Below are 141075 nucleotides of genomic sequence, written 5' to 3'. Positions count from 1 at the left end.
GCCCTCATACCAAACAACTAACAAGTTTTTTTTTTCTTTTTGGTGATCTGTTGGTTCCTCCTCTTTGCTTGCGTGCCAACTGTAGCAATAGTCTCATGAGTTTCATGAATATAGCCTTTTTGTTGCCAGGGATTCCTGGTAGTACACTACCTTTTGCAAAACAGCACTGCAAACCGACCAGTCATCTGGCCAGTCTTTGCCTGAATCTACCTGGTATTTATATCTTGCGCTATCAGCTGCTTCTTATGTTTAATCCACTCCATGCATTCAAGGCAGCCAGTGCATTGCTTGTTTGTGCATGTTTGTTCATTGGTTTCAGTATCCATGGCTACTGTTTCATTCTGTGGGCTCATGGCCGTTCCCACTGCTTCGTTGCTGGCTGTTACTACATCTGCAGTTCTAGGCCTGGGTGTTCATGTCTGTATTCATGTCAACTGTTCCTGTGGTCTGCCTGTAATCTACTTCATCTGTGTCTCCAGTCTCATCTGTCCCCTGTTCATCACATCCTTCTTGGCTTTGAATGGTTTGTTCAAAACCAAATGATTTAGCATGGATTTCAATCTCAGAACATTTCTAACATTCTTCTTCTCCCAGTTTTGCAGACACAGCATCCTACACATTGCCAGCATTGTCAAAGTTACAATTTGTTGTTACAAAAAATAGTTTGTTAAGTTAAAAAGTCATTTTGTAATGGACTTGTTATTTGGGTGTTCCATTAACTTTGTGTGTTGGTCCGTGGGGGGGCCTCCCTAATAACAAGTTTTACAGACCTCACCCTGGCTGACTCAAGTGATGTTTACCGCAGAGGCATCATAATGAACCGATCATTTTTGGGGAGGTATCCAAGGGTTGCGAAGAAAAAAGTCTTCAGACTTCATAGGATGTTCCATCTTTGGCTTTAAAGTTGTACAAGTACTCCCACAACTGAGTGACCCCCCTCTGACTTGTGTCCCTGGGATATTTTCACATTGACACATGTTGTTGTGGTCCCATCTTGATAATGTTAATATTTCCCCCCTAACACGGCGTATATTTCGGTTTCATGTGTTCCATTCTAACTAAAATGAATAAGAAGTTTTTTTCTGATTTTGTTTCTTCTGAATCCGTTTTGTTGTGCTCAGCAAAGAGGCCACATAGCAGACATGAGGAATTAGAGTGATAGAACAAAATGAGGCAGAGATGTAATCTAGCTGCATTCAATACAGAAAAATCCTATCTTGTAATGTTCAGACAAGTGCCTTTGTTTGTTTCTGCTGTACATCATGAAATAATCAGATTTTAAATAAATTAAATAATTATTATACAAAAAAATAGTTTTATTTCTCTGTTTCACTCAAGTGATTTGTTGTAACAGCCCTCCCTCTTTACATTCACTCTGTAGTTGTCTCTCTCTCCAGACATGCAGGAGGAAGATGGGCTACAAAAAGTGTTTTCTGTTCTGAATCTCAACAACATAGCTGCTCTCATGACTGACTGATTTTGGAGAGTGAATGGGTGGATTATAATGGATGAAAATTGAGCAGATCATGATAGCAAAATAAAAATAAGTGTTCCCAAGATCCAAGGATCCCTTCATTCTTCCTAATGAGCTCCATCCATCCATTAATTTATGCAGCTTATCCGAGGTTGGGTAACGGTGACAGCAAGTAAGTCAACCCAGACTTCCTTCTCCCAAACGATGTTTTCCAGGTCCTCCTGGGGGATTCCAAGGCGTTCCCAGGCCAAACAGGATATATAATCCCTCCAGCGAACTCTGAGTCTAGCCTGGGGTCACCTCCCAGTTGACCGTGCCTAGAAAACCTCCAAAGGGCGGCGTCCAGGAGGTATCCTAATCAGATGCCGAACGACTTCAACTAACTCCTTTCCATGCAAAGTAGTGGCTCAACTCTGCGCTCCTCCCTATTGTCTGAGCTTCTCCCTCTATCTCTAAGGCTGAGGTCCAGCCACCCTCCAGAGGAAAGTCATTTTAGCTGCTTGTATACACTAGCTTATTCTTTCGGTCAATACCCATAGCTCATGACCATAGGTGTTCCTAAAGAGCTGTTCAATAGAATCACGTCGGTCAGTCATGTCATAACACTAATGTGAGGTGTTTGATCCACCACCAGTTACTTTTGCAGTCTCATACTGCATACAAATGATTGCTTCGCTTTTAAGGTTGTGTATTAATTAAATTCTACCATTTTATTTTTATTTTTGGAATAATTTGACTAACAACTTGAGGATGAGTCATTAAGTCAGACATCACTTGCCCTCAGCTGTCAAAGTCAACTCAACAAGAGGTTTGAAGATGATACAAAAGATAAATTCAACATTTTTAAAGAATAAACTGCATTTGACTTTTAATATCCCGCTACAAATGATGGCTTGTATATTGTAACTTGCAAGTTTTTTGTTGTCATTTAATTAGTGTGAGGCAGGTTTGTTCATAAGTAGGGAGCATTGAGTTCATCTGCACCGAAGAAAATACTGACAGCTCATTTGTATTAGCTGCTACTCTGCGATGTCAGTTGGGGTCAGCAATTGGTGGAGAGAAAACATATGGATAAACTCCTCTGGCTTTTATAGTTTTTTTTTCCAAAAGAGGACAGATCATCAATCTGCATATCCAATCTGAACCCCTGTTGATGACAGTTTGCTCGTAAATATGAAACATTTAACATCGACTTCTCTTCCTGAGGACTGCCTGACGAGCAAATCCTGTGTGCTATATCGAATTAAAAATGCAATTACACGTGATTAATTGCAATTTAAATATTTATTCGTTTGACAGTCCTTATAATAATACATTTTATGTATAAAGCACTGTTCATTGAAACACAAACAAGGTGAAGAAAATTAAAATAAGTGCTACAGAATTAAGTCATAATAGAAAGTGAGAGCTGAAGTTAAGAACCATGAACCATTTCCTCAGGTGTTAAGTTCTCTTGACTGAAGTTTTTTTGACAGAGTGTACTCCCGCATGTCATATGTTAGCAGCAGCAGGTGGTCTTGCTCTTCGTCTCAGCAGATCACAGGTGTTGGAACTCTGCTCTTCTCTCATTATCCAACCAAATTCAATTATGTAATAAGAGGCCTCAACTCCTATGAAGTTGAATGGAATTGATCTTGATAAGGAGCAGAGACCCGTGAAATCTGCAGGGCCTGTGACCCACAGACCAAATAATAAGAAATACTGAGAAGATAGATGAGGCTGCCATGATGAGCAGAAGCCTGCTGTGTGTACGTGTGTGTGTGTGTGTGTGTGTGTGAGTATATGTGTAAAATCCCTCTCAGTTCAAGCCGTGGTATCATATTTAAAAAGTCAAGATATGGGTTCATAGATTGCAATGTGTGGGTATTTCATGACTTAAATAAGTGAGAGGTACTTTTTTTTTAAATGGAGTGAGAGTTGGTTTACAGACAGGTGTACACCCAAAGGAATCTTAGTCATTCAGACAAACACAAATACCCACACACACATGGAAACACAAATACCTTCCTCTGTGTCTATGTGTGTTCTTTTCTGTTTACAAAGTCTCCCGGGCCGGCCAAAGCTGCACACTTGTCCAAAGCACTATGCTTTCATGTCAATTTGCCATTTCACAAGGGGCAGACAACTCACTGCCTCATAAACAATCTATCCTTGGCCATGGATGAAAGTTTCTGTGGCATAAAGTTCTCTAAAAGGCACCATTGCTGTCATCTCTATTTTATAACCCGTGGTTTTGAAATGTGGACTTAAATCTTTGAAAATAGCATTTCTATCGTGTAGAATATGCAAATAAGGGGAAGTTGGGGATGATTAACATTTTCACTTGTATTGTCCTATGCTAAAAATAGCTTTGAGGCATAATGTGAATGTGCACTGACTTACTTACTGGACCATTGAGTGGGACCTGTTGATGCTAGACCTGGAACGGACAGTATATCTCTATTGAGTAAAAAAGGACAATAGTAAAAAAAAGATCACTGTAAATATATTGGCATCAGTATGATATAATAGAACTTAATTTGTCAATGATGACAACAAGACAACATTTAAGAACAGCAAGATATTAGAAGAGCGCTTGGAGTCCATGACAACACAGAGCATTAATGCTGTAAATAAAAAAAACAGTAGCCTATTTAAAGGCCCTGACACACCAAGGAGATCGTCGGCCATCGGTCCTAGTTGGACAGTCAGTGAGTGGTCGGCGCCCTAGTTTTGTCCAGCTCTATCGTTACTCGTCTACCTTTTCATTGGCCGAGGCTGTTCGGAGGTTCCATTTATCTCCAGCTATCGTCACAGGTTTGGGAAAGCCTCTTGAGCATATGCCACTGTTGTATCCATGCTTTCACTCATTAGTGCAGTTTCTCTTTCTTTGTCGCCTCCTCTTCTTTTCTTTTTTCCATTGAAAGACCAAGGGCTGACAACGCCAGTGCCTTTTTCAACTTTTTATCAGACAGTATTCACGATTAGTAGGCTACCTATAATACGGGTGGTGTGCGACAGTGGTGTGAAAATGGTCTTGTATCATAACAACGGACTTAGTGGTTGGCTGTCGGCTATAGTTTTGCAGTGTGTTCTAGTGCATCTTTTTGGCCAAGACAAGAGGCAATGTGAGGCGCGCAACAGGCGGCCTTTGTCGTCACTAGTTCTTTGCCGTCTGCTTGGAGTGTCAGGTCATTAAGGAATAGGGATGCTTTTGAGAGCTTTGTTTCACAGTCAATGGTTATATTTAACATAGACAATCCATTTAAGGGTTAATATGGTAAAACTGTGACAGGAAATGTGTCATTTGTTCAAGTGCTGTTGCATTGAACAAGTTTATATGGTTGAGTTTGTGTGGCAGTCAGTGAGAGTAAATAACCACAGAGGAAAGCTGCCATTTGTTCAGGTTTTACTTGGATTGTCTATGTTCCCTTGGCAACTGGTGAAGGGGATTAGTAAGTACTCTATGTCTGGTCTTAGAGGTCAAGGGTAGCTCTCTTTCATTTCTCTCTTCCGTCTTGCTGACACACACAAACAAACGCATAAAGACAGAAAGCATTTCTTTCTGTCACTTGCCCCTACGCTCTTGGTTTAAAATGTAAAGCAGCAGGAGATTAAAAGCCATAATCCCGTCTGTCGCTCTCGTCACCACAGTTTGAAATCAAATTTTTGTGCAGTCTGTCTGAAGTCAATAAGGTTGCTGGGAAGATAAGGCAATAGGCAGACGGTGAAAGAGGATTGGTAAAAGTAAGATGGCGTGGAGAGGCAAAGAATAGGACAAAATCAGTAAAAGAGAGCTGGTAGAGAGCTCAGTGCACTACAAATTTAACAAAAAAATAGAACTCTAAATGTTTTGTCCTGCTTTCTCCCTCAAGCTTACCTAAAATCATCCTTCATTCACTGAGGAGGTACAATGAATTGAATTGCTGAGTTGGTTTGACAATAAGTAGTGTTGAATTTGAGCCCTTTCAAAATTTTGAAGGGCTGGACTTATTGAACATGCATACTTGAAGCGCATTAAACATTACAACGGTAAAATGTGAGCTAACAATTTAATAAACCTGTAGACTGGAAAAATAAGCAGCCAGATTAAAAGTACAAATATGTTGGTGTGGTTGGCCTTAGTTTACCAGATGTTCAGTAGGCAAGGACAGTCACACTTTAACAAATATGGTAAATGGACTTGAGCCTTTATAGCACTTTCTATTCTTCTGACTACTCAAAGTGCTTTTACACTGCAGGTAACACCTACCCATTCACACACTGATGGCAGAGGTTACGGAAGTGATCATTAGTGGTAACTAATCCCATTCATACACCACCAAAAAAGCAGGGGGAGCAACTTGGGGTAAAGTGTCTTGCCCAAGGAAACATGGGACATATTGCTGCAGGAGCTGGGGATTGAACCTCCAACCTTCCAGTTAAGAGGCAACCGACTCCACCAACTGAGCCATAGCCTCCCCTATCAGATGTAAAGATGCTCATTCAACAACAGGTTGCTTAATGTTTTGTACTTTTCAATAGCATGTATCCAACATGTGGATTAAAATATGAATATACAAATTAAACAGAAATCAACTTTGTAATTCAAACAAGGAAAATGACAAAATTACTATACTATAAACCTGTGTTAATGTTAGATGCTCATTTGAGGGTTTTGTTGTGTGAAGAAAGAAAAAAAAACATTACCTACATCTGAAACACTATGGCGCTACGTTGTCAGTAAGAGAAAAGGATACCTTGTGAGTCTAAATTTCGATGCAAAGGGATGTGACAAAGTGTTGGTATTTGACCACCTGGGATGAGAATATATTGACGTAACTCTTTAGGCTTGTGTTGGGTCGACTTGCAGTATACAGTTTCACTCAAATGTTGTTTTGTGTGCATATATGGACCAGTTGGCTAAAGGGATTGTTTTTCAGTGTCTAAATATATAATGATTCTGTCAAAAGGGAAGAAAGAAAACTGGATTTTTGTGGTAAGTCATTAGTGCAAGACCATGTGGTGGCAAATGAAAGCCTATTATAGTGCAATACATTGCTCAGTGGAGTCTATTAAATCCCAGCGCTGATGAAAAGAGGGAAAAGTGATAAAAGAAGAGCTATGAAGCATGTATTCTTGTACAACTTATCTTCTAAAATAGTAATCATGGAACTTGTTGATTGCAGTATGATTGTGTACCAACCTTAAATGGCAGTAACTATCGGTCCGTGTGCACCATGGCAACAATGAGCTTTATGGCTCATTAAATGTGGGTGGCTTAGTGATAATGCAACCACATTCCTTTAGAGTAGTTGACAGATCCAATAGTTCACACGGAACACCATGTCAGTGTGAGATGTCCAATAATATACCACATGCAGACAAATCACCGCCTACTCTTGGCTACTAAGCCCAGAAGACAGGACACTGATCACCTATCATGCTTACACTCGTGGACTACACCCACTCAATCAGGGAGCCAATGGGTCTTAAATGGACCTAATACCAAGAAGTCCTCAACTGCGACACAACTTACTGCTGTTGGAAAGATTTTCTTTAATGGTGGCCACAAAACATTCTGTTTAAAATCCAAGGAAAGTGATAAAGGTCTAGGGCTGTGGTTTTCAACTGGTAGGCCAACACAAAAATATTTCAACTAGCTGTATTCAGTGTGTCATGCATGTGTGGCTGGATAATTCAATTTGAATTTCCAAAAAATTATTAGAATTAGAATTGTTTCCCAAATTTATGTGTCAGGTACTTATATGTTTGTTTGTTGACTACCTAAATAGCCCTTTAGATAAAACAAAAAACACGTACTTCCAGTGATGCAGGTCGCATACACTTGTAAGGTGGTTTATTTACACTGCAACACAGTAGTAGACAGTAATGTACTTAACGCTGGTTGCCCCCAGTGTATTTATTTGTTGTTTATAGTCCAGGACTGAATACAAACATAGGTTGTCTTTCATTAAGAACCAAATGGGAGAAAAAACCTCTGTATGGTGTAGGCAGCTAAGAGTTGGTATGTGAAAGCCTTCAAAACTACGACAGCATTTTGAACCAAAACACTTAGCTTTTAAAGAAAAAGCTGACTGCTTTCAAAGACCACTGCTGTATTGTTGTTGTTTGTGATGGTTTGTTCCATCATGAGTCCAAACCACACAATTTACATTAAATGCATGTCAGTGGTTGAACATTTTCAGAAATGTGGCTCAATAGTTTTATCATTAAGGAGGTTTTGATGGGTCCTGAGCATAGACCAGTTTACAACCACCATGTAAGGGACCAACATTCACAAAATAAGGGTGAGAGCATTAGAGGTGCCATACTGATCAAACCCGGAAAATCCCATCAAAATATACAAAAAATAACCAATCTTGGTAAAAGGAGCCACATAGAGGCCTTTTGATACATGATGTGTATGAATCAGTATGAACGTGACATCACATGGGATCAAACAAGAGCGAATAAAAAATATCTTGAAAGAATAGAAGAATAAATATTGCCCCGGGACTTGCCAATAAAGAAGCTGTTTACCTGTCAAAAAAACAAAGATTAGTATCTTTCAAAGTTTAGGCCTTTACAGTATGCAGTGCTTTATTATTTCATGTGTTAAATCTCACTTCCCTGGTTGTTATTTCAAATTCAAATACATGCAAATAATTATTTCAACTTTTTTCCCCTTTAGTTTTGACTTTGTGAAGGGATTAACGCTAAATACACTAGCAAACTGCAATAATGAAAAGCCTCATGCTGGCCCTGTTTGTCCTGCTTTTGTCTTTGGCCCATCCAGACCCCATACTGATATAAGTCCTATGCTTTACCAAGACAGCCTGTCGTTTTTTATGATGAAACCAGATGAGATTTAGAGAGGGATCTGAGAAAAGGCGGCAAGAGGGATGGATTTTTTTCTCCCCTGACACCCCAGCAGAGGAACTACAACGTCCGATTTTCATTTCAGAGGAAAAACTCAGGGGAGTGTAAGTTATGGACATGACAACAAACGCTGTTTTACTGCCCATGATGCGTATTGTTTGTCCATCTTGCTCTATCCCTATGATGATGCTCTCCTTGCCTGTCAGTTCTGGCGGGTTTATTTGTCTTCTTGTGGACTGTGGTGTCTGTCTTTTTATCTGCCCATTTCATGCTGAGTCAGTTTGTCTTTCAATTGTCCCTGTGTTATTGTGTACCTCAGTCTTTATGCCTGTCAGAAGCTTAAAAATGACGTTACAATTCTCTTACCTTTGCCATCAATTACTCGCCCTAATAATAATGCAGGCAGTATGAAGTGTACTGGCCGATGTGACTCATTCACATGATCTATCCATCTGCTGTTTCCAACTACCACCGCCTTCCTTCTTATTCCCTTGGAGTAGGTAGTATTGAATGTACTACTTTGTGCCTCTGAATTGCCTTTACATTCGTGGTATCATTATATGCCTTCGTTGGTAGATCGTTTGGTGGTTCATTATATGGGCTAGTTTTATGAGCTGTCTCCTGGCTTGGGCAAGAGTCATGCTTGTGATACATGCAGATAATTATCCAGCAGCAATCATCTCTCAGATGGTCAATAATAATATGACATAAGGCTGATGGAGTGGTGGTACAGACTGTGTTACTGCATCCCTATAGGGATTGCACCATATACTGGACCTGCTGCTATGTTTCATGAGGAGACAGCAGACAGGCAGGGATATTGTGTAGTATAATTTCTGTGATTTGAGGAGGAAGGAAGAGGTCTTTGTTGTGGCCATTGGGAGGAACATAAAAGCACATATCCATGTAGTTCATTGATGTGGGAAACGAGGAGATGTGGAGAATAAAAAGAATGAATGCAGGAAATGGAAATATAATGCATTTCTTGAGCCCTCGAGACACACACACAATACAAATAAGTATGCTATGTTTTTTTCCTATGTTGTATACCATCAGAGCACAAGCAGTAGCAATACTGCTCACCCAAGGGACATAAAAGCCAGAACCTGTAATGTCTATTAAAGTACACAGGGTACTGTGTGTGGTGTTTCATTTTTTAGATGCAGGAGTTGGAGAGGAGAAAAATCCAGCCACATCTGCAGGTATCTGTTCTATAGAGATTAATACAAACTCTTTGGGCATGCTTTACTAAAGGTTTGCCTGTGTAAGCATGTACTGTATAAACTTGATATCACCTGCTAACAAATGTGCAAACTGATCTACTAACTGCGTGCACTGAGGATTGCGTCTTTCAGATGGGTAAGACATTTAGTTTGCCTTTATGGGTATGCGATATGGGGCGTTTCTGCCCTAGTGTGCAAAATACTGGGAGGAGAAAATGCAAAGTTAATTTAGTACTGACATTGCCATCCATCAACCCTGGGGGAAAAAATGCGGTAATTGTGACTGTTTCTGAATTTAATACCTTTGAAAGGAAGGTGCTAATCCAGGTGCCCAGTGTTATGCACAGATTTCTGCTGTTATTGTAGTAAGAAGGAAACATAGGCACAATGACAGAAGGCATAAAGAATGCATTTTTCCACACATATTAACATGTTTGGAATGAAAAATAAATGACATACATTTATTGGTATTCCCATTCAATATTTTTTTACAAACATGTTGTTTACTGTTTGTTGCCAAACAAAACTGAACATTCAAAGCCACTGTAGCCTAAACAAATAACACTGACATTTATCTCTTCCTATATCCTTCATTTAACCATCACTACATTTTCAACTGGGGTTTTCCTGGGCTGCGCATCTCTCTTCCAGTGACCTCCTCTCCTCCCTTTACAGTCCCCGGCTGCCTACTGTGGGACCGCTTGGATTGGGAGACCTCACCACTGCTTGTACCCCCATTTTTGCCAGGGCGATTATGGCAATTGTCAGACGCCTGAGCGCCCGTCCCACAGAGGACACAGCTTTCACCTCCTGCGCAATGTATGACAATCCATCTTCAAGAGATGGAGGGAAGAGAAGAGAGGCACTGTTTTCCCCCCCGAGGTTTTGTTGATCACCCAGAAAGTGCAAAGCAACAAAACTTGTAATACGGTATTACGTAATTATTGCTCCATTATTGCTAAGAGGTTTAATATATCAATTCAATCAATTCAATCAATTTGTATAGCGTCAACTCATAACAAGTGTTATCTCGAGACACTATACAAAAAGCAGGTAAAATACCTTACTCTTTGTCTTTTAACATTACAAAAGAGCGGGTAAAAAGACCATAATCATTGATATGTCACAAAAAGCAGGTAAAAGACCTTACTCTTTGTCTGTTAACATTACAAAAGAGCAGGTAAAAGACCTTATTTGTTGCTATATTACAAAGACCCGGCCTATCCATCATGAGGACTTTAGCAAAGCAGCAAAAGTTACAGTGGTAAGAAAAAACTGTCTTATTAAAAGGCAGAAATCTTCGGCCGGATCCCCGGCTCATGACGAAACAGCCTTTACAGGCCTAGACTGCGCTGGGCAAAGAACACAGCCTATATGGCTACACCTTTCTTGGACTATATAATTGGCACTAGGATGGATGCATCTCTTGCCATTTTCAGTAAGAGGTCTGGTGATTATAGGTCTGTTGTTGTTGCCCATCACCTTGTTCTTAAAGCAGTGCAGTTTAAATTGGATATTTGCTAAAATAGATTAAAATTGTATTTGGTAATGTTTAATTTCACTTTTGTTCCAGCAAATCAGAGTTGATGACCAGAAATATAGCCTACATTTTGTTGTATATAAAGGCCACTGCAAAAAAGTGAAAATAGGGATAATAAAAATATGTAGAGATTTAAGGTGTTTACTGCATCCGAAGAAGATATGGATGGGCAAGACACAGGAGGAATAAAGAAACTGAGAGGAAAAATAAACAAGGGGAGGCGATAATATGGTCACCCAAGGGCAAGCATGTGATGACACATGCAGTCTTTCATCATTATTGATTTTGCTGTTGGACATTGTAATGTTTTTTTAAATTGAGGTCAAAGGACAAATAAGTGCTGGAAAATTGCTCTGTGATTGTGAACTATGTTAAAGAAAAAGACACATACGAATAGGAAAGGACACTGACTGATGTTCACTGATTGGGAATTGCACACACATTGGACACAAATGGCTCTTGCTAATGTAATGCACATTTGTCACAACCATCCGCTGGGGGCACAGTCATTAGGAAGAGAGGGTCTACCTACAAAGGTGTTGAAGAATCTGTAATTGAGCAACAAAAGTGTCTTCATGAAGATGAATGTAATTGTATGTGTGTATGAGAGAGATACAAAGAGAGGGTTTATTTCATGGCCATCCTTTTCGGTGTCTTTGTTCTTAAACAGATTGATCAGCTTCAAATCCCCGTATATACAAATATTATTTGACGTATGACTGCTTTGTCTTCTTCCTGTTGTATAGTCCTCTCTTTGCTCCACTAGTTTGTATTATCATTGTTTCCTACTTTTAGTCAGCCAGTTCACTAAATCAGTAGTCCAGGAAGGGACAGTTCCTTTAGGAGAAAATGTGCTGAAATGTTTGGTGAGTTTTTTTAAGTCTTCTGCTAAATGTGCTCAAGACAGTACTATGGTTCTCTGACTTTCAAGGTTGTTTCTAGGTTTCAGTGAGAATAGATCTTCCATTATGTAAAGTTATTTTCCTAGTTGTTTTATTGTCGGGCTGAGGTAAAAGTGATTTAATAAGTTGCCTGCATATTTCTTTTTCAGGGTCACACCGACAGGAGTTTCTTTTTTTTCGGTTTCAAAAATAATTGCAGCTGGCAAATACTAAACAGTTTGAATATATCATGGATACTTTCTCTCTGAAAGCCACACTGTTAGGTGAGTCTTCAAAACAGCAATCATGTATCGACAGAGTTCACTTTGCACTGTATGCTGAAGAGAAAAATGCCTTTCACTCACCAAGTGACATTTTTTAACCTTTTAATTAATTTAAGCTCTTGAGTAAAGAAGTCTGACTAAGCGGCTGAGCCTTTGCCTTCAGCTTTTTCCAACTTCTTGTCTGAATTATGTGAGCATTCATCTGAGTGTCCCTAAACTGTGTTACATGATTAGAGCAGGTCTGACGCCTCATATTTCTCCACACTAATAAAGACAGGATGTGACACAACGCCTAATGTCAGCTTGAGTAAATCATCCTAACACTCTGAAGCACAGTGCAGACATCTCATCTGCTGTACGCTGACACACATATCCCGTCACAGTTGTCAGTACAACTGCTATTACATAATCATACTTAAATAATGTTTTTCACCTTCTGTTACTTGAATGTGGATGTATACCTTCTGTTACTTCAACGCTTGTGTCACACTCTCACTTTATTGTCATCTGTTGTAAACAGCTATATAATAAATATCAACCAGTCAAACATTCAAAGTATCATAATCAAGCAAAAGTTGAGAAAGCCACTTACAGTTCACATCATAGAATGTCTCACACACATACAAAGCAACACACACATCTACTTCAGTCAGTCAAAATGTGCACATTTTCGCAACGACAGTAGGAAAGCCCCCTAAGGGGGCCCCATTTAAAATAATTCACACTCGTTGCCTTGCAAAGCGTGGCATGCTTTATTGCTTTGAAACCAAACTTTGCCAATGAAAGTCAACCAAGAAAAATTAAGAGGAACTATCTGTCTATAGGAGAGAAAATGGAAACAGGAACAAAAGAGGAAGAGGAGTAAAATTTGGGACAATGGCAGACATTATGTTGATAAATGCGGGTTGTAGGGAGCCCAATTATTTTTCCGTGGGGCCTCTAGAATCGCCACTGACTTCAGCCAATCAATCCATTATCATGATACTCTACATAAAGAGCATGTCTAGATAATATTGTGTAATGATATTTGCAGAGACTCAACTTAATTCCTATTATCTAAGTCAACTGTTCTTTATGTGACAGTGGATAAAAATACACAAACACATTTACACAAACAAGACAAACACATTCACACACAAACATACACAGGCATTCAATTACATGGATTCATATAGACAGAAACAGCACATCTATCTCAGTGAGTCTTCATTATAGCTGGTATGTTTACCATGCTCTGCTTTATTAGTTTAATGGTGATAAATATGGCAGTGTCTTCATTGCTGTTGTAGGACATGGGGCATACATCAACTGGAAATATTAGCTAGTTTATAGTCTTTATTCTGTCTTCAGCTATCAAGTATGTGATAAATGTCCACATTTGAAGGCTCATTCTGACCTTGCCTGAGCTATATTGTAGCATTAAATCCTTGTTATACATTTTTTAAATTCTGTTTATAGATTTAAATTTTGCAGGGAGTTTATGGCAAGAGAAACTGCAGTCAGCTGGGGGGCTATAGAGGTAAGACACCAGGGCTGCACCATCAGTGTTTGATTTGGAACAAAAAATAAACTTGCAATATAGGAAAACATTTGTAGAGGAGCTCTGGTGGTATCATGCAACTGTTGCATTTTCCTGCCCTAAAAGAAGCACAAGGCGTGGAAGGGCCCCATATTAGTATTACTTTTTCTTTACTGATGGTTATGAGTCTCTGTTTTTTTGTCTTATTTCTCAAAGTTTCCAGCTATTTCCAGCTAGTTTTCTTAAAGTTTAAAGCAACAAAGTACTGCTTTAATATATCAATCTGAATATGAAATATGATTTGTCATGCAAACGTTTGAATTAGAATTAAGTTCAAATGTTCTATTTCTGTTCTTTAAGGTTGTAAGCGGATTGTTAACTGACTCATTTTCAGCATCTAATTGTGCATCAAGCTGGAACTTGCACTGGTGTAACCCTTTTAAATCATTTAAAGTATCAAAGAGAAAATAATAAAGGGTGTTATAAATCGGATTTATGCTCAGTGGCAACATTTATGGAGAGAAAACAGGCACAAAAGACTACCCTTCATTCACTCATAGATGTGGACAACCCACTAGAGACCCATCACTCTCATGGTTAAATGCACCTATTGAACCTTAGCACCCCGGGGTTAAAATAAGAGGCAAATATTCCACACAAGTGCACGCATAAACTGTAGAGGCATGTCATTTCAAGCTGCAGTAATAAAGTTGTAATGTATCTGGTGAATCATTTATGGCACAGCTGCATCTTGGGAATAATTTGAAATAGTCAAGAGGCACAATACACACACGGTTTAAATGAAGGGCCATTATTCAACTGTTTGTGTCATACATGCAGGACTATTTACTTTTGTGAGAGGCCTTCAGGTTTTTGTTACGAATGCTGCTATTTAGCAAAACAGACAGAGAGAGAGCAGCAGAGTTGAATGGGTTTGGAAAGTCTGTTTGTTCTCCTTAAATCTTACTCTTGAGACGACACTCCATCATTATGCCCCCTCTTCATATCAAGCTGGGATGTCTCTGTTCCTCCAAGTAGTGGTGGGGCTAACGGTTAAAAAAGGGGGTTCACGCCACAAAAACATGTAAGTAACATGTTTGAGCCTACAAGTGACAAGTTGAAGCTTTTGATCTGAGTCTAGATTAACTCTCCACCATGGATATACATAGTGTACATTTGAATTAGCTATATAGGCTAGTCCAAATGTTGCATATTGGGCCTTTAAGAAAAAGTGGTACATACTCAGGTTCATGTTCTCAGCTTGTCTTACTTGCTAACCTTGTCCGGGAGGTTTACTGTCATGATTTTGCCATTCCTCCATGATTTCAGGCTGTTGAATAGTTTATCTGTGCTCCCTTGTCAAAAGGCCATGTTTCGGATAATCTTCTTGTCACGTTACTTCTTTGTGCTTGCCAAGCCACTGCATCTTAATGAGAGCAATATGAGCATCATGGAACCTTGTGAATTTAACCACACTGGTTTGGTTAAGGTTTAAATCAGCACAAATCTGTCTGACAAGAATGAAAGCCCTGAGTGCAATTTATTGCAAACAGGATTTAATCTGCTCATGCGTTAAATTGACTCCTGATCCTGGGACACACAGCTTTCTTAATAAAGCAGTACCTGCTCTTAATTAAGGCAACATGAGACAAATAAAATAAAATTCTACAATTATATATTGCAATTGAACAACATTGTTTAAAGCAATCCTTTCCCCAGACGGAATAATTAAAACTACTTCAATTTGACAGTTCTGTGCCTTCTTCTCCTCTACCCCTCATTCCCTGCATGTGTCCCTATCTCCTCCAGCACACAGACTCACACAATTAGCCCAGTCCAGAAGGTAGTGGGTTTAGCAGCTGGAAAGATTGAGATACAGAGCTCTGTCTTTTTGTCCTTTTTTTGCAATTTGGTCTGCTTATAAAATAAGACATGACATAAACCCAGTTAAGCATCATGTTTTTAATTAGACCATAAGACAATTATATATTTTTTTTTGTTAAAGTACAAATACACTATAAAAATGTGGAACTTTCATAATGATTACATATTGCACACAAACAGGAAGCAGAGTTGGGATAATCTATATATTGATTATGACTACACAAATGTGCTTTGTGGTGAGTTTCCTTCACTCCTACGTGTTTCTTATGGTGTGATGCTCAGTGAGTCTGCTGGCGGGACTCCAGTCCAAACATCTTGTTTTGATGCATGTGCTTTGGATGCATATTTCCTCAGGTTTGTGGTCCTTTCCTGGCGTGTGGGCTGTTTTGCGTATACTGTTGGGTAACAGTTGGGTAGGAGGCCTAAACCAGCAAACAGATTGTGAACACTGATGAACAGCATGCCTGCCTTGAACCTGCAGAGACCAATGTCGCAAGGTGTGTGTTTTTTTTAGTGTTAGTGTGTATGTGTCACAGTTTCCCTCTCAAGATATACCAGATGGTTGTGGCACAGCAGAAGGGAAAACTGTCATTATCATAGGCTTTGACGCTGTACCAGTGTTTCTGCTAACCTGTGTGCGTCCCAAAGAGAGGAAAACACAGAAGTGTGGACGAGAGCAGATAGAATTAGCAATAGGCTGACCTTGATAAAAGCAAACTAAAATAAACAATGTTTACCCATGTTTGTCTGAACTGCAGAGTTTTGTCCCAGAAGGAACTGATGATGATGATGATAATGATCACTTGAATGAACTGGCAATAAAATCATAAAGTAGTCGTAAAAACTGCAAATGAAAATGGATATGCCATTCAATTACGGTGTCAATTCTTGTAATGGTTTGGAGTGTGGTGTATAATAAAACATGATGACTCACCTCTCCTGTGGGGATAATATCACATTATTATCATTAGAGAATGTAGCATTAGAGATAGTATAATGACCTCATAAAAACTTACAAATATTTGAATATACATATGTGGGTACACTGCTCAAACACAAACATGCACACACCATGGATGACTTAACATTGAGATGAGGTTCCAATGAAACAAACAGATAATTATACTCTTTAATGGATACTTGCACTTTACAGCATCATCTGGAGCTTGATTATACTACTATTTAAGAGAAAATATATACAGTTGTAGTTTTAAACAGATGGACATGGACTAAACCATCATCCCTTTGCATTTACAGAGAAAGCACACCAAAATGTAGGGCTATATGTTTCATTGTGACCAATAAGGAAAGGTTTGGGATTAAAAATGCCCTCAATGTGTCCTGCTTGTAATGAAAAAGGAAAGGACAGGTACAGCTTGTGGTTGGAGGGCAATTTTGCTGTGGGAGACACATTACAAAGAGCAGTAACCAAAGAGGGGTATTACAGTAAATAAGAGGCGGGGTGAAGTGCATTTTGGGAATGGATGGTGAGATAAAATAAGGTGTGGACAGAGGGAGAGAGGAATGGAAAGCTAAAGAAAGGATTAGCCATGCGGCGAACCGGAGAGGTTGAATAGGTAATGAAGGAGACAGGCCAGTAATGCATGAGAATAGGATAGGGGGGCTTAGCAGGAGTCGTGCAGTGCATTGATTACCTCTATCTGTCATTAGCCATAGTCCCTATATATATATATATATATATATATATATATATATATATATATATATCTTAAAGGTGTGTGTGTGTGTGTGTGTGTGTGTGTGTGTGTGTGTGTGTGTGTGTGCAAGTGCGTGTGTCCGTGCGTGCGTGTCCGGGAGGTTGGGTTGAATAGAGAAAGAGAAGGGCACAAAGAAGGGGAGCTGAGGTTTGAGGTGTCAGCGCAAAACACAATAAAAGTGGAGGACAATGAAAACACAAAAACCTCAAATATATGTGGACAACCTGAACATTTGACATTCCCTCCATGCTGGTAAATGTGCATGTGCATTTGGTGTTTTCGTGTTAAAGCCCTCATGCAACATGTCTCCCTGTCTTCTTGTTGGATTTTATAGGATGATGGGCCACTTTATTGCTTATAATTTTTATTGGGACGATAAAATTAAGTGTCATATAATAACACACTGTAGCTGTAAAGCGAGCAGATGTGCTTGCTGCTCTGCCACACCTGCTTTGTGAGCTGGAAAATGGACCAGTGAACCCCACTGTGTTACACAAGTGAATCATACCAGGAGAGTCAAGTTCCCGGAGGGAAGACCTGCGATTATGAAAAGACAAGTGTGCAAGGATGCATATTCGTTTGAGAGAAAATAAGTAGGTCTTTACTGCAGTAGATACTGAACAAATGATGCTGTAATAACAGTTATTCATTTAATTGTCACTTATTTCAACATTTTAAAGGGGACATAATACGTCAAAGTCCACTTGTACAGAGTTTTTGAACATATATTTGGGTAACCTGAGTGTCTACCGACCCACAAAATGTGAAATGAACCCATCCAGTCCTTTGTTTGTGGTCTGCATAAGTCTGACAACACAGAGAAAAATGCTCTGTTTCAAATTGCTCTCCTTGTGATGTGACAGTGAGATTCTGGTAAAAATAAAAATACCCACCCCTCCTGTCTTGTCTCCGGCAGTTTTTTGTTTTTCTTGTTTTTCCCAGGGGGCATGCTCATGAGTTGCCATGGAAGCTCAAACCTGAGCTCTTCAGCACACCCTGTGGAAGAGAGGGGCGGGGTTAGGGGGGGCTCATTGCATTTAAAGAGACACACACACACCAATATGGAGCGTTTTGAGAGAGCTGGTTTATACAGGGTCACAAACCTCCTCTGGTGCTTAATTCATGTTATATTTTGACCAAAGCACAGCACAGGTGTTTCATTTAGACCACAGGGGATTGTTTGGAAAAGGTGAGAAAGGGGTATATAATCTGTCCTCTTTAAATTAAGGTCACAATATTTACCATAAACTAGTTGGTTATTAGCATGATAATTAGTAGCATAGTGAATGCTTATTAGTTATTTTGAAGCGCTTATTAGTACCTTGACCATAGTCTATAGCTAATAGGTCATTAAGTAAGAGTTTGCCCTCAACACCCTCCTAATAACTGTAATGTATTGATAGTCAGTTAGGAAGTTGTTGAATCATGAATTATGATCGTTAAATGCCTCGCCTACTTCTACCTTATAAGGGTCGTACAAAGCAAAACATATTAAGATCATTATTCATGCTCTTTAACTGCCTTACTTACCATCAATACACAGTAATAAGCATGCTAATAAGTAACTATAGTTAATAGTGAATATTGTTGTTTTAATTTCAAGGGTTTATGCAAAGTAAAAATTGTTTAAACAGTCTGTCAGCTGTCAAATGCATTAGAAGAATAAATGATGTATTCATTGTCTCTGTTGGGAATCTTTCTTTGCAGAATGCCATTATATAGATATTTTTTAACAGAGGTGCACCTGGAACACTATTTTATTAGGGCCCGGTTCATGCGAGGACCCTCTTGAAACCCTAGCGATTATTATTATTAGGGCCCGAGCACGAAACCCTAGCGATTATTCTTCTTTTTATTGTTCCTCCTCTTTGCGGCCACTTTTGAAGGCCTGAACGTGCATGAAAACTCACCAAACTTTCCACGGTCATCAGGTCTCGCAAAAAATTTGATACTTTGGTGGTTTCGTGAAAGAAATTCGCAAAATGGCTCAGTGGCGCCCCCTTGAAATTTTCAAAATGGCCTCCCCATAAAGGCTTTTTTAACGTACACTCACGAAAATTGGTACGCATATTAAGCTTCTCGGGATGCGCTAAAAATCCTCCTGCGGCGTTTCAAAAAACCCGACAGGAAGTCTACAAATTAAAGTTGAATTTCACGATAATGGCCCAAAATCGCTCAAAATCACTGATTTCAGCCTTCACATTTCAACGCACTTGCCCGAGGGCGCTTATCCGATCGACGCAATCTCAGTGTCAGTGCGTGCCAGACAGGCTCTGCATATCTTGTTGTGCGCTGCACGTTATTTCGTCAAAGGGCGTGGCTGTGGCGTGCATTTTAAGTTTTTGGAGCGTTTTGGCAAGTTGCCAAAAAATGAAATGCTCATATCTCTGCCATCTAGTGTTCAATCATATTGAAATTTCTCATGCATGATACGGGACCCGCCCTGAACACATCCATGATTGACATTTTTTGATTAGTCACAGCGCCACCTGTTGACAACAGTAAGTTACTGCTTCTCAATTAGCATTAGCCATTGCTACACGGTAGCTCATTTTCCCCACAAAATTGGTGTGGACCATGCTAACATACAACACTTTCAAGCTCAAATGCCTACATCCAATGCTGTTGCCATACGGACACGTCGCTCGCCATCAAACAGGAAGTTGTTTTTTCACGGGCTTAACATAGTCGTACTGTCCCAAAACTTCATACATATGATCCTGGTAGTAAAGTCAAACATCTTATACTGTTTAAGTGAGTGGGCGTGGCTTAATGGCTCAATGGTGCCACCTACAATATTTCAAACATTCAGCCCCCGCAGCACGTTGAACCTACAATTCTGAATTTTACTATGCATTTCCAACATGACAAAACCTACAAAAAAGCCTCTTCAACCCACGCCCAAAACTCAACAGGAAGTCCACAAATCACATCACCATCAAAAAGGAAGTGGCTGTAACTCTAATATACTTTGTTTGATCTTCTTGAAATTACATAGGTATGATCAGAGTTGGCCTCTGAACACAGTGACACAAAACAATAATAAAGTTTAACCATAGCGCCCCCTAATGCAAGGACTAAGTACTACATCATACATACTTTCTCGGATCTGCTTAAAATTTCCCAGGTATGATCAGGGTTGGCCTCTGGACACAATGACAAAACAATAATAAAGTTTAACCATAGTGCCCCCTACTGCAAAGAATAAGTACTACCTCCCATATATGATGTCAGATTTTCACCTAATTTCAAATGAACAATGTCAGTACTGGCCTGATCACATCTAACCTAATACAATTATTCCATTAACATAATAGCGCCCCCCCCCCCCCACATACACACACACACACACACACACACACACATACACTGGAAAGAGGCGGTACTGCATTTCAGATACTTTGTCTGATCTCATTGAAATTTCACGGGTTCGCCTCTGGACACATTGACGTAACAATGGTCAACTTCAACCATAGTGCCCCCTACTGCAAGGACTAAGTACTACATCCTATATACTTTGTCTGATCTGATTGAAATTTCACTTGTATGATCAGGGTTGGCCTCTGAACACATTGACATAACATTAGTCAACTTCAACAATAGCGCCCCCTACTGCAAAAAATAAGTACTACATCCTCTATACAATGCTCAATTTCCTCCAAATGTCATAGCTATCATGACAGTGCCAGCCTGAACTGCTCTACATCAAAATTGTGTGATCTTCATTACGTTGCCTATTTCAACATGCCAGTACTACGACTTTTACACAAATCGAACTGCACGGCCTGCGGCTTAGCCACGTTCCGCTGCTGCTGCACTCCCACGGTCACAACACACCCCGACATGCAGAGGGGTGCGAGGGCCCTTCATCAAGGCTTGCAGTTTTGATTTATTTTTATTTTTTTTGCTTCTACTCTGAAGTCAAGATATATGCACTTGTTTCTGTGATGGAGTCTTTTTTTTGCTCCTAGTTTGTACATACAGTATATTCATTCAAGATGCTTTGTTTTCCTTTATTTAATTAAAACCATAATTTTGGAGTAAAATACAAACAATTTAATTGCTTAAAACACTGCAAGACTCTACAGCATGAACAAAAGTAGGCCTTACAAACAAAAACATTTTCTCAAAGTACACATACAAAGACATACTGAAACACTTTCTTTAATAAGATGTTTTACAAAAATACTAGAATGAAGTGTGATCGAGTTAACCACTTCTGTGAAAGTTTTTTTTTGAAACGTAAAAAAGTTGACATGCTCCCTCATAGCTTAGAATGTGGGCGGTGGCCATTTTCTGCTCCGACTCTTCTGGAGAGTCAGCTTAATCTCCCAGCATGCTCTAGTGGCCCAGCAGGGGCCCTCCACTTTGCTGAGAGAGGTGGCTAGCGAGCTGCTTGTTGCCCAGTGATTTCAAAACTGCATCAAGTGTCTGAGTATTTGTGCCTGCGTGATGGTGTATGTGTAATTGGGGAGTCAAGAGTGCCAGGGAAAAAAATGAAACCACAGACAGCTAATGAAAGATGAAGAATGAAGAATTCAGTAAGACCTTAGATGATGCAGGGTAATGAAACACACATAAGAACACACACGCATACACATGAAACACCCCCCCCCTCCCCACACACACACACACACACACAACATAGGACTGGCATGTGAGGCTTATTAAATCATTTCTAAGAGAGGGAGAACATTCTGCAAGAATGTTGTTTTGCTGCAGTAAATGATTTAGCAAAAACAGCACAGCCAGCGTGCATGCAGGCAGCCGCTAAGCTCCCATCTGCCTTGTTCTTACTAGAGGCCTGTATGAATGCATCCAGTGTTACCAAAGTATCAGTGTCATGTGCATGTGCGTGTGTGTGTGTGTGTGTGTGTGTGCGTGCGTGCGTGCGCGTGCGCGTGCGTGTGTATGTGTATGTGTGTGTGAGCAGGTAAATGACACAAGGGAGCAATGAAGAGAGCCCCTATTTCATATTTACCACAACTAGAGTCAACTACTTTGTTATTATCGATCCAAACTACCAAGTTAGCTGTTTTGCTAGCTAGCCGCTAATGTCTACAGATCAGGAAAGTATTTCTGTAAATCTGAGATTTCAGTGAGGCATTTCTTATTAATCAAGCCATTTAAAATTTTCACCTCATGAGTTTTTATGCTGCTGATTTGTCCGGTCTTCTCTGATAACAAAAGATAAAACTTGTTATAAAATGAATCATAACAAACCATTATACATGAATTACTTGTGTAGCGATGAATTGCACTCTTCATCTTGTGGGCCTCTTCCTATTGGTTGGATTTTTTTTAAAGCGTAGAGCATGACATTAAAAGCTTGTTGGAAACAAATTGACGCCCGGCATGAGAAGCAGAATTTTTCAAATATCAAACTGGACTAAGAGATTAATTTCCTAATTAGTGGCCACTTGTTGACATTATGCTCAAATATGGCATTCGTTTTCAGAGCCGTGTTGGTGATACACTCGTGTGCTTATTCAGCTGAGTGAACCCTTCAGTTATGAAAAATGTCAAGTGTGGCTATTTGATATTTGAAACGCCAACTTCTGGTTCACTCATGAAACTGTGATAGTCATTTGAGTCTCATAATCACATAGTTACACAAGGTTAAGATTGCTTCTTACCAACTCTCACACAGCCATATTTAAATAAACTGTCCTTCTATGCTCATCAGGAAATCCTGATCCATCCATTCATTTCTTCCGTACTTGAATATTGTGATTTTCTATTTTCCTTTTGACACAATGTAAACACAAAATTCACAGAACATCAAGTTCTCATGTTGTATTATCATATTGAGTGTGAATGCATGTAGCAGGTGCTTTGTAAGGCAACAAACATACATCTCTGTACATCTCTATACATCACTTTGTTCACTGGCTATTTGCTAACTTTAACTTATTGCTATTAGCGGCTAAAGAGACAGAGCACAGTCGATCTGTAGAGTGTGTCTAGCACAGGGGTGCCCAACCTTTTTTGAACCAAGATCTACTTTTAAAGTTGCCAGTCTGCCGAGATCTACCAGTCCACATAGTGAGCCATAGCCTTTACCAACAGCCTACAAACGCATTTAATACTCAAACAACAAACAGAAAATAATATCAGATATAATAAATGAGAGTTCTGTAAAAAATAATGCAATATCGACATACTTTTTTAAAAACTCTTATTTTAGGGTAGGCTACATTTTAATATTACGTTTGTATTTATATCACATATGTTTTTCCCTTAATTTTGTTTACAACAAACAACTTTAATCTGTGTGGAGATGTTCACAGACTACAGCAGGCTGCTGTGAGATGATGTTGCTTTTGTTAAATTAGCTGCAGACACGGTGAGAGTGAACGGAGTAAAGTCCAACCGACCGTTTGACCGGGTCAAGTGTGTTCCCGCCTCGGTCCGTAAAGATCACGGATCAACTGTGTGCTGTAGCACTAAAAGTAAAAAGTAAAAAGGTTCGCGTGGTGGCTGGCGCTCCAGTGCAAGTGTGTGTGTATGTGTGTGCGTTTGCGCTGTATGTTGGTGTGCCCCGCGATGCTCACAGTCATGACAGCAGAGAGGAGCAGAGAAAAGTAGCTGCAGCTACATCAAATGCGCTTAATACTCGTAGCATAGTTTCTATATATGACTTTTTGGTAAAACATTTACCCCCACGGGTTTACCTGCACGTCCTTGCGCATGCCTGCACTCTCTCTCTTGCGCGCGCTCTCTCTCTCTCGCTCTCTCACTCACTCTCTCATGCACGCAGCAATTTCATGAATAAATGAAAAATGAAATACAAACAGGTCGGAAGTATACTTGGCTCCCCACACTCGTGTGTGGGAAACAGTGCAATGAGATGAAATTGAAATCACTTTTCTATTTTACAATTGTATTTTATATTGACTAAACATCGCGATGGACTGAGAATCAGTCAGCGATTTACCTGTCGATCGCGATCGACTGTTTGGGCACCCCTGGTCTAGCAGATGCCTGTTGCAGCCAAAAATGGAACAATGAGAGTCCCAAGAAGTAACCAAAACACTAAACTTGAACCAAATCTTGAACCACTAAAGCTGAGAATTGAAATTTAGTATCCATATTATCCTATTTATATTTTTTGAAATACATCTCCAAACTTTAATGCAAACTTGTTAAGATACCATCCTGCAGAGCTCCAATCTAAATTAAGTTTTCTTAAATGCCTAGGGCATAGCTTGAAGTCCTTGGCAGAGTCATGGTGGGTTTTTTTTTCCCCAAGGTCTTAAGGCATATGATGTACCATCTCTCCTTTCTGGGTTTCTTTTGTATTCCCTGTTCTCCATCAACACATCCACCATACACACTGTCCTTCTGTCTCTCTCTCTTTCTCCCTCTCTCTCTCCTTCCTTTCTGTTTGTCTCCCTTGTTTTTCATTCATTCTCAAATTGTCAGGTTTGCTAAATGAGATTTAATACAGGAGCTGTCAGCCAGGCGACTGGTACTGATCAATCTCCAGAAAGCCAGGGAGGATGACAAGAAAGAGGCTGAGTGTTCCCACAGAGAGAGTCTTATCCACAGCTTTGCATATGCATCTAAATGGATACACAAAGCTACATACACATGATACACTTATACACATAAATACAGAAGAAAACTATTTCTATAGGTTTGCCCAAGAATGGATGGTTCATGAAATATCAGATAACGAAACAACCATTGGTAGACCTTTATAATGGAGAAGCTGTATTGCAATGGCCTTTCAAGGCATCACAAGATAAATCCAATAAAGACTCCATAGAGCAGGAATGCATGAAGACACACAATATCAATATCAGTGTCATAATAATCTCAGTGATGAATGGTATAATTTCTTACTGTGCTTATTATCTTGTAGTGATAAATAAACAAGGTCTGCATTACTGAATGAGATCACCAGACATACATCACTCGGCTTATTATGTGAATATAGTGTTTATATGTCATTATACTTCTCGCTAATGTGATTAATGTCATCACTTATTGCCAAATTCACCTCATGACATAAGCCCTGCAATCGTGTTGATTATGATAAACCATGGTGGAAAATGAAGAGAAGAAAATGAGACACATTTTGTTTCATTACCGATATGCCAGGATGTTGATGATGACACGTTCTATTTTCTAGGACAAGAATTATGGGATCTACATAAACAAATTATGACAGCATTCACGTGTTTAATATCATCTCAAAGTCGTATTAAAGTTCAGATTTTTTTTAAGTGAGTAATTAAGAAACATCTCAATGGTGAGGGAATATGTACAGAAGATAATAGTCGACCCAGTCCCAGTTTGAAGAAGTTGGCCACAGTACTTGCACAGAAGCTATGCATAGCTGTGGATGGGGTCACAGGCAACACATACTTTAGCCCACTAAAGCCCTTTCCTTGGCACTGTGTTTACCATATAATGACCCTGCATTTCTATGCATGCATACTGTGCAATGCAATATGGTGTCCATATGCTAGCTGTTTGGTCAGAGAGTGCCATGGCCAGCACATATTGAAATCCAACTTCACATCAAAATGTCACTTTACAACTTCAAAAGAAACTGCTTACCCTTGACGTCATAATTGACTCTTGTTCAGTTTTTTCCCCATGTTTTGTTGCTTATTTGTGTTTCCTGTTATAATTTGTCCTTTCCTTCTCTTGTGTTTCTCACTCATTGTGTGTATTGTTCTATAGGTCTTCAGTGTTTCCTGTTTTATTTTGTAGATCTTGTCCCTAGTGTTAGTCCCTTATTTTGTGTATTTCCCTCCCTTTTTTATTTCCCTCATTGTTCTCACCTGACCTGTTGTTGGTCTCACATGCGTTTGATTACCCACTGTCTCTGTGTTCCTTTCTTTCTGTGTCAGTTCATACCAAACGGCAAAATCCTGTAGTTCATCGAGTGTCCGCTGCAGAGGCACCTGAGTCACTTACACATCCCATTCAAAAAAGCCATTTTTTACAGCAAAAATGAACATGTTTACAACCTGGTTCAAAAAACAAAATAGGTCATTGATTAGCTCTTGCCTTGATTGGCACACTGTGCGGGTAGGGACATTTTTGATAACTGACCCGTTTTGATTTAATGAAGGACAAGACTTATTCACGAAAAAGAGATAACCTGATTGACAGTAGGGCACAGTGTAACGGTTTATCAAGAAGCTCAAAACCCGCCTCAGCTCCAGCTCTCAGCCTATTGTTAGGTTGGTTAAAGTTATTTTGATACATTATTTCCAGCATGATGACAGCCATCGATGGGCCTCCAACCCTCCCTGCAGTAACAGATGTTTGATGCCATAGGTTTGTCCCTTTAGGTTTACAGTCTATGGTTCATACGTCTACCTTTGTGTATTCCCATTGTGTTTTTTTTTGTCTTTCCTTTGGATTTCTTTTCAGTTTTAACTTTTGTTGAACATTTTACTTGGAGAATGAAAGAAAGCATGCTTTACTATTTTCCTTTTAACCCTTTGTTTTATTAAATCTTTTTAATTTGCTGCGCATGGGTCCTCTTCTTTGTTTTAACCAACTTACGCACCAATCACGATCAATCTTTTCCTTGAAAATTGTATCCTGTATGCTGTAAATTGCTTTGTCCTACACCATCATGATTCTTATTCTTGATAGCCTTGTATTCTTTTTTAGGTCATATAGAAACATCAATAATTGTGGATTATTATAAGTGTACCTTAAGGGCTTTTGTTCTTTTTTATTTTTTCCTCCAATTGATCAATTGCTTGCTTTTTATTCTCTTGTTTTCATTTTGTTTTCTTGATTGAATGCAGGTTATTTTTACATGGCAAAACCACCAATAGGGCTGTGCAATTATTGGTCTGTGTGCTATTGATCTTTAGACAGAGGGAAACAAATAAAAAAGGACAAAAATAGAGGAAGAGATGTGGCAGAAAATGTTGAACTGCTGGTCTATTGATTGAAATGAAATCTCACAGAAACTTAAAGAACAGAGAAAGGTGGGTTAGATAAAGGGGCATTGAGAAGGACGGACAAGAAGTGAAAAGTGGAGTATTTAACAATGAAAAGGAGTTACTCACTGTTGGGATGGAAAATTCAAAATGCTTGAAATAATAACACCCTATACTTATCTTCTTTCCATCAACCTCCAAGAAAATAGCTGGGGCTCTTTGGCTGTTTGATTTACTTCACCAATTGCCGTTCACTTTTCAACTGAGATGCTCCTCATGTCGTGATGAGTAGGGAGTGAAGTAGAGGTTTATCTGAGATTGTTAACTTGAGGAGATTTCAAATGCATTTTGAAACCTCTGTGAGAGCTGGTAAACCAAAACACGAATGGAATATAGTAGAGCTGTTATAGAACAAAACCCTTGATTTTTAGGAGTCCGTTATTTTAACAAGCCACACAAATTGGGATGAACTCTTGTATAGGACCAGCTTTGACTCAAATTCCACTTGGTCACATATTGTGGGTACAAGCAATCCTGAAAGAATACATGATTCTGAATAACAATACGCGTGGAACGTGTGCATACCGATTATTCAGCCCAGTGGGACTACAAATAGTCCTCCTTGCAAACCGGCTATCGATTTCCATTTAGTTAAGGGAACTGATGTTTATCTGAAGGTGCCAATCTAATCTTTAATGTTTACATCATGCATAGATTATCTGTTCATTAAAGTGACAGAAGGTCTGGCACAAACCCCCGAGGAGTAGCTCCTTCATTCTCCATTGCTCCTCTCTCTCAGTATGTTGGCTTGTAGACAGATTTTTTGGTCACCTTGCCATCCAATGACAGTTGCATGTAATCAGTGAGATTAATTAGTGGGACATTTTAATATCTCATTAATGGTAACACTTCAATCTTTTTGCCCTCACTCAACCAGTGTGTGTGCATGTGTGTGTGCGCGAGAGGGAGTGAGATAAAGAGAAGGACAAGGAGGAAGACATAAAGAGAGAAACAAAGAGAGAGGAGCCATTTGTTCTAATTAAAATTATTTCAGAGCTGAAATTAACCATAATGGCGACACTATCGCTATTCCCAACCAATCAAACAGGAGCAATTCCTGACCAATAAAAAATCTTTATTTGTGCTTACACAAGAGGGAGTAATAAAGTAGGCTCGGAAATAACTACTCAGGATTTTAGGTAAATATGGCCAGGATATAATCCAGACCTCAACATTCATTAAAGCCTCAATAATATTTTGATAGCACAAATTGAAGGTATAGTTTCACAGATACAGTTTCAGTTATATTCACAAGTTTTCTGTTCTGAGCTGACAAAATAAGACTTTTTTGACTGAAAATCTCATTTTTTTTAGGATGACTACTTATGGCTTTGATAATGTTATTATTATTTGGAAGGAAAACAAGAAATATTTACATTAAGTATGAGGTTAGTGCAACCTGTGTGTGTGTGTGTGTGTGTGTGTGTGTGTGTGTGTGTGTGTGTGTGTGTGTGCGCGCGCGCGCGCGCGCGCGCGTGTGGAATCATAGATGCAGATTTTGTGGCCAGAAGCTGCACAGCGTGGATGGAACTTGTGTCTGGGGGTGGCAATGCTGTTTCTACTGTTATGGCTATGTGGTAGGGTAGGAAAGATATAGAAGTTTTTTGTAAGGGTATAGTGGGAAGTGAGAGCTAGCATGGAGGGGGATGGCTCTTGGATGTCGGAGCTAACTTGAAGCACTTTGAATTGCCTTATTGCTGAATTGTGCTATATAAATAAACTTGACTAACTCTAACCTAGATTTCGTGGAACTGATTGTACGCAACACAGGTGAAGGGAGGTTCCCAAGGGAGGACTTGACAAACCCTATAATGTCCTGGCTCCTGCTGCCAATCAGTCTTCACGATTAAGTTGTTAGGGCCAATAGGGGGCCATGTGGTTTATTTTATTTATTTATTATTTATTTATTTTACAGGGACATTGCATATTGATAAACATAAATATGCCAGAGTTAGCCAAAAGGCTAATTTTCATCTGTTGTCCCTGGCCAGATTTTATAAAAGGCTCCCTAAAAAAACAAAACAAATTCAAACATCGCTAAAAGCTACAAAAACAAGTATTAGTAAAAGCACGTATCCAATAACCTATTAAAGTAAATGCAACGTGCACACAACAAGACAACATGTAACACTATATCCAATAAACACGTACAAATTACACAAGGCCACATATAAAACATTGAGTGAGCTATACCTGAAGCTCACCTCAACAGACAACTAACGCACGCAGGCCACATTCATTTAAAAAACAGGACACATTCACCAACAACCAGACACAAGGTGGCAGCAGTGAGTGAAACAGGTTTAGTGCTGGCAGATGTGGTTATCAATTAGCCAGTGTTTCAGATTTGAACTAAATGAACGATATGTGTTGCGCTCTCTGATAACTGTTGGGATGTTGTTCCATTCACGTGAGGCTGTAACAGAAAAGGCAGACTGACTAAAAACACACTTCCTTATAAGTAAGAATAATGCAGTCACCTCTTGAGACACCCCTCGTGAAGTGATATGTGTTTCGTATGCTTACAAACTCTCTGAGTGGGGGAGGGGCCAAACCATGTGTGATTTTATAAAGGAGGCATGCATTTTTTTGTTTAATCATGTTCTCCCAGCTCAGGAGGTTGTTTTTTTGAGGATTGAACAGTGGTGGAATTGCTTTGGTTTTTTTGTCTAAAACTTTTATTGTCTGTTTATATAAAGACTGTAGTGGTTTTAATGTGGTATGACTTGCCTGAGACTAGCTTGTCAAACAGTAGGTCATATATGAGAAAATCATTGAATGCATGTACATCTTGGCTGCTTCACTGGACATGGAGTTTTCTGATAAATTTGAAGTTGGCAAGGTTAAATTTAATACACAAGATTTCTGAGCATTTAGACCTCTAACCGCCGCCGGCGTCATATTGACGGCAGTTGAAAATGATACAGTTCCCTGGATTTATTTTTTATTAGTTATTGTTTCTATTTATAGACTTAATATATATGCGCGGGAATTTAACAAAGAGCGACAGATAGGTAGGATATACAAATAGATCGATAGAGACCATAGACAGATAGATACATGCTCATTCTTGAGCTGGCAAAGGAACAGAGAGAGGAACACCTGCGTGTCAAGGCCAGTCTGACGTCGGTGCCCACGGGGCCACAGCATCCACAAGAGCTGAGAAGGAGGCAGTGTCAGACAAACATGCACTGCAAGAAAAATATGACCATTGTCTCCTGCAAGGGGTGCAAGCGTCCTGTGAGTGGGAAGTGCACTGTAAAGGTTGAGCACTTTTGCCGCAGGTATGTGCCTTATGTGCCGCGGTGATGACCAAGGTGCCGATCGTTCATTTGTTCATCTGTTTGTTTGTTCGCCGCTGCATCTGTTATGGATTTCTGCAGTTATTTTTGTAGGCTATATAGTTTGTCATGCCCATAGATAGCCGTGTTTTTGTTGTTGTTGTTATTGGCGTGCGTGTGTTGTTCAATGATTTCCTCTATGTCGGGGAAAAAAACCCAGTTGCAGAGAGGAGAGGCAGCATCAGTGTTTATCACTTTATTTGCAGTGTTTTTATTAAAATGCATAGCGTAATATATCCAACAATACAACAGACTAAAAGTTATGTATGTTTCATTATTGTAGAATGTGCAAATGGGAGACGTGGAGCAGCAGTAGAAAACGGCGCACTAAAAAAGCTGACAGATATTGTAAATTGACATGCGACATTTAAAAGGTTACCAATCCTGCCTTATGCTGATAGTCTATTTGGTTTGTAGATAAAAGTAAGTTGTATTTAACTTCATCAAAAAAATGCATTATTTGTGTGCTTCTGAGCACAAACAATTACATTTGCATATGCCGTCTGAAAGATTGCTGCGGCGCTTGGAGGGGGGTCTAGAATGTTGGCGGTCCTAGTGTTAAACCATGCACATACAAAACTGTTTTGTCAGCATGCATTTGAATGTTAACCTCAGGACACACAGATGGCAGGTAATTTACATACAAGCAGAATAAAAGTGGGCCCAGTATAGATCCCTGCGGAATGCCAGTGGACAAGCAGAGGGCGTCAGATTGATAATTAAGTATTCGCACACTTTGAGAGTGGTTTGAGAGATATGATTCTACCCATTTAAGTGCATTAGCAGAGAAATTAAAGGTGAATAACTTAGATAGAAGAACCCTGTGATTTACACTGTCAAATGCTTTTCTGAGTTCCAGAAAGACAGCACCAACAATGCCATGGTTATCTAGCAGTGATTTGATTTTTTCAATGAAGAAGCAATTAGCTGTCTCTGTTGAGTGGTTGAATCTGAATCCAAACTGCATTGGATGCAGGTGATAAGAGCTGTTGTTCAGGTGATGTATAATTTGCTCAGCTGCCCATTTCTCTGCAACTTTAGACATAATAGGAAGAATACTGATGGGATTATAATTGCAGGGTGAATGGGGATCACCAGATTTGTAAATTGGTGAAATAACGGCAGATTTCCACACCCTTGGGAATTCACCCTGTTGAGAGATTAATGATTTTGGTGATGGGTTTGGCTAATGCTGAACCTTAACCATTGTTGTGTCCATCCCAAAATCATCTTTTGCTTTTGATGGCTTGAGGGATCTAATAATTTCTGTGATCTTTGATTCACTAACAATACTAAAATGGAAAGCTGGCTCTGTTTTGTTTGCCAAGCACAGATTAACCTGCTTAGCTCTGTGCAATAGTTGCTACAGAATCGACAAAGTATCGATTAAGAGCTCCAGCTACTTGAGCTGGGTCCTTAGTCAGTTGGGTTGCTAAAACTAGTATTGTCACTAGTTGCTGTGGCAACTAATTGCCATTTGGTAGCTTATCAGTTGGGCATAGGGAAGTAATGCGATGAGGGGTTTCTTCACTGAGCGTTTATCCTTACATAAGGGCACAAGCATCTTGTGTTTATTTAATAGAAATATAGGACAGTGGATAGAGAATGGAAACCAGGGAGAGAGCGTGGGGAATGACATGCTTGAAAGGGGCCAAGGGCTTGAATAGAACCCACGCTGACTGCTTTGAGGAATACACTGTCTCTACATGGAGCAGGCAAATTAACCCCTAGGCCAACCAGCACTCCTTAAAACCTCTGTTTTAACCTTCTAACAGAATTGTTATCCACACTGCAGTAATCACATATACTCTGGGTTTTTGTGTAGTGTTTTGGATATTAGTGGTTTGGATTTTTTTTGCAAATTATTGTCAGCATACCATAATCTTATTGCAGAAAATTACAGCCTTCTATTTAAGACCAAATACACCATTACTAGAGATTGAAATTGTGCTGAATGTGTTTGTTAAGTGTAAAGAGAGGAAGCCTAGGGTATGAGGTAACCTGAGGCCAGATTGAAAAGAGGAGAGAATTTGTGTTAGAAGGTAAAATGTCCCTTTATGTGTTGATCTTTGGGATGAGTAACACTCTCCCTCTGATAAAGGACCGGCACAAGCACGGATAAACCCCAAATAGCCATGCAACAGTCAGTGCTGAATGTGTAAAGTTTAATAAAAAAAATTGAAAAAGATTACACAAATTTAGTAGTGAAAATGCAGTTTCAAAAAAAGTCTGAATGCATGTATAGAACTTCCTGTTGTTGATTAAAAAAATGAGAACAAATGGGAGAGGCTTGTTTTATTTAGGATTCCTGTTGTCGCAAACAATGTTGCATACTGTGTTTTGATTTGCTTGATTTCATTTCAGTTCCTGTTCTTTTAAGGGCCATTCCTTGAATAAAGGAAAAAAGAACACTGATTGCAACATCATTCGTATGATCCAGCACTAAGGCATCACACTGAGTCCTTGATACTTCTACCACAATGACTATCATAATGGTTTTGAAAGCAATCTCTGGTAATGAGTCCTATTGAAAAGCCCTTTAAAACGACTGATTAGAAATGACTGATTTGGAGTCCAATAATTTTGTCCAAATAAACATTTTTACTGAGTTCCATCTGCCCCTCCCAGATTTTCTGTCTCTATACCTCCTGTTTTTACCTGTTGCTATCTTTCCCAACATTCTCCCTTTCTCAGTTTTCAAGTTTCAAGATGTGTTTCTGGGTGTTTCTTCTTCTCCCAGGCTCATCTCTGCCTTTCACCAGTGTATAAAGCAAACACCCTGATAACTGCAGTGGCTGAAATTGATGTGACATGTTTCAGATTTTTTTCCAGTCCTTTAATACTGCATCTTCCCTCCTCATCCCCGCCCTCTCTCTTTTCAATATCCCTGTGCATACTCCTCACTCACTTTCAGGGAGGTGAGCAATTCTAAAGCAAGCAAATGGATTCTATTCTGCAGGCTAGTTATTAAATTTGTTTGCAAATCTCTGCCCCCCTTGCCACTCACTGCCCCTCCCTCAACCTCCATCTCTTCACCCCTCCCTACTCTTCTTCCACAGTCCTTACTGTCATGAACATTCAGACCCATAAAATGCAATGAGAAATAGAGACAGGCTAATAGAGCAACAAAGAAATATGAACCATAAGCCTAAAAATAAAGAAAATAATTGAATACTCCTTATCCAAAACACATAGCACTTTTTCTTTTAATAATATGTTAGGTTGCTTTACTTTGTTTCTACTTGTCAAGTTTGCCTGTTTTTGCACACACACAATCAAGAACACAAGACATGATGGAATAAGTGACAGCAGTACTCAAAAAAGAGAGAGGGTCACCCTTAGTAAAACAAGATAAATTAAACCATAGACGAACAATGAAACAAGAGATAGCCACAAACATCCGATTCGATCCGAAGACCTTCAAAGTCCCCTTCATCCATATCAGTTTGAAGTTAAAACATTCTGTCCGCCATTGTCGGTTCTTCTCAGCTTTCTCCACAGAGCCTGTCAGCATAGCTTCCAAGCAAGATTGCGGACGTTGCTTTTAGATTCTGGGAGTGAGGTCCCACCCACGGACTTTCGAGATTAGAATCCATCATGATGTCTTCTTGTACTTAAAGGTCTAGTGAGGCCAACCGCAGGATAGGATATCTCCCTGATGGAGTTTAGACGCTGGTGTTAGTAGTGTTGAAGGAAGGATGCAGGATGTGAAAAGGAGTGGACTCCTGAGGAGCCAGACCGGCACAGTGTTGAGATGGATTGGGGTGAAGGAGGGTCACAGATCTCAAACTGAAATAAGAAATGTTCAGAGCAAGAGAAATAAAGAGAAGAGACTTTCAAATTTGACAGCAGCAGGATGGTTGGTCGATAGAGGTAGTGGCGAAATCTGGTTGGTTTAGTACTTAAAGAGTAAACACCACTAATCAGCTGATCACCTGAGCATGAAGACAGCGGGAGAGGTAGAGAGGGAGTGACATGAATGAATGAGTATGAAAAAGTATTACTGCTTGAACTTGTGCTGAGCTTCATTTATACAAAGGATATGTTGAAGGGCAGAGAAGAGGTTAAGGCACACAGACTAACAGCCTGTCACATGTGCCACAAGCATACACTGCAGACACAAACAAAGAGTATATGTATTCCACAAAACCCGAAAACCCACATACTGACATTTTAACCTGGACTATTTTCACTATTTCAAATGACAACCACACTAATAAAGATTGGTAAACAAGGGTAATACTCTAAATTTCCCAGACAATGAGCAGAGTGCAACAAAACGATTCCAAAGAAGCATCGTGTTGTTTATCAAGCTTACCAAGGCAGGGTGCACTGATAGGTAAGCACTATCAAAGAAAGGTTTGTAGCATATCAACAATAGTGCAGTTTAACACAATATTTAGCCCACTTGACAGCCAAGAGCTCTCGATTGAAGGCTAAGGCACTATGTATTGCTGGTATCTTTGATTATTTTTACATATTTATTCAATTCAATTTAATAATTCCACATTAGCTTCCCGGATTCTGTCAGATTATGACATTTACAGCCTAACAAAAGCATGATAAATGACAATAATGTGAAAGACAGGAGTTTTCTTCATTAATACTCATCAATAATGCATTATATTTAAGACTATTAAAAGTGCAAGGTTTCTTTTTTTTTCTTTCCTTTTTGGCCCTCAACCAAAGTAGGCATGTCCCTGACTAAGGATTTACATAATCGGACCTAATTTGTCAGATGTTGCCTATAGTCAACTGACGGTCAAAAGCTTTGTTGTTGTGTTTTTGCGCTCATTGATCCATATTCTTGTCTGAGTTAAACCACATAATTAAACTATTTGTCATGTAGATATGGAATAACAATTAATTCTATGATAGGACTTGATCCATAGTTTTTTTCACTCATTCAGTCTCCAAAAATGTGACATTATAGCGATATAACAAAGAAGGCACACACACTCACAGCTCAGTGTAAGCGGTTCCTATTTTAGAAAGCCTTAACAACATATCACACTACAATTGGCGATCTAACAATTAAGCATTGTGCACCCAAACAAAGTACCATTTGATACCAAAACCCGGGATCAAATCAGGGTCCTTTAGATCTTCAGTCTGACGCTCTCCCAACTGAGCTATTTCGGCACAAAAATATATACTGGACCAGAGGACAAACACTACATTCATGAGTAAAAGACAATGAGAAGAAACAGGTTTTTGCTGAATCATGGACAAGAATACTGTTTTACAAATCATGAACAACATGTTATACTACAATTGGCAAGGCGATCTCACAATCACAGCGTTGTGCACCCAAACAAAGTACCATTTGATGTTGAAACCCGGGATCGAGCCAGGGACCTTCAGGTCTTCTGTCTGACGCTCTCCCTACTGACTATTTTCTTCACAAAGGGGTGTACTGGACCAGTGGACAAACACAATATTCATGAGTAAAAGACATTGAGAAGAAAAAGGTTTTCCCTGAATCGTGGTCAAAAATCCTATTTTACAAATCATTGACAACATGTTACACTACAATTGGCAAGGTGATCTAACAATCAAAGCGTTGTGCACCCAGACAAAGTACCATTTGTTGCCAAAACCCAGGATTGAACCAGGGATCTTCAGATCTTCAGTCTGACGTTCTCCCAACTGAGCTATTTCGGCACAAAGTGGTATTCTGGACCAGTGGACAAACATAATATTCATGAGTAGAAGACAATGAGAAGAAATAGGTGTTTACTGAATCATGGACAAGGTTCCTATTTTAGAAATCACTTACTATAATTGGCAAGGCGATCTAACAATTACAGCGTTGTGCACCCAAACAAAGTACCATTTGTTGCCGAAACAGGGACCTTCAGATCTTCAGTCTGACGCTCTCCAAACTGAGCTATTTCGGCACAAAGAAGTATACTGGACCAGAGGACAAACACAATATTCATGAGTAAAAGACATTGAGAAGAAAGACATTTTCGCTGAATCATGGACAAGGTTCCTATTTTACAAATCATTAACAACATGTTACACTACAATTGGCAAGGCGATCTAACAATCAAAGCGTTGTGCACCCAAACAAAGTACTATTTCTTGCCAAAACCCGAGCTTGAACCAGGGACCTTCAGATCTTCAGTCTGACACTCTCCCAACTGAGCTATTTCGGCACGAAGTGGTCTTCTGGACCAGTGGACAAACATAATATTCCTGAGTAAAAGACTTTGAGAAGAAACAGGTTTTTACTGAATCATGGGCAAGGTTCCTATTTTAGAAATCACTTGGTATAATTGGCTAGGCAATTTAACAATCACAGCGTTGTGCACCCAAACAAAGTACCATTCGATGTCGAAAACCACGATCAAACCAGGGACCTTCAGATCTTCAGTCTGACGCTCTCCCTACTGACTATTTTCTTCACAAAGGGGTATACTGGACCAGTGGACAAACACAATATTCATGAGTAGAAGACATTGAGAAGAAAAAGGTTTTCACTGAATCGTGGACAAGAATCCTATTTTACAAATCATTAACAACATGTTACACTACAATTGGCAAGGTGATCTAACAATCAAAGCGTTGTGCACCCAAAAAGAGTACCATTTGATGCTGTAACCCAGGTTCTTCAGATCTTCAGTCTGACGCTCTCCCAACTGAGCTATTTCTTCATAAAGAGGTATACTGGACCAGTAGACAAACACTATATTCATGAGTAAAATACATTGAGAAGAAAGACATTTTTGCTGAATCATGGACAAGAATCCTATTTTACAAATCATTAACAACATGTTACACTACAATTGGCAAGGTGATCTAACAATCACAGCGTTGTGCACCCAAACAAAGTACCAGTCGATGTCGAAACCCGGGATCGAGTCAGGGACCTTCAGATCTTCAGTCTGATGTGCTCCCAACTGAGTTATTTTTGCACAAAGTGCTATTCTGGACCAGTGGACAATCCTAATATTCATGAGTAAAAGACAATGAAAAGAAACAGGTGTTTACTGAATCATGGACAAGGTTCCTATTTTTGAAATCACTTACTATAATTGTCAAGGTGATCTAACAATCACAGTGTTGTGAACCCAAACAAAGTACCATTTGATGTCGAAACCCGGGATTGAACCAGGGACCTTCAAATCTTCAGTCTGGGGGAAAACTGGACCAGTGGACAAACACAATATTCATGAGTAAAAGACATTGAGAAGAAACAGGTTTTCCCTGAATCGTGGCCAAGAATCTTATTTTACAAATCATTAACAACATGTTACACTACAATTGGCAAGGCGATCTAACAATCAAAGTGTTGTGCACCCAAACAAAGTACCATTTGTTGCCGAAACCTGGGATTGAACCAGGGAACTTCAGATCTTCAGTCTGACGCTCTCCCAACTGAGCTATTTTGGTACAAAGTGGTATACTGGACCAGTGGACAAACATAATATTCATGAGTAAAAGACTTTGAGAAGAATCAGGTTTTTACTGAATCATGGACAAGAATCCTATTTTACAAATCATTAACAACATGTTACATTACAATTGGTAAGGTGATCTAACAATCAAAGCGTTGTGCACCCAAACAAAGCACTATTTGTTGCCGAAACCCGGGATTGAACCAGGGACCTTCAGATCTTCAGTCTGACGCTCTCCCAAATTAGCTATTTCGGCACAAAGAAGTATACTGGACCAGAGGACAAACACAATATTCATGAGTAAAAGACATTGAGAAGAAAGACGTTTTTGCTGAATCATGGACAAGAATCCTATTTTACAAATCATTAACAACATGTTACACTACAATTGGCAAGGCGATCTAACAATCAAAGTGTTGTGCACCCAAACAAAGTACCATTTGTTGCTGAAACCCGGGATCAAAACAGGGACCTTCAGATCTTCAGTCTGACGCTCTCCCAAATTAGCTATTTCGGCACAAAGTGGTATGCTGGACCAGAGGACAAACACTATATTCATGAGTAAAAGACATTGAGAAGAAAGATGTTTTTGCTCAATCATGGACAAGAATCCTATTTTACAAATCATTAACAACATGTTACACTACAATTGGCAAGGTGATCTAACAATCAAAGCGTTGTGCACCCAAAAAGAGTACCATTTGATGCTGTAACCCAGGTTCTTCAGATCTTCAGTCTGACGCTCTCCCAACTGAGCTATTTCTTCACGAAGAGGTATACTGGACCAGTAGACAAACACTATATTCATGAGTAAAATACATTGAGAAGAAAGACATTTTTGCTGAATCATGGACAAGAATCCTATTTTACAAATCATTAACAACATGTTACACTACAATTGGCAAGGTGATCTAACAATCACAGCGTTGTGCACCCAAACAAAGTACCATTCGATGTCGAAACCCGGGATCGAGCCAGGGACTTTCAGATCTTCAGTCTGACGTGCTCCCAACTGAGTTATTTTTGCACAAAGTGCTATTCTGGACCAGTGGACAATCCTAATATTCATGAGTAAAAGACAATGAAAAGAAACAGGTGTTTACTGAATCATGGACAAGGTTCCTATTTTTGAAATCACTTACTATAATTGTCAAGGTGATCTAACAATCACAGTGTTGTGAACCCAAACAAAGTACCATTTGATGTCGAAACCCGGGATTGAACCAGGGACCTTCAAATCTTCAGTCTGGGGGAAAACTGGACCAGTGGACAAACACAATATTCATGAGTAAAAGACATTGAGAAGAAACAGGTTTTCCCTGAATCGTGGACAAGAATCCTATTTTACAAATCATTAACAACATGTTACACTACAATTGGCAAGGCGATCTAACAATCAAAGCGTTGTGCACCCAAACAAAGTACCATTTGTTGCCGAAACCTGGGATTGAACCAGGGAACTTCAGATCTTCAGACTGACGCTCTCCCAACTAAGCTATTTTGGTACAAAGTGGTATACTGGACCAGTGGACAAACATAATATTCATGAGTAAAAGACTTTGAGAAGAATCAGGTTTTTACTGAATCATGGACAAGAATCCTATTTTACAAATCATTAACAACATGTTACATTACAATTGGTAAGGTGATCTAACAATCAAAGCGTTGTGCACCCAAACAAAGCACTATTTGTTGCCGAAACCCGGGATTGAACCAGGGACCTTCAGATCTTCAGTCTGACGCTCTCCCAAATTAGCTATTTCGGCACAAAGAAGTATACTGGACCAGAGGACAAACACAATATTCATGAGTAAAAGACATTGAGAAGAAAGACGTTTTTGCTGAATCATGGACAAGAATCCTATTTTACAAATCATTAACAACATGTTACACTACAATTGGCAAGGCGATCTAACAATCAAAGTGTTGTGCACCCAAACAAAGTACCATTTGTTGCTGAAACCCGGGATCAAAACAGGGACCTTCAGATCTTCAGTCTGACGCTCTCCCAAATTAGCTATTTCGGCACAAAGTGGTATGCTGGACCAGTGGACAAACATAATATTCATGAGTAAAAGACTTTGAGAAGAAACAGGTCTTTACTGAATCATGGACAAGGTTCCTATTTTAGAAATCACTTACTATAATTGTCAAGGCGATCTAACAATCACAGCGTTGTGCACCCAAAAAGAGTACCATTCGATGCTGAAACCCAGGTCCTTCAGATCTTCAGTCTGACGCTCTCCCAACTGAGATATTTCTTCACAAAGAGGTATACTGGACCAGTAGACAAACACAATATTCATGAGTAAAAGACAATGAGAAGAAACAGGTTTTTGCTGAATCATGGACAAGAATCCTATTTTACAAATCATTAACAACATGCTACACTCCAATTGGCAAGGTGATCTAACAATCAAAGCGTTGTGCACCCAAACAAAGTACCATTCGATGTCGAAACCCGCAATTGAAACAGGGACCTTCAGATCTTGAGTCTGACACTCTCCCTACCCACTATTTTCTTCACAAAGGGGTATACTGGACCAGTGGACAAACACAATATTCATGAGTAAAAGACATTGAGAAGAAAAAGGTTCTTGCTGAATCGTGGACAAGAATCCTATTTTACAAATCATTAACAACATGTTACACTACAATTGGCAAGGCGATCTAACAATCAAAGAGTTGTGCACCCAAACAAAGTACCATTTGTTGCCGAAACCCGGGATCGAACGAGGGACCTTCAGATCTTCAGTCTGACGCTCTCCGAACTGAGCTATTTCGGCACAAAGAAGTATACTGGACCAGAGGATAAACACAATATTCATGAGTAAAAGCCTTTGAGAAGAAACAAGTTTTTACTGAATCAAGAGCAAGGTTCCTATTTTTGAAATCACTTACTATAATTGGCAAGGCAATCTAACAATCACAGTGTTGTGTGTTTGTTTTTCGTTTCTTCTCAAAAGTTAAGTGGTTTTGACATAAGTCATCTAATTGTTTTAGATATAAGACTTTACTTACTAAAAAATAACAAATATTATTGTAATATTATTTTTATATTACTGTGTCAAATTGCTAAGAAATAAGTCAAATGTAAGAATTGGAGCAGAAGCACACACATTTATTGAAATATTTCAATTAAAAAATCTAAAAACATTTAAATAAAAGGCACATTTCACATTTTAGGACATTTCCTTTAAACAAAATAATGATATATTTGGTGTTTTAGCCTCTAGCCTCAAACAGACTAATGCTGTAGATTGAATCTGAATCTCTGAACTTGAGATTTTACACCTGCAGCAGACTCTGTGAGTCAAGACTGTCTACAACGAGTGGGACACTCGAGTCCAGCTGTGGGTGATTTTCCGAGCAGTATCTACAGCGTGTTTACATGGACGGGACAGTACACACTCCTTATTTGAATGCCATGTAAGCATTTTAAAAAACTAAAATGTGAAGAGACAGACAGGACGGGGCAGACAGAAGGGGAGAACAATGAATCATCATTTATTCTCGGCCCTTTTCCTCCTCATTTCTTCCAGCCACTGCTTCAGTGGCATCCCTGCGAAAGTGGGGCAATAAATGTATCCATGAAATTGCCTGTCGCCACTGTCTTTGTTCCGGGGCTGATGGCATTTGCTGCACTTATTATGTTCCACCTGACGATTGTAGGGCCACGGGGCAGGGGGTGGAGGGGGAAGAGGGCCAGCAGGGGCGATAGGCCTGGGAGAGGGGACAGCCAACATTGACAAATTTGATACACGTTTTTGTAGAATTGTGACATGAGAATAAGAGCAGTGATGAGGAATTGTACCTTCTTTGTGGAGTCCAGCTTCAGGATGGAGCCAAAGGTAGATGTAATGCTGGCTTTGATGTGCTCCAGCCTGCTTAAGATGTCCCGCCCGTAGACCGCCAGCATCCACTTATAGGTGGGAATGGCCACAGGCTCAGGCGGGTCCTGAAACACCACAGGGAACAGGCTGGGCCGGCCCACAAAGTCAGAGCATGCCCCGAGGTACTGGCAGAGGCGCTGCAGCCACTCCTCGCTGTGGTTTTCCCTCAGCTGCTTCACCAAGCGAGACGGGCTGTTGCCCAGGGTCCTCTCCCGCAGGAAGCGGATGACCCGAAGGTCACAAGCATATCTGTATTAAAAGAAAGGGAAGAGACAGAGACATTGAGACAAACACAAAAAGACAGTCCAACCTCTTATATCAGTCTGTTTCAATTACAGACAATTTTCAAATAAACAATGTAACACAATAATATGTATTCTCATTAACATTTTTTTGTACATGCTTACAGTGGTGTCTTTATACTCACTTCTGAGTCAGGATGAGCCTGAATTCGAGCCGGTGAGCCAGGTCAAGCTGGTCCAGGATGGTCTTGCTGCTGGACAGGTAGTTGGTTTTGCAACCAATGCTGTTGCACCTGAGGGTCTCTGTGACCATCAGGTAGTACCTGTCCACGTCAAGGACCTGACGGGCTCTCTTGTGGGTACCGTATCCCACCAGCTGCTTCCCACACACAGGACAGGTTAGCCTGACCTTCCACAAGTGGTACGGCATCCACACAAGCAGGCGATGATTAAAAAAGCGCTCTGGAGTGGGGGCCTGATGGTAGATGAGCGCTGGCCCGGGTGGCTCGTACCACAGCTTCAGGTCGGTCCGTAGTCGCTGGTTTCTCCACAGAGCTGCAGAGATCCATCTCTGGTCCTGGAGGGGGATGGTCTTTCTCATCTTCACTGGCAGCCAGGGTAGGTCAGGGCCAGGGGCAGCCAACACATCCTCCGCTGACATATTGCTGAGAGGATCAGGACCAGGAGTGGTAGAGGAGGCACAGACAGGAGGGTCTGAGGAGGCACTGGAGGGAGCAGCTGTTACAACCTAATAATAAACAAATTATGTACAGAAAGACACACACAAATAAAACATTAACACATCATAAATCACTGAACTGCTTAGGTTAGGGTTTGATGTTTGGCAACAACAACAAAAAATTATCAATAGGATTCTTACAGCGGCAGTGGCTGGGGGGATTATTGAGGCTGATGACACAGGAGAGGGGGGAAGAGAGAAAGGGGAGGTGGTCCTAATATATTTTCTGGGACTCTGGGCAGGGGATGATGTCCTCCCTGATGTTGGTGTTGCAGTGTCGATGTTTGTGGTGGCACTGGGGGACGTACTAATAAGGGGCTGAGAGAGAAACAGGAGGAAATACAGGCTAATGAATATCTACAAACTCATGTATCACTACTAAGCATAATAAATCATTGTGTCATAATAAGACATGATAAAGCATTTAACCAAGGAGAAATTATGTCACAAGCAATACTATAAATCAAATGTATGCCTAGAGTGTCACCATACTGTACCTTTGCAGGCTTCCTAGCCACAGTTAAATTTGGCTTCAAAGCAGCACCATGCGACCCGCCAAACCGTGGTTTTGTAAACTGAAAGAAAATTAATGTAATCTTACAGGATGCATGATCATGTTATTTATTCTGTAAAACATAGAAGTCAGTAGTTAAGAGTCATTGGGTAAAAATCACAAACAGAATAAAGATTTACCATAGCCAGATTCAAAGCAGGCCTCTGCACAGGTCCAGCAAATGTTGATGCTGAGGAGGCAGCAGCAGCGCTTGAAGGACCTTGCCCTTGACCAGTGCCGATAGTGGTACGGGGAAATGGGGTGACAGGGACTGAGCTGGAATGCTAAAGATGTACAGAGACTTTTGAAGTCATTTCAAGCAAACGACACAACAACAAAAATGTGCACACAACAATTTGATGTTAGTTTAAAAATACCTTCTTAGTGTGGAAACCACAGCCACATGTCTGTGGGGTTCAGGGGACAAACACAATATTCATGACTAAAAGACATTGAGAAGAAAGACGTTTTCGCTGAATCATGGACAAGAATCCTATTTTACAAATCAATAACAACATGTTACACTACAATTGGCAAGGCGATCTAACAATCAAAGCGTTGTGCACCCAAACAAAGTACCATTTGTTGCCAAAACCCTGGATCGAACCAGGGACCTTCATATCTTCAGTCTGACACTCTCCCAACTGAGCTATTTAAGCACAAAGTGGTATTCTGGACCAGTGGACAAAGATAATATTCATGAGTAAAAGACTTTGAGAAGAAACAGGTTTTTACTGAATCATGGACAAGGATCCTATTTTAGAAATCACTTACTATAATTGGCAAGGCGATCGAACAATCAAAGCGTTGTGCACCCAAAAAAAGTACCATTTGATGCCGAAACCCGGGACCTTCAGATCTTCAGTCTGACGCGCTCCCAACTGAGCTACTTCTTCACAAAAAAGTATACTGGACCAGTGGACAAACACAATATTCATGAGTAAAAGACATTGGGAAGAATCAGGTTTTTGCTGAATCACGGACAAGGTTCCTATTTTAGAAATCACTTACTATAATTGGCAAGGGGATCTAAAAACCACTGCGTTGTGCACCCAAACAAAGTACCATTTGATGTTGAAACCAAGATCAAACCAGGGACCTTCAGATCGCCAGTCTGATGCTCTCCCAACTGAGCTATTTCGGCACAAAGAGGTATACTGGAAAAGAGGACAAACACAATATTCATGAGAAAAAGACAATGAGAAGAAACAGGTTTTTGCTGAATCATGGACAAGAATCCTATTCTACAAATCATTAACAACACGTTACACTACAATTGGCAAGGCGATCTAACAATCAAAGCGTTGTGAACCCAAACAAAGTACCATTTGTTGCCAAAACCCGGGATTGAACCAGGGACCTTCAGATCTTCAGTCTGACGCTCTCCCAACTGAGCTATTTCGGCACAAAGTGGTATGTAGGACCTGTGGACAAACATAATATTCCTGAGTAAAAGACTTTGAGAAGAAACAGGTTTTTACTGAATCATGGACAAGAATCCTATTTTACAAATCATTACACTACAATTAGCAAGGCGATCTAACAATCGAAGCGTTGTGCACTGAAACAAAATACCATTTGTTGCTGAAAGCCGGGATCAAACCAGGGACCTTCAGATCTTCAGTCTGACGCTCTCCCAACTGAGCTATTTCGGCACAAAGTGGTATACTGGACCAGAGGACAAACACAATATTCATGAGTAAAAGACTTTGAGAAGAAAGATGTTTTCGCTGAATCATGGACAAGAACCCTATTTTACAAATCATTAACAACATGTTACACTACAATTAACAAAGGGGATTGAACAATCAAAGCGTTGTGCACCCAAACAAAGTACCATCTGTTGCCGAAACCCGGGATTGAACCAGGGACCTTCAGATCTTCAGTCTGACGCTCTCCCAACTGAGCTATTTCGGCACAAAGAAGTATACTGGACCAGAGGACAAACACAATATTCATGAGTAAAAGACAATGAGAAGAAACAGGTTTTTGCTGAATCATGGACAAGGTTCCTATTTTAGAAATCACTTACTATTATTGTGAAGGCGATCTAACAATCACAGCGTTGTGCACCTAAAAATAGTACCATTTGATGCTGAAACCCGGGATCTTCAGATCTTCAGTCTGACGCTCTCCCAACTGAGCTATTTCTTCACGAAAAAAGTATACTGGACCAGTTTTAGAAATCACTTACTATAATTGGCAAGGCGATCTAACAATCACAGCGTTGTGCACCCAAAAAGAGTACCATTTGATGCTGAAACCTGGGTTCTTCAGCTCTTCAGTCTGACGCTCTCCCAACTGAGCTATTTTTTCACATGTTGGTATACTGGACCAGTAGCCAAACACTATATTCATGAGTAAAAGACTTTGAGAAGAAAGATGTTTTCGCTGAATCATGGACAAGAACCCTATTTCACAAATCATTAACAACATGTTACACTACAATTAACAAAGGGGATTGAACAATCAAAGCGTTGTGCACCCAAACAAAGTAGCATTTGTTGCCGAATCCCAGGATTGAACCAGGGACCTTCAGATCTTCAGTCTGACGCTCTCCCAACTGAGCTTTTTCGGCACGAAGTGGTATTCTGGACCAGTGGACAAACATAATATTCATGAGTAAAAGACTTTGAGAAGAAACAGGTTTTTACTGAATCATGGACAAGGTTCCTATTTTAGAAATCACTTACTATAATTGGCAAGGCGATCTAACAATCACAGCGTTGTGCACCTAAAAATAGTACCATTTGATGCTGAAACCCGGGATCTTCAGATCTTCAGTCTGACGCTCTCCCAACTGAGCTATTTCTTCACGAAAAAAGTATACTGGACCAGTTTTAGAAATCACTTACTATAATTGGCAAGGCGATCTAACAATCACAGCGATGTGCACCCAAAAAGAGTACCATTTGATGCTGAAACCTGGGTTCTTCAGCTCTTCAGTCTGACGCTCTCCCAACTGAGCTATTTTTTCACAAATTGGTATACTGGACCAGTAGCCAAACACTATATTCATGAGTAAAAGACTTTGAGAAGAAAGATGTTTTCGCTGAATCATGGACAAGAACCCTATTTTACAAATCATTAACAACATGTTACACTACAATTAACAAAGGGGACTGAACAATCAAAGCGTTGTGCACCCAAACAAAGTAACATCTGTTGCCGAAACCCGGGATCTTCAGAGCTTCAGTCTGACGCTCTCCCAACTGAGCTATTTCGGCACAAAGTGGTATACTGGACCAGTGCACAAACATAATATTCATGAGTAAAAGACTTTGAGTAGAAACAGGTTTTTACTGAATCATGGACAAGGTTCCTATTTTAGAAATTACTTACTATAATTGGCAAGGCGATCTAACAATCACAGCGTTGTGCACCCAAAAAGAGTACCATTTGATGCTGAAACCCTGGTTCTTCAGATCTTCAGTCTGACGCTCTCCCAACTGAGCTATTTCTTCACAAAGAGGTATACTGGACCAGTAGACAAACACTATATTCATGAGTAAAAGACAATGAGAAGAAACAGGTTTTTACTGAGTCATGGACAAGAATCCTATTTTACGAATCATTAACAACACGTTACACTACAATTGGCAAGGCGATCTAACAATTAAAGCATTGTGAACTCAAACAAAGTACCATTTGTTGCCGAAACTGGGGATTGAACAAGGGACCTTCAGATCTTCAGTCTGACGCTCTCCCAACTGAGCTATTTCTTCACGAAAAAAGTATACTGGACCAGTGGACAAACATAATATTCATGAGTAAAAGACATTGGGAAGAAGCAGGTTTTTTCTGAATCATGGACAAGGTTCCTATTTTAGAAATCACTTACTATAATTGGCAAGGCGATCTAACAATCACAGCGTTGTGCACCCAAAAAGAGTACCATTTGATGCTGAAACCAGGGTTCTTCGGCTCTTCAGTCTGACGCTCTCCCAACTGAGCTATTTCGGCACAAAGTGGTATACTGGACCACAGGACAAACACAATATTCATGAGTGAAAGACAATGAGAAGAAACAGGTTTTTGCTGAATCACGGACAAGAATTGTATTTTACAAATCGTTAACAACATGTTACAGTACAATTGGCAAGGCGATCTAACAATCAAAGCGTTGTGCACTCAAACAAAGTAGCATTTGTTGCCGAAACCCAGGATTGAACCAGGGACCTTCAGATCTTCAGTCTGACGCTCTCCCAACTGAGCTATTTCGGCACAAAGTGGTATACTGGACCAGAGGACAAACACAATATTCATGAGTAAAAGACTTTGAGAAGAAAGATGTTTTCGCTGAATCATGGACAAGAACCCTATTTTACAAATCATTAACAACATGTTACACTACAATTAACAAAGGGGATTGAACAATCAAAGCGTTGTGCACCCAAACAAAGTACCATCTGTTGCCGAAACCCGGGATTGAACCAGGGACCTTCAGATCTTCAGTCTGACGCTCTCCCAACTGAGCTATTTCGGCACAAAGTGGTATACTGGACCAGAGGACAAACACAATATTCATGAGTAAAAGACAATGAGAAGAAACAGGTTTTTGCTGAATCATGGACAAGGTTCCAATTTTAGAAATCACTTACTATTATTGTGAAGGCGATCTAACAATCACAGCGTTGTGCACCTAAAAATAGTACCATTTGATGCTGAAACCCGGGATCTTCAGATCTTCAGTCTGACGCTCTCCCAACTGAGCTATTTCTTCACGAAAAAAGTATACTGGACCAGTTTTAGAAATCACTTACTATAATTGGCAAGGCGATCTAACAATCACAGCGTTGTGCACCCAAAAAGAGTACCATTTGATGCTGAAACCTGGGTTCTTCAGCTCTTCAGTCTGACGCTCTCCCAACTGAGCTATTTTTTCACATGTTGGTATACTGGACCAGTAGCCAAACACTATATTCATGAGTAAAAGACTTTGAGAAGAAAGATGTTTTCGCTGAATCATGGACAAGAACCCTATTTCACAAATCATTAACAACATGTTACACTACAATTAACAAAGGGGATTGAACAATCAAAGCGTTGTGCACCCAAACAAAGTAGCATTTGTTGCTGAAACCCAGGATCAAACCAGGGACCTTCAGATCTTCAGTCTGACGCTCTCCCAACTGAGCTTTTTCGGCACGAAGTGGTATTCTGGACCAGTGGACAAACATAATATTCATGAGTAAAAGACTTTGAGAAGAAACAGGTTTTTACTGAATCATGGACAAGGTTCCTATTTTAGAAATCACTTACTATAATTGGCAAGGCGATCTAACAATCACAGCGTTGTGCACCTAAAAATAGTACCATTTGATGCTGAAACCCGGGATCTTCAGATCTTCAGTCTGACGCTCTCCCAACTGAGCTATTTCTTCACGAAAAAAGTATACTGGACCAGTTTTAGAAATCACTTACTATAATTGGCAAGGCGATCTAACAATCACAGCGTTGTGCACCCAAAAAGAGTACCATTTGATGCTGAAACCTGGGTTCTTCAGCTCTTCAGTCTGACGCTCTCCCAACTGAGCTATTTTTTCACAAATTGGTATACTGGACCAGTAGCCAAACACTATATTCATGAGTAAAAGACTTTGAGAAGAAAGATGTTTTCGCTGAATCATGGACAAGAACCCTATTTTACAAATCATTAACAACATGTTACACTACAATTAACAAAGGGGACTGAACAATCAAAGCGTTGTGCACCCAAACAAAGTAACATCTGTTGCCGAAACCCGGGATCTTCAGAGCTTCAGTCTGACGCTCTCCCAACTGAGCTATTTCGGCACAAAGTGGTATACTGGACCAGTGCACAAACATAATATTCATGAGTAAAAGACTTTGAGTAGAAACAGGTTTTTACTGAATCATGGACAAGGTTCCTATTTTAGAAATTACTTACTATAATTGGCAAGGCGATCTAACAATCACAGCGTTGTGCACCCAAAAAGAGTACCACTTGATGCTGAAACCCTGGTTCTTCAGATCTTCAGTCTGACGCTCTCCCAACTGAGCTATTTCTTCACAAAGAGGTATACTGGACCAGTAGACAAACACTATATTCATGAGTAAAAGACAATGAGAAGAAACAGGTTTTTACTGAGTCATGGACAAGAATCCTATTTTACGAATCATTAACAACACGTTACACTACAATTGGCAAGGCGATCTAACAATTAAAGCATTGTGAACTCAAACAAAGTACCATTTGTTGCCGAAACTGGGGATTGAACAAGGGACCTTCAGATCTTCAGTCTGACGCTCTCCCAACTGAGCTATTTCTTCACGAAAAAAGTATACTGGACCAGTGGACAAACATAATATTCATGAGTAAAAGACATTGGGAAGAAGCAGGTTTTTTCTGAATCATGGACAAGGTTCCTATTTTAGAAATCACTTACTATAATTGGCAAGGCGATCTAACAATCACAGCGTTGTGCACCCAAAAAGAGTACCATTTGATGCTGAAACCAGGGTTCTTCGGCTCTTCAGTCTGACGCTCTCCCAACTGAGCTATTTCGGCACAAAGTGGTATACTGGACCACAGGACAAACACAATATTCATGAGTGAAAGACAATGAGAAGAAACAGGTTTTTGCTGAATCACGGACAAGAATTGTATTTTACAAATCGTTAACAACATGTTACAGTACAATTGGCAAGGCGATCTAACAATCAAAGCGTTGTGCACTCAAACAAAGTAGCATTTGTTGCCGAAACCCAGGATTGAACCAGGGACCTTCAGATCTTCAGTCTGACGCTCTCCCAACTGAGCTATTTCGGCACAAAGTGGTATACTGGACCAGAGGACAAACACAATATTCATGAGTAAAAGACTTTGAGAAGAAAGATGTTTTCGCTGAATCATGGACAAGAACCCTATTTCACAAATCATTAACAACATGTTACACTACAATTAACAAAGGGGATTGAACAATCAAAGCGTTGTGCACCCAAACAAAGTAGCATTTGTTGCCGAAACCCAGGATCAAACCAGGGACCTTCAGATCTTCAGTCTGACGCTCTCCCAACTGAGCTTTTTCGGCACGAAGTGGTATTCTGGACCAGTGGACAAACATAATATTCATGAGTAAAAGACTTTGAGAAGAAACAGGTTTTTACTGAATCATGGACAAGGTTCCTATTTTAGAAATCACTTACTATAATTGGCAAGGCGATCTAACAATCACAGCGTTGTGCACCTAAAAATAGTACCATTTGATGCTGAAACCCGGGATCTTCAGATCTTCAGTCTGACGCTCTCCCAACTGAGCTATTTCTTCACGAAAAAAGTATACTGGACCAGTTTTAGAAATCACTTACTATAATTGGCAAGGCGATCTAACAATCACAGCGTTGTGCACCCAAAAAGAGTACCATTTGATGCTGAAACCTGGGTTCTTCAGCTCTTCAGTCTGACGCTCTCCCAACTGAGCTATTTTTTCACAAATTGGTATACTGGACCAGTAGCCAAACACTATATTCATGAGTAAAAGACTTTGAGAAGAAAGATGTTTTCGCTGAATCATGGACAAGAACCCTATTTTACAAATCATTAACAACATGTTACACTACAATTAACAAAGGGGATTGAACAATCAAAGCGTTGTGCACCCAAACAAAGTAACATCTGATGCTGAAACCCGGGATTGAACCAGGGACCTTCAGATCTTCAGTCTGACGCTCTCCCAACTGAGCTATTTCGGCACAAAGTGGTATTCTGGACCAGTGCACAAACATAATATTCATGAGTAAAAGACTTTGAGAAGAAACAGGTTTTTACTGAATCATGGACAAGGTTCCTATTTTAGAAATCACTGACTATAATTGGCAAGGCGATCTAACAATCACAGCATTGTGCACCCAAAAAGAGTACCATTTGATGCTGAAACCCTGGTTCTTCAGATCTTCAGTCTGACGCTCTCCCAACTGAGCTATTTTGGCACAAAGTGGTATACTGGACCAGAGGACAAACACAATATTCATGAGTAAAAGACAATGAGAAGAAACAGGTTTTTGCTGAAGCATGGACAAGAATCATATTTCACAAATCATTAACAACATGTTACAGTACAATTAGCAAGGCGATCTAACAATCAAAGCGTTGTGCACTCAAACAAAGCAGCATTTGTTGCCGAAAGCCGGGATTGAACCAGGGACCTTCAGATCTTCAGTCTGATGCTCTCCCAACTGAGCTATTTTGGCACAAAGAGTTATCCTGGACCAGTGGACAAACATAATATTCATGAGTAAAAGACTTTGAGAAGAAACAGGTTTTTACTGAATCATGGACAAGAATCCTATTTCACAAATCATTAACAACATGTTACACTGCAATTGGCAAGGCGATCTAACAATCAGAGCGTTGTGCACTCAAATAAAGTAGCATTTGTTGCCGAAACCCGGGATTGAACCAGGGACCTTCAAATCTTCAGTCTGACGCTCTCCCAACTGAGCTATTTCGGCACAAAGTGGCATTCTGGACCAGTGGACAAACATAATATTCATGAGTAAAAGACTTTGAGAAGAAACAGGTTTTTACTGAATCATGGACAAGGTTCCTATTTTAGAAATCACTTACTATAATTGGCATGGCGATCTAACAATCACAGCGTTGTGCACCCAAAAAGAGTACCATTTGATGCTGAAACCCGGGTTCTTCAGCTCTTCAGTCTGACGCTCTCCCAACTGAGCCATTTTTTCACAAATTGGTATACTGGACCAGTAGCCAAACACTATATTCATGAGTAAAAGACAATGAGAAGAAACAGGTTTTTACTGAATCATGGACAAGAATCCTATTTCACAAATCATTAACAACATGTTACACTACAATTGGCAAGGCGATCTAACAATCAAAGCGTTGTGCACTCAAACAAAGTAGCATTTGTTGCCGAAACACGGGATCGAATCAGGGACCTTCAGAGCTTCAGTCTGACGCTCTCCCAACTGAGCTTTTTCGGCACGAAGTGGTATTCTGGACCAGTGGACAAACATAATATTCATGAGTAAAAGACTTTGAGAAGAAACAGGTTTTTACTGAATCATGGACAAGGTTCCTATTTTAGAAATCACTTACTATAATTGGCAAGGCGATCTAACAATCACAGCGTTGTGCACCTAAAAATAGTACCATTTGATGCTGAAACCCGGGATCTTCAGATCTTCAGTCTGACGCTCTCCCAACTGAGCTATTTCTTCACGAAAAAAGTATACTGGACCAGTTTTAGAAATCACTTACTATAATTGGCAAGGCGATCTAACAATCACAGCGTTGTGCACCCAAAAAGAGTACCATTTGATGCTGAAACCTGGGTTCTTCAGCTCTTCAGTCTGACGCTCTCCCAACTGAGCTATTTTTTCACAAATTGGTATACTGGACCAGTAGCCAAACACTATATTCATGAGTAAAAGACTTTGAGAAGAAAGATGTTTTCGCTGAATCATGGACAAGAACCCTATTTTACAAATCATTAACAACATGTTACACTACAATTAACAAAGGGGATTGAACAATCAAAGCGTTGTGCACCCAAACAAAGTAACATCTGTTGCCGAAACCCGGGATTGAACCAGGGACCTTCAGATCTTCAGTCTGACGCTCTCCCAACTGAGCTATTTTGGCACAAAGTGGTATACTGGACCAGAGGACAAACACAATATTCATGAGTAAAAGACTTTGAGAAGAAACAGGTTTTTGCTGAATCATGGACAAGAACCCTATTTCACAAATCATTAACAACATGTTACACTACAATTAACAAAGGGGATTGAACAATCAAAGCGTTGTGCACCCAAACAAAGTAACATCTGTTGCCGAAACCCGGGATTGAACCAGGGACCTTCAGATCTTCAGTCTGACGCTCTCCCAACTGAGCTATTTCGGCACAAAGTGGTATTCTGGACCAGTGCACAAACATAATATTCATGAGTAAAAGACTTTGAGAAGAAACAGGTTTTTACTGAATCATGGACAAGGTTCCTATTTTAGAAATCACTGACTATAATTGGCAAGGCGATCTAACAATCACAGCATTGTGCACCCAAAAAGAGTACCATTTGATGCTGAAACCCTGGTTCTTCAGATCTTCAGTCTGACGCTCTCCCAACTGAGCTATTTTGGCACAAAGTGGTATACTGGACCAGAGGACAAACACAATATTCATGAGTAAAAGACTTTGAGAAGAAACAGGTTTTTACTGAATCATGGACAAGAATCCTATTTCACAAATCATTAACAACATGTTACACTGCAATTGGCAAGGCGATCTAACAATCAGAGCGTTGTGCACTCAAATAAAGTAGCATTTGTTGCCGAAACCCGGGATTGAACCAGGGACCTTCAGATCTTCAGTCTGACGCTCTCCCAACTGAGCTATTTCGGCACAAAGTGGCATTCTGGACCAGTGGACAAACATAATATTCATGAGTAAAAGACTTTGAGAAGAAACAGGTTTTTACTGAATCATGGACAAGGTTCCTATTTTAGAAATCACTGACTATAATTGGCATGGCGATCTAACAATCACAGCGTTGTGCACCCAAAAAGAGTACCATTTGATGCTGAAACCCGGGTTCTTCAGCTCTTCAGTCTGACGCTCTCCCAACTGAGCCATTTTTTCACAAATTGGTATACTGGACCAGTAGCCAAACACTATATTCATGAGTAAAAGACAATGAGAAGAAACAGGTTTTTACTGAATCATGGACAAGAATCCTATTTCACAAATCATTAACAACATGTTACACTACAATTGGCAAGGCGATCTAACAATCAAAGCGTTGTGCACTCAAACAAAGTAGCATTTGTTGCCGAAACCCGGGATCGAATCAGGGACCTTCAGAGCTTCAGTCTGACGCTCTCCCAACTGAGCTTTTTCGGCACGAAGTGGTATTCTGGACCAGTGGACAAACATAATATTCATGAGTAAAAGACTTTGAGAAGAAACAGGTTTTTACTGAATCATGGACAAGGTTCCTATTTTAGAAATCACTTACTATAATTGGCAAGGCGATCTAACAATCACAGCGTTGTGCACCTAAAAATAGTACCATTTGATGCTGAAACCCGGGATCTTCAGATCTTCAGTCTGACGCTCTCCCAACTGAGCTATTTCTTCACGAAAAAAGTATACTGGACCAGTTTTAGAAATCACTTACTATAATTGGCAAGGCGATCTAACAATCACAGCGTTGTGCACCCAAAAAGAGTACCATTTGATGCTGAAACCTGGGTTCTTCAGCTCTTCAGTCTGACGCTCTCCCAACTGAGCTATTTTTTCACAAATTGGTATACTGGACCAGTAGACAAACACTAAATTCATGAGTAAAAGACAATGAGAAGAAACAGGTTTTCACTGAGTCATGGACAAGAATCCTATTTTACGAATCATTAACAACACGTTACAACACGTTGGTATACTGACGCTCTCCCAACTGAGCTATTTCGGCACAAAGTGGCATTCTGGACCAGTGGACAAACATAATATTCATGAGTAAAAGACTTTGAGAAGAAACAGGTTTTTACTGAATCATGGACAAGAATCCTATTTCACAAATCATTAACAACATGTTACACTGCAATTGGCAAGGCGATCTAACAATCAGAGCGTTGTGCACTCAAATAAAGTAGCATTTGTTGCCGAAACCCGGGATTGAACCAGGGACCTTCAGATCTTCAGTCTGACGCTCTCCCAACTGAGCTATTTCGGCACAAAGTGGCATTCTGGACCAGTGGACAAACATAATATTCATGAGTAAAAGACTTTGAGAAGAAACAGGTTTTTACTGAATCATGGACAAGGTTCCTATTTTAGAAATCACTTACTATAATTGGCATGGCGATCTAACAATCACAGCGTTGTGCACCCAAAAAGAGTACCATTTGATGCTGAAACCCGGGTTCTTCAGCTCTTCAGTCTGACGCTCTCCCAACTGAGCCATTTTTTCACAAATTGGTATACTGGACCAGTAGCCAAACACTATATTCATGAGTAAAAGACAATGAGAAGAAACAGGTTTTTACTGAATCATGGACAAGAATCCTATTTCACAAATCATTAACAACATGTTACACTACAATTGGCAAGGCGATCTAACAATCAAAGCGTTGTGCACTCAAACAAAGTAGCATTTGTTGCCGAAACACGGGATCGAATCAGGGACCTTCAGAGCTTCAGTCTGACGCTCTCCCAACTGAGCTTTTTCGGCACGAAGTGGTATTCTGGACCAGTGGACAAACATAATATTCATGAGTAAAAGACTTTGAGAAGAAACAGGTTTTTACTGAATCATGGACAAGGTTCCTATTTTAGAAATCACTTACTATAATTGGCAAGGCGATCTAACAATCACAGCGTTGTGCACCTAAAAATAGTACCATTTGATGCTGAAACCCGGGATCTTCAGATCTTCAGTCTGACGCTCTCCCAACTGAGCTATTTCTTCACGAAAAAAGTATACTGGACCAGTTTTAGAAATCACTTACTATAATTGGCAAGGCGATCTAACAATCACAGCGTTGTGCACCCAAAAAGAGTACCATTTGATGCTGAAACCTGGGTTCTTCAGCTCTTCAGTCTGACGCTCTCCCAACTGAGCTATTTTTTCACAAATTGGTATACTGGACCAGTAGCCAAACACTATATTCATGAGTAAAAGACTTTGAGAAGAAAGATGTTTTCGCTGAATCATGGACAAGAACCCTATTTTACAAATCATTAACAACATGTTACACTACAATTAACAAAGGGGATTGAACAATCAAAGCGTTGTGCACCCAAACAAAGTAACATCTGTTGCCGAAACCCGGGATTGAACCAGGGACCTTCAGATCTTCAGTCTGACGCTCTCCCAACTGAGCTATTTCGGCACAAAGTGGTATTCTGGACCAGTGCACAAACATAATATTCATGAGTAAAAGACTTTGAGTAGAAACAGGTTTTTACTGAATCATGGACAAGGTTCCTATTTTAGAAATTACTTACTATAATTGGCAAGGCGATCTAACAATCACAGCGTTGTGCACCCAAAAAGAGTACCATTTGATGCTGAAACCCTGGTTCTTCAGATCTTCAGTCTGACGCTCTCCCAACTGAGCTATTTCTTCACAAAGAGGTATACTGGACCAGTAGACAAACACTAAATTCATGAGTAAAAGACAATGAGAAGAAACAGGTTTTCACTGAGTCATGGACAAGAATCCTATTTTACGAATCATTAACAACACGTTACACTACAATTGGCAAGGCGATCTAACAATTAAAGCGTTGTGAACTCAAACAAAGTACCATTTGTTGCCGAAACTGGGGATTGAACAAGGGACCTTCAGATCTTCAGTCTGACGCTCTCCCAACTGAGCTATTTCTTCACGGAAAAAAGTATACTGGACCAGTGGACAAACACAATATTCATGAGTAAAAGACTTTGAGTAGAAACAGGTTTTTACTGAATCATGGACAAGGTTCCTATTTTAGAAATTACTTACTATAATTGGCAAGGCGATCTAACAATCACAGCGTTGTGCACCCAAAAAGAGTACCATTTGATGCTGAAACCCTGGTTCTTCAGATCTTCAGTCTGACGCTCTCCCAACTGAGCTATTTCTTCACAAAGAGGTATACTGGACCAGTAGACAAACACTAAATTCATGAGTAAAAGACAATGAGAAGAAACAGGTTTTCACTGAGTCATGGACAAGAATCCTATTTTACGAATCATTAACAACACGTTACACTACAATTGGCAAGGCGATCTAACAATTAAAGCGTTGTGAACTCAAACAAAGTACCATTTGTTGCCGAAACTGGGGATTGAACAAGGGACCTTCAGATCTTCAGTCTGACGCTCTCCCAACTGAGCTATTTCTTCACGAAAAAAGTATACTGGACCAGTGGACAAACACAATATTCATGAGTAAAAGACATTGGGAAGAAGCAGGTTTTTACTGAATCATGGACAAGGTTCCTATTTTAGAAATCACTTACTATAATTGGCAAGGCGATCTAACAATCACAGCGTTGTGCACCCAAAAAGAGTACCATTTGGTGCTGAAACCAGGGTTCTTCAGCTCGTCAGTCTGACGCTCTCCCAACTGAGCTATTTCGGCACAAAGTGATATACTGGACCACAGGACAAACACAATATTCATGAGTAAAAGACAATGAGAAGAAACAGGTTTTTGCTGAATCACGGACAAGAATCGTATTTTACAAATCGTTAACAACATGTTACAGTACAATTGGCAAGGCGATCTAACAATCAAAGCGTTGTGCACTCAAACAAAGTAGCATTCGTTGCCGAAACCCGGGATTGAACCAGGGACCTTCAGTCTGACGCTCTCCCAACTGAGCTATTTTGGCACAAAGTGGTATACTGGACCAGAGGACAAACACAATATTCATGAGTAAAAGACTTTGAGAAGAAACAGGTTTTTGCTGAATCATGGACAAGAACCCTATTTCACAAATCATTAACAACATGTTACACTACAATTAACAAAGGGGATTGAACAATCAAAGCGTTGTGCACCCAAACAAAGTAACATCTGTTGCCGAAACCCGGGATTGAACCAGGGACCTTCAGATCTTCAGTCTGACGCTCTCCCAACTGAGCTATTTCGGCACAAAGTGGTATTCTGGACCAGTGCACAAACATAATATTCATGAGTAAAAGACTTTGAGAAGAAACAGGTTTTTACTGAATCATGGACAAGGTTCCTATTTTAGAAATCACTGACTATAATTGGCAAGGCGATCTAACAATCACAGCATTGTGCACCCAAAAAGAGTACCATTTGATGCTGAAACCCTGGTTCTTCAGATCTTCAGTCTGACGCTCTCCCAACTGAGCTATTTTGGCACAAAGTGGTATACTGGACCAGAGGACAAACACAATATTCATGAGTAAAAGACTTTGAGAAGAAACAGGTTTTTACTGAATCATGGACAAGAATCCTATTTCACAAATCATTAACAACATGTTACACTGCAATTGGCAAGGCGATCTAACAATCAGAGCGTTGTGCACTCAAATAAAGTAGCATTTGTTGCCGAAACCCGGGATTGAACCAGGGACCTTCAGATCTTCAGTCTGACGCTCTCCCAACTGAGCTATTTCGGCACAAAGTGGCATTCTGGACCAGTGGACAAACATAATATTCATGAGTAAAAGACTTTGAGAAGAAACAGGTTTTTACTGAATCATGGACAAGGTTCCTATTTTAGAAATCACTGACTATAATTGGCATGGCGATCTAACAATCACAGCGTTGTGCACCCAAAAAGAGTACCATTTGATGCTGAAACCCGGGTTCTTCAGCTCTTCAGTCTGACGCTCTCCCAACTGAGCCATTTTTTCACAAATTGGTATACTGGACCAGTAGCCAAACACTATATTCATGAGTAAAAGACAATGAGAAGAAACAGGTTTTTACTGAATCATGGACAAGAATCCTATTTCACAAATCATTAACAACATGTTACACTACAATTGGCAAGGCGATCTAACAATCAAAGCGTTGTGCACTCAAACAAAGTAGCATTTGTTGCCGAAACCCGGGATCGAATCAGGGACCTTCAGAGCTTCAGTCTGACGCTCTCCCAACTGAGCTTTTTCGGCACGAAGTGGTATTCTGGACCAGTGGACAAACATAATATTCATGAGTAAAAGACTTTGAGAAGAAACAGGTTTTTACTGAATCATGGACAAGGTTCCTATTTTAGAAATCACTTACTATAATTGGCAAGGCGATCTAACAATCACAGCGTTGTGCACCTAAAAATAGTACCATTTGATGCTGAAACCCGGGATCTTCAGATCTTCAGTCTGACGCTCTCCCAACTGAGCTATTTCTTCACGAAAAAAGTATACTGGACCAGTTTTAGAAATCACTTACTATAATTGGCAAGGCGATCTAACAATCACAGCGTTGTGCACCCAAAAAGAGTACCATTTGATGCTGAAACCTGGGTTCTTCAGCTCTTCAGTCTGACGCTCTCCCAACTGAGCTATTTTTTCACAAATTGGTATACTGGACCAGTAGCCAAACACTATATTCATGAGTAAAAGACTTTGAGAAGAAAGATGTTTTCGCTGAATCATGGACAAGAACCCTATTTTACAAATCATTAACAACATGTTACACTACAATTAACAAAGGGGATTGAACAATCAAAGCGTTGTGCACTCAAACAAAGTAACATCTGTTGCCGAAACCCGGGATTGAACCAGGGACCTTCAGATCTTCAGTCTGACGCTCTCCCAACTGAGCTATTTCGGCACAAAGTGGTATTCTGGACCAGTGCACAAACATAATATTCATGAGTAAAAGACTTTGAGTAGAAACAGGTTTTTACTGAATCATGGACAAGGTTCCTATTTTAGAAATTACTTACTATAATTGGCAAGGCGATCTAACAATCACAGCGTTGTGCACCCAAAAAGAGTACCATTTGATGCTGAAACCCTGGTTCTTCAGATCTTCAGTCTGACGCTCTCCCAACTGAGCTATTTCTTCACAAAGAGGTATACTGGACCAGTAGACAAACACTAAATTCATGAGTAAAAGACAATGAGAAGAAACAGGTTTTCACTGAGTCATGGACAAGAATCCTATTTTACGAATCATTAACAACACGTTACACTACAATTGGCAAGGCGATCTAACAATTAAAGCGTTGTGAACTCAAACAAAGTACCATTTGTTGCCGAAACTGGGGATTGAACAAGGGACCTTCAGATCTTCAGTCTGACGCTCTCCCAACTGAGCTATTTCTTCACGAAAAAAGTATACTGGACCAGTGGACAAACACAATATTCATGAGTAAAAGACATTGGGAAGAAGCAGGTTTTTACTGAATCATGGACAAGGTTCCTATTTTAGAAATCACTTACTATAATTGGCAAGGCGATCTAACAATCACAGCGTTGTGCACCCAAAAAGAGTACCATTTGATGCTGAAACCAGGGTTCTTCAGCTCGTCAGTCTGACGCTCTCCCAACTGAGCTATTTCGGCACAAAGTGATATACTGGACCACAGGACAAACACAATATTCATGAGTAAAAGACAATGAGAAGAAACAGGTTTTTGCTGAATCACGGACAAGAATCGTATTTTACAAATCGTTAACAACATGTTACAGTACAATTGGCAAGGCGATCTAACAATCAAAGCGTTGTGCACTCAAACAAAGTAGCATTTGTTGCCGAAACCCGGGATTGAACCAGGGACCTTCAGATCTTCAGTCTGATGCTCTCCCAACTGAGCTATTTTGGCACAAAGTGGTATACTGGACCAGAGGACAAACACAATATTCATGAGTAAAAGACTTTGAGAAGAAACAGGTTTTTGCTGAATCATGGACAAGAACCCTATTTCACAAATCATTAACAACATGTTACACTACAATTAACAAAGGGGATTGAACAATCAAAGCGTTGTGCACCCAAACAAAGTACCGAAACCCGGGATTGAACCAGGGACCTTTAGATCTTCAGTCTGACGCTCTCCCAACTGAGCTATTTTGGCACAAAGTGGCATTCTGGACCAGTGGACAAACATAATATTCATGAGTAAAAGACTTTGAGAAGAAACAGGTTTTTACTGAATCATGGACAAGGTTCCTATTTTAGAAATTACTTACTATAATTGGCAAGGCGATCTAACAATCACAGCGTTGTGCACCCAAAAAGAGTACCATTTGATGCTGAAACCCTGGTTCTTCAGATCTTCAGTCTGACGCTCTCCCAACTGAGCTATTTCTTCACAAAGAGGTATACTGGACCAGTAGACAAACACTATATTCATGAGTAGAAGACAATGAGAAGAAACAGGTTTTAACTGAATCATGGACAAGAATCCTATTTTACAAATCATTAACAACACGTTACACTACAATTGGCAAGGCGATCTAACAATCAAAGTGTTGTGCACTCAAACAAAGTAGCATTTGTTGCCGAACCCTGGGATCGAACCAGGGACCTTCAGATCTTCAGTCTGACGCTCTCCCAACTGAGCTATTTTGGCACAAAGTGGTATACTGGACCAGTGGACAAACACAATATTCATGAGTAAAAGACAATGAGAAGAAACAGGTTTTTGCTGAATCATGGACAAGAATCATATTTCACAAATCATTAACAACATGTTACACTGCAATTGGCAAGGCGATCTAACAATCAAAGCGTTGTGCACTCAAACAAAGTAGCATTTGTTGCCGAAACCCGGGATTGAACCAGGGACCTTCAGATCTTCAGTCTGACGCTCTCCCAACTGAGCTATTTCGGCACAAAGTGGTATACTGGACCAGAGGACAAACACAATATTCATGAGTAAAAGACTTTGAGAAGAAAGATGTTTTCGCTGAATCATGGACAAGAACCCTATTTTACAAATCATTAACAACATGTTACACTACAATTAACAAAGGGGATTGAACAATCAAAGCGTTGTGCACCCAAACAAAGTACCATCTGTTGCCGAAACCCGGGATTGAACCAGGGACCTTCAGATCTTCAGTCTGACGCTCTCCCAACTGAGCTATTTCGGCACAAAGTGGTATTCTGGACCAGTGCACAAACATAATATTCATGAGTAAAAGACTTTGAGTAGAAACAGGTTTTTACTGAATCATGGACAAGGTTCCTATTTTAGAAATTACTTACTATAATTGGCAAGGCGATCTAACAATCACAGCGTTGTGCACCCAAAAAGAGTACCATTTGATGCTGAAACCCTGGTTCTTCAGATCTTCAGTCTGACGCTCTCCCAACTGAGCTATTTCTTCACAAAGAGGTATACTGGACCAGTAGACAAACACTAAATTCATGAGTAAAAGACAATGAGAAGAAACAGGTTTTCACTGAGTCATGGACAAGAATCCTATTTTACGAATCATTAACAACACGTTACACTACAATTGGCAAGGCGATCTAACAATTAAAGCGTTGTGAACTCAAACAAAGTACCATTTGTTGCCGAAACTGGGGATTGAACAAGGGACCTTCAGATCTTCAGTCTGACGCTCTCCCAACTGAGCTATTTCTTCACGAAAAAAGTATACTGGACCAGTGGACAAACACAATATTCATGAGTAAAAGACATTGGGAAGAAGCAGGTTTTTACTGAATCATGGACAAGGTTCCTATTTTAGAAATCACTTACTATAATTGGCAAGGCGATCTAACAATCACAGCGTTGTGCACCCAAAAAGAGTACCATTTGATGCTGAAACCAGGGTTCTTCAGCTCGTCAGTCTGACGCTCTCCCAACTGAGCTATTTCGGCACAAAGTGATATACTGGACCACAGGACAAACACAATATTCATGAGTAAAAGACAATGAGAAGAAACAGGTTTTTGCTGAATCACGGACAAGAATCGTATTTTACAAATCGTTAACAACATGTTACAGTACAATTGGCAAGGCGATCTAACAATCAAAGCGTTGTGCACTCAAACAAAGTAGCATTTGTTGCCGAAACCCGGGATTGAACCAGGGACCTTCAGATCTTCAGTCTGATGCTCTCCCAACTGAGCTATTTTGGCACAAAGTGGTATACTGGACCAGAGGACAAACACAATATTCATGAGTAAAAGACTTTGAGAAGAAACAGGTTTTTGCTGAATCATGGACAAGAACCCTATTTCACAAATCATTAACAACATGTTACACTACAATTAACAAAGGGGATTGAACAATCAAAGCGTTGTGCACCCAAACAAAGTACCGAAACCCGGGATTGAACCAGGGACCTTTAGATCTTCAGTCTGACGCTCTCCCAACTGAGCTATTTTGGCACAAAGTGGCATTCTGGACCAGTGGACAAACATAATATTCATGAGTAAAAGACTTTGAGAAGAAACAGGTTTTTACTGAATCATGGACAAGGTTCCTATTTTAGAAATTACTTACTATAATTGGCAAGGCGATCTAACAATCACAGCGTTGTGCACCCAAAAAGAGTACCATTTGATGCTGAAACCCTGGTTCTTCAGATCTTCAGTCTGACGCTCTCCCAACTGAGCTATTTCTTCACAAAGAGGTATACTGGACCAGTAGACAAACACTATATTCATGAGTAGAAGACAATGAGAAGAAACAGGTTTTAACTGAATCATGGACAAGAATCCTATTTTACAAATCATTAACAACACGTTACACTACAATTGGCAAGGCGATCTAACAATCAAAGTGTTGTGCACTCAAACAAAGTAGCATTTGTTGCTGAACCCTGGGATCGAACCAGGGACCTTCAGATCTTCAGTCTGACGCTCTCCCAACTGAGCTATTTTGGCACAAAGTGGTATACTGGACCAGTGGACAAACACAATATTCATGAGTAAAAGACAATGAGAAGAAACAGGTTTTTGCTGAATCATGGACAAGAATCATATTTCACAAATCATTAACAACATGTTACACTGCAATTGGCAAGGCGATCTAACAATCAAAGCGTTGTGCACTCAAACAAAGTAGCATTTGTTGCCGAAACCCGGGATTGAACCAGGGACCTTCAGATCTTCAGTCTGACGCTCTCCCAACTGAGCTATTTCGGCACAAAGTGGTATACTGGACCAGAGGACAAACACAATATTCATGAGTAAAAGACTTTGAGAAGAAAGATGTTTTCGCTGAATCATGGACAAGAACCCTATTTTACAAATCATTAACAACATGTTACACTACAATTAACAAAGGGGATTGAACAATCAAAGCGTTGTGCACCCAAACAAAGTACCATCTGTTGCCGAAACCCGGGATTGAACCAGGGACCTTCAGATCTTCAGTCTGACGCTCTCCCAACTGAGCTATTTCGGCACAAAGAAGTATACTGGACCAGAGGACAAACACAATATTCATGAGTAAAAGACAATGAGAAGAAACAGGTTTTTGCTGAATCATGGACAAGGTTCCTATTTTAGAAATCACTTACTATTATTGTGAAGGCGATCTAACAATCACAGCGTTGTGCACCTAAAAATAGTACCATTTGATGCTGAAACCCGGGATCTTCAGATCTTCAGTCTGACGCTCTCCCAACTGAGCTATTTCTTCACGAAAAAAGTATACTGGACCAGTTTTAGAAATCACTTACTATAATTGGCAAGGCGATCTAACAATCACAGCGTTGTGCACCCAAAAAGAGTACCATTTGATGCTGAAACCTGGGTTCTTCAGCTCTTCAGTCTGACGCTCTCCCAACTGAGCTATTTTTTCACATGTTGGTATACTGGACCAGTAGCCAAACACTATATTCATGAGTAAAAGACTTTGAGAAGAAAGATGTTTTCGCTGAATCATGGACAAGAACCCTATTTTACAAATCATTAACAACATGTTACACTACAATTAACAAAGGGGATTGAACAATCAAAGCGTTGTGCACCCAAACAAAGTAACATCTGTTGCCGAAACCCGGGATTGAACCAGGGACCTTCAGATCTTCAGTCTGACGCTCTCCCAACTGAGCTATTTCGGCACAAAGTGGTATTCTGGACCAGTGCACAAACATAATATTCATGTAAAAGACTTTGAGAAGAAACAGGTTTTTACTGAATCATGGACAAGGTTCCTATTTTAGAAATCACTGACTATAATTGGCAAGGCGATCTAACAATCACAGCATTGTGCACCCAAAAAGAGTACCATTTGATGCTGAAACCCTGGTTCTTCAGATCTTCAGTCTGACGCTCTCCCAACTGAGCTATTTTGGCACAAAGTGGTATACTGGACCAGAGGACAAACACAATATTCATGAGTAAAAGACAATGAGAAGAAACAGGTTTTTGCTGAAGCATGGACAAGAATCATATTTCACAAATCATTAACAACATGTTACAGTACAATTAGCAAGGCGATCTAACAATCAAAGCGTTGTGCACTCAAACAAAGCAGCATTTGTTGCCGAAAGTCGGGATTGAACCAGGGACCTTCAGATCTTCAGTCTGATGCTCTCCCAACTGAGCTATTTTGGCACAAAGAGTTATCCTGGACCAGTGGACAAACATAATATTCATGAGTAAAAGACTTTGAGAAGAAACAGGTTTTTACTGAATCATGGACAAGAATCCTATTTCACAAATCATTAACAACATGTTACACTGCAATTGGCAAGGCGATCTAACAATCAGAGTGTTGTGCACTCAAATAAAGTAGCATTTGTTGCCGAAACCCGGGATTGAACCAGGGACCTTCAGATCTTCAGTCTGACGCTCTCCCAACTGAGCTATTTCGGCACAAAGTGGCATTCTGGACCAGTGGACAAACATAATATTCATGAGTAAAAGACTTTGAGAAGAAACAGGTTTTTACTGAATCATGGACAAGGTTCCTATTTTAGAAATCACTTACTATAATTGGCATGGCGATCTAACAATCACAGCGTTGTGCACCCAAAAAGAGTACCATTTGATGCTGAAACCCGGGTTCTTCAGCTCTTCAGTCTGACGCTCTCCCAACTGAGCCATTTTTTCACAAATTGGTATACTGGACCAGTAGCCAAACACTATATTCATGAGTAAAAGACAATGAGAAGAAACAGGTTTTTACTGAATCATGGACAAGAATCCTATTTCACAAATCATTAACAACATGTTACACTACAATTAGCAAAGGGGATTGAACAATCAAAGCGTTGTGCACCCAAACAAAGTACCATTTGTTGCCGAAACCCGGGATTGAACCAGGGCCCTTCAGATCTTCAGTCTGACGCTCTCCCAACTGAGCTATTTCGGCACAAAGTGGCATTCGGGACCAGTGGACAAACATAATATTCATGAGTAAAAGACTTTGAGAAGAAACAGGTTTTTACTGAATCATGGACAAGGTTCCTATTTTAGAAATCACTTACTATAATTGGCAAGGCGATCTAACAATCACAGCGTTGTGCACCTAAAAATAGTACCATTTGATGCTGAAACCCGGGATCTTCAGATCTTCAGTCTGATGCTCTCCCAACTGAGCTATTTCTTCACGAAAAAAGTATACTGGACCAGTTTTAGAAATCACTTACTATAATTGGCAAGGCGATCTAACAATCACAGCGTTGTGCACCCAAAAAGAGTACCATTTGATGCTGAAACCTGGGTTCTTCAGCTCTTCAGTCTGACGCTCTCCCAACTGAGCTATTTTTTCACAAATTGGTATACTGGACCAGTAGCCAAACACTATATTCATGAGTAAAAGACTTTGAGAAGAAAGATGTTTTCGCTGAATCATGGACAAGAACCCTATTTTACAAATCATTAACAACATGTTACACTACAATTAACAAAGGGGATTGAACAATCAAAGCGTTGTGCACCCAAACAAAGTAACATCTGTTGCCAAAACCCGGGATTGAACCAGGGACCTTCAGATCTTCAGTCTGACGCTCTCCCAACTGAGCTATTTCGGCACAAAGTGGTATTCTGGACCAGTGCACAAACATAATATTCATGAGTAAAACACTTTGAGTAGAAACAGGTTTTTACTGAATCATGGACAAGGTTCCTATTTTAGAAATTACTTACTATAGTTGGCAAGGCAATCTAACAATCACAGCGTTGTGCACCCAAAAAGAGTACCATTTGATGCTGAAACCCTGGTTCTTCAGATCTTCAGTCTGACGCTCTCCCAACTGAGCTATTTCTTCACAAAGAGGTATACTGGACCAGTAGACAAACACTATATTCATGAGTAAAAGACAATGAGAAGAAACAGGTTTTTACTGAGTCATGGACAAGAATCCTTTTTTACGAATCATTAACAACAAGTTACACTACAATTGGCAAGGCGATCTAACAATTAAAGCGTTGTGAACTCAAACAAAGTACCATTTGTTGCCGAAACTGGGGATTGAACAAGGGACCTTCAGATCTTCAGTCTGACGCTCTCCCAACTGAGCTATTTCTTCACGAAAAAAGTATACTGGACCAGTGGACAAACACAATATTCATGAGTAAAAGACATTGGGAAGAAGCAGGTTTTTACTGAATCATGGACAAGGTTCCTATTTTAGAAATCACTTACTATAATTGGCAAGGCGATCTAACAATCACAGCGTTGTGCACCCAAAAAGAGTACCATTTGATGCTGAAACCAGGGTTCTTCAGCTCGTCAGTCTGACGCTCTCCCAACTGAGCTATTTCGGCACAAAGTGGTATACTGGACCAGAGGACAAACACAATATTCATGAGTAAAAGACAATGAGAAGAAACAGGTTTTTGCTGAATCATGGACAAGAATCATATTTCACAAATCATTAACAACATGTTACACTGCAATTGGCAAGGCGATCTAACAATCAGAGCGTTGTGCACTCAAATAAAGTAGCATTAGTTGCCGAAACCCGGGACCGAAACAGGGACCTTCAGATCTTCAGTCTGATGCTCTCCCAACTGAGCTATTTCGGCACAAAGTTGTATACCGGACCAGAGGACAAACACAATATTCATGAGTAAAAGACTTTGAGAAGAAAGATGTTTTTGCTGAATCATGGACAAGAACCCTATTTTACAAATCATTAACAACATGTTACACTACAATTAACAAAGGGGATTGAACAATCAAAGCGTTGTGCACCCAAACAAAGTACCATTTGTTGCCGAAACCCGGGATTGAACCAGGGACCTTCAGATCTTCAGTCTGACGCTCTCCCAACTGAGCTATTTCGGCACAAAGTGGCATTCGGGACCAGTGGACAAACATAATATTCATGAGTAAAAGACTTTGAGAAGAAACAGGTTTTTACTGAATCATGGACAAGGTTCCTATTTTAGAAATCACTTACTATAATTGGCAAGGCGATCTAACAATCACAGCGTTGTGCACCCAAAAAGAGTACCATTTGATGCTGAAACCCGGGTTCTTCAGCTCTTCAGTCTGACGCTCTCCCAACTGAGCCATTTTTTCACAAATTGGTATACTGGACCAGTAGCCAAACACTATATTCATGAGTAAAAGACAATGAGAAGAAACAGGTTTTTACTGAATCATGGACAAGAATCCTATTTCACAAATCATTAACAACATGTTACACTACAATTGGCAAGGCGATCTAACAATCAAAGCGTTGTGCACTCAAACAAAGTAGCATTTGTTGCCGAAACCCAGGATCGAATCAGGGACCTTCAGAGCTTCAGTCTGACGCTCTCCCAACTGAGCTTTTTCGGCACGAAGTGGTATTCTGGACCAGTGGACAAACATAATATTCATGAGTAAAAGACTTTGAGAAGAAACAGGTTTTTACTGAATCATGGACAAGGTTCCTATTTTAGAAATCACTTACTATAATTGGCAAGGCGATCTAACAATCACAGCGTTGTGCACCTAAAAATAGTACCATTTGATGCTGAAACCCGGGATCTTCAGATCTTCAGTCTGACGCTCTCCCAACTGAGCTATTTCTTCACGAAAAAAGTATACTGGACCAGTTTTAGAAATCACTTACTATAATTGGCAAGGCGATCTAACAATCACAGCGTTGTGCACCCAAAAAGAGTACCATTTGATGCTGAAACCTGGGTTCTTCAGCTCTTCAGTCTGACGCTCTCCCAACTGAGCTATTTTTTCACAAATTGGTATACTGGACCAGTAGCCAAACACTATATTCATGAGTAAAAGACAATGAGAAGAAACAGGTTTTTGCTGAAGCATGGACAAGAATCATATTTCACAAATCATTAACAACATGTTACAGTACAATTAGCAAGGCGATCTAACAATCAAAGCGTTGTGCACTCAAACAAAGCAGCATTTGTTGCCGAAAGCCGGGATTGAACCAGGGACCTTCAGATCTTCAGTCTGATGCTCTCCCAACTGAGCTATTTTGGCACAAAGAGTTATCCTGGACCAGTGGACAAACATAATATTCATGAGTAAAAGACTTTGAGAAGAAACAGGTTTTTACTGAATCATGGACAAGAATCCTATTTCACAAATCATTAACAACATGTTACACTGCAATTGGCAAGGCGATCTAACAATCAGAGTGTTGTGCACTCAAATAAAGTAGCATTTGTTGCCGAAACCCGGGATTGAACCAGGGACCTTCAGATCTTCAGTCTGACGCTCTCCCAACTGAGCTATTTCGGCACAAAGTGGCATTCTGGACCAGTGGACAAACATAATATTCATGAGTAAAAGACTTTGAGAAGAAACAGGTTTTTACTGAATCATGGACAAGGTTCCTATTTTAGAAATCACTTACTATAATTGGCATGGCGATCTAACAATCACAGCGTTGTGCACCCAAAAAGAGTACCATTTGATGCTGAATCCCGGGTTCTTCAGCTCTTCAGTCTGACGCTCTCCCAACTGAGCCATTTTTTCACAAATTGGTATACTGGACCAGTAGCCAAACACTATATTCATGAGTAAAAGACAATGAGAAGAAACAGGTTTTTACTGAATCATGGACAAGAATCCTATTTCACAAATCATTAACAACATGTTACACTACAATTAGCAAAGGGGATTGAACAATCAAAGCGTTGTGCACCCAAACAAAGTACCATTTGTTGCCGAAACCCGGGATTGAACCAGGGCCCTTCAGATCTTCAGTCTGACGCTCTCCCAACTGAGCTATTTCGGCACAAAGTGGCATTCGGGACCAGTGGACAAACATAATATTCATGAGTAAAAGACTTTGAGAAGAAACAGGTTTTTACTGAATCATGGACAAGGTTCCTATTTTAGAAATCACTTACTATAATTGGCAAGGCGATCTAACAATCACAGCGTTGTGCACCTAAAAATAGTACCATTTGATGCTGAAACCCGGGATCTTCAGATCTTCAGTCTGATGCTCTCCCAACTGAGCTATTTCTTCACGAAAAAAGTATACTGGACCAGTTTTAGAAATCACTTACTATAATTGGCAAGGCGATCTAACAATCACAGCGTTGTGCACCCAAAAAGAGTACCATTTGATGCTGAAACCTGGGTTCTTCAGCTCTTCAGTCTGACGCTCTCCCAACTGAGCTATTTTTTCACAAATTGGTATACTGGACCAGTAGCCAAACACTATATTCATGAGTAAAAGACTTTGAGAAGAAAGATGTTTTCGCTGAATCATGGACAAGAACCCTATTTTACAAATCATTAACAACATGTTACACTACAATTAACAAAGGGGATTGAACAATCAAAGCGTTGTGCACCCAAACAAAGTAACATCTGTTGCCAAAACCCGGGATTGAACCAGGGACCTTCAGATCTTCAGTCTGACGCTCTCCCAACTGAGCTATTTCGGCACAAAGTGGTATTCTGGACCAGTGCACAAACATAATATTCATGAGTAAAACACTTTGAGTAGAAACAGGTTTTTACTGAATCATGGACAAGGTTCCTATTTTAGAAATTACTTACTATAGTTGGCAAGGCAATCTAACAATCACAGCGTTGTGCACCCAAAAAGAGTACCATTTGATGCTGAAACCCTGGTTCTTCAGATCTTCAGTCTGACGCTCTCCCAACTGAGCTATTTCTTCACAAAGAGGTATACTGGACCAGTAGACAAACACTATATTCATGAGTAAAAGACAATGAGAAGAAACAGGTTTTTACTGAGTCATGGACAAGAATCCTTTTTTACGAATCATTAACAACAAGTTACACTACAATTGGCAAGGCGATCTAACAATTAAAGCGTTGTGAACTCAAACAAAGTACCATTTGTTGCCGAAACTGGGGATTGAACAAGGGACCTTCAGATCTTCAGTCTGACGCTCTCCCAACTGAGCTATTTCTTCACGAAAAAAGTATACTGGACCAGTGGACAAACACAATATTCATGAGTAAAAGACATTGGGAAGAAGCAGGTTTTTACTGAATCATGGACAAGGTTCCTATTTTAGAAATCACTTACTATAATTGGCAAGGCGATCTAACAATCACAGCGTTGTGCACCCAAAAAGAGTACCATTTGATGCTGAAACCAGGGTTCTTCAGCTCGTCAGTCTGACGCTCTCCCAACTGAGCTATTTCGGCACAAAGTGGTATACTGGACCAGAGGACAAACACAATATTCATGAGTAAAAGACAATGAGAAGAAACAGGTTTTTGCTGAATCATGGACAAGAATCATATTTCACAAATCATTAACAACATGTTACACTGCAATTGGCAAGGCGATCTAACAATCAGAGCGTTGTGCACTCAAATAAAGTAGCATTAGTTGCCGAAACCCGGGACCGAAACAGGGACCTTCAGATCTTCAGTCTGATGCTCTCCCAACTGAGCTATTTCGGCACAAAGTTGTATACCGGACCAGAGGACAAACACAATATTCATGAGTAAAAGACTTTGAGAAGAAAGATGTTTTTGCTGAATCATGGACAAGAACCCTATTTTACAAATCATTAACAACATGTTACACTACAATTAACAAAGGGGATTGAACAATCAAAGCGTTGTGCACCCAAACAAAGTACCATTTGTTGCCGAAACCCGGGATTGAACCAGGGACCTTCAGATCTTCAGTCTGACGCTCTCCCAACTGAGCTATTTCGGCACAAAGTGGCATTCGGGACCAGTGGACAAACATAATATTCATGAGTAAAAGACTTTGAGAAGAAACAGGTTTTTACTGAATCATGGACAAGGTTCCTATTTTAGAAATCACTTACTATAATTGGCAAGGCGATCTAACAATCACAGCGTTGTGCACCCAAAAAGAGTACCATTTGATGCTGAAACCCGGGTTCTTCAGCTCTTCAGTCTGACGCTCTCCCAACTGAGCCATTTTTTCACAAATTGGTATACTGGACCAGTAGCCAAACACTATATTCATGAGTAAAAGACAATGAGAAGAAACAGGTTTTTACTGAATCATGGACAAGAATCCTATTTCACAAATCATTAACAACATGTTACACTACAATTGGCAAGGCGATCTAACAATCAAAGCGTTGTGCACTCAAACAAAGTAGCATTTGTTGCCGAAACCCAGGATCGAATCAGGGACCTTCAGAGCTTCAGTCTGACGCTCTCCCAACTGAGCTTTTTCGGCACGAAGTGGTATTCTGGACCAGTGGACAAACATAATATTCATGAGTAAAAGACTTTGAGAAGAAACAGGTTTTTACTGAATCATGGACAAGGTTCCTATTTTAGAAATCACTTACTATAATTGGCAAGGCGATCTAACAATCACAGCGTTGTGCACCTAAAAATAGTACCATTTGATGCTGAAACCCGGGATCTTCAGATCTTCAGTCTGACGCTCTCCCAACTGAGCTATTTCTTCACGAAAAAAGTATACTGGACCAGTTTTAGAAATCACTTACTATAATTGGCAAGGCGATCTAACAATCACAGCGTTGTGCACCCAAAAAGAGTACCATTTGATGCTGAAACCTGGGTTCTTCAGCTCTTCAGTCTGACGCTCTCCCAACTGAGCTATTTTTTCACAAATTGGTATACTGGACCAGTAGCCAAACACTATATTCATGAGTAAAAGACTTTGAGAAGAAAGATGTTTTCGCTGAATCATGGACAAGAACCCTATTTTACAAATCATTAACAACATGTTACACTACAATTAACAAAGGGGATTGAACAATCAAAGCGTTGTGCACCCAAACAAAGTAACATCTGTTGCCGAAACCCGGGATTGAACCAGGGACCTTCAGATCTTCAGTCTGACGCTCTCCCAACTGAGCTATTTAGGCACAAAGTGGTATTCTGGACCAGTGCACAAACATAATATTCATGAGTAAAAGACTTTGAGTAGAAACAAGTTTTTACTGAATCATGGACAAGGTTCCTATTTTAGAAATTACTTACTATAGTTGGCAAGGCGATCTAACAATCACAGCGTTGTGCACCCAAAAAGAGTACCATTTGATGCTGAAACCCTGGTTCTTCAGATCTTCAGTCTGACGCTCTCCCAACTGAGCTATTTCTTCACAAAGAGGTATACTGGACCAGTAGCCAAACACTATATTCATGAGTAAAAGACAATGAGAAGAAACAGGTTTTCACTGAGTCATGGACAAGAATCCTATTTTACGAATCATTAACAACACGTTACACTACAATTGGCAAGGCGATCTAACAATTAAAGCGTTGTGAACTCAAACAAAGTACCATTTGTTGCCGAAACTGGGGATTGAATAAGGGACCTTCAGATCTTCAGTCTGACGCTCTCCCAACTGAGCTATTTCTTCACGAAAAAAGTATACTGGACCAGTGGACAAACACTATATTCATGAGTAAAAGACAATGAGAAGAAACAGGTTTTTACTGAATCATGGACAAGGTTCCTATTTTAGAAATCACTTACTATAATTGGCAAGGCGATCTAACAATCACAGCGTTGTGCACCCAAAAACAGTACCATTTGATGCTGAAACCCGGGTTCTTTAGCTCTTCAGTCTGACGCTCTCCCAACTGAGCTATTTTTTCACAAATTGGTATACTGGACCAGTAGCCAAACATTATATTCATGAGTAAAAGACAATGAGAAGAATCAGGTTTTTACTGAATCATGGACAATAATCCTATTTCACAAATCATTAACAACATGTTACACTGCAATTGGCAAGGCGATCTAACAATCAAAGCTTTGTGCACCCAAACAAAGCACCATTTGTTGCCGAAACCCGGGATTGAACCAGGGACCTTCAGATCTTCAGTCTGACGCTCTCCCAACTGAGCTATTTCGGCACAAAGTGGTATTCTGGACCAGTGGACAAACACAATATTCATGAGTAAAAGACTTTGAGAAGAAACAGGTCTTTACTGAATCATGGACAAGGTTCCTATTTTAGAAATCACTTACTATAATTGGCAAGGCGATCTAACAATCACAGCGTTGTGCACCCAAAAAGAGTACCATTTGATGCTGAAAACCTGGTTTTTCAGATCTTCAGTCTGACGCTCTCCCAACTGAGCTATTTCTTCACAAAGAGGTATACTGGACCAGTAGACAAACACTATATTCATGAGTAGAAGACAATGAGAAGAAACAGGTTTTAACTGAATCATGGACAAGAATCCTATTTCACAAATCATTAACAACATGTTACACTGCAATTGGCAAGGCGATCTAACAATCAAAGCGTTGTGCACCCAAACAAAGTACCATCTGTTGCCGAAACCTGGGATTGAACCAGGGACCTTCAGATCTTCAGTCTGACGCTCTCCCAACTGAGCTATTTCGGCACAAAGTGGTATTCTGGACCAGTGGACAAACATAATATTCATGAGTAAAAGACTTTGAGAAGAAACAGGTTTTTACTGAATCATGGACAAGGTTCCTATTTTAGAAATCACTTACTATAATTGGCAAGGCGATCTAACAATCACAGCGTTGTGCACCCAAAAAGAGTACCATTTGATGCTGAAACCCGGGTTCTTCAGCTCTTCAGTCTGACGCTCTCCCAACTGAGCTATTTCGGCACAAAGTGGTATACTGGACCACAGGACAAACACAATATTCATGAGTAAAAGACATTGAGAAGAAACAGGTTTTTGCTGAATCACGGACAAGAATCCTATTTTACAAATCGTTAACAACATGTTATACTACAATTGGCAAGGCGATCTAACAATCAAAGCGTTGTGCACCCAAACAAAGTACCATTCGATGTCGAAACCCGGAATTGAACCAGGGACTTTCAGATCTTCAGTCTGACGCTCTCCCAACTGAGCTATTTCAGCACAAAGTGGCATTCTGGACCAGTGGACAAACATAATATTCATGAGTAAAAGACTTTGAGAAGAAACAGGTTTTTACTGAATCATGGACAAGGTTCCTATTTTAGAAATCACTTACTATAATTGGCAAGGCGATCTAACAATCACAGCGTTGTGCACCCAAAAAGAGTACCATTTGATGCTGAAAACCTGGTTCTTCAGATCTTCAGTCTGACGCTCTCCCAACTGAGCTATTTCTTCACAAAGAGGTATACTGGACCAGTAGACAAACACTATATTCATGAGTAGAAGACAATGAGAAGAAACAGGTTTTGACTGAATCATGGACAAGAATCCTATTTTACAAATCATTAACAACACGTTACACTACAATTGGCAAGGCGATCTAACAATCAAAGCGTTGTGAACACAAACAAAGTACCATTTGTTGCCAAAACTGGGGATTGAACAAGGGACCTTCAGATCTTCAGTCTGACGCTCTCCCAATTGAGCTACTTCGGCAGAAAGTGGCATTCTGGACCAGTAGACAAACACTCTATTCATGAGTAAAAGACAATGAGAAGAATCAGGTTTTTGCTGAATCATGGACAAGAATCCTATTTTACAAATCATTAACAACATGTTACACTACAATTGGTAAGGCGATCTAACAATCAAAGCGTTGTGCACCCAAACAGAGTACCATTCGATGTCGAAACCCGGAATTGAACCAGGGACCTTCAGACATTCAGTCTGACGCTGTCCCAACTGAGCTATTTCGGCATAAAGAAGTACATTGGACAAGTGGACAAACAAATTATTCATGAGTAAAAGACATCGTGTGTCTGCAGCTCTCTTTAGGGTTGGGGCAAGTGGAAAGCTAGAGCTACGTGACAACCTGCAGCTCTGGTACTACCCTCCCCCACCAGCCCAGTCTCCCACAGTAGATAGGTTTTTTTCACATCCTCTCTTGCTGTTGAAAGTGCGGCTGGTTTGTACCAAACCCACATGTACAAGGCATCCACTTGCTGGTCTGTACAGGAGACCGTTTCTATAACCTGGTGACGGAGACCCTAATTTGCAGCAACTGTAGAGCCAGCTACATGTCCTCTTGTCAGAACATCCTCCAACAGCTGGACCTGGCCCACCGCTCTGAGTTCAGGGTCATCCTCACGCGCAAGTGAGTTATACACTGAATTAGTCATTTTGTTTTCCATTATGTTAAATATTTCCTTAAATAATGTATTTGAATACTCTTTCTAAGGTATGCCTGTGATTTGTGGGTCATCTGTCTGTTGCGTGATAGAACCCTTGGCAATGGTCCTGCCCGCATCGTCAGTCAGCTGAAGGAGAACCACAGTGAGAAGTGGCTTCAGAGGGCAGCAAGGTATGTACTGTAATACCCTGGAAATAGGAGAAAATAAACACAGAGACAATGTCTTGTTCCTTTCAAAGTATATCGATGACACAGGAGTCCTTTGCATTGCTCTTAATGCATTCTCGTGAGGCATGAGCAATTGAATACCCATTTAGGCCAGAGCAATTGGTATTAATGGAAACTTCATACAATTTGCATTCATTGTGTTACCACCACATATGTCATGCCACAGTTATATTAATCAGTTAAAATACAGTTATGAAGTTAAATGAAAAGTTTTATTAATAAGTTATGCAACTGTACCTACAGGTGCACCTGAGTGTGTGGCCTTCATGGCCAACCGTGGCCTGCTTCCGCCATGCTTCCAGGAACCCCCGCAGCTTGCAGCGGTCCCCAGCTACAAATGGGTCCTCACTGTTTACGGCCATGATATCCTCAACAGGCTTGAGGATATCAAGGCTCGTATAACATGTACACTTGGATCCATTTTGAAATTGGATTCCACTAAAAAGGTTTGAATTACTATTTGGATAACTGCATTCTCACTTTAATAAACTAGATTTAATAAGATTTTACAAATTAAATTAAAAACTCTCTAAACTATATTATGATATGTAATTCGGATGTCCAGGTGCACCTGTTGTAATAGAACTGTTTAATCATTTGTATTTTCAGATCACCAAGAAGCTGACGGGGCCTGCTAAGGGCACTGCACAATGGCTCACTTCAGTTGGCAATGAAGTGGGTCAAATACTTGTCAGTGTCCTTACAGCCCATGAAGGACCTGGATTGGACCTCATGGCTGCAGGCCTGATGGAGAGGTACCAGAAGACAGGTGTGGCTCCCCCCATTGTCCTGTATGTGGACTGTGGCTGCTGCAAGGCAGCAGGAGAGCCCAAGCTGAAGATACGCTTCAGCGGGTGGCCGGATCTCCTTGTTCGCCTAGACATCTGCCATTTTATGCGACGTCTGGCAGAAGGGTGTACCACCAACGCAAATCATTTGTACCCCACTTTTATGGCACGCATGTCAGCATGCATTTTTGAGTAGGATGCAGGTGACGTGGCTCTGCTGAGAAGGGCCAAGAGGGGTCAGCAAAATTGGCCTGACGTGACTGACAGGGAGCTGGACCGCTTTTGATGAGATTGACCCCCACAGCACCTCTCCTCCCTCCAGCGCCACTCTATTCTCCAGCAACTGGCCCCCTCAAGCACCTCTCCTCCACCCAGCCCCTCTCCAATCTCCAGCCCCTCTCCACCCTCAGGCCACTCTCCTCCCTCAGTCCACTCTCCACCCTCCAGCCACTTTCCATACTCCAGCCCCTCTCCTCCCTCAGGCCACTCTCCTCCCTCAGTCCACTCTCCACCCTCCAGCCACTTTTCATACTCCAGCCTCTCTCCTCCCTCAGTCCCCTCTCCACCCTCCATCTTCCAACCAGCCCCTCTCCTCCCTCAGGCCACTCTCCAGTCTTCAGCCACTCTCCAGGCTCCACCCACTCACGGCCCTTCAGCCACTCTCCAGGCTCCACCCACTTGCAATCCTCAAGCCACTTTCCACCTTCCAGCTCCTTTCATACACCCAGCCCCTCTCCTCCACCGTCCAGCCAATCTCCAGCCCCCTGCACCTTTCCAAGCTGTGGATGAACACAACATCCCAGGTATGGACAGAGTGGATGCACTTGCAGAGTACCTGGTGGAGCTCCGAAATCAGACAGGCCTCACCCTCAACAACCAGCAGGCCTACACAATAGTGAGTCTTTGGCAGAACCTGGAAAATTTTGACAAGCAGCGGGTGGTGTATTCTGCTCAATACCAGCCGAGGCTGTTGACTGGCCGCTTCCAGATTACCAGACAGAGATCTGATTTCACCCCTGGGTTGGAGAGCACCAAGAGGTGTGTCCTGGGCTCGACAGGCTCCCCAGCTCAGTGGCCAGACTGCTGCCGACTTATAGAGACCATCTTCGTCAGGCTATGTAACATCCATAAAAGCCCTAAAAAACAGGAAAAAGATTTTTACTGCTGCTCCACGTCTCCCGTTGCTAAAACACATTCTACAATAATGAAACATACAAAACTTTTAGTTTATTGTATTGTTGGATATATTAGGCTATGCATTTTAATAAAAACACTGCAAATAAAGAGATAAACACCGATGCTCCTCCTCCTCTCTGCAACTGGGTTTGTTTCCCCGAGGAAATCATTGAACAACACACACGCACGCACGCCAAAAACAACAACAACAAAAATACGGCTATCTATGGGCATGACAAACTATATAGCCTACAAAAATAACTGCAGAAATCCATAACAGATGCAGCGGCGAACGAACAAACAAACAGATGAACAAATGAACGATTGGCACCTTGGACAGCGCCACGGCATGTTAGGCACATACATGCGGCAAAAGTGCTCAGCCTTTACGTTGCACTTCCCATTTACAGGGCGCTTGCACCCCTTGCAGGAGACAATGGTCATATCTTTCCTGCAGTGCGTGTTTGTCTGACACTGCCTCCTTCTCAGCTCTTGTGGCTGCTGTGGTTCCACGGGCACCGACGTCAGACTGGCCTTGACACGCAGGTGTTCCTCTCTGTTCCTTTGCCAAGAATGAGCATGTATCTATCTGTCTATGGTCTCTATCTATCTATTTGTATATCCTATCTATCTGTCGCTCTTTGTTAAATTCCTGCGCATATATATGAAGTATATAAATAGAAACAATAGCTAATTAAAAAATAAAACGACGCGCAAAAACAATCCAGGGAAATGTATCATTTTCAACTGCCGTCTGTATGACGGCGGTGGCAGTTAGAGGTATAAATGCTCACAAATCTTTTGTGTTTTATTTTAGTTACACATATACAATATATAATATACAGGACACATATTTAAGAAAAGTCATAGAATGAGAGGCTTGTAGTTTTTATTTAAAAAGAGCGGTCTTTCAGACGTTCTTGGCGGTTCTAGTGTTAAGGAGCAGACCACTCTTCAGCCGGTTGAGGTGAACCAGACTACCCTTGTGCAGTGGCACAACAAACGCCTGAAGGCTTATGTGGTTGTTGTTCTGCTGAAAGGCGTGCAGCTCCCTGAGGCAAGGCCAGTGGCAGTGGAGCCTCTTTTGCCTGCCAACACACAGCCTGTTTCTATACAACCTCATCACCCTCACCATCAGCTACATATATACACGATGCCACCCAATACAGCAGGGCAGGCCAGAACCAGCCCATAGCTTCACAGCGGCAGCTGTTTCCTGCAGTACCACCTGCTCCTGTTGTGCCAGGGATGCGGTTGCTCCCCTGCCCTGTCCCTAGTTCTATTACCACCCCGTCCTCATTACACAGCACCACCACTGCCATCAATGAACCGACTAATGACCAATGCCAAGCTGCACCACCCAAACGTCCCTATAACCGGTCAGCCACATCCAACATATGCAAGAAATGTGGCCTGTTTCGCACCTCAGCCACTGGCCAAAGCCAATACAAGGGCAAAATATATTGCCCAAAAACGGAGACTCTGAGTAAAGAAGAGTGGTTGAGGGCCATGCAAGAGAGAAGCATATGAGCAGAGTCTCGACATTAAGTTGTAGCTGTTTCATTTGTGTTTGTGGCTGCAGAAATCCTTCGTACTCAATTTGTATCTGATTCAAAAGTAGAGATTCAAGTTAAAAAAAATATATATTAATGAAGAGGAATTCCGTTTTTTTAAGTATAGTTAGACCTTTTGTCAGTAGTGAGCCTCTTTTCCTAATTTTTGTGATTTCCCAATCAGCTCTCTGTTCTTAGAGTTTTTTTTTTATTGATGTTTATTATCATTATTGTTATTTATTATAATTTAATAATAATTTATTATTATTTTTCACTGTTCTTAATTTGATTTAGATTGCACTGTTTTAATTGTTTCAGTATCATTTGTGTGCACTTGATAAATATTTATTTAATTGAAATTGATTCTCTGTTCATCTCTTCTTTAATACCATGATATTGAAATGTACTGCATAATACATACATATCCAATACTTTTGTACTTGATTGTAAGACCAATTAAGTTATTGTATTAGTTATCACTCATTTACTTCAATCATTACCTGTACTTTCTTTCAATTAGCCTTTAGTGCATTACCCACTTTTGTGATGTACAGTAACATTAGCCTAGATATCAATTGTCTCAAGATTTGTGTCTAGTTAGATTATTTGGAAACCTTATTTATCATTAGTCTTCATAAATGTAAACGTATATAGTGACACTAGGCATAATTAACAGTCAAGAAAGGAGAATAACAGTTTGCCACACTCAACATTGATTTAAAGGTCAGATAAACCCTATGCAGTATCGATGCTTTAAACCACTTTTACATGATGTTGACCAGTGGGTATGGGTTATGTAGGCTATTTCTATGCAAAATTAGAAAAGGAGTGTGCGCATCTGTGCCACAAGACATGTCATGCAAAAATGTCCACTGCTTGGTATACATAATGTTAAAAATTCCTATTTAAAGTACATACTCCCATTTTATTTCCCTATTACAATAATAAGGAGCCCTTTTTAAGACTATTACATATGCTTGATGGAAATGGTCTCTTCGATTTTACAAGTTATGTTAATGTGATGGTCCATTAAAGGTTGATCAAAACACAACAATCATACAACATTATAGTTTAATTAGAATTGAGTTTCAGTACATCATTTCAGAGCACCAAGACAATTATTGAATGGCATTTAACAAAATCAGTTATACCCATGGCGGGGTTCGAACCTGCGCCCTTCCCTTTTTTCTTCCCCCTTCTTCCCCATCTTATACGGACTAGTTAGGAGAGCGTTAAACTGAATATCTAAAGGTCCCTGGATTGATCCCACATTTAGGCAACAAATGGTACTTTGTTTGGGTGCACAACGCTTTGATTGTTAGATGTCCTTGCCAATTGTAGTGTGATATGTTGTAAATGATTTCTAAAATAGGAATCTTGTCCATGAATCAAAATAAAACATGTTTCTTCTCAATGTGTTTTACTCATGAATAATATTGTTTGTCCACTGGTCCAGTGTGCATCTGTGTGCCGAAATAGGAGCTATTTCAACACAAAAAGAGGTATACCGGACCAGTGGACAAACAAATTATTCATGAGTAAAAGACATTGAGAAGAAACAGGTTTTTAGTTTAATCATGGACAAGGTTCTGACTTTAGAAATCATTTACAACAATTGGCCAGGAGATCTTAAAATCTAGGTGTTGTGTACACAAACAAAGTACCATTTGTATGGAGGGTATTTTAGGGGGGTAGACAGGCTAGGGACCCATATTTCTGTAAGGAAACCACAGTGAAGTGCATTTTCCATAATAGGTCACCTTAGCTTTTTAAAATGTGGGACATGAGTTATATGCAATTGCTAAGCTATTAACAGAAACAATTAATTAAAGTTACAAACTATCAGTCTAATTGTTAGTGCAGTGATTTGTTTAAACCTTCGTTCTATTTCCAATATTAAGAGACCTTAGTACAGAGGTAACACAGTTGTGCTCTGTAGTCAATTAATAAAGTCCTCGTTAGGGTATGACAAAATCAAGGGTTGAAAAGAGAAACACATGTTGGAAATAAAGGTAATACTAAAGCTCCAGTTAAACAACAGCAACAAACTATTTTCACCTCAGTATGCCTACTTTTCTGGTGAGTTGAAATGAAGCCTGAGCCACAGGTATGTGTGATTCCACCCCATACTGACAGTCTAGCCAGGATAAGAAGAAATTGACAACTAAAAGTAAAAAGTGGAGTGCGGGGTGAGATGGGGGAATAGAACGGGAGATATATGAGAGAGGTGTGCTTAACCACTTTTCTTGCCTCAAATCAAAAGCGGAGTGGTTTTCCTATCTGGCTGTTAGAGGTAAGATATGAGCCAGGCTCTGCACTCTGACAGGGTAAGGTAATGCACCTGGCTGCCAACAAATGCGCGCGCACGCACGCACACACACACACACACAAAGTACAGAGGTACAAAAGTACTCAGATTTGTATTGAGGGACGAGGACAAGGTTAATACATATGTACATACACCTATAACCGGGACACACAAAGATGTACTCGTTCAGAAAAGTGGGGGTTGTAAGTAATGAAATAATATGAAGACAAAGCATTGTCAAGACAAGTGATGCTCATAAAAGTGTGCCATTTCTGTAAAGTGAGGATGTGTGTGCACACACCGTTTTGTTGAAGGTTGAATGAACTGTATGTCCATCAAGTGGCCAAGAAAGTGTGACCCAGAGCAAGGGGTAAGGTATTTGCTCTTGTAGCCGGTTAAATACTTTGAGCTAGTTTTAATTCATCGTACTGCATCTGAAAAAAGAGAGTAAACTGCTGAGTCTGAGAAAAGAAAGACGAGAGAAGAGATGAAAAAAGAGGTGGAAGAGGGATGGTCATGTCATCCACCCATAACTTCATATATTCCCCCTATCTCTTTCTCCACTACTGTACCATCTACAAACCTTTAGTGTAATTTTATAAGCAAAACGTGTGCCATAACAGATTATTGTTATGCCTGAAAGACAATTTAAGTGAAGTCTTGGCATTCTAAATGCTCCTGCTAATAAAAAACAAGACATATATGTATTAATTATGGTGTCCTGTTTTTCAATGTATACATGTATTTGTGTGATATCCCACCTAGTCATTTTTGTATATTTTGAGTGTCAATCTCTCAGCCATTATGATAAGTGGTTGACACCCTACTGTTGATTGTTCGAAGTTGATTTCAGTCAGCATTTTAAAAACAACACCAAGAAAAAATAAATAGAATACGATATGATAATAACATGTTATATTTTAATTACATATGTTATGATAATTAGAGAATATGAAATTTATAAATTAATACATTTAGGAATTCAATTTGACCGAAAAAGGTGTGGGCTGAAGCTTTGGGTTATTATGCAACCCTTTAACTACACTATGAAACAAAAGGATGTACAACTTGAGTTATGCAATAGAAAGAGAAAGAAAAAAACACGGAAGAAGAATCAGAATAAGGCATGACTCAAAGTTAGGAGCATTTCAAAAATACTAAAAAATACTCTTGGATGCTTTTAAGAGGATGTTAAATGACTTGGAGGCGCACACATCTGTCTTTGGATGTTCTCCCTGATGTGTTTGTTGGTGCTCTTGACAGACAATTGCTGTTTAAATTTGTTGTATGTGACTTTTGATGTCTAATAATTTTTTTGGTTGTTGTATTTGTGTATGTTGCTGCTTGTTGTTTGTTTGAAATTGTGTAAATTATGCTGCTGCATGTCTTGGCCAGGACACTATTGAAAAGGATAATTTTTGTCAGGAAAGGGGGGGGAGGTGTCTCAAAGTTATCCCAGAGGGATAACCACAAAATCACAACAGCGATAGATTGGAAAGGGGAGAAAAAACAACGAAACTGTGTAGAGCCACAACAGGCTTCCTTCATGAAATAAAGCACTAAAATGATTAACTAAACCACAGCTGCCAAGCAAGTGACTCAAAACCAAAATTGTCCAGGAGACCCAGAAAACACAAAACGAAAGGCAAAGGCTGCCCGGGAGACCTTTGATAACCCAAAAGGCTGGAGTCACAACAAACTCTCTAGCACCCCAAGTTATACACTGGGAAACAGGCAATTGACATCAAATACACACAAAGCTCTGAGTTGGTGTTTATAGATACACCTACAACTTGAGAAGCCACAGGGAGAACCTCTCCCTACCTCTGAAGGTGAGATAATGAGTCAGCACAGAGCACTGGAGACTCAGGGTATATGAAAACTCCCCACACCTGGGCTTAATCAAAGCCAATCAGTGCCACACACACCTGATTGCAGTGAGTTGATTCTCTCACCACTCTCACAGAGCCGAAAGATTGAGTGCCCTCACAATTTTAGTCTCAAAAGTTTCTTTCCTGGTCAAATAAAAGTTGAATAAAATAAAGTGTTTAAGTTTGTTAGTTTGCCGACATTACATATATCATTAATATAGATTAGGGAAAGGTTTAGGGCCACGCACAGACCCTTGTGGAACCCCACAAGTAACCTTTAGTATATTTCATTTTACATATTGGTATCTGTCATCAAGATCATTTTTTTGCCTTGAGTATGCTGACCCTCTAACACCGTATTTATATTTTTTTCCATTAATAAGTCATGGTGGTGTCAAAAGCCAATAATCATCCCACACTGTATTCCTTGTTATTGTAGTAGATGCTTCCTCCGCTTAGACCTATTTGCTCTGAAGCCATGGTGGCTGTAACACAAATCATCAAGTCTGTGCGCAAATAGTTTCTCCAATATTCTGAAAACTGGGAAAGCATTGAAATTGGGCTGTAGTTAGAAAATAGATGTCCCTGTCCACTTTATAGATACTAATGACCATTCCTTTTTTCATTTAGTGTCATGATTTGGTCAAAGAGAGAGGAGAGAAAAGAGAGAGTGGGAGAAAGAGCTGTGACAGACCTGAACAGTGTGATGACTACCCTTGTTTGCTAAAAAGCAACTTGCATAGATATTTAAACAATAGAATGATTGAACATCAAACTCTTTTAAAGTAAAGGTAAATCTTGGCTTTTTTTCTCATCTTTTTTGTCTGAAAAATCACATCCAGCACCATCCTACTGGATTTGGTCTTTCAAACAAAGGGTGATATTATTTAAAAATGTATCATTTCCCAAAGTGGTGAAATGAACTCCATCTCTCAAAAAAAGGCCAAGATCCCTAAACTTTATCTGAGGATGATGCACAATGCATCCACCAACAGATGAAACAATGGAAGCCATCACACTGTTCACAAAGAGACAGGCTTTGTTCATTTTCTTTGGGCTGCAAGATCTCCACCGGCTCCTCTGGGTGATGGCCGAGAAGATGATCCTCATCTGGGGGAACTGCTGATGGAGATCTTGCAGGTCCTGCTTCATCCCTGCGACGAGCATGATACCTTTCTATCGGCCAAAGTCATTCCCGCCACAGTGAATGAGCAGGACATCTGGAACAGCTCTTCCTTGAAGACACTGGTGAAAGAAGGGGAGAAAGTTCCTCCAGACCATGCCACCCCAGCCAAACCACTGGACCCGGGAATCCAGACCAAGGTTGGTCCCGATGGTCTCCCTTGCCCTCTTCTCCCCACGGCGAATGAGGCTGTCCCCCATTATGAAGATCCTGGGCTCTGAATTGTTAAATGAAAAGAAAAACAACCTTTATATTAATGTTTTTTCTAGTGTGTAATTCAGTCTGTTTATTTTATTTTAAAAGGCTGTATTGTTTGCAAAAGATGTATGAAACATCCAGCATTTTTTTATAACCCTCCAATTAACCTCATACATCAAAATGGGATACATAACGTTTTAGACATAACCCTGATTTCTATACTTACGTCTGGTATCTGTATCAGCCATCTTTCTTCTTCCTTTCTTCTGTCTTTCTTCTTCCTTTCTGTCTTTCTTCTTCCTTTCTGTCTTCCTTTCTGTCTTTCTTCTTCCTTTTGTCTAAAATGAGGATAATAAAAACAATCAATTACAACAAGATACACAACATCTTCAAATTGGTAGACCAAGGAAAAGCACCACAGAAAAGGCCCATACAAACAGAAACCTAATGAAACAGATTCATTTACCAACCCCACAGTAGGAATGCAGAGAAACACACATAATTAATTATTATTTCCATCAATTTTCATGGAAATGTACATAGACCTCAAGTAACTAGTGATAGCAGATATGACTTTTGTATGATGTGCATTTTTTACCACTACTTTCTACCATATAACATATTTTTGCCAGCATCTTAAGATCTGTACGATCTGTACACAGCTTGTGTTGCTAACTTAGGAACTTAACTTAAATTCAATAATTAACATAAAAAGCGTGATTTTCTTCATTTTTAAATGGAGTACGTTTAGATATTTGACTTGAAATATGTCGTGGGTTTGTACTAACCTCTATGATCTGAACAAGCCGTCGGTAGATGAATTTCCAGCGGGAAAGACACTTAAGTTTTTGGCGTAGCTGGGCTGCGTAAGTCATCAGGGCAGTACGCTGAATGGGCGGGGCGTGTTACCAGGGCTCCTGCCCCCGGACTCTACTGCGCAGACTCTGGCTCCAAATGACGTCAAAATCGCAAGATGGAAGCGCCCCTAAGCGGTGTATTTTGGCTTCAAGAACGTTGAGTGGGAACAGCTACAGTGCGCGCCCACTGTTCAGTACACTGAAAAGAACTGCTTTTCCCATCACTAATTGTCACTGCAGTTAAATCTGTCCTGCAAAACAAGGAAGGTGCCAACTGAGAAACTTAATGGGCTTGGCACTGTTGGGGCAGCAGTTAAGACAGGTATGAATATGTTATTTTTCCATGTTTCTGTGTTTTTAAAGGGGTCATATTATGCTTTTTCTGGTTTTTTATGCTCTGTGTGTTTTCCAAGTGTCCTGTGCATGTTTAGAGCCGCTGGATGGAGCGGCAGTACATGGAAACAGACACTTTTTTCGAACTTTAGCCATTGTGAACATACTTTAGTAGGTACATAGATTAAATATACGAACCCCAAAAAGGGCATAATATGACCTCTTTAAGGATAACCTGGGACCTGCCAATAGAGGAGCAGTGGAAGAGATTTGTGAGAGAAGTATTTGTTTTCTTTAGTTGTTTTACTGAATACAATACTAAACTTAACAAGAGCTTCACAATGAAGTTTGGGGGGTTATTTTTTCTTTTCTGTCTAATTGTAGGTTGCTAGTCCTTACATAACAGGCCTGATATATCACCTCGAAAGCAGGTTCCAGAATCTAGATGTAATTGGAGCGTTCAGCATTTTAGGACCACAGGCAAGCTGAACTTAGTGATGAACAAAACATCTCCCACCTTCAGACCCTGGGTAAAAGGTTTATCCCTGAGAAGGAGACCTTGTTACTCCAGGAGTGGCAGTCCTTCAGGGAGCACATCCGTGGAGGAGGGGCATTCAAGGTGGGTTAATGATAGTGAAATATTGCACCTTAAACATACCGGTAAATTAAACATTACATCTCATTTTATGTATTAATTTATCTTTTTGTCAGAATTGTCAGAATGTTTTTATCCCCAACTCACTTTACATATACCTATCATACTTACTTGTAAAGAGAAATCCAAGCTACATTTAGTCTTCTAAATTAACTCTGAGGACAAAAACCAAGCTGAAATTATGAGTCTGCTAGCCAGTAAGTGTGACGAATGGGGACAGATTTACCTGTTGCTCAGCTGTTTGGCATCAGTTGACACTTGTCCTTCCAGTGACAAGTATCAACTGAGAGAGAGACTTCTCCACGATGAAAAGGGTAAGGAGAGATGGGATGGGAGTGTGACTGAAAATGCAGAAATGTGATCAAAATTTGGACAAGAAGGATGAGCTGGAGAGGAGCGATATTTGTAACAAAAAGAGGAGTACAAACAATATGCCCAAATGCACTTTTTACTTAGATTATTTTGGCTAATTGTAGTTAACTTTCATTTTCAGGTCAAATCTGACCTCTGAAATAGGCTGCAAGGAGAGCACCTGGCTGCCTGCCTTAGGGTCTCCATCAATGGGCTGAGCCCAGAGGAATTGGAAATGTACTTCGTGAAGCCCAGGAAAATCAAATGCCCAAATTAAGGGTGCAAAATTTGCCAATGGATGTTCTATTTAAAAAATAAATAAATAAAGTAAACCAGTTCAACACCACTTTTGCTTCCTTTTATTGATTGCTTAAAAGTTTGCTGCAATTGATTTTGTATTTTTACAATTTGAGTTAATCACTACAAGAGCACAAAATGGTTTAAAGAGAACAAAGTTTTTCCTACATTTAGCCTCTTAAGTTTGCACAAAATTGATGCATTTAACTTTAAAATATACGAAGGTTACAGGGGGTAAAATCCTGTGGGAAACACTGCTAGCTGTATCTGAAACATTGTTATGTGACCGAGCACACTTGCCTGTGTACACAGTCCAGTATAGTACAGTATGCATGTTGTTGGTTTGCAAATCCACCAGGAAGAAGCAACCATGGCAAGCTCTCCCATCGTCAACTGTGACATTTGTTTATGTCTTGTGCAGACAATGGAGTCCATCCTGCTTATGTGGATGCCTTGTTATATCTGAGACACCAAAACGACCCTCTTCCTAGTTCCAAATCTACCAAGTAGCTCAGAGGATGAAAAGTAAAGAGTAAAGAAAGTGCACAGATAATTCATGCGTATTGGTAGATGAAGTCATACATTAAATATAACTATGCATTAAATTTATACTTTGTAAAGGTTCCTCATTGGTACTTTCATCTGCTAGCAAATGTGTAAAAGAAGACCAAAAGATTCAATCTTTTCAATTTGTTTCTATGATGGTCATGTTTTTTTTTACAAAGCCTCCTCTTTCAGACCAACATTGTAAAATAATTTGTTCAGGACTTGCATGGTTAAATAAAAATAGTCTCTCCCCATGTCCTGATTTATTCGTTATAGGGTGACATCCTCAGGGTTCACGAGGAGGTCGACATCTACATAAACGTCTATCACTTTTGTGCAAACAGCTGGAGCTTAGGATGTTATTTCTCATGTATTTTAATGTTCTCTTAGTCTAAAGCCAAAATAAAAGTTTTATTTCAAATTGAAAAATGCATCATGCACAAAAAGAGAAGACTCCTACCCTCTTAAAGAGATTGCCAGCAGGCAGTCTTGACAGTAGGAGACAAACTATGGTACATAATGTATGTTTTTCAGAGCAAAATGATAACTGCTTTGGAATGAAACGCTTTATACAGACTTACAGAGGGGGAATCGAGATTGTACCACCGGCGTACTCGGTCAAGGTGAAAATTATACAGTACAATGTACTGTGAAACCGTGGTGTCATAGCTGTCAAGAGGTTTGTGCCCTAAAGAGGTGAAGGGAGCAACTGGGTTCAATTTGAATTCTACTTGAATTGTGGGTATGCATTCTGAATGAGTCCGCCAGTGTCTCTCTGTCTGCATTCCATGTTGCAGCATGCAAACGCTCATTTACTGAATGCAATTACTAAAGGTTATTTGAGGTTTTTTTTATTATTTTTTCTTTATTCCAGCATGTGTGTTATGACTGTGTATTTTCTTTTACAAAGCCACTAGCGCTAAATCTTTCCATCTCCATGGTCTGTGGCCCAAAAGAAGCAGTGCTGCAATTATTGATGAGGTTCACTTATCAATAATTCAGCCATACATCTGATTAGCCAATATAATTGATGATGGAGCTCTGAACTGAATCTTAAAATATCAATCCTCTTCTTGGCCCTGGGCTGTTATCTCTTCCTCCCTTGTCTTTCTTCCTGTTATGTCTGTGTCAGTCTGTTGTTTAACTTTCTTTCTCTCTCATTCTTCTTTTTTCTTCTGTCTTTTTCTCCCCCCGTTTGCTTACACCTTTCCTGCTGTCTCACTTTATTGTCTTTTTAAGTTGTTGATATGTCCAACTGACATCAACAGGTTGCAAATGTCAGGCAGAAGAAAAAAAAACAGAAAAGGAGTGGCGATGAGACTGAAGGGTTGGGGTGTACTCTGCGTGTTTATGTCACAGGAGAGTCAGGCGAGACTAAAGGACAGTGTGAGCAAGAGAGACTGAGTTAGTGTGTCTTCGGATGGAACAGTGAGCCTTTTCCAGGACAGCAGTAATCGATACCTACGCTGTCTGCTCTCACAAACCCCATGAGCACAGTAGAGGCCCAAGAAGTTAAGTGTGTGTAAATTTGTGCATGGGTGAATCCCCTAACTCCCTCTCTCTCTCCCTGTCTGTCTCTCCTGCAGTCTGTGTTCTGTGTGTGTTTGAGGTTTTCTTCTAAAGTTTTTGCCTGTGTTGCTGTCTGCAGGGCGGTGCATAGAGACTGAGCATGGGAGAAGTGAGGGAAGTGAACTTGCCAGCAAAGAGCCAAAGTGTTAATTACTTATCGATCCAATTTGGCAGATGACTCCCTCAAAATGCACAGGGCAGCTCAGTGAGCCGCTCAAACGGAGAGCGAGGAGACAATCTACTGTTCAAAAGTCCCTCGGACTCCCATCCCTGCCTCACTAAATGTTTACTACCAATTTCTAGCCTCTGAGCTATGCCTGGCTGAACTGTGTACTGCCTCCTTATTACTTCCCAGCTATCTGACTGCACTCTTCTCTCTGTTTTACTCTCGTTCCACATTGCCTGCTTTCATTCCATCCTTCACATTTCATCTTTGTCCACTCACCTCTCACTTTTTCTCTCTGTAAGCCTTTTCCTGCTCTCCCAAGGAAACCTCACTCAAGCAGTTTGTCCATCAATTTTCCTCATGATGTTCTTCATGATGTAACATTTTGTCAAACAGCTCTGTTCATTGTTCATCCTTGTTTTTGCACGGCAATAAGTCTTCAATCTCTTTTCTCCATCATCACTATTTTTTCCCATCCTGTTACCTCTCTCCTATTAGTTTTGCTTTTTATTTGGCAACCCAACCACTCCCTTTACTAAATCCTCTGCCTGCAAGAAATGGCTCTGCACTGTGAAGGCTGGATAAAGCAGCACCCTGCTGTGGAGTGTTTGAATGTCATCTTTCTATCCCAGTCTACTGCCCCACAGCTAAAACTGTTTAACAGGAACACTGCATGAGCCTTTACAGTCCAAAAAATACATTTGTGCACAGACATTAAGGCAATACAATTATTTGAAATGTTTAATGATCAATATCCAGAGTATTCTATATTTAAAAACAAAGCCCTTTTGTTGGGGAAAAGGTGGATTTCTATGGACTGCAGATGATTTTGTTTAATTCTCTGTAACTTCTCGACAAAGTTTACAAATATTATATGCTCATCAAATCTTACAGCATGTAAATTGGAATTCTCTTTTAGATAGCCACAGTGTTAGCAGTTTTTTTCAGACCGTATGCTGGTTGTTGGTCTTGTGGTTTGCTGCAAGGCCTGATAAAAAAAAAAAAAAAAAAAACAATTGCCCCAAGACTTAGATTATCTTAAAGTACATTTCCAACCTCTATTATTATGCCTTGCTCTAAGTGTTAAAATACTTGTCTCCCAAAACACTGCTTAATGTGAACATTAGGCCCTTTTTGATATAGATGGTTGAAAAAAAACGTTTTCACAGAACATTATACACTGCTAATATGGGCTCCAGTTTTCTTGTTCTGCTGTCAAAACATAATTATCATGATTTACTTTTCTTTAAATACCCGTATCTGAGGTCCAAGGGCCCTAATGACTCAAAAGTACTCCAATAATTCTATTTGTTACACCCAGGAAACTCGAATGACTGCAATAATTACTGAATAGATACTTTCTTGTTTCTTGTTGACAAGGAGTATGAAATAATTATTGGTCTAAATAGAAAAAGCACAGAGAGAAGAAAAGTTAAGTTCATTTTCTAATTGTATTTCTTTTCACTCTCACTTCAAATGCATGATCACAATGATTGACCTGTTAGAGTGCAATATACACCAACTCTTGGCTTCTTTAGTTTAGATTTATTCCAACAATCTCTTTTTCTTTTTCAACCTTTCCTCTTCTCCCAATGTCCTCTCTCGCTTAATCACTAAAGCGGAAATGCCCAACCTGTTTAACACTGCAGGGCAAGTTCTAATAAGGGCTCAGGAATTGGACCACAAAACTGGTTTTCCATTTTGGCTTATGCTTCTTTAAAAGTGCCCTTCCTTTTGGCTGAATTATTACATGGTCCTGATCCATCATACTTAATGAACCTTATGACTCCATACTTTCCTACACTTGTGCTAAGATATCAGCAGGTAAGCCCTCTCTTTATCCCAGAACTGAGACGTAATTCTAAAGAAACAGAGCCTAGTTCTTTATTTAGATTCCAGTTTAATTGAGATGAACAAATGTGTGGTCATTCAATTAAGACTTAAAACATTTGACATTCAGACCTTGTTGCCCTTGGTTACAGGTATCAGTGCATGGTAATGCAATTGGTGTAACTGACTTTTCTGACATATTTGTTTTTTTTTCTCAAGAATCATAAGCTTGTATCCTATGCTCATGGTGGGTAAAAACTACTTCCTGACTTTTTCCCCAAAGTTGGACATCCAAAGACATGTAGACTAAAGTCTATGAATTTATGCTGTAATATGATTGATCATGCAGCAAGGGCACACTTATCAGGTATTTGAAATGCTGAGCATCTTTTTAAACCTGTGATGTAGAAAGATCAGAAGGATGTTGGATGGTGGGTCCAAAATAATTGGGCCCATCCATCCTGATGTGATTGATGTCATCATCAATCACAACACTTTCCTGCTATATGGTATACAAAGTACAACATTTGATGGAACTTTAAAGCTTATAGCTACAAGAAATAATTTAAACCTAGATGGAAACCAAAACATAGCATATTGTTGTTAGATAAATGCATCTATACATAGAGAGTAACTAAAGCTGCTTTTTAATCAGGTGATGGTAAAGTCAAACCTCAGAGAAACTGAAAGTTGTACATTGACTCTAGAAAAGCTGGTAAACATTGTGAAGGCTTTAATCCCTGGCTGAATTCTTTTCTTCTTTTTTTTTAAAGAATTATTTTTTGGGCTTTTCGTGCCTTTAATGCAGAGAGAGGACAGTGGATAGAGTTGGAAACCAGGGAGAGAGAGTGGGAATGGCATGCGGAAAGGGGCCATGGGTGGAAGTGAACCTGGGCCGGCTGCTTGAGATGAGAGTCTCAATACATGGGATGCATGCCCTAACCATTGTGCCACCAGTGTGCCCTGTGCTGGCTGAATTCTTGAGAAGGATGCCCAACACCCTGCTGGCAAACAGCCTATAAAAGCTTAATTTTGTTGTTGTTAAAAAAGTGTTAAAGTGGCTTTTGGTAATAACTACCTTACCTAAACTTTTCCTGGGTGATAATTCTACTTAATGTTCCTAAGCCTAAGAAGAAAATCTGCCAAATGTTCTCCAGGGTGATGAAGACCATATGTTGTCTGTAACAACGAGTGAATACTAATGCTGATATTCACCTTACATTGCATATTCTGATGGAGATAAGGCAGCTGCAGACACTGTAAAATATTGTAAAAGGCCCCCTTATAGTTGAGACACGTCTACAATAAGAGAATGAACAATTTATATTGAAAGGAGCCTTTTATAAAATCTGGCCAGGGACAACAGATGAAAATTAGCCTTTTGGCTAACTCTGGCATATTTACTGTTTATTAATATGCAATGTCCCTGTAAAATAAAATACAAATTAAATTAAAAAAAATATTGAAGCTTAAAAGGGAAATACTGTTGTTAAAATGAAAACAACTATAATTAATCAAACCTGTTTTTTGTGTTAGTTGATTTATTTGTTTGTCATTTTCGTATGAAATTTGTATATGATGTGCTAATTTGTGGTGTATGTTCACATGCTGAAAAATGTAATAAAAAAGCTTAACCATAAAAAAAAGTATGATAATCATCCCTTGACTCTGCAGTTCCCCTAAACTGGATTTAGTGTTGAGTGTCTGAACACTTCTTTCTTGTTTTCTTCTCCACAATTTTCCTGTTTTCATTCATTATTACTGCTCTCATAAATGCACCTTCCTGGTGCAGCACAGAACTGTTTGGAATGGAATAGCAATAATCAGCCCGCTGGGTCCAACCTTCCCTGCTCGTAAAATAACAGACAGAATAAGTGAGAGGCATGCTGGTGGTCAAAGTAGAGCCTTTAGGAGCAACAGAGTCAGATATTTTCTCAGTTGTTTGCAAAATTGAGAATCTGAGCAACAGCTAGAGTAAATACTTCCCTTATAGCCATTAGAGGACCATTAACACCACTCCAAATATAATGGGTGAAATGAAGGTCTTGGTTTAAAAAAACTTGTTTCTTCTACTACTGAACAAACAAGTTTGTTTTTTAAGTTCAATAAAATGTAACCACGGGTATGTTTTTATTTGTGACTGCATGTTTGTGTTCTGGGAGCTGTCACCTTAGTGCGGTGGACAAAGTCCACTGATTGCATCAGATACTGATTTTCTGCATCGTGCATGGATCAACACCATGTGACAAATCAGCACTCACAAATTTAAAGCCTTTAACATTCATATAAAATTCACAACCATATCAGAATTGGATGGATTGTCAATCTGTTAGAGCTGGATGGATTTGAGTAATGGAGACACAATGAAAGTGTTTTTCTGTTTAATAGTCAAAGGAGTGAAAATGATTTCCATAAATGTTTGAATACATGTGCAGTACTAAGTTATTTTTCGATACACTGCATGCAATTTTTAAGTGCCTTGTGTAGTTATACAGCCACAGAAATCAGTTCAACTTCCCCAAAACTCTATCGGAGTTGATTCACTCCTTTTTCACTATTTACTTTTGCTGTCTGAGTTCTGTGACTCCAGCTTAACTTTCTGACCCCCAACTAAAACCTCCATATCCTGGACTTCTGAATCTTACATCTAATGACTCTCTTTTTTCTCTTTCTCTCTCTCTCTCTCTCTCTGTCTCGCATACCTTCTCACTCTTTTCCTCTCCAAATGGATGTTGAAATCATTCTCAATTAATGAATATCATTACAGCCTTTTAAATAGCTGTGCTGTATTACTAACCCTTCTTAGCTTTATCTCCCTCTGCACATGGGTCCCAGACAACCAAACCTTTCTGGGAGATACAGATAGAAAAGGCTAACTACTGTTTTCTTTTTTTGCCCCTCTCAAATTGGAAGGAAATGCTCACTCTTTCATTCAGCAGGGGAGCGAGGCATGCCATAATGAGTTTTGTGCTTAACGAGGGCAGTCTAATGCCTGCCAACATGTTTTTACTGCTGATATCAGTGTCCTACAGTCTGTTCACTTTTGGGCTACATGAGCAGCCCAATGAATAACATCTTATATTGTCTAAAAAATTTGCTTGATATTGTCTTTAAGTGTTTTCCTTTTTTTAATGTTTCCCCTATGGGTATATAGTTAAATTATGAATGAAATGTCCTTTCATTGAAGATTAAGTGGCCACTTGTTTTTCCTGTAGAGTATCAAGGAGCTGTGAGCGATTCTTCTTCATCTTCAAAAAAACACCTTCTAAATTATAAGTTCAGAAAGCTTGCCTGCAAAAATTAGATACCTGAGAATCCCCCAGGAATTTAATGAGTGACTGGCTAATTAGACCTATTTTCTTAAATGACAGGAAAAGTAATAATAATTTCTGTTTTCTGAATTTAAAATAAGACATTTGGAAAAATGGCTGATTGTGACTTGTGCATCATAAGAATTCAGCTCTTTCCCTTCTTTTTGTCTTCTTATTTTTTAATCTGACCTATGCTTCCTGTAGATATGTTGCTATCCACTTCCCATCCTTCTGCTTGTTTGAAATTAGAGCATGTAGGATTCTGTCTATCATAATTTGACTTAGCTGACACACTTTAACATTTTACTATTCTTGAATTAGTTGCCTTTAATGTACATCAATTATTATAAGAGGGGGTCTAGTAAGGTGGAGGTTTAGCCTCAAGCTACACAGCAGACATTAAACTCAGATCCTCTGGCTGTGACCTTACTGATGTTCCAAACACTTCCAACCGAGATCAGGCTTTTTCCTTCAGTGGCTAGAGGCTTTCAAACACCCCCACTGAGGAACTCATGCCAAAAAAATCAATATTGTTTTTTATTTCAAAAATATAAACTGCTATGAAGCTTATTTTTGTTGGTTTTGGGAGTTGTTTTTTTTTTTTTTTATCATTTTGCTTTTCTTTTTTTTACTACATTTATTCTTATCTTTTTCTCTTTGGTACCCTGTTGATTTATTGTTTTCCTCACAGCTCTCTGATAGGCTCTTCTGATGCCTACAAAACCAGTTGTGAAAATATGTATGAGTGCATTTATGCATGTGTATTCTCTCAATTCCTTTTTCATCTCCCAGAGAAATGAACGAGATTTGTAAATTGTAAATGGACTTGAGTTTATAGAGCTTTTCTAGTCTTCTGACTACTCAAAGCGCTTTTACACCGCATATCACAACTACCTATTCACACACTGGTGGCTGAGGTTGCTATGTAAAGTGACCATCAGAAATAACTAATCCCATTAATACACATGCATACGCCACCAATAAAGCTGTGGAAGAAATATGGAGTTAGGTGTCTTGCCCAAGGACACGTTGTTGCAGGAGCTGGGGATCAAACCCCTAACCTTCTGTTTGAGTGACAACCAACTCTACCAACTGAGCCACAGCCTCCCTGTATGAATTAACCAGAAGGAAAAGCACATCCTTAGCAATATATTAACAATGATGTCATTCATTAATTATATTATTAGTAATATTCATAATGCAAAATAAAGCACACTTTCATTAGCAATGGCATATCATATGTTCTTCCTGATTCCCTATAATGAATACATACTTGCTATTGAAATCCCTCAATCCCTCTTTTCAGATAATGTTTTTATGTGCTGTTCTGTATATGGTTCTGTCACTTATATTGTGTTTCTATGCTCTCGATGCAAGGCAAATTCCCCTAGGGGCAATAAAGGTTACATTCATTCGTTCATACATAGAAACAAGAAATTTCTCACATTGGATATTTTGGCTTTGATTTTCAGGTTTCTTGGGTTTAGTTCAGATACAAAAGATCTACTCCCACACATACATGTGATCTTCCTTTGCCTCTTGATAGATAAATAACAGCCAGCACTGATGCTGTTCCTTTGCTCTGGATTTCCTAGGGTGTTCAACTGGTCACACACAGATGTGTCAGGAAATTGGGCAGTAAATCAACACTTCATTAACCGTGTCTCTGTACTCCTATCTGTGTCCCTGCTGTAAGGACCAGAGTCAGCAACACACGCCACCTGCGGTTTAAAAGGATGATGTATGTGAATGGAAAAATCAAAATCCTTTTCGATTTTTTCAGCATTCCCTTTGCTTTTTATTCAAAAGCTCACTTCTCTGACTTGTGTCTTAAAGTACTGCGTTTCAGTAACATTATAATATCATCAAAGGACACATAACATCCACAAGCCTGTCACTCTATATATATTTGTTTAAATTTCATGAATAATTTGCCATGTGAAGTGTATGTGTGAATGCAGTTGTGTGTTTTTTCTCTCCTGCTCCTGATCAATGGCCCCTTCCTGTGCTTGTAATTACACCACTGTCTGCCATGTCTCACTGTTTTAAAGATCAAATGCTGTCTCAATCCCCACACAGGGCACAGATCTAAGACGAGTCAGGCGTCTCTCCAAAAGGTCACTTGCTGCAATTTCATGCCATACAATAGTTGTTCTTGTTGTTTTTTTCTGACGGAGGGACGGAGGGGGGGGGGGGGGGGGGGTGTCCCTCTGTGTTGCTTTATTCTGATCTATGTCTTACTTTCATGTGTGTGGAATAAGCCAGTAAAATGTCACTGGCACTCAGTGATTATCGAGCAGAGGACAGCAGGGTGGATAGGTTGAAGATGTGAGAGCATGCAAACAATGAAGCACAGAGTGGACGAGTTGCAAAGAAAAAACAAAAAAGAGAGCAGTCTGTGATACACTGCCAAAGGATGACAGTAACAAGTTGTTGCTTGGTCAAGGAAGTTGACAGGCTTTATGATCGGTATTACAATCAGAATCAGTTTTATTGGCCATGTGGGCACAAGGAATTTGACTCCGGCTTTACATTACTCAATGCACAGAAAAACAAATTGGGGGTGGGGAGGACGGGGGAGGTTGTGCTTCTCCTGAAGCCCACTGTCATCTCGACGGTCAGGTGGTTCTTACTGCACCAGAAAATGAGCTGTTCCACCTCCTGTCTTAATGCAGGCTTGTCACCGTCCTGGATGAAGCTGATGACAATGGGGTCGTTGTGTCATGCATACTTCAGTTTAACAGAAGGACCCCCTGAAATGCAGTTATTAGTGTAGTAGATGGTTACTCATTGCACGACTCGCACATATTTGGTGGCACATTATTATAATATAACTCAATTGTTGAGCTGCTACACCAACCCCAGCTAAGAGCTAGCCTTGAACCTGACTCTAGGGCGAGTGAGACCATAACCTAATGCCACTCCTTACGTGCTGCGTTCAACATGAAGGTGTATCCTGCCTTACCTGGATGTATGCGACTGTCCTGTATGTTCAAGGGGTGTGTTTGCACGCTCGGTCGGTCCGATCCTCAGATACAGCGGCTGTGATCTCCTCCGCCAGCCCGTGCTCTTCCAATGGATTAACCAGTTTAGATGATGCGCAAAACCAGTGTCGACGAACACACAAAAACAACTCCTCCTCAAGCATTATCATAACACAATACTTATAATAAAATGTGAAAGACAAATATGTACAGCACACTTCACTACAAGTATGCAAAATTTCACATTATATTTCTGTTTTTTTCTACAGTAAATGTAGTTCCTAAAAGGGAGGTAACTGTCATTGGCTTTGCGTCTCGTGCTCGTTAACCTGATATGCACAGTCATTAAAAATGTATTGTTTTTTAATCACAGACATTGACAACAAGCAAATAAATTATTATGATAATTATTGTTGTTCAATTCAACAACACAATGAAGCGGCTAGATGACATCGGCAAAGATGTAGACCGGCTGATCTGTTTGTGGCGCAGTGTTTCAGCATTGCAGTGGGACAGAAGCTGTGAGTTTAGACATGTTGCGCTTACTTCCACTCCTTGGCCATACATGAGGTGAAGACACCTTGAATGCACTTTAGGTGATTTTTGAAAATCAACTCAGGTGGTCAAGTCATGCAAGGCAAAGATAAGGGTCTTGTTGGTCTAATGAAAAAAGAGAAGAAATGCCCAACTTGATCAGTTTTCACTGCATCATCCACCAGGAGTCACTATATAGTATCAAAACTCAGAAACAAGTAAGGAAAGCTGTCCCGCAGAAAGGTGCTAGAATGGTTTCTGAGCCTCCTCCCCAGATTGACACATTCTTGGATAACAAGGGCAAACATGAGCAAGAGTTAAAAGACCCCACTGGATCATACAGCTGGCCCATCTGATTAACATCACATGTCACCTGAATACAGCTCTGCCCTCATAATAGTGCTGCTCTGGAAAGTGAAATAATTGAGTTTCACACAAATGACATTCTCAATGTTGAACTCAGAGCAGGTGTTGGCCACTTCTGGAGTTTTTTTTATCTGAAGCAGATTTTCCCTAATTGAAAACACCTGTACAAAATGTGGTGTCTTTCTTCTTGAGCTAATACACATACGAGTCAACATTTTCAAACATGAACACTAGGAAACAGAGAAATGGGCTCACAAATGCACATCTTGAGTGCCTCACAACGATTGCAACAACAAACAAATATAACAAGAAGAAAGTCAAGACAATGCATGTCAGCTTCCGCTCATCCCAGTATTAAGGAAAAACTTTTATTTAATTACAACTGTAATGGCTGTGTTGTTAGCAGACATGCTCATTGGTTTTGGTGGCTTTTGGTATATTGAGGTTGAAGAGTCTCTGTTGCTGATTTTGTCCTGCCATTTTGGCTCTCTTGAAAAAAATTGTAAGGATCACTGGTGGAGAGGGAGAAGAGCAGTGGGGAGGGGACACACCCTTGGTGATGCCAGTTCTGGTTGCCTGGGTGCTGCATTACTGCATTTATGATCAATTCCTCTTTTTTACCATCCTGATTTTAGTTTAACAGATCTGTGCTGGTTTGAGTGCACATGTATTTAAAACAATTGGTCTGACAGTCCAAAAGTGTTTTTTTTTTATTCAGTTGATGTGGTGTAAAAGGCACAAGATAACTCTTTCTTTGACATAGGTGGAAGAGATCAAAATGTATGAAGGAAAAATGTCAAGTAAACTCAATTTAATAAAAAAAAGAAACATATCCAGCTCAATCAACTGCACAATCCACTGAATTCCCTCTCTGATTTTTTTGTCTAGTTATTAGTTAGTTTAGTTAATTTATCAGTTTTTCCTCTTTTTCAGTTTATTGTTTGTGCATAGGTAGACATTGAGGCAGTCATCATACACATGGTGAAATAGACTGTTAGGTAATCAATTTATGATCCCTTGACCACAGAAAACAAACAACAACAACGCATTATTATGAACATGTCGGCAAGCACACTACTGCACACACTTTTAAACACACAAACACACCACCATGCCCACTAATACACAATATAACTGCAACTTCTCCTTTCCCACACTCTCAAATATCCCACATCTTCCCACCTGGAAACCAAATATTACAACAAAATTACACGAGTTACAAGAAAAAACACAATATCGTGTCCAACCACAACATGACTGAATGCTACATTGATTTGTTCTCATAGCTTTGGTCTATGAATAAGGCTCCTCTTGTGTACCTTTGCTTACATAACTCTGAGAAAGAAGCACAATAATGAAGGTACTTACTGTGAACAAGGTGCTTAATCCCATTTTGGATCAAAGCAACAATGAAGAGTATGGAACATAAAGAAAAAAAGAAAACAGCAGACAAGTCATTCACTTTTTTTAGTTCATTAACTACAGTGTCCTTTTGAATGTTGGTAATTATAGATCATCATTCAGACAAGTAACTGTACACATGCCATTGTAACAGGCCCCGTATGGAGGACTGTTGCCAGATTAGATTTGTCCTGTTAATAACAGGGAAATAATGAGACAAAGCAATGTAGTGTGTTTCTTATCCTCACTTCTTCTAGTCTTTATTTTTATACATATGTTTATGTATTTCAGTTTTACTTAAACTGTATTTTGGTTTTTATGTCTTTCTTCAAAAACAACACTTTATCCACATTTCAACATAATATGCACAGAAATATACAGAAACTTATACTTTGTCTTATATTACATGTAAAAGTAAAACTACAAAATAAATGTTTCTGTGTGTTATTATTCTTTAAACAAATATAAAATAATTTGGTTATGCTACTTAAGAGCTTCTTATTAATGCAATACAGTTACAAACAGGTTCATACAGGAGGAGATCAATCCCCGCTTAGCATTATGCTAACAAATAACATGGGAAATCCCATAGAGAGAAAATAAGTACAAAATATCAAAACGAACAGTCTTCATGAACTCACAGTTACTTTAAGAGATATGCAGGAGCTTTACAAAACTAGCAAAAACAACATGGGAGCTAGAAACAAACCATGACCGACATACAGTGGCGCCCGTATATGAACGTGGTGATGAACTAAGCTAGCGCTTGTTAGCATCATAGCTAAAGTACCTTAAAACCTTCAAAACACATTTAAAACACATCCTGACACACACTTCAGGATGGTGTTAGCTTCTACATGTTATAGAAGAATATATAGACCACATGTATGTGATTTGTGACATTTACTCACTTGTTAATAACAGGGAAATAATGAGACAAAGCAATGTAGTGTGTTTCTTATCCTCGCTTCTTCTAGTCTGAAGACGAGGGCTGCCGAGCACACTAAGCTGTCTCACCTGGAGGTTACGCCTCCTTGTGGCACAAATTGGAGCCACACTCTAAATTACATTTTACGCAAAATAACAGAACTAATGCTCCCAATTAGACATTTACATATTGAAATATACACAATACACAAAATAAATCACGTAATGTGAACACACATTTCTGTGTGTCACACCATTAAACAACCATGTCTGACATTAAGTTGGAAATAAGCAGTGTGCGATGTGTTATGGACATTTTTCTCCATCCCTCTAACTTAATGCTTTATTTAAGTCATTATTACTGCTATGTTGGGACAATGGCTGAAACATATGATACTTTCTGAAGAGGAATGTCTGCAATCCCCCAGGTGTGCAGTTTGCACAGTTCCTTAGTGGTGTGGAAAGATTTCAATCCCGGATGGATCCACTTGCAAATGAAGACATAGATCAGTTGTGCCTTTTCATCTTCCTTGACATGCCTTTCCACATGCACCAGCATAAGAAAGTTGAAGATGAAGTGAAGGATGAAGAGACTAACAAAGGATGCCACTTCTGTGCCTCAAAACACACACCTAAACCAACATGCAGATGTGAATATTTAACACTGCGATATCCATCCATCCATTATCTCTACTGCATGTTCCCCTATCGGGGTCTGGAGACAATCCCAGCTGTCATTGAGCGAGAGGCGGGGTACACCCAGGACTGTTCACCAGTCAATCACAGGGCTCACATATAGAGAAAGACAACCAGGCACACTCACATTCACATTCACATTCACAAGTGCAGATTCACAAATGAACCTAACGAGCATGTCTTTGGACTGTGGTGTGAAGCCGGAGTACCTGGAGAGAACCTACGCTTGCACAGGAAGAACATGCAGACTCCATTCAAAGAGGATCCTGTCCAACAGGGATTCGAACTAGGATCCTCCTCATTGTGAGGCAACAGTGCTAAACACTACACCTCGAAGCACTAAGTTTAACCAAATTTGAGCTGTTAATTTTTACTATAACCAATTATATAGATTTTATGCAGAGAAATATTATTCAGATGAATGGGAAAGAAAGTTTAACTTTTGAGCCTGACTATATAAAAGTGATAGTTGCTTCAAAAGTTTCTGTGGTTTTAGGTCAGCATTCAATGTTTCCAGTGGAAAAGCTGCTCACTTGTTAACACCAACGTTGCTTTGATTTAAGATAATAATACACACAGTTCATCTGCTGAAAACATATAGATGAAAGCAGAGTTTGTGTTTTCATTACCTCAAAGCTATCTTTGACAAAACCCCTCACAAAAATCAATCCTACGATCTAGATATATTTGGTTTTTGGCAGGCAGCCGTGTTCATGTCAGATTGTCTATTTTTCGACTTTCCTTTATGCACTTCTCCACACAAACCCCGTCTTATCCGTCTCACTTCTGTTATTTTGGTGCCCTCCTTTTCCTACTCCTTATTCAGTCAATAAGTGAAGCAGAAATTTGGTAAGTGGCATCAGTCTGGATGTAATCCAATAACAGAAAACACCCACATATGCCTCAGACTACATGTGAGGTTCTCACACACACACGCGCGCACGCGCACACGCACACACTCACACTCACATCAATGCAGAAATAATTTTTAGTGTCGTATTGTTCATATACTTTCCTGGACACACCTTAAGCCTGATTTCTACTGACGTGCACCTCCACCAAAATGAAATAAATGCATCTAATTGATACACTCTTCAAGCCAGTGATTGGTCTGCTGGGTAGCATCAAATTTCTTGTATTTACAACATTTCCAGGCATCACCGCCATTTGAACACTAGAATGCTATTTATCAGCTTCAACACCAACATTATTTAGTCACCAAAGTAGCTATGACGTAGATTTGACACAAAGGTTTAAACCAGCTTTTAGTTACAACCCGGAAGCAGTTAATGCAAATTGTATTGACACCAAAATCCATTGACTTGCTGTATCTGACATCTTTCAGATACTCTGTCCATTTACTCCCAGTTCTCCTGGTAATAAGATAGTTGATCTTGCTTTGAACCCTCTACATCCCACTACTACCAGACAAACCCTAATTTTCCACACACTGTTCAGCTTGGGTTGCTGAAGCTGCATGTCTCAGCTCTTTGGTCCATACCCATCCTCCACTTTTTCCTCCCAGGGCACCGTCAGTTCTATAGAGTTCTATAAAGAAAAAGCAAAGTGTCGCAACTGTAGCAAAAGTCGACAGTTTTGAAGAACAGATCCTCAAAGTTGTAGCAAGATTTTCCTAATTTTCAGAAATGTTAATCTTTTTCAATTATTGTTTTCCAATGTTCACTTATGTATCTTTCTAAAGCATGTGTTTGAATTCTGGAAAACATTTTGGGACTCTAAAAACCCTTCTTTTGAATCCTCAAATCAGGAGTTAAACTCAAAGAGCTCCCCAACTGCCTGATCCAAACAGAAAGATGAGTCATTTGGAGGACAACTCATCACTCAAGATCCTCTGCTATGATCTGTTTATGAAGCACATCTGCTAAGCTGACTATTTTTAGGGAGCCATGCATGATAGATCATTCTCACAGACACAGGGAGGAAAGCCAAGCCTCCACTAAACTGGTTAACTCCTAGTGATTCTGTCTGCATCACTTTGATCACATGATCAGCTGTAACAGCTAATTGTGGTGAAAAGGCCATGGCAGCTGTGCATAACACTCAAGCATATCTTTCCATAAATATTATGCATTGATGCTGTTGATTTTTTTATTTTATTGTATTTAATGTAAAATTGCTGATTTATTTGAAGGACATACTCAAGTCAAGAGTTCTTTGCCTTTGTTTGATCATTAATAAACTATGTATATATGCTGAAGGTAATGTGGCCACTTGTGACTTCTGAAACTAAGGCTAGCTATTAACAAAGCACAACCACATACTATTTACTTAGAGTTTCAGATTCCTCACCATGCTGTGATTGTACTAAAACACTTAAAATGATTGCATTATGATTTCAATGTAAATTAATATCATAGGCCTACTCCAAAATAATACAACAGATATTCTAGCTATGTTTTCAGATTGCAAGCAAATGACTACAAAGTCTGCAAACTGATTTTCCCTATCTACTCCCGCGCCTGCTAAACCCCAATGCACGTTTTTTTATACATGTAAAATAAAAGTTATTTTATATTTTAAGGGCATCTTTTAAGTGCTCCCCCTAAAATATCATAGACCACCCTAGTGCCCCTGCAGATAGATCTGATTGTAGTGATGTGAAAAGCAATTATTTTCAGCGTACTGAATCAGTAGAATCAGTTCAGTAAAATTATTTGCTCAAAAGATTCGTTCACCGAATCGTTCAGTACTTCACCGCAGCTCTGACTGCTAATCAGAATTTCATAAGCTGACACACAGCTGAACGTTTAGTTCTGCTCGCTACGGCCGGTGGTGAATAATAATATGTTAAATTAATATGTTAAAACAGTCAGCTGAGAGAAATTAAGTTGGATAAATAAGCCATTTGCAGCAGCTATAAAAAGCACATACATTTTTCACGACACTTAAATGTCAAATAAAATATTTGCTACTTTCTCGATTTTCGAGACATGAGAGGAGCGACACAGTGCTCCCGACCAACTCCGTCCTGTTCTGTGCAACAAAGTCAGTGCGTTCAGTACACAAATCGAATCACTGACTGACCAATGCCTTAGAGCGAGAGAGACACGAGACAGGAGAGAGGAGAGCTAAACTGAAGTTGAGAAATTAACGACTCTTTTCAGTAAGTGATTCAGTTCAGTTCGTTCACCCATAAGATTCTGTGTTTTTGAACAAATCATTCACGAACGACACATCACTATCTGACAGGAAGATCAGTAAAGCAGCTCCCTGAACTCTGCCCTCTGCTGGTTTGTGTCCTAACTCTCAGGGAGATCTTTTAGAGTGTCTTGGACGGGAGAAGTGTCCGAAGTGCACAAGTTATACACAGGGTTGCCCAAGGGTCAGTGCTCAGTACCCTTGTCTTCCCCATATACACCACCACACTTGGTGCAAATATCCGCTCTCATGACTTCTACACTTCTACACCACTGCTATGCTGATGATACCCAGTTCTACCTGTCATTCCTGCCAGACTATGTGACAGTCTCAGCTAAATTCTCATCATGTCTTGCTGATATCTCTAAATCAATGAATAAACGCCACCTTTAACTCAACCTTTCAAAGACTGAGCTCCTTGTCATCCCAGCCAGTCCCTCTATGCAACCACAAATAAATATCAAGCTTGGTACAACCAAACTCTTGCCAAAGTCTGACCAGAACCTGGCTGTCATGGTTGATGACCAGCTAAAATTTGAGGTTCAAGTGGCTTTGATTGCCCGGTCATGTCTAATTGCCCTGTAAAACATCAGGGAGCTCAGACTACCTGTCGGTGCAAGCTACAGAGCTCCTGGTACAGGCTCTTGTGATATCAAGCACTGACAATTGCAATTGCAGGTCTTTCTACATGCACTATCAAACCCCTGCAGATGATCCAAAAAGCAGCAGCACGACTGGTCTTCAACCTACCCAAAAGAGGTCACTCCACTGTTCGTCTCCTTACACTGGCTCCCCATTAATGGAGGAACTTACTCCATCTGATCCGCAGAGTCCCTTTGCACCTTTAAGAAAACGCTAAAGACCCAGCTCTTACATGAATACCTACACACTTAATGGTATTAATGCAGACGATAATGATGATGACGGTTTTTTATGATAATGACAATTTCAGGATGGTTTTGATGCTGATTAGAACAGCTTCCGATATTGTGCTTTGCCTCTATGCGTTGCCTGCCAGCACCTGTGTCAGATCAGACTTAAAGCTGTGCCTTTGCACTTACTGACATTGTTTCCTCCATTCTAGATCATTGCTTGTATTGTACTTACTCACTGATGTACGTCACTTTGGATAAAAGCATCTGCAAAATGAATCGTAGAATTGTAGAATAATTGAAACGTCAATGTGTCAGTGAAAGCAGGTTGTATTATAGAACTAAAACTTTGTCATTCTCCATCAGTCCTCTTCCTCACACAGAAAATCAATAGAGAAAGTTTTCCTAATGGGCAATTTAGACATCAACGGTCCCATCCAAATGACAGAAGATAACCTGCATGTTGTTGTCATTCAATCTGTATGAGTATTGGCTGGGAGTGTCATTCAATTCGTTCACCTAAGTGAGCATGTATGATAGCTAGCTACCTAGGCTTATGGAGAACCGTGATGAACATTTAGTTTCAAGCAAAAACTTAAAAACGCCTGTTACCTGCCTCCAGCCACCATCCACAGGGAGTGTATAGCTGTGTTTGGATACAGTAATAGGATATTTGTTTCAGGTTAGTGAATATGTTTATAGCAGAGAGGTGGTGAGATCATGACTGATTAACCGGCTAGTGTTAGCTTGCTAGCATTATTCGCGGTCAGCTCTCATTTTACTCATGTGCATTTAGCTTTTTGCAGAGCTGGTCCCAGTGAAGAAAGAGTATAGTTTGCAGTGTGAATACATTGAAAGAAACCACTGCACCCAGTGTTTTAACCACTCTTCCAGCTACCACTGAGACATCTCAGCCAGTACTAATCTGAAAGGTTCTGGAGTAGCCGCTCCAGGCAGCCAATCATTTACTAAAGGAGGTAGGACTTGTCCCCCAGGTAACCAAGAAACTAGATGAGATGCTGGACAGAGACAGAAAGCACATTGTGATAACAGATTACCGATATGTTGCTTCTGAATATTTGTTCGATAAAAAGTTGGAGAACAATTACATACAAAAAGGTCAAAAAGGATGCTAACTTTTTAGGGTGCATGTATTTTTTTCCTCAAAAATTGAACACATTTATGGCATTTCAAATCTAAATTTCCATTAAAATGGTTTGAAAATAGCACATATAACTGTCATAAGAGTGATTCCCCCCTCCCCTCTTTTTTTCAATAATTATGCCTTTTATTGTAGGCCAAATTGTTTTCATTGCTTGTTCCCAGTAGCCTTCATATGTTCTTCTTTAGAATGAATGTACTTCTTCAATTTAAAGCGGGTTACTCTACAGGCACAGTCCGACAATGATAGAGTGGTGTTCTCTCGAAGAGCATGCATACAACATAATACACATATTGTATTTACAGGGGCAAAGTTATTACTGCACACCACTGTTCGCTATATCATACATTTGATGAGATGTGTGTCTTTGCATAAACACAGTTTTTCAAAATCCATCAGACACAGATACAACACATATAATATAACACACACGCGCGCACACACACACACACACACACACACACACACACACACACACATACACACACACACACATACATACACCTGCACACAAGCACACACAGAGGAAACAATACATTGCATAAGGCAGGATCATGTAGCTGAATTGGTTTTCTCAGTACCTCCGCTTAGGCTGAAAAATAACTGTGGAAATGCAGAAATAGGAACAAAGGGAATGTGTCAGAGAAATGCAGCCGCACAACATAGCATTAGTAAAGGAGAGAAGGACAGATGTGGGACAGAAGGCAAGAAGAAAGGACACCAGGATAAGAGAGACAAGTGGAAGTAGCAGTAAGAGAGAAAGAAAGAAATACAGAGGGCCAGAGGGAGAGGGTAAGCGGGAAACCCAATCTGTGAGCTGATGGGGCTCCTCAGCACAGCGGCAAAATCAATTTGACTGGTGCTGCTTCTGCTCTGAATGAGAGGCAAGGATGATGGAGCGAGAGAGGAAAGAAAGGAGAGGAGATGGAGAGCACGGCGGCTGGATAAGGATGGAGCTGTGGAGTCAATAAGAGTGTGGCGGTAAAAAGAGAGAAAATGGATGGAGGGAATAAGGAGGAGGAGAGTAGAAGGAGGTCAGAGTAGGGACAGCAACCAGACAGAGTGTAGGGGTGACGGATAGGCAATATAACACAAGCAGCCACCCGATGTTTACCTGTGGATTGGAATAGAGGGAGACTTTGAGATATTTAGTCAATAAAACAAAAGGGAAAATGCTGAGTGAGAAAACGCACATGAAAGTGGATTTAAAGTGAAAAGAGTTACCACTCGAAATGTGTCGTTCACTCAATAGCCCTTTTGACAGATACATTTTGAATAAAAAAAGGAAAGCTTTGGGTGGATCTGTGTCGCTTTAACAGGGCTAATCTGATCACCAGACTGTCTTTTATATTATCCTGTTCAGTGTACAGGAAACCAACTGAGTTATTAAAAAAAATGGCTGCAGTTATTCCATGAACTGCCTGCTCATGGAAGTGCGGTTTAAATGTCCTGTAAGAGCCATGACGGAGAAACAGCGTTTATTTTTACACCATATCAATGGCAGTAAAAGGATGCAATGCCAAATTAGCTGACCACTATTATACCTTTTACCCTCAGCCTTAAACACAATAGATTTACTGGAGTAGCTCTTGAGCTAATTAGCTGCTTAGCTTATTAGTTAATTGCAAGGAGAGACACAATGCTGCCCCTCATTTTGCTATCAACAGGTACCAGCGTGGCTGGCATTCAGCCATTCAGCACAGGCTGGTTTCGGCTGTGTCTAATTAGTGCTGTGAACAAGGTGATGTTTTTTTTATACAGGAGTTGGAATGCAAAACCAACAGAAATACTGGCATGGATCTGGGTTGGGGGCTTGTTACCCAATGTGATGTTTGTATGAGTGACACGTCATGCCACAAGCACTAAAGGTGTTATTATTCGAACTAAAGTGCAGATATTAATGTGTCCTTATAAGAAATGAACAGAAAGAGAGACACGGACATTTGGAAAATTATTAGAGAGAAGGCCAAAAGGCTATGAACAATGTCACAAGGTAACGCTGGCAGAGGAAATCCTCTTTGTAAAAATGAAATATCAAGCTGGTAACTTCTAGAATAATACTGTGCAAGCTCTGCTCTTCCCTTCAGCAGAGCAGCAGCAACAACAACTGTGAGGCTCCTTGCTCATCTAATATCTCTTTGTGTCTTTCAGTGTTTTTTACTTTGTTCACACTATATCTCCTCTAACGTCTCTCTGGCTTTTTCAGGAGAATACACATTTTATTTGAAACTAGGTCAGAGTACGGGTTTGAAATCATCTATGTGACTGTTAAACATCATCAAGATATTTAATCCATACTACATACAACCATCCTATTGTTTCTTATCAACAATATGCAATCATGTTTAAGGCTTTCATTTAAAATATAGGCTTTGTACAAGCTCTTTTTTTTTTTTTTACTAGAACAGTGTTTTTGTATGAGCCCTTTGTTCTTGACACAATGCACTGAGGAAAATGGTAAATAAAAGTAAAAAATGCCAACGTGAAAAACATGTAAAGAAGTTTATTTTAATCGGTTTGGGTAATATTTACCAACTAACCTTTGCTTTTACAGCAGGATCCAATTCTATTAATTGTGTGTGTGTGTGTGTGTGTGTGTGTGTGTGTGTGTGTGTGTGTGTGTGTGTGTGTGTGTGTGCCACCCCATCCTTATTCTATCATGAAGGCTTCTACCTCCAGAATGGAACTCCTTATTTTCTCATTGCTGCTGACAGCATCAGCCAAGAGGCTGCTATTTTTAAAAAAAGGAGTGGGTGACTGTGCGAGTTAATAAACGAGCACAGGAACACACACACACACACACACACGCACACACGCACACACATACAGAGAGACAGATTCATGCACGCAAACGTAATTTGCATAAGACAAGAGATTTTTGTTCACCTAAAGTCAGTCTTGCAACAAGTGCACCTTTGACATGTGTATGCTCACACACCTTTATGCAACAAAGTGCCACCCACATTTCAGCACACAAATACACACACACACACACACACACACACACACACACACACACACACACACACACACACACAAACACACACTCACATATATGAACACACACCACTTTGGGATACAGCCTTTCCATTTATCTTTATTGAGCCTTTCTCTTGGATTGAATAACTGATCTCCTTTTATTTAATGCTGTCTATGAATAGTTTTACCACCTGACACCAGTGTGCAGCTACAAATCATTGCTGATCTAATATAGCCGAAGATGTAACCACATCTGTTCTTGCACATTGAGGAGCGAGAAGACAGAATGAAAAGACAAGGGAAACAGAAGAAAAGAGACAGGGAAAGAGAGACTGCTCACATTATCAGCTTGTTATAATCGACTCCTCTGACTTTACATGATATAGCAAATTAATAGCTGTTTTTGGAACATTACAAACACACATTTGAGATTAAATATATTTGACCTTACAGTCATTCATTCTACAACTTTCTTGATGTCTTAATTTAAGTTTTTGTTTAGAAACAAATGGAAAGATATTCTAAAATCCCAGGATGTTAGCAGCTGTTCGCCTACAGTTTCTGATAGGAATGCATTTAAGTCTTGAAAATAATTGCATTTCTTTTCCCTTTTTTCAATTTATTACATTATAGATGGTAACATTCAAAAATACAAGGAATCACATTAGTATCAGCTGTTTTCCTGGAAACATATGACTGCTATAAAACATGAGAAATGGTTTTGTCTGACTTTGATTCCGGGTGTGTGACATTGAGCCACAGTGTGTGGGTCGTGTGTAATATGGTGTATAGCACCATGTCTACCTCCTCGCTCTCTTTGGTGGAGTGACATTGAAACTGGCTGCTTATCCCTTGATCACCGCCAGCTTCATTTGTCTCAATTAGCTAAGACAGCTTTTGCTTTTCTCATGTCCATTTCAATTAGCTGGTTTCGCAACATTGCTTCAGCGCCTGTGTCAAAGAAACCGTGTGCGTTTGAGTGAGAGGGTGTATGTGTGTGTATGTTGTCGGAAAAATTTGGCAGAGGAAAGGGAAGCTGTTTTACCATCCTCCTTCCCTGCCTAACACAGCAAGTACAACCCCACTTAGATAAAAAAACATACACACAGGCACTAATACACACCGACATCCACAAGCAAAGGAAGGGGATCACCTGCAGGAAAAGGTTAACTAGTGGCAAAGAGGGCCAAACACTCCCACAACCGTCCACCTGCCTTTTTAGCTCTCTCTCTTTTCAGTGATGTGCCGTCTGCTCATGTGTATAGCTGGAAATGTTTGAGACGGGGAAAGAGAGGGAAAAAACGATTAACACCTTCTCTTATGTCACCAACAGGTTGAGTCAAACTTAAACACACCATATGCTCTCTCCCCAACAACATCCTCTAGTTTTTCACACCTCTCAAATTGTGCTTCCTTTTCCAGATAAGACACTCTTTCAGAGGTGTTATGCAAGTGTGCAACTGGCTTTCCTTGCTGACATTTTGTACTTGTTCAATTGTAGTTTAACACATTGTTAAGGTGCAAATAAAATAAACAGAAGGGAAGATTCAATGTATTGTTGTGATGTTTAACACAGAATGGGATTCCTCCAAAACTTTTACTTAGTAAGCATCTTTCTTTCTTTCTAATAAGGCGTCCAGTAGTATAATTTTGTTTTAATTGATCCCCTCCCCCCCCCCCCCTCTCCTTTAGCAGCAGTGGAACACAAGGTTCAAAGTGCAGGGCTCACATACCTTTGGGAACTGAGGAGAGGGGCTTCCCACTAAGCAACAGGAGTTCACCAGTATTCCTGCAGGCTTTCAACCAAAGTGATTGATCTTGGTGAGCAAGCTTTCACAACGACTCAAGGTTAAACTCTGTTACTTTATAGTCTGGAGTCATGTACGAAAACAGATATATATATATATATATATACGTATGTCGAAGTGTCATTTTTTCATTCGCAGCCTTGGAGCAGCTCTCAGGCTCGCTCTGACACAGTATCTCTCTCTCTCTCTCTCTCTCTCTCTCGCTCTGTACCCCAGCACTGTTGTTTAACTCTCTGTCCCTCTCCTTTTCTCCTCTCGCCGTCGTGGGGGGGCAGTGTTCCCTTTTGTTATGTTGGCCCTCCTCCTTGATTCGCTCCCTAGATGTTACCATGGAAACTACAAGACACTACATCACCTCAAGTAGAAGTTTCTCAAAGTGTTCGTCAGTGAGTATGTGTGTGCAAATTTTAATGTGTGTGTGTGTGTGTGTGTGTGCGTGTGTTTGTGCTGATGCTGGATTTCAATTTTTACCCATACGGAACTGCATATTTAGAGGGGCACCCTCCTAAAACTGACGCACACACAAACCCACACACTAACACACACATACACAAAAAACCCCACACACAGAAACACCGGCACAAGCCCACTCTGAGAAAGTTATCTAACAGTTATTAGTGTCAAGACTCTGAGTAACTGTTGCAGAAGCAGGGCGATTGAGATTATGGAGTGTAAGGGAGGGTATGGGACTATCCTAGATCTGGAAATAGTTGCCATGGTAACAGAGGTGTAGAGGAGGCTTTAAGAAACTATGGCTGTTGTGTCATTATCCCATGTCAGAGGAATAGTATGTGACATGGGTATGGCTACCTCATCTGAACTTGTAAGCACAGTGGTGGCTGCAGACATGCACAAATATGCACAACAAGCAAAATGAGTGCATACAACTTGTGAACAACTCTTTTACTTCAATATTTTAAAAGTTGCCTTTGAAATAATCAGCCTACACAAATTTGGGAAGATACTGTCAAAGAAAATGGATGAAAAAAAAAGTTGATTATAGGGTTATAGGGCAAATAATTATGTTTTTCTTGTTGGAGAGAAAATATGTGGTTTGTACTCTAAAAGAAGCTACAGTCCACATACCAAGGTTAAAATAGTTTTTGGATTTTTTACAAGTTTTAGTTTATTTTTTAAAAGTATTTTTCAATTTCAGTTCAGTTTTAATTAGTTTTTAAAGCTGGTTTGTTTGCTTAGTTTTGCATAGTTTTTTCGACCAAAAAACAAAAATTCACACTTATTATTTAATAAGCTTAAAAGTTAATTCAGGTTTTTTGTCTTGGTATTGACAGTGGTTCAGAGAAAGAACTCAATCCACATCTTAAAAATACCCTAAAAATATAGCATACAAAAGGTAAAACGGTTTTTACTTTTTGCACGGTAAGCACATCCAAATTTGAAGCTGACGTGTCAGACACAATAGGTATAGGTTACATGTCCCTCAGTGTATTTGTGTCAAAAATGAAAAACTAAAAGCCTTTTGTCCATAGTTTCATCTTATCTTAGTTAGTTTTGTACACACACAATACCATTTCAGTTAGTTATCGTCGTTTCTATTATAACCACTTTTTTTTTTATTTTGTTTAATTTAACAATAATGTCTTCTACTTTTAGTTTTCATTATTTAGTTAGTTTTTCGTTACAATAATAACCTTCACACACTCACACACATACACACTCAAACACACACAAAAAGGAAAACATTAACTGTCATCTTTGTGCCATTTCAAATTTTGTTTCAAACACATTTACTCTAATCAAAGTTACTCCTCATTATATTTGGGCTTCTTGGAAATGGTTTAGCTAATGAATGATGGATTGTCCTATAATAAGGAAGTCATATTATCAAATTGCATTATGTAACTAAGTAAATGTGTGCATATTATATGGTGCTCCACTGACTGCAAAGACAGTGTTTTGACTGTGCAGATCTCGGTTCAGATCAGAGAGGCACCACTCCTTTTTCAGTGCAATGGAGCGTGGGATTAAATGCAGACCCGGGATCAGCTTGTATGACTCATGCTGTGCTCTGGGCTCTCTTTGCACTGTGCTGGGTCAATGAGATGAAGTAGGCGATGATTACGAGAGAGAGAGAAACACACACATACACACTTCTACCCGCAAAACCACAGTGCCTTTGTTCATTACTCGTTCTTTCTCTCTGAATAACCAAGAAGTAGAAGACATACATAATGACACTGACATAGCATATGTTACGTCACTCATAGCTCTGTGTGAAGAGATGCTTTGAAGCATGCTGTTCAGTTTACTGCTCACTGCCAGTTGTTTAAAGCCAGTCATTTTGAATTTGGCCTGCATGGTGTTGCCTGAGGGAAGCTGTCGAGGGTCAAATGAGCTGCATTCACTGTTGCTGATTGCATTAGTTAATTAAGGCAATCAAATGTTTTATTTAAGGCTTTGTGCCTTCCGAATGCAATCCCTTACAAAATAAACAATATGAAATACTTTAGACAGTACCTCCTATCTCTATGATGATTTCGACTTTTACATTATTACGTCTGTTACTATTAAGCAGGTTTTTTGGAAGATTTATTTTTGGGCTTTTTATGCCTAAAGTGGAGAGACATGACAGTGGATAGAGTCAGAAAACAGAGACAGACAGAGAGAGAGGAATGACATGAGGGTAAGGCGCTACAGGTCGGATTCGAACCAAGGCCTTCCGCTTAGGACAAGACACTAACCAATAGGCCCCGGTAAGCCCCAGCAAGTCGTGCTTTTAACAGGAAAAACTCATTCTGCTTTACTTTAACTGCCAAATGTACCATGTCTTGAGACATTTTGCTGCAGAAATTGGAATAAAATATGGCTCTACATTATCCTGTTACTTTGTCTGAACCCTGCACACATCATCGGTTTCAGGCCTTAAACATAACTGTATGGATGAAGAATCTTCAATATGATTGTCTTGTTTGCTTTTTTTAAGGACGTTAGCATTAGCATAAGTTACAGTCAGTTTCATGACCAGCATAAAACTCCTAAGAGCTTGAATATGTCTAATAATGTACATGAAAAAACATACCTTAGGTTAAGCATACATTTACTAAGATGTGCGTATAGATTGTGACAAAATGAGAAGGACATGGTTTTAGTCAACAACTGTATCCACCTTGATGTTAAATAATCCATTCTGAGATCATTCAAGATGTCACTACATGTGTGGAAATACCGTGCTAATGAGCAAACAGTTGTGAAGATGTACCATGCAGGGAAAAAAAGGCGTTGGTCTCCCAGGTTTAAGGGGACAATTTTAATGAGTAACACTGTTTATTATGAGCTATTTGCTCGACATAAAGCAAGCAGCCTGGGTGACAGCAGGAAGCATGGTGTGAATTAAATCTCAGTACTTCTTTGACAAAGCCTTTTTGATCGAGTGGACTTTGTTGCCAGAGGGGTGCTTCAATGTGGGTTACTTAAGTGGACAGCAGTGCACCAGGGATCCTTAAGCTGGTTTAAAACAAGATATTTGAGCATATAAAATCAGGCAGGCAGTTATTGTTGCTTGCACTGCTGTAAGCAGGAGAAGGAACAAAAAGTAATAGAAGCAGATTTTAATGCTCAGAGACAAAAAAAAAAAAAAGGGGGGGTGCATGATCACTTGGTAGAGGAATAAAACTTACAAATGTGATTCAATATGTTGCATAAAAGCCTTGATGAATGATGAATATGTGTGTATTTTTAGGCTGGATTATTGCAGATGATATTATATTGTATGCATTATAAGACAGTCTCAGCAAGTGTTTCAAGATTTACCAGCTGGTCCAAAATGCTGCTGCATGCATACTGAAATGAAATAAGAACATAGATCATTCATCTCTCATATTCACTTCCCTGCATTGGTCAGCTATAAGAGCCACAAAATCATATACGTACTTTGGAGGGAGTATGGGAGGTCGAGCCTTCAATTTTTCATGTTGTTCTCCTGTGGTACCATCCTCCACTTTAGGTCTTGGAGACATCCTCTCTTGATATACCTTATAGTTGGGGCTGACTCCTGTTTGCCTGGGACCAGCCCTTAGTTATGGTGCTGTAGGTTTATATTGCTGGCAGACCTATGCTCCTCTATGCAGACCTATTTCCCATATATTATTGTGGCTATCTTTGCATTGTCGTCATTATAATCTGAGGAAGAGCATGTTGGCTCAAAAGTCACTTGTTAATAAAATCATTTGACGGGAGCACCCTTGTGTGCGGCAGTAGCTTATTATTGACTTTCATGTTTTTTCTATAAAATTATTGCTATACCTTTTTAGAAAGCGAATTGATAAGACATTTATGCATAACTCCCTCCCCCCCATGATGATTATGCTTGTACATTCAAAGTGAAACTAATATTACTATCATTCATACCCGCAAACATCATCATCAAAAGCCCATATGTTGTTGTTTTTTTTTTGCTTTATCTATCATACATGTATGTACACAGTAACCTTTTTTGAGAAGCTATCCAAAAGTCGGCTGCAAATTTGTGCCGTAATGCTGACTCACTCAATCTGTTTGTGAGTCTAGTCTATGATCATAATTCTATTTTAATGAAGTCATAACCTCACCAGGGAACAGCCTGACTCATAGGTTAAAAAAAAAGGGAAAAGCACATAACCAAACATATGCTCATTTTACCTCTACTCCGTTATTTTCTCTCTTTTCTCCAACAAGGGTAAAGATGAATGTATATGTATAAATGTGTGTATGTATGTGTATGAATGTAAAGATGTATGTGTGTCGGTTTGCATTTTTGTGTGCATGCAAGATTGTGTCGGTATGTTTATTTACAATGAATGCCTCTCTGCACAGTAAGCGTTTCCACTGCTCATAGAGCAGTTGTCTGTTTGAACAAACTTAAGCTTATATAAAGGGCGAAGCTTTTTGGCTTCCCTCTAAATGTGTGTTAGAACCTAACACTAACCTCTTGGTGCACTCTCTCTAACTGAAAACACACAACTTTACGCAGAAAACTTTCTTTAGTGTGTTGAAGGGTTGAGATGGGGAACATTGTGTTTAATTCAACAAAAATGTGTATGTGTGTATAGTGTGTGTGTGTGTGTGTGTGTGTGTGTGTGTGTGTGTGTGTGTGTGTGTGTGTGTGTGTGTGTGTGTGTGTGTGTGTGTGTGTGTGTGTGTGTGTGTGTACTCATGGTTTTATCTGTTTGTGGCTGAGAGCTTAAAGGCATATCCAGCTACTGGTAAATTACCCAAAGCAATATGGTGTGGGGAGAAGGCAGCGGGAGGGAGTGGAGGGGAGGTGATGTGGGAGATGGAGAGAGGAGTGGGGGAGAGGGAAAGACAGACGAGTGATCATTTGGAACCCTAGGTCTTATCAAACATTGTTACTGCACCCCACTGCCTCTCATTTACATTTTTTACATTTCCTTTTCCCTCTGAGGCAAACTCACACACAGGCTCAAGCAACACAAGCACACTGACAGAAACACATTAGGAGAGACTGGGACATGGGAACACACTATACAAGCAAAGGGAAATATTTCATGACACACACACGTATGGAACCCATATGCACATAGTACAGGGCAGCATTGTTTAGTACTGTCGACTTTTAGACTTATACTTTTTTAAAACTACTTTTTCTGCATTACATCTGATAGAGACACAAACTCAAATACAGCCATCCCCTATAGATAATGCACCCAGATATTGGAGATAGGGTTGATATTAATCCAAAAGTTACAAAGGACTTTCCCAGATTACGTGTGTGTGTGTGTGTGTGTGTGTGTGTGTGTGTGTGTGTGAGTATTCAAGTCAGTGAAAATCACAACTATCCTACATAAATACAGCAGGTGAAATTCATGATTTGTTTTTGTAAGGATGTGCCCACTGAAAGTCAAATTGAGGAAATTATATCCCATTGTTTATGTGTTGCAAGCGGTTGATTCGCTGCTCTCAAGCACACTGGGATACCTGGAAGTGCAGAGCAAGTTTGCTGTGCCACTTTTCTTTTGACAGCTTTTCTTCCTTATAATGAAAATTCTAAAACATAAAATAAAACTATTAAATAAATTATAATTAACATAACATGTGTGCACCCTTTGGGGGTAAATTAACTCCCAAAGATGATCTGCTGCTTTTACAGTTTCATTGCTTTCAGAGCTACTTGAGTTTGTACTTTTTCTGTGCTGCAAAATCTGATCTCAACCTGAATTGATTGTCGTAGAAACATGATAAAGAAGAGATTTAGGCAAAAGAGAGAGATATAGAGAACATGGTGTGCATGAGAGATACAGAAATGCTTCAAATAGAAGTGGTGATGAGAAAATGATGAATCAAATCCATTGATCTTGACATATAAGTTAAGACGTTTTCACATACACACTCCTGAACATTTCTAGAGATTGTCGGGAGGACTGCTCCTGAAATCCTCCTGATCTGGGGTCTCATTTATCACCGTTGCGTACGCTCAAAACGGGGTCTGAAACTGGCGTACACCTTTTCCCACGCCAAAGTTTGTGATCTATAAAAAAAAACCTGACGGTAAAATGTGCGCACCGGTAATCAAACTCTGACCCAGGCGTACGTACGTTTTGGAGGCATGGGAAATTGGCGACACAGACGGCGAAGTGGTGAATTGAAGCCTGCAGATACATATAGATGTCTCTTCCACATTTTATTTCACTAAATATTAAACTTTACTGACAGATCCACGTCATCATAATCATTCAAACCAACAATTTTATTTAGGCTATAATCGCGCATGTAGTGAGCCGTTTCCGATAAGTACCTTTCATTATGACAATATATAAACATAAAAAAAATAAAAGTCTGCCTCATACACATTTCATCAGTGCCGTCTCGCCTTCATTATCCCGGACGGACCTCAGTGGACCGGACTTGTACACTAATGTAATCACTGATGTAGAGTTAAACATTAGACTAACACAGAGACCATAGAGCCACCAGTTTTCATTAATATCTTTCAATATCGTGCATTTATCATCAAGTGTGGTTTTTAGTTTTAATAAAGATGCCTGCGTCAAGACGCACAGAGCGCACAGAGACACGGCGGTGGCTTCACACATTTCGCCTTTTTGTTACTCAGCACATCAGCTGCACGTATTTAATCTGTAAATAATTCAAGTGTGGACATTAAGTCGGGGCATCTCTGACACGATCATTAGGTCTATATTTCCTCATAATTAGTCACAGAGCAGACAGTTTCCCATGAAAAAAAGGGGCCAACAATCAAACGTTTTTTTGTTGGTTGATCAAACTTTTGATTACTAATATGATAGAGTGAGGCAGACTGCTGACTGACGTGAGCACTCTGACAATATGAAGAAGTCAGTGAGGGTCCTGTTAACATGTAAACATTGCAGATATACTCGTGTGTAATGATGAACGGTGGATGTTTTGGCACATAGGACAGGGTGAATGCAGCAGCGACGTGGTGTCACTCTCCGATTTTTCTTCAGTTTGTGATCCTCCTGCTGCAGTAAACTCTCAATATGTCCATTTTATCCTCCACTTCGTTCACAAACTCCTCTGTTTCTGGGTCAGAAAGTTTAGTCTCTTCGTCTAAACTTCCGGGTTTGGCTGCGATCCAGCGCTGGAAACCTTTGATCTGCCCCCTTGTTTGTATGCATTTTCATTCACGAGCTGCTTTGCATTGACCGTTTATGGTTGAATGTGGGCGTGTAGAGGGCGGAACATGGGACTAATCTACGTGCGCACATTTGTAGGTGGATCGCGATTTATAGAGGGAACATTGCGTGCAGGTGTGCGTACGAGCGGTTTTATAAATCTGAATAATTTTGTGTGCAAGCCATTTCTGGGTTTTTGGCGCACGTACATTTGTAGTATGGATTCTACGCACTCTTCTATAAATGAGACCCCTGGTCGTTTCACACTTCCACCTGGCAGTGGGAGACTATCCCTGTAAGATGGGGTTGGGGTGGCGGGGATTCTCTTGAGGTAAGACATGATGTTAAATGAACGACACCGAATATGTGGACAAAGCAACAGAGCCTGCTATACCATGCTATAATGAAATAATTTCCTTTATATCAGTGCTATGTGTATTTCGACAGAATCACAATTCGGACAAAAGAGCTGAGAACAACATACTGATGAACAGAAAACCTAAACCTACATTCTCGGAGATCGTACTGGTCACATGCAGACGGTCTATAGTCATTCACAGATCATAGGGAATACCTTCACCAACCCTCAATACCTTCACTCTACCCTCAGTGTAGAGTTTCTATGGAGTTTTGTGAAAGCATAAAAGCACTATAACTGTAAGAGGGAAATATCTTTCCACTGGCTCTCAAAAGGATATCTTCAACACAGAAACCAGATCATTAAATTCAAAATTCCACCAAAAAAGGAGAAACTGTTCGCAGAAAAATGCAGGAACAATCGAAAGAAACCAGAAAACGTCAATCAAATTCAGTGGGTCACAGTCATATTGATTTTGAACCATCTTATTCGTAGTATGTCCTTTCCTGATGATAACCAGACCAGTGTCCTTATGGACCATCTGTAATGATAAAAAAATAAATCCTCTTTAACACATTACCATTACCATGCGCACACATGTTGAGATTTGAAACTCTCACAGCATACTCCTGAAGAAAAAGAGCTTGCCAATTAGATAATAATAACCAATGTCGAGTCTCTTAAAATGTCCAGTCTGATTTGTTATTCGTGTCTTTTAATGTCTAATAATGTATTTTTTGTATTTGTGTGTTTTGCTACTCATTGTTTGTTAACTCTGTTAATTGTGCGGCTGCCTGTCTTGGCCAGGATAATTTAACAAATAAATCCATTTTCTTTCTTTAAACAAAAAAGTATTTAAATGAAATGGTTACACAGTGGTTTATGTTGCAATGCTGAAATTGCAGCAACCAAAGGATACTTTGAAGAATTTAACAAGCACTTAATTTACCTTTGCTGTTTCAATTTCATATTTATCTTTCACCAATGTATACTTTTATTTCTACATTTGACGAAACCACCAAGAAAATAAATGGTTTATCCGTCAGCTGTACAGACTTATCCTGAAGAGGAATAAATCCCAACTGGGACACTGGGGTAGAAATGGGTTCACTCTGAAAACAGTTCCAGTCAACCATTAACATTGACAGTCATGTGTGATTAAGAGTCCCCAATTACCATATGCTGTACAGTATGTTTTTAGACTTTTGGAGGAAACCCAAGCATCAAGAGGCCACGCAGTCTCAGGAAGGCTATGGTTACTTCTCTCAGAAAGGGCCTAACCAGCGGCAGTGCTTTGTTGCACTGTGCAATCTACCTTCACATCAACTGATATATGGATGGCTGCTGTTTAATTGCTGCCAACCAAACCCACCAAATGTTATATTGTATATCCATGAAGCTCTAACTTTCAACCCTAGTTAGTAACTCTTCCAGAGGCATTCCAGATATCGCTGAAGACAGGCACCCTCGAGGAATCTGATCTGATGCCTAAATTCCTTAAGTGTTTCATCTGAAAGGAGCAGCAGTTCTACTAAAGCTTCTCCTAGAAACCTTGTTACAGATGACAAACTCCCGAAATGTTGTTTTGTGTACCATGTGTTTGGATATTGGGGTAAAGAAACAACCTCTCTTATGCAAGGCATAGATCGATAACAAGCATTGCCTTTTTTATCTGGTTCCTCAATCTTTCTTCCTTTCTTTCTTATATTCAATGTGTATATAATATGATTGTTTTTGGTGGAAAAGGTTGCATTGTGTATACTTTCCAATTTCAAGGTCCAAGAAATCCAAGGAGTATACAGAATAATCTGAAAAGGGATCACTTTAACTATTATTTTAAATATATTATTATTATTATTATTATTATTGTGCCTTATTCCTCATGATCAGTGGTTGAGGACAGATGTTTTTTAGGATTGGTTATGTAGTTTATTGCAGGGAGATGGAGAAGGAGAAAGTGAGATGGTGTCCAGGGAATTGCAAAGGAAAGGAGAAATGGCAGGCCAGACAAGGTGAGGGTGTGAGTGTGGCAGACAGCCACGCAGGATGGTCGACGGGGAGAGTTGTGATCCTGAGGCACAGAGAGGATTTGATTAGTATCAAGGTCAAAAGATACAGTGCAAAAACTTCTTCAAATATAAAGATTCAAAGTTGACCTTAGATGTAGTCTACAGCAGTGGCTGAAACAAGGATCTGGTGATGAGTGGTCAGCGAGCCAAAGTAGTTATACTGCTGAGTTTATGGGTAGATGGAGAGCAGGTGTGCAGGTATGAGTAGGTGAGTTGAATGTACACACACTTAATCATGTTGCTACTAGGGTTCTGCTTTCAAACAGCTTGTTGACCCCAAATGGGGGCATGGTTGTTTTGGCTACAGGGAAAGTGACGTTTCACTGTTCTTATAAGTATATATATATAAGTATAATCAGATGGCACCATCCACTTTCCCCCATTAATTGATTTTGTGACACAAATATAATGCTATGCCATGTTGAGGGAGGGTACAGGCAAATTTGAGAGTGCGTGGAGGGAAAATGTTGAGAAAAATAGCAAAGAAGGACAGCTGAGGGAGAGAGGTTGTTAATGCATGCTCGTATGGATCATAGCAAGCAAAAAACTATTATTGAGCAGAATTATTCTTCAGATTCTGCTGAGAATCTGCTTTGTACACTCAGGAATTAGGCACAAATTTAATTCCATAACAAAGTCCTTCTGATTTTAATGTGTGACTGCAGATGATAATAAAGGAACCAATAGTCAGCTATAAGAGCATGAAGGGCATATCTGATAGCTGAGCAAGATTGTTAATAGTTATATTTTAAAGGATGGCTATATGCCAACCAGTAGTTAGCTCTCAGTCACATTGAACTCATTTTCAATCAGGAAAGACTTAAGTAAGAGTTTTCAATGATTTATTGAACAGTTTAGGAAAATAAAAATGTGCAATGTCTTTGGTGACTAGACTCCATCATAATGTCTTCATGCACTCAGAGGGGAAGCAAGGCTGAAAGCAGGATAGGATACCCGCCCCTATGGAGTCTAGACTCTGGTGGTGGTGGAAGAATGCAGGATGTGATGAAAAGTGGGTCTCTGAGGCTGTATCTGAACTCTGCTGAGCTGGGATGGATGGAGGTGACTGAGGCGGAGGCGGGTCGCAGCGATCACACTGAAATTACAAACTGACTGTGGAAGAGAGAGAAAATGTTTTAAAATGTGACCGCAGGCAGAGTGGTTGAGAGCGGTAGTGGCAGAATCTGGTTGGTTTATGAAAATTAAAGATTAAACACCCACCATCAGCTGATCACCGGAGCAGGGAGATGGTGGGAGTGGTAGAGAGGGAGGTGCTAAGGTGAATGAAGAAATGTGTGAGAGAACATAAGCTGTCTCCTTGCTTGAACTTACGCTGAGCTCCATTTATTGTGCTTAGTCATAGCAGTGATGATGATTAAGTGAGGTAAAGAGTTCCTGTTTAAAGAACAGACATTCAACTGTTGAAAAACAGTACAATTGCAATCATTAACTACAAAACTTGCGCGGTAGTATCAAATGTGAAAAGGGAGAAAGCTTCAATTTCTGCCCGTTCAGATGGAATTTGGAGAGAAAAATAACGTTTAATAGACTAGTGATGTGCTTGATGATAGATCTGTTAAAAACCTCCTTCGTGTAAATTGCTCCAAGTTTCATGAAGTTGCTTAAATCTTTCCAATCACCTATTCCAACACCAATTTCCAATTCTGCATGCCCAACTGCTTTCTTTCTGTCCTTTCTCCTCTGCCTCTCTCCCTCTAACTGCCCCATCCTCCTCCCGTCTTCCTTCAACCCCCCCCCCCCTCCCCCCACCCCAACTGTCTTCTCTCCTATTACCAATCCTAATGATAGCCAGTCTTCACAGAGAGGTGCTGATGGCAGTGGGCGCCTATCGTTATATTTAGATCTAATTAAAGATCATTATAATCTATCAGCACAATGGGGACCAGGCTGTGATAGAGTCGGAGGAAAGGGCATGAGAGAGGGAGGGAGGGAGGGAGTATAGAAGGAGAAAAAAGGAGAAGGATAGCAGGAAGTAAGAGAGCTTTAATGTGTCTGAGTCATTGTCGATACCCCCTATTGTGCCATAACAACCCCCTTGAATTCTCAATTATCAAAATGTGATTACAAAGCATTACAATGATTGTGACCCTGGTACAGACACAAGGGTAAAAGGGAAAGGGGGGGGGGGGGATGAGGATAAGTATTGAATAATAAGAGGTGTGTGAGCATATGGTGATCATCGTTATTAGCATGAGGGAGGGCAAGTATGTCTGGTATTCAAATGTAATTGAATTAACCTGTGTAACGTTACTTACTGTGTTAAATCAAACACACTTCTCACAGAACTTCTCATCAGAAAAACAAAACTTTTATCGTTTATTTAGCTGCTCAAAGAAATGTTCAAATGATGCTTCAAGAAGCTTCACCACTTCAAATTTGCAAAGTTGATTTTTCATAGTATAGCACTAAGCTGACTGTGAAGTGACAGAGACATAGAGGCGCAGTGGCACTTGCCAAACTCTTTTCCCTATCAGGAGTAGTAGTGCAGTTGACATGGAATTGATTTAAAAGGATGGGTACAAATTTCTCTGGCCATGTCTCATATTACTCTTCCTTATCTCTTGCCAATAGCTTCATGCAATTACTGCAGCTGTTGCCAACTCCATTTCTCTTTGAACCTCAAACTGAAAGTATTATTACTTTGTTTAAAACTTTAGGCCATGAAATATGATTGCCAAAAAATGTTCTTTTAATTGGAAATCAAAGAACTTAATACATTCAGTAAACCTGTGGCAATCCCAATTTGGCATCCAACAAGAGAACAGGTTATTACCTTCTACGTTCTAATATTCCAATGAAAAGTAGAAGTTGTACTGATGTTGATCCCTGTAGCAACGGCTATGATGCTGATCGTAGAAACTAGGTGTATTTTTTAATAACCAGTGTGCATGCACTTTCATAAATGGAGACACAAACAAACTAAGTAGGGAATTCATTTCAAATTAACCACGCGAGGTGGTAATTGTTTTTTTTTTAATTTTATTTCAGATGCTAATATCAAGACAATTTTGGTCAATGTTTCAAAAGGGGGAGCAACATCCTTTTTTAATTTCATGTCTACCAATCACAGTATATCACGAGAATGTGCGGCTTTTTGATACAGTAGATGTCGCCTTTGAGCACCAGCATTGAACCAAAACAAACTGCTGTTTGGCGACACCTCCGCTATTCTGATGCCTCCGCTTCAGCACCCCTCCAACCCCTCTCCCCTCAAGATTGTACAAAGAAGTTATAATTAAAACATACCATATTTAAGCATCATTAAGTGCAAGCAGCAGACAAATTTGTCCTTAGCTCGAGCTGCAATTTCCTGTGGACTGCACTGTTGTGTGAGCAGACTAATGCTAGCACACTTTGGTTAACTTGTAGCTTCATATTGCACATAAATTGACACGGAATGAACGGTATCTAAAGACACTTGTGACATCCAAATAAGCAGTGAGTAGGCTGTGTTATTCTTCTTTTCTCTAGTCATTGACTAAAACAGCTTTATACGCAAGGCTGTCCCGTCCATGTAAACATGATGTAAACACAACCCGACAACAATACTGCTGACGGGACTCATGCATCTCTCTCATTCCAGACAGTCATGACTCAGAGAGACATTTAAAGAGAATATACTTCATTTTTGCATTATTTCTGCATAAAAATACTTTGTCATGCCAATTCCTTGTTCCCCTGTTACCATTGAAAAATACAAATGTTTGTCAGTCCTTCATGCTTAAAATATGATTGCTTGTCTGTATACGTTCTGAGTAGTTTCAAAAGTTCTGCTGTAGCTGTTTAATTATGTGGAAACATTCTTCTTATGTTTGCATTTTGGCAACAAATTTCCAATTTCTTTAGATGTAGTCACGGCTTACAAGTTTTAACTTACATCCTTGCTCGACCATCTTTTCTGTCAATGATTTGCCTCTTTCTGTTCCTGGACTGTTTCTGTCAATGTTTGTGGTTTGTGTGTAAGTGTATTCTGTGCAGGTAGTGCCTAATTTGCTCTCCTTTTTGTATGCCTTTTTGTGTGTGTGTGTGTGTGTGTGTGTGTGTGTGTGTGTGTGTGTGTGTGTGTGTGTTTGTGCTGCTCTTGTTGTTGCAGCTGTTATCATCACCCCGAGGCTGAATGAATAAAACAAGGCCAAGAGAACGAGTGGATAAGAAGAAGGGGTTACAACACTGAAATATAGACGGCCCATGCTGATACAAAATGTGTATACACCGGTGCACTACTTTTGTTTTATCAGTCAGCATTTAAAAACAGCTCCCCATGTTTCAGAGGCAAGCCGTCTGAAGTGCATGTGCTTAGATGGAGGGAAAGTCAGATATGACAACAACATGGTATAAGCATTTCATTAAGGGGGGATTGAGAGGTTAAAGGTCATATGTATCATGGACATGGACATGGGTGGAATGCAGGGGAGTAATTAATGTGGGTGGTGGGGGTCATCTTTCAACCTTCAAATTCCTTCAAAAATGTATAAAACACTTGAAATTGCAGTCAAAAAATAAAAAAACATTAAATACATTAATTCACAAGTACATCAAGTGCTAACAGGATGCTAAAAATATGTAAAACCATCATTATAACCCAAATTAAAACCATCATCAGTTATCATTAGAATTCAGTAGTTTGATCGCTTGTTTCATAAAATAATTTTTCATCCTGTTGGACTGCCTTTGGTAGTCTGTATGTGCTGCCTGAGGGCAGTATAGCTCAAACTCACTGAGCAGAGGATGTCGAGGACACTGTAGGATGTCTCAAGCCTTACACCGTGTCCTAACAGCACGCGAGCGTTATATGTCGCGTTGTGTCGCGCAGCAACGGACACTAACTGTCCACACTGCATGCTAAATATTGAATTCTATGCTCTGTAAATTTCAGTATCCCCCTTGCAGAGAGAATAACATCTAGTGCTTTTGTACTGAAGGTGGGCAAACGGATGTGCGGTGCTTTGTATTAACGAGCAGCTGACTCAAATCATAACACAGAGGCTCGTTGGTAAACGGCTCGCAGTGAGCCGAAAAAAAGTTTATCTTCCGGTGTTGACACAAGTCAAAGCTCAACATTTCAATCACGGATGTGGATATTATCGATGCACTGTTATCTCCCCTTTGTAAGATGAGCTACCAAGCTCTGTTGAGTGAGAAAAGCGAGTGTCAGTGCCTTGTAGAGCCCCCTTCTTCCTCGTTCCCTGTCCGTTGACGCGAGCAACAGACATGAAAATAGAAACGGGGCGTCGGAGTAAAAACGGCACTCCGTGTCGCGCTGCGTCGCTCGCGGGCATTTTGGACACTCCAATAGGAAACAATAGAATAACGCTGATTTTGACGCTGACGCTTGCTCACGCCGCGTGCTGTTAGGACACGGTGTTAGCTGTTGCGCTCAACTAAAGATGAATGGATCTGGTACATCAACACCAATTCCCTAACAGGCAACTTTCATGATCTATTGCACCCTGTTCATGTCTCCTTTTGAGAGATTACTCAGTTTACTGCACACCAAACCAGGTGAGCTTTTCAGTGACAGTGGGGCGGCATTAGCTCAGTCCGTAGGAACTTGGGTTGGAAACTGGAGGGTCGCCAGCTCAAGTCCCAATGCAGACAGTAGTATGGAAGTTGGTCTGGTAGCTGGTGCAGAGTACCACTGAGGTGCCCTTGAGCAAGGCACTGAACTCCCAACCACCTTGGTGCGCTCCCCATGTGTAGCAACCCCACTCTGACATCTCTCCATGTATGTATGTCCACAGGTCCTGTTTGTGCATGTGTGTGGTTTGGGCCTATGTTTGTGAGAAGCATGTCTCTAAATAACTTCCCTCAGGGATTAATATATAAAATACAATTTTATATATAAAATTAAAGAAAGTGAAGGTGTTTTTTTCATAAACTGCTTCTGTTACCACTAACAATACCCAGGCACTTGTAACCCTGGACTTTTTCAACACTCTGTCTCTTGATTTCAATTTCCGAATTGGTGGAGATGACGTCTTTCTAAAATCTTTGCAGATGTCCTTGGTTTTATTGGCTTTTAAAAAGGAGTTATCACACTACTCATTAAAGACATCCAACACTGGTCCAGGCGCTTTGTCCACCCCCTGTAACAGAATCACTATGACTGGGAAATCTGCAAATCAGGGAATTTGCATAGCTTTTTTTAGGCTGTTTCTAAAGTTCATTACAACGAAACATTATGTAATGTTCCTGAACGCACCATAAATCAAGCAACAGCTTTTACAGCTAATGACACACTGGATCACCATCTCCAAAATAGTGTTCTCAGTGTTTTCATGTTGCAGTTGCAGGTAAGCTGGAAGCTATGCAGAATGTCATTTATATTTTAGAATCAAATTACTCTTCTAGCAGCTTAATTTGTTTTTGTGGGGGAGGGGGGTTGGGGGTCCTCTGGTTCAGAGTCTGGTCTGTTTGGTTTTGTTCAGAATGGAAGACACAGATTGGGGAGAAAGTGGATAAAAGTTGTCAGAAGTATCATCACGTCCCCCATTTACATGTATGCAGAAAATGTTTTGACTGACTTATGAGACTCTGGATCCACAAAATAAATTCACTTTGTTACTCTAATGTTGCCAAGAATAAATCATTTTACATGCCATTACAGTGACTAGTTACACTTTCTATTTCTTTGGGCATATTTTCACTTCAATGTACTTTTGTTTACTGCTATGTTTTGAATATTGTATGGCTGTTGAGAATGTGAGCAATAAAAGTAGAAATACCTTTCACTTCTACACAAGTAAAACTATTGTTAGGATTTACGTGGCTTTTTTTTTTTTTTTCCAAGCTTGACTTGGAATTTTAACTGCTGCCAATTTGGTTAATGAAAGGCAGTGGGAATTATTCTTCGTACAATGGGAGATGAAAAACAATACCTGTCAGTAAGTCCCCCTCCGTTTTCAGCTCCCCGTACTTCTCATGAATACTTCAACAAGCCACAGACCCTCTCACATCATTCATCCTCTGTTTCCTCCCTTTCTCCCTCCATTGTTTCATCCATCTCTACTTCAAGGGATAGGGGCATGATGTTGCGCTTTTTGTTTCACACACTAGGAGTTTATGTTCCAGACTTCTGTCTTCTTTTCTCCCCACTCTGGATTTAGCCTTGTCTGTGCGCCTCTTCCTCTTCTATGCCGTCTGTGGTTAAAGACGCTGCGGGGCTGTCAAACACTCTTGCAGAATGACAGTGCAAGATAAAAGGCAATAAAAGACAAAGTAAGAAAGCATTGTTTATGGGTGCTAATTAGCTGAGCTCTAATGAGAGTTATAACATTTAATGAATGCATGAGCTGCACACAGATGGAAGATGAACACACAAAGTAGTGCTCACTTGCACAGGGACAATTTGGCAGTGAATCAACATGTTTGGATCGGCTCTTTGAGGGTGAATGGATAAAAAAAAAGTCCTGAAAAAAATTTCAATTTGCTGTGAGTTGAAATCTTAAACAGAAACAGGAACACATTCTTAACTTCTGTGATAGCGACATAAAAAAGGCTTGCTTCAATATAAGTAGAGTCACAGCAACACAAGGCTATCACTCTTGATTGAGAAACTGCAGGGGACGGAAATGTAATTTGATCTTTATTAGCTCATCCATGTTTATTGGGCGTTAGACAGATAGACTACGATGATGGGAAAAACAGTGAAAGAGATACAAAGAGACAAAGAAGAGAGGAAGAATTTGAATTTTACTGGCAGCTATAAATAAAGATCAAATGCAAACGAAACACGAGACAAAAAGGAAAAAAAAACAGAGAAAGACAATATGTGGGAATTGGAAAGGGGTTGTGTCGCTGCAAAATGAATTTATGTCTGTGTCTTTATGAACACACCATTAAAGAGTAAATATATGACAGCACTAATGGGCTATTGGAGCTCCCATCGAACATGATGGATGGAATTAAAGTAATTGCATCTGTGTGTTTAAATCAATTATAGAACGCCGCTGTGCAGAGATGTGACAAATTGCAAGAAGAGTCCTCACAACATTCTTGCCTCTCTCCATGGGTGTGTGTGTACTCTAATCTCACATCCTCTCATCGTTCTCTAAAATCCATGGAGCCGATGACCTTTCCTGGGAATTATCTTTCCCATTCATTTGAGTTCATTGCCGCCCGTGGGATTAACTCCATCCATATACATCATCATGATTATTCCTGTCACATGTGGTGTTTATGGGTACAGTATGGGCCACATCCACTAAAGGATTGTGTCGCTTCTGCAGCCGCTAAACCTGAGCAAATGAGAGAAAGAGATTGGGATCAACAAAGCAGGCGCAAGGGGTGAAAGGTCCGCAAAATGCACTGCCTAGCATGCAACGTCCTGGATGCGCCTGCCCCATTTTCATGTACTGTACTGTATGTAAATTTGGTCATTCAAAAATTCTGAGCAACATTGCCCCCTTTCTATGCAGAATAAGCCTTGGTGCAAATGTAATCTAATCCACAAAGTCCAGTGCTAATTGCCTCAGGCAGTTACAGTGGTGCTATTTCAAACAGTGCAAGTTCTCCTTCTGTCTTTTTGTCTTTCTCCGCTGACTCATAAAACCGCAAAAGCACGGCACATAGCTGTCAGCTGGGGGTAACTGTGGCTCAGTATTTGTAAGAGATGACACATGCAAACCAGTGATCAAAAAAACAATTCTGCCTCTGCATGACTTTAAAATAAATGATCTGTTAAAGTCTGTAAAAATTACTTTGAATATTATTAATTCAACCAGTGGTTCAATCAGTCCAGGGCTGCCAGTAATTTGACACGTCTCCCACATCTGTTCTGAGGTTTTGATACGCACGAGGATGCAGTACATTTTCTTTTTGGCGGGGAGTTGCCTTTGCTTGCTCCATTCAGAGAGGAAAAAGTTGTTGTTTCTGAACAGTGAAACTCATTTAGCATTTTTGAAGTCATCAAAATGAACCCTGAAAAAATGTCCCCTGCCCTCTGAGCTCATCATCTTAATGTGGACAAAACAGCTCTGTCAGCAAGAGAGCTCGTCCCCGCACAGTTTTAGAGGTGCATGCAGTTTTTCCTCTACATTCACACGCAAAACAAAGGAAGAGATAACTGCACGGAGCAAGGCAACTGTGTGGTCATGTTAGCACTGACATATAATTACTGCTGATTCCTTTGTTGATAGGGGTTTTAAAACAGGGCAGATTTGGGGGTGCTATTAGCAGACGCAATCCATTTTTAGTGGATCTGGCCCTATGTTTCCTATTATTATGTTCTCATTCCTGCCTTGGTGCACAGTAGTGTGCACCTGTGGGACTAGCATCAACTTCCTTTATCCAGTTAGTGAGTTTCACATCCTGAGGGCAGGACACAAGCAAACGCAGCGATTTAAACTGGCCCTCTATGGACAGAGACCCCTTCAGTTTAGAAATTATACTCTCTCCAAGTCCATAAAGTTGGTGTCCTCAGTTCTCTATGTGAAAAAGTCTACTTATATTCTGAATGAAATCAGGTCTAAACCTTCAGTTAGAAGGGAGTGTGCAATCTTGTGTTCTATTCCACAGATAATGTGTCTTATCACAATAAGCCTATTGTTTTCGGCAAAGATCTGTGGCCATGAGATTGTTTCATAACTTTGGAAATGCCTCCAACGTGATGCTTCTTAATCCTAACTGGTCACCCCATTCCTCCTAGTTACATTTATTTTAACAGACATGAGCCATTTTCACATATGCACTGATATGAAAATATCTAGTTAATTTCAGGAGGACATTCTCCAGAAAAAATACCAGGGGTCTGGCAGGCGAAACTCGGAAGTCGGAGCGAAACATTTGTTTGTTTGCGTTCACATATACTGCTCTTGCGGGAAATATTCTGAGATTTTCAGGAGATTATCTGCATGTGTGAAAGCCAGAATGGTGGTATAAATGTTCTCATAGCGACATCACAAATATCCTCAAGTGTGTTTTTAGGTTAAAATAAACATTTTGCTGAATATAGTAATGCAGTTCAAAAGACAATGAAATAAAACATCTGATTGTTCCTCTCCTCAACCTCAAAATTGATTTAAAAGTAATTTCTCTCTGTTCTTGGAATCTTTCTGAAGCCCTGCAGAGTTCAGTGGTTGGTGATCCGCTGGCCGTATGATTTGCTGAGTAACTAAAACATGGCTGCTATTGTGTCCCCTCACACAGTCCCATTCTTTTGCCAGTAGCTGTGACTGTGTGCTTGTGTGTGTGACTCCTTTCACTCATCTGGAAGCAGCTTACCCCTCTGAGCTGCTCGGCTGGCAGCAATCCGAACCCAACCAAAGCTCCCTTTCTCTCCGTCTCTCTCCCTCTCCAACCTCCAATCAAAACCGTCCCGTCTTTCAATCTCTCCTCTCCATCCAGCTTTGTGGATCCATCTATCATTTCATTTCTTTTTTTCCTTTCACATCACTTTTCTTTCATTTCACTCTGGTCTGTTTTCAAACTTATTTGAAAACATCACCCCCCCCCCCCACACACACACACACCCCCCACCCCCTTCAAGTTGAGCCCTCTCTCCTCCTTTTTGAAACCTGTTTATATAAGGTTAATCTGTCTTTGACAAAAAGGATGCCCCTCTGCTTCTTTAGGTGTCTTGCAGAATAGCTTTGAAAAATATGTGGAAAGGATTAAGGTAAGACCTGCAGCCAGGACTAGCTTTTTCCATTTCTCTATACTCGACTCTTGAGCCCACAAACACAGAGAAACTGTAACTGTAACTGTATCCTGTACGTTTCTGTCTGTTCATTTTCGAGCTAGTTTGGTAAAGTTTATCTTTATCTTTATCTTATCTTTGTTTAATGTGTACCTATTGTTGACTTCTATGTATTTTAAAGGCCCATCTAGGGACGAGCAGTACAAATGAGCTTAGGCTATAGGTGATTCTATATGTTTTCATTTTATTTTACCTTTGTTATGTTATCCCCCATGCTGTTGCAGATCTTGTGCAATATGAGTAATGTGCACTGTATGTTGTGTCTTGCATTGGTATGTGCCTTTCTGATAATGTGTGATTGTGTTTTTCTATAGCTTTTATTTATTGATTCTGGTGGAAGCAGCTGCATGTTTGGAAGCACTTTGAGTCCAAGACATGTGGCAGCAACAGCTTACTTGCTCCATATGTATCCCTATACAAATAAACATTAAAATAAAATTGACAACACATAAAACAGTTGTCAAATAGTAGCTTAAATATTTGGCACAGCCACTGAGTGGCTTTTTAAAAATCTACTCACAACATACCCTGACAGCACAATGAAGCTACTGAACAAACCTTAAACCCTGCTATTGGATCACTTACCACTTCGCACAGAAGAATCTCTTTGCAGATATTTCTGAATTGTTGATTGCCATAGAAATAAAGGAGGATAAACATGATTCTATTTGAGACCATCCTGAAGGAACTTTAAAAAATAATCCAATAAGTGTCAGAGTGGCCGGTGTTTATGTAACTTAATTCCTGGACAAATGGCAGGATATTCACAGAGCCACATCTGCGTTGGTGTGATGAGTCTTTCTCAGCATGTAGAGAGAAGTATGGGTGGTTGAGGGGAACTCCAGCTTTTTTTAAATGTGCAAATAATTCTAAGTAGCGTTTTAATCGCTACAATAGATTGATTTGACCTATTGAACACATCACCGGATGTTGTCTGCTTTACAGGCAACATGTCTAAACCAGACACTTTATGTTAATAACAAGTTTCAGGTTACATAATTTACATATTAAGCAATACTACAGGTCTGTTGGGCAGTGGGCCCACCAGAGAATAAACCTTCATTCTATTTGCTAAGTGCTTATGTGGATCACCGTTTCCTCCAAATCAGTGACACTCTAAACCACATTCAACAGTGGATACTGTTCAATTCAATTCAATTCAAAAAACTTTATTTGTCCCCGGGGGGCAATTCAAAGGCGCACAGAGCAGTAAATTAACAACAGTGCAAGTAAACGAAACATTTTAACCTAAATATAAAGTGTCAATTTAAATACAACTTAAAGCTTAAACTTAACTTAAAAATACAGAATATAAAAGAGAAGATATAAGTGGACAGTGATCGGACTACAGATGTAAAAAGATGTAACCAGAACTATGTGCAGTAGTGACCAGATGTAAACAGAACTATATGCAGTAAATGAGAAATAAATATATATATATACAGAACTATGTGCAGTAGTGACCAGATGTAAACAGAACTACATGCAGCAAACGAGAAATAAATATATTTATACAGAGCTATGTGCAAGTAGGCAAATACTAAATGATAAGTTATTAAGGTGCATGGTGAATAATGGAACAACAGAACTAATATAAACAATATAACTGTAAAGGTAAAAATGAGATAAATAAAGTGACCGTAGTGGAATGATGGATAAGAACAACAGGAATAAATTAACCAGAACTGTATGAATACTGATATAAAATGGATGGAATAAAGTGATGTAGTGCATGAGACCAGATAAAGCAGAGGCAGTTAAGGTGCATGTCAATATAAAGGAGTTCACAGCTGAGAGTCTGCATTGGGTGAGAGGTGTTGGTGTCTGTTGGGGGGGGGGGGGGGGGGGGGTTAGGAGTTGAGGAGCTGGACAGCCCTGGGAACAAAGGTTGCTCTTCTCCTCTGTGTCCTGCAGCAGAGACAGCGAAGCCGGCGTCCTGAGGGGAGCCACTCAAACGCTGGGAAGAGAGCGTGTGAGGGTTTCTGCATGATCCGATCTGCTAGCCTGATTGTCTGTTGCTCATAGATCGATGTCAAAGTCCTTACAGGTAGTCCAATGATCTTAGAGCAGACTGTGACCGTGCTCTGCAGGCGGTTTCTGTTCTGGAGGGTGGTGGAGTGGAACCAGCAGGTTATAGAAAAAGTAAAAATGCTCTCATTGAAGGAGTAGTAGAAGGTCAGAAGAATGTTCTTACTGACTCCAAAGGAAGCTTGAGCTTCCTTAGGAGGTATTTCCGCTGCTGACATTTACTGAGAATCTCCTCGGTGTTGGAGGCGAATTTCAGCAGGCTGTCGAAAATGGTACCCAGGTACTTATACTCCTCTACTAGTTCAACAGGATTCCCATGGATTGTGGTGATTGCTGATGCAGCCAGTTCCCTCTGCTTGTTGGAGAAGGTCACCACCATGTCTTTGGGCTTGCTCACGTTCAGTTTGAGGCAGGAGCTGTCACACCACTCCACAAACTCCTGAAGAACTGGTCCATGGTGCTGAGAGGGGTCTGACAGCAGAGACAGGAGAACTGTGTCGTCCGCGTACTTCATTAGGTGACAGTTTGGCTGTGTGGTTCTGCAGTCATCGGAGTAGAGGATGAAGAGCAGAGGTGAGAGCACGCAGCCCTGAGGGGAGCCAGTTGAGGTGTGTTGGAGGTTGGAGAAGGTGTTGTTGACCAGAACTCTCTGTGATCTGTTGGTCAGAAAGTCCAATATCCACAGGATAAGATGGTTGTTCAGATGGAAGCAAGTTGAAAGTTTGTCAGCCAGGATGTGAGGCTGCAGGGTGTTGAATGCAGAGGAGAAGTCTGCAAACAGGAGTCTGGCTGAGGTGTTGGGGTGCTCCAGGTGTTTGTGAACAGTATCTATAATGAATGTTTTTGCATCATCGACACCTCTGCCTGCACGAATAGCAAATTGTAGCGGGTCCATCTGGGAGTCGGTTTCTCTGATGATGTGTTGTTTTATGATCCTCTCCATGGCCTTCATCACCAGAGACGTGAGGTCGTTCAGTGATTTGAGTTTCCACAGCTGGGGGACTGTGCTGCTGTCCATAGAGCTCTGGAACAGGGTCTGAAACACGCCCCCATAGCTGCTCGGCACAGTGCTTCAGGATGCGGCCACTGATGTTGTCTGGACCAGGTGAGCTGCTCTCCCTTGTCCTCCTGAGGGCTCTCACCACATCCTCTCTGCTGAAGGTGAGTGCAGAGTCACTGGGCTTGAGCATGGACACTGTTTCTTCCAGCTGTGTGGTGTTGTCCTTCTGGAATCTGGTGTAGAACGAGTTGAGATCGTTGGGGAGAGAGGTAGAGCTGCTGCCTGCAACCTCGTTGGTTTTGATGTTGGTAGCAGCAGTGTTCACAGCAGCCATGTTTTTGAGGCCCTGCCAAGCTGAGCGGAGGTTCCCCTGTGTGAATTTTTTCTCCACTTTGTTCTTGTACTTGAGTTTGGCAGTTTTTATGGCGTGCTTGACTTCTCTGTTTACCTCCTTTTTCTCCATTTCGGAGCCGGTGAAGAAGACCCTTTTCTCCTTGTTGAGGACCTCCTTGAGCTCTTTGGTGATCCAAGGTTTATTGTTGGGGTAGATCGTGACTGTTTTGGAGGGGATGATGTTGTCCACACAGAAGGAGATGTACGATGAAACAGTGTCCACATGCTCATTAATGTTGTTAGAGGGGGCTAAGAGGTTATCCCAGTCAGTGGATTCAAAGCATCCTTGTAGTGTAAGAATGCTTTCGTTGATACACTGCTTGATGTTCTTAACAACTTTCTTAACCCTCTTTATTACAGGAGTATATGCTGGAGCAAGCATGGTGGTCAGCAGATCCAAGAGGGGGAAGAGCAACAGATCTGTATGTGTTAGGAACTGAACCATAGCATTTTTCCAGTGTCTTCCCCAGGCGGGTGCTGCATGTAATGTACTGCTGGTAGCCTTTTAGTGCTTTTTCAGGAGAGCAATGGTTGTTATTTTTGTGAGCGGAGTTGTCTTGGCTGACTGAGTTGTCCCAGAGAATTTCTTCGGGAAGCATGTCTGTGTTGATGGCATGATGAGTTTTAAATCCGAGCTGCAGCAGAATGTCTCTCGAGTAGGTGGTTCGCGACCCGCCAGGAACGTTGTTTCTGCTCGCAGTCACAAACTCCCAGAGGAGCCAGACGTGCAGAAATGTCCAAAAAATAATTTGGGTATCCATGCCAATGGTAAATAATTCCGGGGAATGAAAAAGAAAAGAAAGAAGAAGACTGCCGTGTGCTGTAGTCCGTTGGTTGCGGTGTTCACGGTTGTAAACAAAGAGCAGGGCTGCGAGAGGACGAGCGTGAGAAAAAAGAAAGTCCGCTTCGTCTGTGTAGTCGCGGTCAAAAGTTATAAAACACACTCTTCCTGTGTGTCCTCGGGAAAAATCATGGAAAACAATGTATCTAAAGAAAAATAAACAGTAGAAAAATGTAATAAATGCAAAATAAACGCCAAATAACTGCTCTGTGAGCCGGCCGGTCTTCCGCACGAGCAGCGACCCGGAAATGGAGGATGGACAAAAGTCCAACTGCTGGTAGCCACTAAAACTAGCTTAATGACATAACCCTACACTCACGGCCAGATGACAAACAATGACATTGTTGCCCCTTTATTCCTGCAAACAGTCACAATACAGCATGCAACAGCAAACTCAGGGCCAAATCGCCTTTCACCCAGAACAAACCAGAACGACGTCTGAAAACCCAGAGCAGTGGCTGATCGTGGAATTCAAGCTGTGATCCGGCTCCCCTTTAGTCCCCAGTGTGCAGGGATTGTCAGGGATAAGCAGGCCAGGGGAGGGACTTTGAGGTTTTTCTGAGTCGCAAGCGGAGCTTTAGTGTTTTCCACCGTACATCCCAGATAGACCTGGAATGTGGAAGATTCTGGATTTGTGTTTGGGCTGAACTAATTGAGTCCCCTATAAACCTTGCTGCCCTGACTCTAGGACAGTGCTGGCACGCAGTCATACACCTACACACACAGACACATGCACACACTGAAATACACACACACACACACACACACACACACACACACACACACAAACGTGTGCTCTCTTTTGTCTCTTTCTGTGCCAAGCCTAATCCTGCCGAACCAGCTGCAGAAAAAAAAAAAACAGAGAGAAAGAGAGAGAGAATCTCCTCCCTCTATTCAGTTCCAATTCACTATTTCAATTTCAAGGTGCTTTATTGGCAAGGCTCTGCCTGAGCGATGCCAAGGCAATTAACAAAAAAAAACAGGCGCTTTCAACGCAAAAAGAAAAGAAATAAAGCAACAGTGGCATTATTTATTTTGCAAATACAACAGTAAGAACAACACAAATGATAATAAGCAATGAAATCATTTTAAATTGCCTTCAGTCCCTTGTTCCTGTACACACTATCTCTTAGGGTCAGGGCATGATTCTCCTTCCCTCTCCTAATTATGATGGGCCATGGAAAGTGCTCCACCAAATTGTGTAAACACACGTGGAAGCAAAGAGCAGGCAGCAATGGAAGAGTGATCACAGTAAATGAGTTTCTCAGGAAAGGATTGGGCCCCATTTGATTGCCCAAATGTAAGTCCCCCTTATCCGACATGGCACCTGACTACAGAGGCGGGGCAATGTTTCAAGTAGAAAGAATGTAATATATGGGAAAGATAAATTTGCTGGTGCAAGGTAGAGCATTGAAAGTAGATAATTTGTAATCACATTGCACAGTACTCGTTTGATGTCGTTTGAATGGAGCTCTGAAGTTAATTTTCAATTCTCTTTGAAACTGGGTAAAAGTAATGAGTAGTGAGAACAACAGAGCGCTGTTACATTTTAGATGGGTGAGTAGACAGAGGTCAAAGAGTGGTGTGGAATGAAATTATAGACCATAAAAGAAGGAGAAAACTGATTTGCACACTTCAACTTCTTTGTAGACGCAAAATTGCCGTCACCAACTGATGAAAGAAACGTTCTCCCAAAACAACAATCACTGTACAAAATGTTTAATCACACAGGTTTGTCACCTTTGGAATTAGCAAACAAGCAACAAGGAGTTCAGCACATTTAAAGAACAAGCATGCCTGGTACAGAAGATCACAGATCATATTTTAGTCTTTGTAGTAAGTTAATAATTTCCAAACAAACCAGATTTCTTGTTTGCATTTGTTTTCAAGCTGTTGTTTCTTATTTTTCCAAGAGAACACACTTTTGTTTTTGCAGTTTTGGGAAATTTTTTTTTTATTTTGAACAACGTAAGGCCCATGTTATGAACGAAAATAATAATAATCAAATGACACATCATCTCTGTGGTGGACAAGAGGCAAGAAAACAAAACTCTTGATCATTAAGGAACATGAAGAATTTATCTGATGACATTGAAGCCAGGTGAGATAGTAAAAGATTGGGCTACTAAGATATATTTAGATATATTATCCTGAGTTCTACACTTGTATTCCTAAAATGTGCCAACTTCTTCTGAAGGTTGAGAATTGAAAAGGTTGAAAGTCGTTTTAAACATCATTTTCATTCTTTCAGTAAAGGACTTGGATGTAAAGGACTCACGTCTCATTTGAGCAAATTGTAGCTTTTGTTGTCCAAATTAGGATGAATGTAATTTTTTTGTCATTCCAGGGTGAAACACCTCCACAATTTATTGGTTGATCGATAGCCTTAAAATGTGTTACTGACATCATGGGAACCCACAACCTACCTGTGTTGTATTATTGATTCCTATTAGTCTAAGCTAACACTGGAGTAAACACAGGGAAACATTTCCATATTATGGATTGCAACTTTCACGAATGGACTTTCTGTGTCAGGTTAGGAAATCAGCCAGGCTAAGTCACCGCCGACTTGTAAGTACATGACGGTGCCTGAACAACCTTTGCTGTCGGTCTTTTCATGGCTTCCAATTTGTGACATGAGTCTTTGTCCAAAACAATGCGGTGCACAGTCAAAATCAAAAGTTTTCCACATATGTCGTAAACTGTAGCGACAAATCCAATCTTTGGGAAAAAACAACTTACAAAGAATTATAAACCAAATATCTTCCTGTTTTTATAAATCCATCCCTATGGTGACCCTTTACTAACATTATGCTAACATTTTGACCAGTGAGGGTGCAAACACTCACTTTGCACTACTGACAAATGATGAGGGTCCGTCTATCAAACAGGTGTACACTGATAAAAAAATAACCAATAAAACACATTAAGAAATACAATAAACAGTTGTCAATATTTCACACCTTTCTGTTGTTGAATATTGAAAGAATATAAAGCCATAAAACACATGTACATCCGTGAATGACTGTACCTGATTTATACCCCTCTCTGGCCGATGTATCAAGGGTCAGACTTATGTTGAAACCAATGATCTTGTGTTATAAAGTAGATGTTTTTGGGGACGTTAGAAAGGGTATGTCAGTGCCCCAGTTGGGCCATCCCAGTCAAACAAGTCTGGACACGGCCCTGGATGTATCCTCCAGGATACAAACAATCAACGCCTGATTATCAAAGTTGTGAAAACCCCAATTCATCCTTATTCAACAAGAACTTGTAAATGTTTATTAATTAAAAAAATAAAATAAAAAAAGCTCTCACTAAACTCTCATACACATGAAAAACTAGCAATACTTAGTTCACGGTCTGTGTCTTCTTCATTTTTTGATTTTGATACAAATGATTTGTATCTATTTGAATGTTGGCATGAAGTCACATGACCTGAGTACTTGACGCAATATATCATTAAGCTTTCCTGCTTCGGAGTTCCGACTGTGGTTAGAGCACACGGGAGACTTATTGGTCAGCTCCAGGGCCAAAGTTTGAGCACTCAACTTTCGGGACTAACCCCCCTCACTTTAACCGAGCAGCCCCAA

General features: G+C 40.1%; 64 non-coding genes across 64 annotated transcripts; all 64 read right to left on the bottom strand.

Moving 5' to 3' along the window:
- Positions 1–35750: 35750 nt before the first annotated feature.
- On the bottom strand, positions 35751–35823 carry trnaf-gaa (transfer RNA phenylalanine (anticodon GAA)). The gene has a single exon. It is a non-coding gene; the product is annotated as a tRNA-Phe (tRNA).
- Positions 35824–36272: 449 nt separating this feature from the next.
- On the bottom strand, positions 36273–36345 carry trnaf-gaa (transfer RNA phenylalanine (anticodon GAA)). Its single transcript has one exon. It is a non-coding gene; the product is annotated as a tRNA-Phe (tRNA).
- A 424-nt stretch (positions 36346–36769) lies between these two features.
- On the bottom strand, positions 36770–36842 carry trnaf-gaa (transfer RNA phenylalanine (anticodon GAA)). Its single transcript has one exon. It is a non-coding gene; the product is annotated as a tRNA-Phe (tRNA).
- Positions 36843–38006: 1164 nt separating this feature from the next.
- trnaf-gaa (transfer RNA phenylalanine (anticodon GAA)) lies at positions 38007–38079 on the bottom strand. The gene has a single exon. It is a non-coding gene; the product is annotated as a tRNA-Phe (tRNA).
- Positions 38080–38267: 188 nt separating this feature from the next.
- trnaf-gaa (transfer RNA phenylalanine (anticodon GAA)) lies at positions 38268–38340 on the bottom strand. The gene has a single exon. It is a non-coding gene; the product is annotated as a tRNA-Phe (tRNA).
- Positions 38341–39516: 1176 nt separating this feature from the next.
- trnaf-gaa (transfer RNA phenylalanine (anticodon GAA)) lies at positions 39517–39589 on the bottom strand. Its single transcript has one exon. It is a non-coding gene; the product is annotated as a tRNA-Phe (tRNA).
- A 188-nt stretch (positions 39590–39777) lies between these two features.
- Positions 39778–39850, bottom strand: trnaf-gaa (transfer RNA phenylalanine (anticodon GAA)). The gene has a single exon. It is a non-coding gene; the product is annotated as a tRNA-Phe (tRNA).
- A 947-nt stretch (positions 39851–40797) lies between these two features.
- Positions 40798–40870, bottom strand: trnaf-gaa (transfer RNA phenylalanine (anticodon GAA)). The gene has a single exon. It is a non-coding gene; the product is annotated as a tRNA-Phe (tRNA).
- Positions 40871–44097: 3227 nt separating this feature from the next.
- Positions 44098–44170, bottom strand: trnaf-gaa (transfer RNA phenylalanine (anticodon GAA)). The gene has a single exon. It is a non-coding gene; the product is annotated as a tRNA-Phe (tRNA).
- A 673-nt stretch (positions 44171–44843) lies between these two features.
- On the bottom strand, positions 44844–44916 carry trnaf-gaa (transfer RNA phenylalanine (anticodon GAA)). The gene has a single exon. It is a non-coding gene; the product is annotated as a tRNA-Phe (tRNA).
- A 177-nt stretch (positions 44917–45093) lies between these two features.
- trnaf-gaa (transfer RNA phenylalanine (anticodon GAA)) lies at positions 45094–45166 on the bottom strand. The gene has a single exon. It is a non-coding gene; the product is annotated as a tRNA-Phe (tRNA).
- Positions 45167–45355: 189 nt separating this feature from the next.
- trnaf-gaa (transfer RNA phenylalanine (anticodon GAA)) lies at positions 45356–45428 on the bottom strand. Its single transcript has one exon. It is a non-coding gene; the product is annotated as a tRNA-Phe (tRNA).
- A 588-nt stretch (positions 45429–46016) lies between these two features.
- trnaf-gaa (transfer RNA phenylalanine (anticodon GAA)) lies at positions 46017–46089 on the bottom strand. The gene has a single exon. It is a non-coding gene; the product is annotated as a tRNA-Phe (tRNA).
- Positions 46090–47662: 1573 nt separating this feature from the next.
- Positions 47663–47735, bottom strand: trnaf-gaa (transfer RNA phenylalanine (anticodon GAA)). The gene has a single exon. It is a non-coding gene; the product is annotated as a tRNA-Phe (tRNA).
- A 189-nt stretch (positions 47736–47924) lies between these two features.
- trnaf-gaa (transfer RNA phenylalanine (anticodon GAA)) lies at positions 47925–47997 on the bottom strand. The gene has a single exon. It is a non-coding gene; the product is annotated as a tRNA-Phe (tRNA).
- A 588-nt stretch (positions 47998–48585) lies between these two features.
- Positions 48586–48658, bottom strand: trnaf-gaa (transfer RNA phenylalanine (anticodon GAA)). Its single transcript has one exon. It is a non-coding gene; the product is annotated as a tRNA-Phe (tRNA).
- Positions 48659–50231: 1573 nt separating this feature from the next.
- On the bottom strand, positions 50232–50304 carry trnaf-gaa (transfer RNA phenylalanine (anticodon GAA)). Its single transcript has one exon. It is a non-coding gene; the product is annotated as a tRNA-Phe (tRNA).
- A 189-nt stretch (positions 50305–50493) lies between these two features.
- trnaf-gaa (transfer RNA phenylalanine (anticodon GAA)) lies at positions 50494–50566 on the bottom strand. The gene has a single exon. It is a non-coding gene; the product is annotated as a tRNA-Phe (tRNA).
- A 588-nt stretch (positions 50567–51154) lies between these two features.
- On the bottom strand, positions 51155–51227 carry trnaf-gaa (transfer RNA phenylalanine (anticodon GAA)). Its single transcript has one exon. It is a non-coding gene; the product is annotated as a tRNA-Phe (tRNA).
- A 425-nt stretch (positions 51228–51652) lies between these two features.
- trnaf-gaa (transfer RNA phenylalanine (anticodon GAA)) lies at positions 51653–51725 on the bottom strand. The gene has a single exon. It is a non-coding gene; the product is annotated as a tRNA-Phe (tRNA).
- Positions 51726–51913: 188 nt separating this feature from the next.
- On the bottom strand, positions 51914–51986 carry trnaf-gaa (transfer RNA phenylalanine (anticodon GAA)). The gene has a single exon. It is a non-coding gene; the product is annotated as a tRNA-Phe (tRNA).
- Positions 51987–52411: 425 nt separating this feature from the next.
- On the bottom strand, positions 52412–52484 carry trnaf-gaa (transfer RNA phenylalanine (anticodon GAA)). Its single transcript has one exon. It is a non-coding gene; the product is annotated as a tRNA-Phe (tRNA).
- Positions 52485–53072: 588 nt separating this feature from the next.
- Positions 53073–53145, bottom strand: trnaf-gaa (transfer RNA phenylalanine (anticodon GAA)). The gene has a single exon. It is a non-coding gene; the product is annotated as a tRNA-Phe (tRNA).
- A 189-nt stretch (positions 53146–53334) lies between these two features.
- Positions 53335–53407, bottom strand: trnaf-gaa (transfer RNA phenylalanine (anticodon GAA)). Its single transcript has one exon. It is a non-coding gene; the product is annotated as a tRNA-Phe (tRNA).
- A 425-nt stretch (positions 53408–53832) lies between these two features.
- Positions 53833–53905, bottom strand: trnaf-gaa (transfer RNA phenylalanine (anticodon GAA)). The gene has a single exon. It is a non-coding gene; the product is annotated as a tRNA-Phe (tRNA).
- Positions 53906–54330: 425 nt separating this feature from the next.
- trnaf-gaa (transfer RNA phenylalanine (anticodon GAA)) lies at positions 54331–54403 on the bottom strand. The gene has a single exon. It is a non-coding gene; the product is annotated as a tRNA-Phe (tRNA).
- Positions 54404–55159: 756 nt separating this feature from the next.
- trnaf-gaa (transfer RNA phenylalanine (anticodon GAA)) lies at positions 55160–55232 on the bottom strand. The gene has a single exon. It is a non-coding gene; the product is annotated as a tRNA-Phe (tRNA).
- Positions 55233–55657: 425 nt separating this feature from the next.
- Positions 55658–55730, bottom strand: trnaf-gaa (transfer RNA phenylalanine (anticodon GAA)). The gene has a single exon. It is a non-coding gene; the product is annotated as a tRNA-Phe (tRNA).
- A 588-nt stretch (positions 55731–56318) lies between these two features.
- On the bottom strand, positions 56319–56391 carry trnaf-gaa (transfer RNA phenylalanine (anticodon GAA)). Its single transcript has one exon. It is a non-coding gene; the product is annotated as a tRNA-Phe (tRNA).
- A 1678-nt stretch (positions 56392–58069) lies between these two features.
- On the bottom strand, positions 58070–58142 carry trnaf-gaa (transfer RNA phenylalanine (anticodon GAA)). The gene has a single exon. It is a non-coding gene; the product is annotated as a tRNA-Phe (tRNA).
- A 425-nt stretch (positions 58143–58567) lies between these two features.
- Positions 58568–58640, bottom strand: trnaf-gaa (transfer RNA phenylalanine (anticodon GAA)). The gene has a single exon. It is a non-coding gene; the product is annotated as a tRNA-Phe (tRNA).
- A 425-nt stretch (positions 58641–59065) lies between these two features.
- Positions 59066–59138, bottom strand: trnaf-gaa (transfer RNA phenylalanine (anticodon GAA)). The gene has a single exon. It is a non-coding gene; the product is annotated as a tRNA-Phe (tRNA).
- Positions 59139–59726: 588 nt separating this feature from the next.
- trnaf-gaa (transfer RNA phenylalanine (anticodon GAA)) lies at positions 59727–59799 on the bottom strand. Its single transcript has one exon. It is a non-coding gene; the product is annotated as a tRNA-Phe (tRNA).
- Positions 59800–60723: 924 nt separating this feature from the next.
- trnaf-gaa (transfer RNA phenylalanine (anticodon GAA)) lies at positions 60724–60796 on the bottom strand. Its single transcript has one exon. It is a non-coding gene; the product is annotated as a tRNA-Phe (tRNA).
- Positions 60797–60975: 179 nt separating this feature from the next.
- Positions 60976–61048, bottom strand: trnaf-gaa (transfer RNA phenylalanine (anticodon GAA)). The gene has a single exon. It is a non-coding gene; the product is annotated as a tRNA-Phe (tRNA).
- A 425-nt stretch (positions 61049–61473) lies between these two features.
- trnaf-gaa (transfer RNA phenylalanine (anticodon GAA)) lies at positions 61474–61546 on the bottom strand. Its single transcript has one exon. It is a non-coding gene; the product is annotated as a tRNA-Phe (tRNA).
- A 188-nt stretch (positions 61547–61734) lies between these two features.
- trnaf-gaa (transfer RNA phenylalanine (anticodon GAA)) lies at positions 61735–61807 on the bottom strand. Its single transcript has one exon. It is a non-coding gene; the product is annotated as a tRNA-Phe (tRNA).
- Positions 61808–61996: 189 nt separating this feature from the next.
- trnaf-gaa (transfer RNA phenylalanine (anticodon GAA)) lies at positions 61997–62069 on the bottom strand. Its single transcript has one exon. It is a non-coding gene; the product is annotated as a tRNA-Phe (tRNA).
- A 924-nt stretch (positions 62070–62993) lies between these two features.
- On the bottom strand, positions 62994–63066 carry trnaf-gaa (transfer RNA phenylalanine (anticodon GAA)). Its single transcript has one exon. It is a non-coding gene; the product is annotated as a tRNA-Phe (tRNA).
- Positions 63067–63245: 179 nt separating this feature from the next.
- Positions 63246–63318, bottom strand: trnaf-gaa (transfer RNA phenylalanine (anticodon GAA)). Its single transcript has one exon. It is a non-coding gene; the product is annotated as a tRNA-Phe (tRNA).
- Positions 63319–63743: 425 nt separating this feature from the next.
- Positions 63744–63816, bottom strand: trnaf-gaa (transfer RNA phenylalanine (anticodon GAA)). The gene has a single exon. It is a non-coding gene; the product is annotated as a tRNA-Phe (tRNA).
- A 188-nt stretch (positions 63817–64004) lies between these two features.
- trnaf-aaa (transfer RNA phenylalanine (anticodon AAA)) lies at positions 64005–64077 on the bottom strand. The gene has a single exon. It is a non-coding gene; the product is annotated as a tRNA-Phe (tRNA).
- Positions 64078–64266: 189 nt separating this feature from the next.
- Positions 64267–64339, bottom strand: trnaf-gaa (transfer RNA phenylalanine (anticodon GAA)). The gene has a single exon. It is a non-coding gene; the product is annotated as a tRNA-Phe (tRNA).
- Positions 64340–64927: 588 nt separating this feature from the next.
- Positions 64928–65000, bottom strand: trnaf-gaa (transfer RNA phenylalanine (anticodon GAA)). The gene has a single exon. It is a non-coding gene; the product is annotated as a tRNA-Phe (tRNA).
- Positions 65001–65423: 423 nt separating this feature from the next.
- Positions 65424–65496, bottom strand: trnaf-gaa (transfer RNA phenylalanine (anticodon GAA)). Its single transcript has one exon. It is a non-coding gene; the product is annotated as a tRNA-Phe (tRNA).
- Positions 65497–65684: 188 nt separating this feature from the next.
- Positions 65685–65757, bottom strand: trnaf-gaa (transfer RNA phenylalanine (anticodon GAA)). The gene has a single exon. It is a non-coding gene; the product is annotated as a tRNA-Phe (tRNA).
- Positions 65758–66183: 426 nt separating this feature from the next.
- trnaf-gaa (transfer RNA phenylalanine (anticodon GAA)) lies at positions 66184–66256 on the bottom strand. The gene has a single exon. It is a non-coding gene; the product is annotated as a tRNA-Phe (tRNA).
- Positions 66257–66844: 588 nt separating this feature from the next.
- trnaf-gaa (transfer RNA phenylalanine (anticodon GAA)) lies at positions 66845–66917 on the bottom strand. Its single transcript has one exon. It is a non-coding gene; the product is annotated as a tRNA-Phe (tRNA).
- A 924-nt stretch (positions 66918–67841) lies between these two features.
- trnaf-gaa (transfer RNA phenylalanine (anticodon GAA)) lies at positions 67842–67914 on the bottom strand. Its single transcript has one exon. It is a non-coding gene; the product is annotated as a tRNA-Phe (tRNA).
- Positions 67915–68103: 189 nt separating this feature from the next.
- trnaf-gaa (transfer RNA phenylalanine (anticodon GAA)) lies at positions 68104–68176 on the bottom strand. The gene has a single exon. It is a non-coding gene; the product is annotated as a tRNA-Phe (tRNA).
- Positions 68177–68601: 425 nt separating this feature from the next.
- trnaf-gaa (transfer RNA phenylalanine (anticodon GAA)) lies at positions 68602–68674 on the bottom strand. The gene has a single exon. It is a non-coding gene; the product is annotated as a tRNA-Phe (tRNA).
- A 587-nt stretch (positions 68675–69261) lies between these two features.
- Positions 69262–69334, bottom strand: trnaf-gaa (transfer RNA phenylalanine (anticodon GAA)). Its single transcript has one exon. It is a non-coding gene; the product is annotated as a tRNA-Phe (tRNA).
- A 188-nt stretch (positions 69335–69522) lies between these two features.
- On the bottom strand, positions 69523–69595 carry trnaf-gaa (transfer RNA phenylalanine (anticodon GAA)). Its single transcript has one exon. It is a non-coding gene; the product is annotated as a tRNA-Phe (tRNA).
- Positions 69596–70021: 426 nt separating this feature from the next.
- On the bottom strand, positions 70022–70094 carry trnaf-gaa (transfer RNA phenylalanine (anticodon GAA)). The gene has a single exon. It is a non-coding gene; the product is annotated as a tRNA-Phe (tRNA).
- Positions 70095–70682: 588 nt separating this feature from the next.
- trnaf-gaa (transfer RNA phenylalanine (anticodon GAA)) lies at positions 70683–70755 on the bottom strand. The gene has a single exon. It is a non-coding gene; the product is annotated as a tRNA-Phe (tRNA).
- A 924-nt stretch (positions 70756–71679) lies between these two features.
- Positions 71680–71752, bottom strand: trnaf-gaa (transfer RNA phenylalanine (anticodon GAA)). Its single transcript has one exon. It is a non-coding gene; the product is annotated as a tRNA-Phe (tRNA).
- Positions 71753–71941: 189 nt separating this feature from the next.
- trnaf-gaa (transfer RNA phenylalanine (anticodon GAA)) lies at positions 71942–72014 on the bottom strand. Its single transcript has one exon. It is a non-coding gene; the product is annotated as a tRNA-Phe (tRNA).
- Positions 72015–72439: 425 nt separating this feature from the next.
- Positions 72440–72512, bottom strand: trnaf-gaa (transfer RNA phenylalanine (anticodon GAA)). Its single transcript has one exon. It is a non-coding gene; the product is annotated as a tRNA-Phe (tRNA).
- A 588-nt stretch (positions 72513–73100) lies between these two features.
- Positions 73101–73173, bottom strand: trnaf-gaa (transfer RNA phenylalanine (anticodon GAA)). The gene has a single exon. It is a non-coding gene; the product is annotated as a tRNA-Phe (tRNA).
- A 924-nt stretch (positions 73174–74097) lies between these two features.
- On the bottom strand, positions 74098–74170 carry trnaf-gaa (transfer RNA phenylalanine (anticodon GAA)). The gene has a single exon. It is a non-coding gene; the product is annotated as a tRNA-Phe (tRNA).
- Positions 74171–74595: 425 nt separating this feature from the next.
- On the bottom strand, positions 74596–74668 carry trnaf-gaa (transfer RNA phenylalanine (anticodon GAA)). Its single transcript has one exon. It is a non-coding gene; the product is annotated as a tRNA-Phe (tRNA).
- A 425-nt stretch (positions 74669–75093) lies between these two features.
- On the bottom strand, positions 75094–75166 carry trnaf-gaa (transfer RNA phenylalanine (anticodon GAA)). The gene has a single exon. It is a non-coding gene; the product is annotated as a tRNA-Phe (tRNA).
- Positions 75167–75591: 425 nt separating this feature from the next.
- On the bottom strand, positions 75592–75664 carry trnaf-gaa (transfer RNA phenylalanine (anticodon GAA)). The gene has a single exon. It is a non-coding gene; the product is annotated as a tRNA-Phe (tRNA).
- A 188-nt stretch (positions 75665–75852) lies between these two features.
- On the bottom strand, positions 75853–75925 carry trnaf-gaa (transfer RNA phenylalanine (anticodon GAA)). Its single transcript has one exon. It is a non-coding gene; the product is annotated as a tRNA-Phe (tRNA).
- Positions 75926–141075: the final 65150 nt, after the last annotated feature.

This window comes from Labrus bergylta, chromosome 11, assembly GCF_963930695.1.
Source record: "Labrus bergylta chromosome 11, fLabBer1.1, whole genome shotgun sequence".
Classification (NCBI taxonomy): domain Eukaryota; kingdom Metazoa; phylum Chordata; class Actinopteri; order Labriformes; family Labridae; genus Labrus; species Labrus bergylta.
This window is presented reverse-complemented; position numbering and strand designations above follow the sequence as displayed.